This window comes from Nilaparvata lugens, chromosome 11 (assembly GCF_014356525.2).
Source record: "Nilaparvata lugens isolate BPH chromosome 11, ASM1435652v1, whole genome shotgun sequence".
NCBI lineage: Eukaryota > Metazoa > Arthropoda > Insecta > Hemiptera > Delphacidae > Nilaparvata > Nilaparvata lugens.
In genome coordinates, this window is record NC_052514.1 from 31308783 (window position 1) to 31452961 (window position 144179).

At 34.2% G+C, this 144179-nt stretch overlaps 2 protein-coding genes across 3 annotated transcripts in view; one reads left to right on the plus strand and one right to left on the minus strand.

The window, feature by feature from the left end:
- Positions 1-12542, minus strand: part of LOC111058316 (N-acetyllactosaminide beta-1,3-N-acetylglucosaminyltransferase 2) — a 20324-nt gene extending 7782 nt beyond the window's left edge. The window contains exons 1-2 of the mRNA XM_039438548.1: positions 12384-12542; positions 10436-10520 (exon numbers count right to left, since the gene is read on the minus strand). Coding sequence (XP_039294482.1) covers positions 10436-10510 — 75 coding nt within the window. The 5' untranslated portion in view covers positions 10511-10520; positions 12384-12542. The remainder of the gene's footprint in view (positions 1-10435; positions 10521-12383) is intronic.
- Positions 12543-42584: 30042 nt separating this feature from the next.
- LOC111049824 lies at positions 42585-107163 on the plus strand. 2 transcript variants are annotated; one of them, XM_039438549.1, is made up of 8 exons: positions 42585-43583; positions 53047-53103; positions 82607-82681; positions 91471-91676; positions 93168-93438; positions 95526-95741; positions 104207-104504; positions 105747-107163. In XM_039438549.1, exons 1-8 carry the CDS (start codon positions 43434-43436, stop codon positions 105848-105850), a joined length of 1377 nt encoding a protein of 458 aa, XP_039294483.1. In that variant the 5' UTR covers positions 42585-43433; the 3' UTR covers positions 105851-107163. The 2 variants fall into 2 exon arrangements, with proteins under 2 accessions (XP_039294483.1, XP_039294484.1); XM_039438550.1 differs by lacking the exon at positions 82607-82681 and having other exon boundaries at positions 42595-43583.
- The last annotated feature ends 37016 nt before the right edge of the window (positions 107164-144179 follow it).

A 144179-nucleotide genomic window follows, 5' to 3' on the forward strand; every position in this document is an offset into this window, starting at 1 on the left:
TCTAGGAAGAGGCAAATTTTTCTGAAAACCTCTTTCTTCTGGCTTAAGATCCTGACCCGAGAGGATGCACATGGAGTTTAGGGTTTTTTCTTCTTCCTTTTAAAAATTTTTAATGAACTATTAAGCCAAACCCTTTTTTAAATGTAATGTATGTTTGTTGAATGTTAATTGTTTGTGAACTCAGTGCTGTCAAGGAGTTCGTAATTGTAAAGATTCCCATAAAAATAGCTTTAATTCGAAAGAAACTTATAAAAATCTGGATCACGCGTTAGCCCAGCAGTGACGAAAAGGAGCCTACCCAATTAATTATTGGAAATAATTAATTCAATCCACGAGAACATCTAGAACTTCAGTCAGTGAGTGATAAGTCAAACCAAATGAGCTCATTTTTTCTACGTTCAGTGGGGTAATAATTAATAAAAAAGCGCTATTCCTATTAATTTGAATTAAAATTAAGAGTCACCACGTGTTGAACAATATCACATAGTTCATAAGAACATTTTATAAATTTATTTAATATATGTAGGAAGCTTACTTCCATGCACAGCCCGAATTCATTAAATCCCTGAGATCTCATGTTTGAATATTAATTTATTAATTATAAATTTGTTTGTTGAACCAAGTATAGTATATCAAACCTATAGACCGAACAGGTTTTTATTTGCAGAATTTCGTATTGATTGGAAGTCTAAATATCAGCATTAAATATAATATATTTATAAATTTGAAACATACTATTGTGAATATTAGCGAAACCTGTGATAATTACTCAGATTCTAGAAAACATTTATTTAAGTAAATTATAGTTATATCGAATATTTTATGCATATCTGTTTTATGGGAATATATTTTGTGTTTTATGTCAGCATACAAACTTATAGAATTTTTTATTATATCCTAACTCATCTTGTGTTATATAGTTTGAGCTGTTTTGGTACCAACAAATATTTGGCAGCACTTAAAATTATTGAATCAAGTGATATTAAGCTTATTCAGAGCACTCAATATTTATCATCCTCTGATGATACTCATCTCATATACCAGAATAAGTATATTAAGAAATTATATTAATAAGGTTCCAGTTATATCATATAAGGATCCAGAGAGCTTCCAGAACTGGCGTTGTAAGTTCTAAGGAATTTTGGAAGGGTATATTGGTGAATACTAGTATTCACGACGAGCGTTTTAAGAATCAACTAGAAACAACTATAGTTGGTCCTTATTATTCTCTAGTGATGCATGGTTACTGATAATCAGTCGTCAAATATTCTTTTAATTTCCTTACTGGTATTCTTCAAGAACTTCATAGAAGCAGCGGTAAGAATTACCAATCACCGGTCACTGAACCTTATGGTGATTATTTGTATTTATAAAATTCATGTTTCTACCACTGAGCTAGAGCTGAGGTTTGAACCCAGTAATTTTGCGAGCCGGAAGGCCTTAATTTTTTGTGAATTTATTCGCAAAAGAGGGAATTTAGAGATTGCTCTTATAAATACCAGAAACATCGTATTAACTGTGAAGGAATTACCATTAACAACTTCACACAATGGCACCCAACCAGTGGAGCGTGATGAAAAGCTTACCTACTCAATCTTACTATCAATGATTAATGAAATTATTGATAAAACTGAAAGCTGCAAGAAACATAATCTGAAGTTGTTTCGACAAGATATATCTGATAATCTATTGTAAGTTCTGGCTAAAATAATTGAGTTGCTCTTCAAATTAAAATTTTTCAAGCTGCATAAATACAGACAAACTATATCACACGAGTCTGATAACATAATTCTCATAATAGAGGAAAAATTGGATGGAAATTTCCATAAAGGTTATAGTAAGATTTTGATTTTGATTTTTGAATCTAGACATTGTATGCTGACCAGGGCTATAGGTTATTTGAGGCATCACAATACTGTTGTTAGTAAGGAAGATAAGACCCTAACTAAAATTTTAAGAACCATATTAGTGTAATTTGTAAGCCATACCTGTCTATTGATGTCCGTTTAGTAATATATGTACATGACACTTGAAACTTTTAACACCACACAATTTTATCCAGAATAGGCACTATCACTGAATTCATTTTGATATTTCTGAAATTTGGCAACACACTTGGCACTTTATTCGAAGTAATCCATAATAACGTCACCATGAACCAGTCGCCAGCTAACTCACAAATTTCCTACTTCAGCGACCACCCCCAAAATTATGTAGCTACGACACCGGCCACTCAACAACCTCAGGACAATGCAGCGGAGACCCCACGAGAGAGAGAGGGAGGCAGCATATGCTCCATCAATTTCGACCCGCAAAACTTGGCCCAATTGTCTTCTACGAAGATCGATAACGTTGTTGACGCGATTAATTCCAATGAGAGTCCGGCTGAGGGAGATGAGGGAGTGAGGGCGTCCAACTCGGTGCCGGCGTCTCCGCAGATCGCTCCAAGTGTCGCCGAGGGAACAGAGAGTGCCGCCACCCAATCGCCACCTGACATGACCAGTCAACCACCGCCTGCCGCCACCAACCTGGAAAAACGCAATATTACCTTAGACTCTTCAGTTGGCTGTGTTACAAATCACCTAATGAATGATTCCTCGAGTGAGTTTAAACTCATGATCAACCAAGCCATGGCAGAGTTGATGAAAGAGATAAAAGCAAGCCAGGATAAAGGGGAAGAAAATACCAAAATCATACAAAAGGATGTCAAAGCTGTACAAGGAAGTGTGGAAAAAATGGAAGAGAAAGTTGAGGGAAAATTCTCTGAATTCAAGGAAGAAATGAAAAATATGATAGACATTAAAATAGATGCGCAATCTACAATCATCAAAAAATTAGAGACCCGTATAGATGACGTCACCTGTCAGATAAACGAACGGTTGGATGACGTACCAAAGGAAGTTAAAAAACAGGTGGACGTATTGAGTAAGGAGCTGGGCACCGCTATCATGGGAACTGTCATGAGAAAGGTGTTAGAAAATAAGGGCGAGATAGAGACGAAAGTGGAGGAAAATAATAAGAAAATAATAGAGATAGTCAAGGAACAAAGTAACGTGCAGGCATGTATGGCAAATTTAGCGGAGGAAGGGGTAAAATCAAGTGAGAGATGCGGCATGTTGGAGAATGCTATAGGCGGACAGCAATTGAAGCTAACCGGATTGTATGATGAAGTGAATACACATAAGAAAATTATGAATGATAAATGGATCGCAAATGAAGAACGAGTCTCCAGAATAGAGACACGTATAGAAAATATCCCAGTCAGTCGAGTGCAGTATACACCGAATGAAGCAGTAAACGGCACTCAACTTTTTCAAAGTCTTGGAAAATTTGATAATTCCTACCGTCATATGCAACCCCGACCATTCATAGATCAAATAAAAGCTATTCAGGAACTGATACCCACCTCTTGGTTAGTATGGCGTTTCCAACTGTCCAGTCTATTACTCGGCGAGCCACTGATGTTTTTCCAGAGCCGGATGCGAGACATCAATAGCCTGGAGGACTTCATCTCCCAATTCCTGCAGCAGTATTGGAGCAAACGTAAGCAGATGGACGCACTATCAGAGATCATATCGTGCACATATGATAATAGAGGCAGACAGTCATATACTGAATTTGTAGCTAAGATGATGTGTAAGAATTCGCAACTAGACGAATCTTTAGCGGATACATCATTAGCAAATATATTAACAAAAAAGCTTCCTTACAATGTTCGCATGACACTAGCAGTATCTTCGATTTCCAGTTGCAAAGAATTAATGGAACATTTACACTGTATCCAATCTGTTACTTCTGAATCCAGTCAGGTAAACGACCGTACAGGAGATTTCAATCATTCTCATCATAATAGCAACAGCTACAGAAAAAATTATAATGGTGAGAATCAAATGTCAAATGTCGGAGCAAACACTCGATATCAAAAATACCCTGAAAATACTAGCAGAGGTCAATCGTTTGAAAACAGTTCTAGAAATAAATCTCAATATTACAATAATAAACAACAGGATAGAGGAGCATATTATGATAACAGAGATCGCTTGAATAGAAACAATAATCAAGAAGTAAATTTCACAAAACAGGACGAAAATAATCAAAATAGTAACAGAGCAAATACATCATATACAGTGGCATGCACAATAATAACAGATCAACAAAAACCTACAGTAAATCAACCACCAAAACAAATCCACCACCGCACCAGCCCGCCACCAAATAAAGATGTCAAACATGCATCAAATTCGGTATGCAAAAAACAACCTATATTAAGTCTGCCATTCCCTCCCGAAGAACTACCACCAGTAACCAGCCCACCACCGAAAATATTTTACAGCATTGACACAGAAATGATTAAAGGATTGCCAATAACCAAGCCTAGAAATAATGAACCACAGTCATGCACCGAACCTGTATACAAGCATGCAATAACCCCACAACCTACCCGGTTTGAGCAGCCACCACCCAAGCATCGTTGGATTCACCCGCGGCACACTAGGTTCAAGGAGCAAACCGCTACCAAAGCAAGCCGAAAGTGTGACCGGCAGGACGACGTCGGAGCGAACCCTAGAGTCCAACACCGGAAGGCCCACCGGAGAAAACGACAGAGAAGGCCCCGGAAGAGAGGTTACCGTCCGCATGCCAAATTCAAACACCACAAAAAGAGGCACAGGAACCAAGCGACCAGGAAAAGAAGGCAACATGCAGGGAGGAATACCGGCACCAGAATGAAGTGGATAATGATACCAACATGCACCCGAAGCACACGCGGTTCAAGCAAGCAGCTTACCGTCGTGATTGCAATTACGGAATAAAGAAAAGGAACATGCTCAAAAACAAGGAAAAGTAATAACGGATACGGGTTTAGAAAATGATAAAGGAAGAAATTATTATAGGAAGCTATTGGAAGATGGAATATGTGCATTAAAATTTAAAGAAGGAATGAATTGTTCATTGAAGGAAAGAACATCTGTGTATTGTTCACCAAGAGGTTATGTTACAAGCTTAACAATTATGCTGATTCATTTTGTTATGACTATTAGTACGACTATGATGTCAGGTAAAAATTATGTTGCAAATATAATAATGGAGGGTAAAACGTGTGAACTAAAATCGAAAGGAATAGTACATTGTTTATCGAAAATGGAATTATACGATTGTTGTTTATGGAAAGGTTATGTTGGAAGAAATACAATAAATACATTGATTTATTTCGTGAATATTATTATTATTATGGCTGTGATAGCAATTAAAGAAAATATTATTAAAGTACTGATGAATGAGGGCGTGATATATGCTAAGAGAATCAATTCAAAAATTTTCAAAACCAATTTGAAACCCAGAAAAGTTGAGGATAGACAAAGCAAATATTCTAAATTATCCAAGATAAGAGAGCTGATGGAGAATCGGTCGTCAGAGCCGCCAAACAATTCACAGAATCAAAACAAAATATTTCTAATCTCAAGCCGTATTATCGGGACAATAAGCGATAAGGATATAAACAATAATATTTTGGTTAAACGTCATTGGCCTACCTGACAAGATATACATACCAGACGAACGCCAACAATAAACTTAATTAGCAGACGAGTATCCACTTCGAATAACAACACCTGAAAATAAAGAAATAAAAAATTTAGAAACCATTTTTAACACCTTTCTTATTAGTGAAACAAGAGAATAAATAACTTCTAATGTTAAAAGCCAACTTACCTTCATGTAGCAGGAAGAGACATCAAGATGGCGACAAGTGATGAACCGAAGCCAACGTAAACCAGCTGTCCACTACGAAAACCAGAGTAGTCAATGCCTATTAAATCATCAAAGTTGATACCCCGAATAAGAAGATCAAGTGTCATATAAATGTGAATTGCATGTAGAGATATTATAAAAATATTATATTATTATTATTTATGTATAAACTATTAAGAAAATCACTAAAATTATCCGCCAAATGATCAAACCGCATAGTTACCACCAAAAGCATTAATCCCAAGTCTCAATGTATTAGAGGAATAAGAAGTTCTTGTTGATAAAACCTACCAAAGATTATCCTTAAAAATATCCATTATATGAAAACAAAGCCCAATTTCTGCAAGAGAATGAAATGAAAATGTACAAGTCACTGTTCTATGTTGAGGGAGAAAATATGTTATACTCTGCAAGTCGGAGAATTACCAGTTTGTTAGGTTGGCAATGATTTTGCACCAACGTTCAAATGTGCTTCTGGCCTGAGGGCAGAGCGTGGATTAGAAAAAAAAATTTATATTATGTATGGAGGAGGAGATAGTTTATATTGTGTATTGTGTGTAGAAGGAGATTGGCCGATGTAAGGCGTATGTATTTGAATTGAATTTATTTATTGTTGTATATGTTGTTGAATTGTTAGGAGGTAGGATTCTCAGTAGAGTTATTAGCAGACTTTGTAACATGTATGATTTCTGATCCAAAACCAACTGGATCATAAAATTTATATTATATTCTCGAATTGTCGTTTTAAATCAGAAATCAGAGGGCGTTTTGTGTCACGTGGTAATTTGAAACCACCAAATATTTTTAAATGAGCCAATGAAATGTAATAGAACTATAAAATTGGAAAGAAGGTTAGACCTATCCAAAGAGTAAATCAACTCAAATCAAGTATTATTAGCGATTAGGAGTAATAGCATTATCAACAACGATAAGAAAACATGTATTATTGTGATTTAATAATTATGAGAACCCATTGGTAAGATCAAAAAATTATAAAGCGGCATACTTATTATTGGCGGATTATAAAAAAAAAATAAAATGCATGAACATTGAGGTTAGAGTTACTTGTTTACATTTTGAAAAGAATTAGTCGATCTTGGATAAATCGATAATTATCAGAACCAATACTGAACGAATCAGCTGATTATTCGATCAACCCATATGACCGGTTGAATCATATAAAATTCACTCATAAAGGATATATTATGTATACTAAAGGAAGTCGATGTGTAGAATTACAAACAACTATTATTTCTGTATAAATGTTTATTATAATCCAAAAAAGCATGATAAATCAAGAGTATACAAAACTCATATAAAAACTAAATGTATTATCTATTAAAATCGTATGTTACGATTTATTTATGAATTCAATTTAAGATAAATACTCCATATATTTGTATAAAAACTTCTTTTATTTAATTTTTTCTATTATAAAGCCGAGGAAGCCCTGATTCCCAAGGCAACCAATTGTATTGAGTCTATTAAATTGAAGGCCAATCAGAGAGTAGCTTACAGAATTATTCTAAGAAGAGGCAAATTTTTCTGAAAACCTCTTTCTTCTGGCTTAAGATCCTGACCCGAGAGGATGCACATGGAGTTTAGGGTTTTTTCTCATTCCTTTTAAAAATTTTTAATGAACTATTAAGCCAAACCCTTTTTTAAATGTAATGTATGTTTGTTGAATGTTAATTGTTTGTGAACTCAGTGCTGTCAAGGAGTTCGTAATTGTAAAGATTCCCATAAAAATAGCTTTAATTCGAAAGAAACTTATAAAAATCTGGATCACGCGTTAGCCCAGCAGTGACGAAAAGGAGCCTACCCAATTAATTATTGGAAATAATTAATTCAATCCACGAGAACATCTAGAACTTCAGTCAGTGAGTGATAAGTCAAACCAAATGAGCTCATTTTTTCTACGTTCAGTGGGGTAATAATTAATAAAAAAGCGCTATTCCTATTAATTTGAATTAAAATTAAGAGTCACCACGTGTTGAACAATATCACATAGTTCATAAGAACATTTTATAAATTTATTTAATATATGTAGGAAGCTTACTTCCATGCACAGCCCGAATTCATTAAATCCCTGAGATCTCATGTTTGAATATTAATTTATTAATTATAAATTTGTTTGTTGAACCAAGTATAGTATATCAAACCTATAGACCGAACAGGTTTTTATTTGCAGAATTTCGTATTGATTGGAAGTCTAAATATCAGCATTAAATATAATATATTTATAAATTTGAAACATACTATTGTGAATATTAGCGAAACCTGTGATAATTACTCAGATTCTAGAAAACATTTATTTAAGTAAATTATAGTTATATCGAATATTTTATGCATATCTGTTTTATGGGAATATATTTTGTGTTTTATGTCAGCATACAAACTTATAGAATTTTTTATTATATCCTAACTCATCTTGTGTTATATAGTTTGAGCTGTTTTGGTACCAACAAATATTTGGCAGCACTTAAAATTATTGAATCAAGTGATATTAAGCTTATTCAGAGCACTCAATATTTATCATCCTCTGATGATACTCATCTCATATACCAGAATAAGTATATTAAGAAATTATATTAATAAGGTTCCAGTTATATCATATAAGGATCCAGAGAGCTTCCAGAACTGGCGTTGTAAGTTCTAAGGAATTTTGGAAGGGTATATTGGTGAATACTAGTATTCACGACGAGCGTTTTAAGAATCAACTAGAAACAACTATAGTTGGTCCTTATTATTCTCTAGTGATGCATGGTTACTGATAATCAGTCGTCAAATATTCTTTTAATTTCCTTACTGGTATTCTTCAAGAACTTCATAGAAGCAGCGGTAAGAATTACCAATCACCGGTCACTGAACCTTATGGTGATTATTTGTATTTATAAAATTCATGTTTCTACCACTGAGCTAGAGCTGAGGTTTGAACCCAGTAATTTTGCGAGCCGGAAGGCCTTAATTTTTTGTGAATTTATTCGCAAAAGAGGGAATTTAGAGACTGCTCTTATAAATACCAGAAACATCGTATTATCTGTGAAGGAATTACCATTAACAACTTCACAAACGCCAACAGCTGCTTTATGAATAATGAGTTACTCTTGATAATCATAATTAAGCGGCTCATCATTATGGGGAGCATGCTGGTGAATGTACGTATGTCAGTCTCTTTCAAGTACGTTTGTGATATTCATGCATAAATTTTTCGCCACCTTATGCCTGACGTCAAAAGTTTGAATTGTTGCACAAGATCAAAAGAGTTGCGAAGCCCTTTCGAAATTCCATTTACAGTTTGAATACTTATATATAAATATCTAATAATTTTCATGGTGGAGAGAATTTCTCCATGTGATTTTAGTCAAGAATTACTGTCATATAATCATAAGAAATACATATTTTTTATCAAATTTCATGATATTTTCTTCAAAGCATAATATTGTAGGCTATTTATTCTATTGGTGTAAAATTTCATAAATATAATAATATATTTTAGTATTATATTCAGGCTCCTGAATTTTCCACCAGTAGCTTGAATGGGAAATGGGGATTTCTGCTAACAGTTGAATAAGTTTGCAAATAATTGTAAATGATCAAATTATACTATCAATATCGGAGCACCGAGCTTCGCTTGTTATTTATTTATTTATTGATAAGCAGAACACAATTCTTAAAAATGATTGGGGAAGCACAGCTCAAAACGGTTTCTTCCCCAAATTTTGATTTATACACTATAATTAATAGTCCAAAAAGTAGGTTATGTTTCAGATTCAATTTTCAGTCCAAACATTTGAAAACAGAAAAGTTCTAATTTAAGTTGTTCACAAAACAAATTGAATAACAAAATAACACTCACTAATCACTTAAAACTTAAAAAAAATTATCAACTTCGAAAATTATTATATACTCCAATTTAGAATGATATATCATGTCATGTCAACAAATCAGATTATTTCGATCAAGTCGATTAAAATTTCTAGATAATATTTCTCGTGACATAAGCTGATTGATTACACAGCTGAACCTAATTCTGTCTCTCTCCCACTCAGGCACACGCATCTTCTGTTATCGACAGACGACGAAATTATCATCTGTTTTTCGAAGGTTTAATAATTATTATCCTTTCCATGTCCTTCAGCGATTTTTCCAGGAATGAGAACTAGTGCAATCGAATTTTTATATCATAAACCTACTATGTTCCAATGTTACCTTCCATAACCATGTTCCAAATGACGTGAAAATCGTTAGAGCCGTTTTCGAGATACGTTGGACAAAAATAACCATATAAATAACCAAATATAAAAAAATATACAGAGATTGTTCGATTAATATAATTGGATATTACACAAGTATCGTATATAACTCATCATTCTAGAACTTGAAAACAGTATGCAAGACCGTTTGTAATATTTAATTTGGTCATGGACCTGGTCCATCTTTCCAAATTTCTACAAAACATTCAAACTAACTATAGGCCTACTCAGGATATTTATAACAAAATTCTGTAGTCCAATGGATAATAACTCCAAATTCATGATACTATTAGTTTGATGCTAGACAGAGATAACGAAGACGCTTTCGATCACTCTCTTCGCATCAAGAAAATCATGTGAGTGTGATAGCTTTCAATACTTTGTTGCATATCAATGAAATAATATTGCAATTTAAACTTGTTCCCACTCACCACTTTCTTATCTGGTGTTGTAGTAGTTGGAGGGTCCTCTTTTGGTTGAAACTCTTCTTTCGTTTGAGATGTCATCCTCCCAGATCTGAACAGAAAACAATTCACACAATCAAACAACACTTTGTAGGTCAAAAAAGATTGTACTATCCGAGAATTCTCGGCAAACAGAGTCATAAAACTCGTCAAACACCGCAATAACATCGTCAGCAACAATTATTTTCGTTCAGTTGGTAGTAATGTCTGCCTAAAAATTGAATATCAAGGCCTAAAATGAGCGAATTTGTTGATTTGCAATGCTAATTTATGGATTTATTATTAGATTCTGCTTCGGTAATGAAAAACATCTCGTCATGAACAATGAGTATGTTTCAATTTATACAAGACTTATTCAATCTTCTTGGAACTATATCTTGATTGATCCAAATTTCAATGAGGTAATTCAATTATTATTCAAACTAGATTCATCACTAAAACGTATCAATTATGAGAGAATTCAAATAAAACTATTTTGGAAATGAGAATAGGATACGAGTACTAAGAATGATATCCGTATGAATGATAATCAGAAAATGGATGTTAATGGGATGAAATCTCGAGAATTGGTAGATTTCTCAAAATTGGCCATCATCAACAATTAATTGTATAATACCATGAGTCCTGAATTATATTCAAGACTGTTTCAAAATATATTTTTCTTCATCACAATTATATCATGCATTAAAATTTGTAAATTAATTGCAAAATTTGAGGCTTCATTTGAAAAACGTAGCGACTAAGGGTGTTCACCAGGCTTTTGGAAGCATTTTTACTTTTTAGTTTTTCGATTTGGATACTATCAAGCTCCCTGAATGGAGCAAATGTCTAAGGTAAATTTTTTATAGTTTTGAATTTTGCGATATGAGCCCTTTAAGTTGAAATCTTGTGGAAGATCCATTGCAAAATTTGGAGAAAGTAAACCTATGAGCATCTCTTCAAGATGCTATCTCATCTTGACCCTGACCATATCTAATTATGACCATGACCATGAACCTGGCCATATCTCATGACATATTATTTGATTTTGTGAAATACCGTTTCAACTCTGGGGAAATTCATTCAATTTTGGGGAAATAACCCTATTCAGGTTTTTCTTTTCAGGATCAAACAAATTTGTCTAGAAATACAGAAGATTGCAATACTCCATTCATATTCATAACACAAGCAGTTGAATAGCAGTCCAATATTGAAATACAATTTCTTGGCATATTTTACGATATATTCAGGTAAAATATTTTCCATTTCAATTTTCAATTAATTGTAAGAATAACCTTCTTTTAAACAGTGATAAAAACCATTAAGACACTTTTTATTAATTCTGGAAAAACTAATTATTTCATAATATACTGTACATGGAGTGATTGAGATGAAATAAAAATAAAAATCTTACTACTCTTCTGTAGAATTGTTTACACAATGTTGTGAGTTAAACAATTTCACAAAGGGTACTTAGATTTTTATCTCTATATAAGAATACCCCTGACAAAAAAGACAATTCGATTGAGATGAGTATGACAGTATGAGTAACAAGATTATCTACAAGAAATTGCAATAAGAATAATGAAGGCTCTTTAGTAACAAACCTTCTGAGACTAGACACTAAACCTGAAAATCAGGTTGAAGATCAAAATTGAAATTGAACATCATGTGACAATTCTTACTTCTTGTCTGCTAATAGTTATTATAAAGCAAGGAGAACATTGAGAAAGGTAGGTACGTCACTGAAGCTTGAATGTTCCATTTCAGAACCAAACTTTTCATTGAAGTTTTCCAGTAGTAAACAAACATAATATTGAGAAACAAGAAATATTCTTCATTCAATAAGTTGAGTGCAAGTAATTTTATACACATGAATAGTGAAAAAGTACTATTATGATAGTTGATATTATCTATACTTAGGCAATATACTCACAATCAAGCCGAAATGATCACGGAATTATTATCTTGATGAAAATGATATCTGATCACCTGATAAAAAGAACTTGCACACTTCGCCGCTGTTTACTCCTCACTGGTGATTCTATAAGCTTCTGTCTTTTGTTGCCGATGCATTGTGTATGTTTTTCGCGAGTGCCTGTGTATGCGCGTATGAGTGAGATCATAGCGAGTTGAGAAGAACGTTTGACTGGGATCCAAATATGTTACTCTTTTGTTTTTCCATCACTTTCATATTCGTTCATTTCCATCATTCTTTGTCTCTCTTTTGTTTGCTATCTATTATCATTCGGTTATTTGCTGTAACACGTTCCTACTCTTCTCAAACACATAGCATAACTCTTGGTTCGGAAATGTGACGTACTGGATCATGAATTATGCTAATAGTGTGTGTCTAATGTGTGCAATGCAGGGATCTTGTCATTGCGGTAAACTTGAATTTCGAGTCTTGTTTTGAAGGACAAAATTGAATCTAAAAGTTAACAGAGAAATTGTGAGGGATGAATTTTTTGGGGTCAATAGCGCAGTTGAGATAACGCAGTCGATCAAATTCGAAAACTATCGAATATCCAATCTTATCTAGTATAATCGTTCTTTCACAATATTGACCTAACGACGATAGGACAAAATTTACCTAACGACAACAACGATAATAATTTGAGAAACGAATCATGTATGAAAGGCCAAAAAATCATTCATTTATTAAAAAGTAATATAGGTGAAAGGGACAGGCAATGCCAAATAGCATTCATTTATCAGTACAATTGCAAAACATATAAGGGTAATAAAATGAATGAATAAAACTTAAATAATATACATGAATAATGGAACAATCAAGTTATAAGCAACGTCAATAGTCAATACTAGCACAGAGTAGTCATATAACTTACAATAAACAAAAAACATTAAATGAAAATTGTATTCAATTGATACATGGATAGGATCCAATATGTTTTGGAGTTTAATTACAATTAATATGAAATATTTAGATAACAATAATTCAATTTTAAAATATTATTTATTTACATATTCCTCCTTAAATCAAATCTAGCTTTAACTATTAGCGCATAACAATCTAAAAGGCATTACAATAATAAGTATTGAAAAATAAAATCTTCAAGATGGACTCTTGGTGCAATAGAACATTCGAAATTGATTCTGGGACACTGAAACTGCGCAATGATGTGGTGGAAAGAATGTCCTCTATATCAATCCTAGCATAAACCCTATTTAACAGTTCACGAATACTCAAATCAACTCGAATAATATTCATTGACCAAAAACAAGGCATTATAAACAACTTACAAAATCCATCCCAAAAATCCAGATAACAATTACATATTGAAAATAAAATTGAGTAAGCTTTAAAACTTTAGCTCTAATAGATATTAAGAGAAAAAAAACTTCAATTGTATTGTAAAATACTTCATTTGTATCGTTAATCTCGTCGATTATACATTCAATACAGTTCAGTAGCCTACAAAATTGAATTCAATTTTGACCCTCGAAGTTTCTGAGATAAATCAAGCAAGGAGAGAGGAGAGAAACAAAATCCTGCATTGATTCACTATTATTTGAGCCCTTGATTGAATGTAGCACAAATTGCAAATAACAATCTCAACCCTATTGAGTGGTTCACAAATATTCCAATTAAACAAATAGCACCGTTAATTTCGTCTATTAGTATCGCAGTTTCAAATAATCAACTCTCAACTCCCCAATTAAAACCAGATGCACTAGTGGGTAGTTGATAATGTTCATTTAATGATGCTTCAAACCCAGACGCTGCAATGATGTCACCGGATGCATTCCCTGATAAGTTTGAACGGCGAAATTAATTAAGCGATACATCATGCCACACCACATGATATTTACTTGCCGGCCAAATTAGGTGTGTGGGTCATCAAAGCTAATTCATCAAGATTCACTTGATGTCTGGTCTGACTGATGCTGGTTTCATCCCACTCTCTCATCTGCAATTCATCATTTACCATACGTCACGTGTCATTCCGATTTTACAAACGCCTGTCACATACCATACGATACGATATATACGATAGTGTTGTTAGATAATATCTTTTACTATAACAGCATCCTTTTCAAATTTTTTGAAGGTTGCCCACCTCACAACCAATAGGAATTGTTACAATAACAGTTATGTGAGATTGAAGCATTTTTCAGAGATTTGAGAACATCTTCTCAACCCATAAGAGAGAGAATTTCTTATTCTTAAGAATGTGGAAGAAAATCATTGTTTGAACAATTATTTTCTTGAACAAGGCACAGACCTAAAAAATCAGGATAATTATTATTATCACCTTTACTATTAATACAAAAGTCCTCCAATTGAACTTTCCTTTCCAATATTCTCCTTCCTTTCAGATATCCTCTCCTACTAATTTCATTACTCTTCTCGTCCACATCAATTTTATTATTGTAAAGTGTGGATAAGAAGGCATTTATCTATCTATCTGTCTTCTCTACTTCTCACTCTGGTTCTTCGAGGCCCATATGCAACATCTACATTAAGGCTGTGCAAAGGCTAAAAAAAATTTCTACTGGTGATTTTTTTCAAAGTTTTCCGATTTGTATATCATAAAGCTATGATAATGAGAAAGTTTTCTCAGGAAAACATTTTTTTCCAAACATTACTTATTGAGGTTATGAGCGCATAAAGTTAAAATTTTCGGTACAAAACATTTCAAATTAGGTAAGAGATAAATCCATGAGGATAAATTCTTAATGGTATTGTTGATTGAATGAAACAAAAATTTTCGTAAATATAATTTTTTGAGGAAGTTATTCAATTAACTAAAAATGACCAAAAAAACTTTTAGTTGAGATTTTTTTTGTAATTTTTGATAAATTGAATAACTTTTTCAAAAATTAACATTTTCAAAAAATTTTGTTTCATTCAATCAACAATACCGAATTTATCCTCTAAATCTCGTACCGAATTTTAAATGTTCTGTACTTTATGCGCTCATATCTCAAAAAGTAATGTTCTGAAAAAAATGTTTTCCTGAGAAAACTTTTTCATTTTCATAGCTTGATGACATACAAATCGAAAAACTTCATTAAATATTATCACCAGTAGAAAGTTTATTTTTAGCCTTTGCACAGCCTTACATGAAGGTATTCAGTATAGCGTGTTCCATTTAGATAATCTATCTCTATTTGAAGCTCAAACCGATATTGTGCATATGGGGCTAGATTCAGGTCTTCCTTTCAAGTTTCCTTTCTACAACATACTTCGTTGCTATGATTAACAAGGCGCCCGTTGATGCTAATGAGGCTTGACTCATTTCGATGTTCCATCTCATCTACTCTCCTCGTTGCTACACCCTCTCTTCCTCAACCATCCTCACTGTCCTCACATAACCATCCGTTACTAATTTCAATATTGCATCCGTTAAATCGTCAAACTATGAATGCATTTTGTGTCTAGACGATCCCTGAAAGATAACTCACACAATATTCTGAGACAAGAGGTTGTTGTTTGAAAAATGCTCATTTAAGCTGTGGTCACCCCTGTTTTTATGAACAGCCTCTGTTTGGCAATTTGAGTGAGCGTCAATATTTTTTTCTCGTCGAGAGCTTGGTTTCCTGAATATAAAGTTGTTAACGGTATCATGTTATATGATTTACAGGATAAGTAAGCTCAAGAATATCAAAGAATTCCAACTAATGAGAGGTCTAGTCTTTTCATTTCGACCAAATGACAAGCCTTTAACTATGGTGATTGTTCTCTCTTCTAACATGAGTTATAACTCAAGTGGTGACTGTGATGAGCTTTTGGAGTTAATGAACAGTACTCACTGTTGAATATTGGGTAGTCCAGTTGAACAGCTTATTCCTTGTTCCAGATGAATATGGAATTAAAACTACACTCTTCATAGTTCTGATAAAGACTTTTTGGTAAGTGATATTCAAGTAGGTAAGTAGGGAAAGGATGGACTCTTGTTAGTGTGGTAAGTAGTCTTCTAGTATACTGCACGGTAGTGAATCAATTATTTATATTGAATTATCAACATCGAGAAATATATAAATTATTTATTATATTATCACCATGGTTATAAGGACCGGTTCAATACGAATTTTCCATTTTGTATAGAAATGATTTCTGATTATTGACATATTGATTATTTCAATATAATATCATATTCAATTATTATGTTCTTCATGTTATGAAATTTGAATTTGTATATTAATATTTTATTATATGTGTTCAAGTGTCCCCACACAGGGTAGCCTATAGGGAACACATTAGAAATTAGGAAACAATATTGTATTTGCTTTTTGGAATGTATTTGATTGTTATTATTTCTTTTTGAATAAAGAATTTGATTTGCTCGAAGATCTTTCAAGTTGTTCAATATTGCAATGAACAATTTTACAACGGTTCAGTTCAAATGTACCAAACAGTACAATGTTGAAGGGAAGTAGTTTTGAGGATAACAATATTCAAGCTCTATTGTCTTGAGCATCTTCAAATCATGGAAATGTCATATATATATGCAGTTTCGTGTCATGAAGACATTCACAATATTAAACACCTGCTGAACTTGGTCACTCGATCATCTGAATATAACTACTGAATTCGAATTTAAAACTTTGCAGCTACATTATTTGAGAAGAAACTGTTGCAATCTGTCAGAATTATCATAGGATTGTCCTATTATTTGGGATTTATATAGTGATATCCATGAGCATCTGCCATTCCTCATGTATTTATGAGCTACTGAAACTAGTTTTAAATTCTGTGTAACATCTGCATCTGCTTTGATAATTTCCAAGTTGAGTCTGCTTCACATAATATGGTAATTGAGTTTTAAAGAGGAAGCGAACTACACCTAGACAGTAGTTTTGAATAGGTGATCTATCACTGAAGGTGGCAGAAACAGAAGATAGTGGACAAGAAGCATACGATAAGAAGAGGAAAAGGTGTAGAAGGAAGGTGAATGAGAGGTGGACGCGTAGGATGTGGTTGATTAGGTGGAGTAAAAGAAAAGAAGCGTCGTCGAAAAGAGAAGAAAAACGGAAGATTGAAGATAAGAGAATAGAGAGATCGTCATGGACAGTAGCAAGCCGACAGGCCTCAGGCAAATCTGCAAAGTTCTTAGCACAAACTGAATGAAAAGACTAATCCCAAGATAATATTTATCATTCATCTGGATGAAAGGAGATGGAAAAGGATGTAAGTAGGTGTGCAAGAAGGATGGAGCCTAAGAAAGGAAGCTCGAATTAAAATATGTTCCCAACACCCTCCACTTAAAACCTGGAAGGTACCTACTGTGCACATCTAATTAATATGAACGCTTTTGGCTGGATCAAATTCATGAATCTTCCATGACTTTCGTCCCAGATCGAAAATATAAGAGAACTCCTGAATTATATCCGCTGGGTTCAGATTTATCATCCATTTCTTGCCTAATAAATACAGTGAACAGCGTACGCCCTGGCGATAAATAACTGATAAATAATAATTAGCAGACAAGAAACAATTCGACTGTTATAATTAGGAGCGTGTCCGTTAGCATTAGAATGTTTTATTGTTTCGGTTTTATGTCTTGTTTGGATCGTGCTCTTGTTTTGTTAACTCGCATTATTTCGATTATTGCATTAGGAGAATGCTCCGGTGATCATCCTGTATTCAGAGCGGAAAGGTCGCAATTAGAATAATATTGTTCTGTTTTTCAAGATTGGAAGCATAGTTTTTTAGATGTATTAGATGTATTAGATGTATTAGATGATTGAATTGTTGTATTTAATTGGTAAGATACTATCTATTCCAATTTTATTCTATTTCTTGCCTCTTATCTTGAATATGATGTTTAGAGACCGAGAATTCTTCAATTGATTTCACATTGACGTGTTCAGTGAACTAAAGCATGATGAGGAATCGATTATTGAAAAAATTGTATCGTGTTGTTCAAAAGTATGGAATCAGAGTTTGAATGTGTTTGAAATCTTGAAATCCACGATGATGTTTTTTTTCAAGTAGAAATGAAATATACAAGAGGATATTCAAAGGAGACTTAGGCTTGATGAACAAAAAATGAAAAACTTTTTATGAGCTAATATCGATTTCTCCAGAATAAATTGGATTTGAAGCATGAATACCACGAAGAAAAATGGATTAGACGTTTTTAAAATTTAAAATAGATTCATTACAGACCATAAGAGACAAATCTATCATCATTGTCTTGTAAATCACACAGAAGAGATTCATTCACAAATTAGGGAAAATATTCCTATGAAATATATTCACCGCGAATATTATGTTGACGGAGCCAGTGTCGTAGAAAAAATATCACCTATTGAAAAAAAATTATTAAGTACCAGCACAGAATACAATATTATAGGAGTTTTCTCTGGTACCAGGTAGAACTTGAAAGTTATCAAGTAAAGTTATCATTTTATTAAATCACAGCTTATATTCAACTCAGAGGAGCCCTTTGCAAGTGTTAATAAGATAAAAATAGTACATGATAATTTTTGTTTCTTTTCAATGATTACAGTAGTCCTATGAAAGTGAATCCTATTATATCAAGCGAGCAATTCCTGTATTTATATATATATTTATATCTGGTTATTTATGTTCATGGGATCTCGAAAACTGCTCTAACGATTTTCACGAAATTTGAAACATAGTAGGTTTATGATATAAAAATTCGATTGCACTAGGTCTCATCCTTGGGAAAACTCTCTGAACGACATTAAAATAATAATTCATTCTAGGCTGAAACAGCTGTGGATAGTAAGAAAGTGAGTGAGCGAGTGAGTATGTGAAAAATCAAAATATCGCATACCCGAAATTCATAAGATGACATATAGCCAGCTGGGAAATATAAACACGATCATTTTAGAGAAAAATATTGTGCTCTGTTTATCGATAAATAAAAATAACGAGCGAAGCTCGGTGCCCCGATATTATCAATGAAAATAATATTGATAAGATACGTTGATGCGTTCCATCAATTTGTAGGTTTAATCATGGTCATGTTCATAGGAATCATTATTGATTCACTATAATTTTTTTTTGTGAGTATTCCAATACATTTGCAATGCTCAGTTGAGTGGAATAGTTGAAAATTAGTCAAACTTGGCTAATATTGATTGCTTAATGTATTTTGAAATGTGGAACTTAATCATCCGCATGTTTGTTGAGAAAATAATTGAGTAGTTATCCATGTGCATCAAATACTGTAGTAGTTGTTAAGACGAATAAAATTGAAAATTAGCCAGACACGCTCGTGGCGAGATTGCCATTTGTATACTTTTAATCAGTTGCAGAGGGACCGTGTTAGTTAAAGCCCACGAATCTCAACTAACTGTCACTTGCTTGGAGCAAACAAGCAGCCACTTGGCACTGCTGATATCTCACAAGATTGGAGACCTCTCATTGGTCCTTGTTAGCTTTTTCCAACACAGCAGACCCGGGCGACAATTGGCTGTGAGGATTTATCAATGTGTAAGAAAGATACGACATGTTGAGACGAACGAAATAGATTCGAAAGGTTAATGAGCAGCGAAGCAGATAAGGAACAGGAGTGAGGTGGAGGATGATTTATGGGTGAGGAAAGAGGAGAAGAGGAAGGGAAGAGAGTCAGAAAGTGGGAGAGTAGAGAGAGACAGAGTGATAATGGGGATAGAGTAAGAAGGGAGTTCGTGAGAGGGAGAGGTAGTGTGGAGAAACTAGGAGAAGGAAAAAAGTGAGAAGAAGTATTAAATGAGAAGAAGGGTTGACTGAGAAATACTGTGTGAAAAGTACGGTAGTAGATGATTCAAGGAAATAAAAGAGAACGGATTAGATTACATTGGATTAGATTAGCATTCATATTTTTTATTCATGTACGTTACGGATAGAGTGACAATGATAGAGGAAGTTCTGGGTGTAAGGGAAAATAAGATAAAATAATCCATTTTTCATCTAGGAGGGTGGAGTTGGGACGCAGCCGGCCCTCTCTTACACTAAAACCTCAAGAAGGAGAGGTTATGAGTAGAAATATGGATTAAGTGAGAGAAGAGAAGAGAGTGGAAATCAGTGGATGATTTGTGGAGATGGAGAGACTGCGAATAGAGGGAGAGGCAGATGTTGAAGAGCCAATACAACGCTAAATAATTGCTAGATTAAACAAATCAAAGAAAATATATATATACAATATATACAAACAAGGTGAATAAACATTATTGAAATACAAAAATAATCAATGGAGAAAAAAAAAATACAAAACCTAAATTATAATTAAGATATGAATAGAAATTAAAGAATAAAAACTGAAAAATAATACAATGTTACAAAAGAAGAAGTAGAAGTAGAAAAAGAAGAAGAAAAAGAAGAAGAAGAAGAAAAAGAAGAAGAAGAAAAAGAAGAAGAAGAGGAAGAAAGAGAAATAATAAATATTTGATTGTTTTGAGAAAAAGAAAGAAAAACTGGCCAATGAACCATGAGCTAGGTCCAGCCACCCACACCACCCCTGATCCACCTGAAAACAGCCGCGCCAAACCGACGAGGCTCCCCAATTCGCCTCAGCTCAACAGGCAATATGTTCCACAATCCACAAGCCGTCACAAGAAAGGACTTGTTGAACATGACTGTCCTATGAATTGGGACAGCCAGTAAATGGGAACCATGCCGGGTACCACCCCGACCAATGTCACACAAGAAGTGAAAGTCTTCAGCTATGTACCTGGGTGTCTGAGTTTTTAACACTTTATGCAGAAAGAGAACCACATGAAATGACCTACATTCATGTAGCTTCATGAGTCCAAGTCGGTCAAAGTATTCAGTCACATGGTCGTCACGTCTGAGGTTGAAGATGAAGCGGACACAGTAGTTATGCGCACGCTGCATCCTCTGTTGTAGTTGAACAGTCATGTCAGTAGTTACAATGTCGCAATAGTTGAAAACCGGGAAAATCAAGGTCTTCACCAACATAACCTTTGTTGAAAAAGGAATAATGTCAGAAATCTTCTTCAACGTCTTGATCCCAGCAATCACCCTATTGCATGTCAACGTCACATGGTTTGTCCAGTCCAAGGTCTTAGTCATAGTGAGTCCCAAGTTTTTCACGTCTGAGCTGTACTCTAATTGTACACCATTGATTGTAATATACGGTCCATCTGTCAAGTCAAGTGTGTTCAGTAGTCTCGAATAACCAACCACGATTGCCTTTGACTTTGTCTCGTTCACCTTTAGCCCATTATTACCTGCCCAATCAAGTAAACGTAATAATTCATCATTCATTTCATCTACTGTCATGTTGAAATCTTTTTTATTACAGTGTTTATAGATTTGCAGGTCATCTGCATATAGGTGATATCTGGTTGTTAGTAGAGAGCTAGTCACGTCGTTTATGTATATGCTGAACAGTAGAGGACCCAAGACCGACCCCTGAGGCACTCCTCTATCTACATTGCGCCACTGTGAAGAGACACCCTCCACTCTCACACTCTGACACCGACCCTGCAAGTAAGACCTTACCCATGCTACAGCGGTGTTTGAAAATCCCAATTTACGAAGTTTATACAAGAGGGTGGGGTGAAAATGGAATCAAAGGCCTTACTAAAATCAATTAATACTAGAACAGTTAACTGTCTACCATCCATAGCCCCGCGGATATCATCAGCAACTCTCAGCAGAGCCGAGGTGGTACTGTGACCACTACGGAACCCCGACTGGAAATCGCTAATCAAACCAGAGTCATGAATGTACAGACTCATTTGGGAGTGAGCAATAATCTCCAGTACCTTTGACAGGACAGGCAATAAGCTGATAGGCCTATAATCTGAGGGAGTGAGAGGGTTAGGAATTTTGTTGAGAGGAATAACAATAGAGCGTTTCCAGTCTTCAGGAAAAACTGAAGTCATTAGTGAGGTGTTAATTAGATGGGTTAGGAAAGGAAGAATCATGGGAAGAAGGATTTTCAAAAACTTGATAGGGATACTATCAGCTCCAACCGCATTACTTTAATTCTTCTAATAGCTAGAAAAACCTCCTGCCCAGTAACTCCAGAAAAGTAGAAGTCTTCATTTGATTGGATTCCTGGTAAGGAATTATAGTAAGCACGGGCTTGGTCCAAACCTACAGGGATATCAGTGAAAAAGTCATTGAGAGCGTCAAGTGAGTGAGCAACAGTCGGTGGCTGCCTCTCTTTGCTGGCTCCAATCCCTCTCAGAACTCGCCATAATGATGATGTTGATGATCTCTTAGATGATATCAAATTTTGGTAGAAGCCAGCCTTTGCGTTCCTGATCATTTGCTTACACGAGTTTCGTAAGCGCTTGTAACGATTAAAATCATCAGGAATCTTAGACTGCCTAGCCTTCTTACACCAATAATCACGATCACGCATCAAATGACGTATTTCCTCAGTGAGCCATGGAGCTGGGTCTCTGGTTACTCTGCGGGTCTTAAGAGGGACGTGTTTTTCATAAAGGAAGAGGATATTGTCATTTATTATGTTCGACATTTGATTTACATCATTAGTATTGAAAATGCTCAGCCAATCAAGATCAAATGTATCATTAAATAGATTAGGAAGGTTAATATTGTTGTAATCTCTGTAGGTAATAATTTTCGGTTTAGGTTTAGGTCGCTTATGTTGTAAACAAGGTAGATCAAGTCATGTGCTGAAAGTCCTGGGAAAGGGATCTGCCCATGGCTCACAGCGATTTTTTATCAGCGACGGCTACGAGATCTAGAAGCGTGTCCGAGGTGGATGTATGGTGAGTAGCTTGGAGAGGCAGCAGGGTCATACCATTCGCAAAGAACATAGTAGTCAGTTGCACCTTGTCATAAGTGTCAGGTCCAAGTAAGTCAGTATTAAAGTCACCCATGATAGCCACATGTTCATAGGGCACCAGCAGCTCTAAAAGTGCCTCCTCAAACTCAGACATGAAGCCAATGTGAGGCGGCCTGTAGCATACCGCGATCAACATTTTGACGCCATTGCTCTTAATTTCAAAAAACATATATTCAGGCCTTGATGCACGAGAATTATCGGACGAAAGTTTGTGTACAGGGAGCAGAGCACGTTTAATGTACGCGGCAACCCCGCCGCCATTTTTGTGCAAGCGGTCATTACGAATGAGCATGTAGTCATCAAGTGCAACAAGTCGATTTGGGATGGCAGGCTTAAGCCAAGACTCAGAAACAAGTATAATGTCGGAAACACAATCACTAAAAGTGCACCTGAACTCATCTATGTGACAAAGGAGTGATTGGGCGTTGACGTGAGTGATTTTGAGCTGATCGGGGAATGGGGAGACTGCCTGCTTGAGGACATCGCCGACATTTAGCGCGGCCACGCTATCATCCGGCCGAGCAGACAGAGTGATCGAAACAGCGGAACAGCAAGGCGGAACAGAGGCGGCAAGCGGCTGGAAGAAATAGCAGGACAAGAACAATAATATTGGCAAGCATCAAAGAAAAAAAGAAAGAAGAAATGAACAGTTGAAAAGGAAAGAAGATGAAAATCAAGAAAAACAAAGTATGGAAAATGAAATACATTCTTTTCTAGTAGTTTCGAAAATGGTGAGATATAATCAAAATGTTTCTTTGGACAGGCCTGTATAAATTCGGCTCCGTGCTAATCTAGTTATTGATACAAATAAGATTAATTGCACTATATATTATCGAAATAAATTATACATACTCCTTCTAACATATTTATTTATAAGTGCAGATGAAATAAAATAGGAAGATAAAAAAAGTATTATCACTGATCTTGTGAGAATCTTAGAGGATTTGTAAGAATAAAGCATCTTAATTGCTTTATTTGTAATTATTTGCTAATTAAAGATTGCAGATAAAAAAAAATGAATAACTACATAGATATATTTGCATAATTCTGGCAATAAACAATTATTATTATTTGTCTACTATATAGATGGAGATAATGCTTGGAAGGCAAAAATCAATATTAATAAAAAAAAAAAAAATAAAAAAAAAATATGGAATAAGAATGAATTAAATAAAAATTATAATATTCTGGGTAGAAATATGGAAACAAAAAAAAAAAAAAAAAAAAAAATCGAGAGGGGGAAAAATACCTTATGAATCTATAATCTATACCATAGAGTGAAGATAGTTGAATTGTTCTTTTGTTCTATGCTTTCTAGTGAATTCATGAACAGACGATAGAATTATTTTATTAATATGGAATTCTATATTAGCATAGGGAAAAAGCACACTCCGATATGTAGTGGAGAGAGTTCATGATAAATAGAAGAAAGTCCAAAATATTAAAAAAACTACTCACTATGGAAACATGAAGTATGTTCTGCTTTAATAAAATTTATTAATTATCATAGTTCAATAATTTATTGTTTGTTGATAACAACTCACCACTCACTTGAGCATATCCTCTCCCCCTCTCGCCACATGATCTTGCCATCAACAGTCCATGTATTCTTGATGCCCACTCTGCCAGCGACATCACGGAAAAGAGTATTACGCCGCCGAGTGAGGTCCTCTCTCACCGTCACCCCGGATCCCTTGAGCTGCCTCCTCGCCGCTATCACAGTACGCCGGGTCTGATAACTGACGAATTTAACAATAATTGTGCGTGGCCTGGCCTCAGTCTCACCAGGTCTCGAGTGAAGACGACCCACACGATGACAGCGATCGATCAGTGTTTCGTCAATCGAGAGCTTGAGTTTGTCACTACATAGTTTAGTGACAACTTCGGTAACGTTCTCGCCACTCTTCTCAGGAAGTCCGAAAATCCGGATATTATTTCGACGCTGGTACTGCTCCTGAGCGTCCAATTTTCGCTCATACGCCTCAGCACGATCCACGGACGCCTTACCCATGTTTTGAATCTCAGTCTCCAATGATGCGATCCTCTCCTCCATTGCAGATAACCGAGGTTCACATTCGCTCAGAAATCGAGCCTTTATCATCTCGTCGAAACTATCATTGAGCTTCATGACAACTCGGTCGACAAGATTATTGACGAAAATATCATCCGATAAGAGTTCAGCAACGAATTCCTTCAGCACTGCTTTATCGGCCGGCCACCCCTCACCCTTGGTAGTCGATGATGAGGATGATGATGATGCTGGGCGTTCGGTCGATGACGAATTCTTATCGCCAGCAGTGGCCTTGGCTCCCCTTTTCCTCGATACAGCAGGCGAAGCATTCGGCATGATTGAAAAATTAAATCGCTCAAATCACAACAATCAATCAAAGGTAGAAATTTGAAATTAGGGAATAGTGTATATGAACACACACTGCACAAGTCTGCCAAAAATTAGCACTCGATCACCACGAAAACTCACAAAACCATAGAAAGAAGCAGGAGCCGAAGTGAACTACGTCAGGCCGTTAACATTATCCTTATCTCACCAAATCCTTGTCTCCTCCTTATCTCACATATAAATACAGTGAGAAAAGAAATATAGCAATGCCTACATGAGTGAAAGAAATAGGTAAGGTAAATAAACGTAATCTGTTAATACGATGAAATATAATCAGGGTGAAATAATTAGCCCTTCAGAGCTAACTTAACAGAGGATACTCTTAGAGTTGTCAAACTCTCATTAATTCATAGTTTAAAAATTTGAAAGAATAGAGAAAAGTGATGGAAGGGGGTTAATGAGAGAATAGAAAATGAGTAAGATAGGGAAACATATTGCATGCATACTTGCTAAGTATTGGAAAAGCATTAGAGAAATTCAGGGGACAGAGGTGAGAGGAAATGAAGTGTTGAAAAATTGGAAAGGCAAGTAAATACTCCTTCATGTAATGCTCTTTGAAGTATGATACAGAAGAACTGGAGGAAAAAGCGAGAGGTAATGGAGAGGAACAATAGAGTTTAAGAATAAGGTTGAGAAAACGAGAGAGGATGATAAGATGATAGTTGAATCTTCCGATTTAATTGGTCTCCTGAACTTATTATTAAGAGAGCGCGTGTGAAAAACATGCCTCAAGACCCCGTGATTTTCAAGTGAATTCCGATATCATTTATGTATCCTATGTGGTTTATTTCTGTATCCTTGATCATCATTGAATGATATCTGATTGATTGACACAATTCAAAATTGTGATATAAAATAAAGGTTCAAGCTCATTCCAATTAACATCTAATATCCGCATCTGTTGAGCTGTCGTAATACTATTATTATTGGACAATTACAGAAATAGAAAAATAAGTACATTTTGATTATTCTCCCATACATGTCGTTCTCGTGAATGATAATGTAGGACTCCAAGGATGAAGAGCTTAGACAATTGTAATTTATGAAGTTATGAATTGAACGAATTTGATACCGATTCTTAAAGTTAAAATCTTAGATTCTTAAATAAAGAATCCACCGATTCTTAAAGTTAAAACAAGGAATAGCTTACCGGAATAATTACAATATCTCATAATACATTATCTTATTCCTGGAATAATATCTTATCTTAATGAGTGAGACATTATAATAAATGACGAGTATTCATATTGTTTATACTTCAATATAGAATGAGAAAATATTATGTTAGTATTCTATGGTTAGGATAAAACCCAAACTTCTATAAACTGACTCCTACAAAACCAAACTGAATTGTAAATGTTCGCTCCTCCTTCATGGGGCTCCTATATGTTCGGTATTGAAATGGAATAAAAACCATAAAGTACCCTTTTTATATTCCATCATCATAATTTATTTCTTATTTCATACTTTATGATATTTATTTCGATACAACTGAATTGCATCAATGAGTAGAAGTCTGGTTTGCACCAATATTACAATTGGAACGATTCACAATGCTTGTTGGTGAAATTTTAATGGATAATAATACTTTTTATTCATAAACAGTATCCTTGAATCAGTGCCATGGAGATCATAAGTGGTCCAATCTTATAAATGGAATATAATCTCCAGACTAAAGCAATTTTATCCAATATTAAAAACCAATTACACTCTTCTCCAGCCCCATCAATATCCAGTTTGTGTTCTCAAACCAAGTGGTCATTATAAAAAATCAAATTAAATACTATAATAATTGAATATAACAAACAACAAGAGCAGGAGATGAAACGCTGGTAGCCAGTTGAATGGAAGTTAACGTCTTCTCATCTCCTCAGTTTCGTCTAATAACCATTAAATTTCTAATTAGGGTTTCAAAAAATAATTACTTGCTGCTCTACTACTGTTGTAAACGATGTTCATGAGATATCTGTGTTGTGGAAATCTATATAAATATGTCTGTAATGGTGGATGAATTCTGTTATAATTGGAAGCATTCAGAAGCAATTCTACGATATTGGAACGGCCACGCGCCTCCATTGGACTTGTTATTTGAAAAAAAGTATTTAGAATCACGTTACGTTTCATCGTCAGTTGATAATTGATCAATAATTATCTGATCTAGATAACTCAATCCCATCTCAGTGACTGACGTGACCTGGTTTTAAATTTTGGCCTCATTAATGAATGGCAGGTGAATTCAATGTATGGCTTTGGGTGGTCTCAAGAAGGGAAGTTCATTATAAATGTTATGTATTTGGCTTATTTTAGTCATCTTGAATTATGATTCTCCCACTTGGCTTTCATCTCTTACCCGGTCGTGTGTTGATGGGAAGGATATTATTTTATATTATTTTCAGAGAATCGACAATTATTTTTGTTGGAACACTGTCGAATTATTGATCATGTATGTTGCTAAATTACAATATTATATTATCGTTGTTAAAGCAGTATTTAATCTTTATTCACAATAATTGATCTTTTATACTTTGTAAAACTCTTTGAATGATTATATATACTGTGATTCAATGTAAATCGGTGTATAGGCCAGTATATTATTTTAGAATGGACAATTATTTGTTGAAACACTGCCTAATTATTTATAATAAATGTTGTTACATTTCAATATTATACTATCGTTTTTCAAATAGTATTGAATCTTCATTCTCAACAATTGATTTTGTATACTTTGTAAAATTGTTGAATAATTATAGATACTGTGATTTAATGTAAATTAGTGTATAAGCCAGTGTATATTATATTGTGTATAAGCCAATTAGTGTATATTATATTGTGACATACATGAATAAAGAATTCTGATCTGAAAAAATCTGGGAAACTTTAAACGATTTGTTAGGTAGAAGACATACTAAAAAAATTCCCAAAATAGAAGCTGATACACTAAATCAACATTTTGCTCGCGTAGGAAAACTTTATGCTGAGAAATTGAAGTCAAACAATCCCATTGCAACAACATGTATTCATTTCAAGGACTCATGTGTGGAGCATTACAACTCTTTCTTTTTGACACCTACCAATGAAAATGAAATTACTGCTACAATAAACTCTCTAAACAATAACTCAGCTCCAGGAATTGACAATATTAGCAAGAGGATTTTAAAAACTATTTCACCACATAATATAAAACCATTGAAGGTGATAATAAATCAATGTTTTGCAGAGGGTTTTTTCCCTGATAGTTTAAAATTGGCCAATATCATACCCCTACATGAATCAGGTGATGCTTCTAATCCATCAAATTATCGTCCAATCAGCTTGTTGAGTAATTTTCCCAAAATTATCGAAAAGTTAATAAAATACCGTTTAGTTAGCTATCTCCTAAAGCATAATATAATTCACAAAAATCAATTTGTGTTTCAGTCTAAAAAAAGTACAGTAGATGCAATATCTCTTCTAACACAGAAAATTTCAATAACAAAAATAAAACAATAGCCATATTTTTAGACCTTGCTAAAGCTTTTGACACTATTCCTCACTCAAAACTTCTGATAAAAATGGAAAAGTTGAGTATTCGAGGAATAGCCCTCGAATTATTTAAGAGCTATTCAAAAAATAGATTCCAAATGCTCAAAATTGATAATAAAACCAGCCTTGAACAACTCACTGATTACGATCTTCCACAAGGAACAGTCTTGTCGCCGATTCTCTTCCTAATCTACATTAATGATCTTCTCAAGTTGGAATTAATAAATGGTGTCTCAATCGCTCTTGCTGATGAAACTTCATTGTTATTCAGTGAAACGAATTGGGAGGATACTAAAAAAACAGCAGAATTCGGACTTAAAATAGTAAAATCCTGGTTTGATGAGCATATATTAACATTGAACATAAAAAAAAGTAATTTTATGATGTCTTTCTCTCCAAATTCTATAGGCCAGCCGCAAGGTCTGGATTCCATTAAAATCCATAATGTAAATTGCAACGAATCTGATTGGATGAATTGTACATGCTCAAAGCTTAATAGAGAACATCATGTTTAATATTTGGGTGTAATGATTGATCAACATTTGCGTTGGGATGTTCACATCAATAGTACATGTAACAAACTCAGACATTGGATAAGTAAATTCCGTAATATCAGCCAAGTTGGTAATAAAAAAATCTCAAGACTCATATATTTTGCCTACATTCAATCATTTTTGGTTCACTCAAACCACTTGGAGAAACTTTTTGTAATTCAAAAACACCTTATAAGAGCTATATTGGGAAAACCCAGACTCTATTCAAGTGAGTTTCTGTTTAGTGAGCTAGATGTTTTAACTGTCAGGCAAGAAATTCAATCATCTACATAAATAAACATATGAATCTATTCAACCTCCGTGTTTCACCGTATAACCTCCATCCCTCATCTATTACCTTTCAAATTACAGATACTATTTTATCAATTTGTAGAAAACAATTTTTATATCAGGTATCAAAGCTCATCAATGTTATTCCTAACCATTTTATCACTAGTAAATTGAATAGAAAACTGCTAATTCAACTATTCTTTACTATCCCCTATGCCTTCACTCTGCTCTTTCTCTTCCCTTCCTCACTCACTTTTTATTTTCCCCATTTCTTAATAATATCCCATTATTTTTTTCATGTACTGTTAAGCATTGAACACTCGGCCTCTGCGCTCAGGTTCCTCGAACCTTGCAGGGACTTCCCGTTTTTAATATAATTATGTATAATCCTATTAATGGTATTTTTCTTTTTCATTTTATATTGTATTTCACTTTTTTCATTTACAACCATTTTTGTCATTGTAATTATGTTTTTGGGACAAATAAAGATTTGATTTGATTTTGATCGAATCAAAACTCTAATCTCTCTTCCTGCTTGCTTGAAGTGTGGGGAATCCTGGCCAGCAAACTAATCTGTTTCATTTGTCTCTTCTTATTATTAGTGCTACGTCTTCAACACACATGTATTTCCTCTGAGTCTTATAACAAGTGAGACATGACTTCAACAGTCTCAAAAATGAAGAATTTCTCAATTCGCTCCATAGATATGGGAAACAATATCGTTGTTATTCACGGTACATTATAACAGAAAGGAATACAATTTTTCTTCGCTACCATAAATCACTTACATTCAGTCAACAATATTATTCTATTAACAGATTTTGTTTCAAATCTTCAATCCTCAGCAGTCTACAATTCCATTCTCAGCATAATTCATGGGACTATTCTCATCAATTCTCATCTTGATTTGGCCAAACTCAGATTACATTCACATATATTCCATGAACACCACAACAAGTTGTAAGAATATGAGTGTGAAACACGAAATTTCAATAATTTTCATAGAACTAAAGCTTCCATAAATTCTCTACAGATACCATTTTACCGCTATCAATTCCCACAAAGTGTTTTCTAAAGCCAGTTGAATTCCGACTATCAAATCGCATCAACTCAAATAATAGTTCCACATCCTGATAATTTGAATGATTCACTATTACTATCCACAGTGAAATGGAAATTCATTCACTTGGTCTCTGTCAAGATAAAAAACTCTCTAAAACACACAATATTTCAAAAGTCACACTTATCCAACACCAATCCTCATCGAATACAAAATAGTCTGGAATTTTTTCTGGAAACTTTTACTAATCGAAATTCGGAAGAGGTACAGTTTTTTGCTTAGCTAGCTGTACTGTCCAAAGTCTCAAGTATCAATTGTAATGAATTTAATTCCTGCTTGCATTTCTGTGCTCCATTGTAAAAAAAAGAATAGAAGAATAACCAGTAATATAAATGAATAATCTTTTCTCCTCTCTGACAGTTTTGGGCTTAACCTGTTGTACTCACTCAATTATTGTGATGAATATATCATGATTTTGTGCTTGTATTACTAGAAAAATTGGTGAAAAATCTCATCTCCTCTCTGACAGTTTTGTGCTTAGCCTGTTGTCCTCTTCCAACCATTGTATATTGTGATTGTATTATAAATTAAAAGAATGAATAATATCAAGTCTTCTCTGACATGAGACTTCCACGCATTTGGAACTTGATAAAAAGAACACTCCACACAAAGCCACATCTCACTTTGGTACGCCCACGCACGCACACACACAGTCACAGTGCCCGGGAATAGTGATGGAAGTTACAACAAGCGCGTCTCGGGAATTCGAACTTGGATTAAACCCAATTCCAAAGCACCGCCCTAGGTAACAGACGTGATAGTGGGTCGATGGATGGTTTGAGGGGTGAAACATCCCTTTCGAAGCGAATTCTCTATACATGTTGGTGTTCACCACCGTACACCTACCAAGATTCAATGCCTCCCAAATACATGTACAACCAGGTTCGGTTGTGGGGCTTTATCGTCTCGGCAGACGCGCTGTGTGTTCACAAGGATATCTTCTAGCTCGCTCCCGGCCCGTTGTTTATTCGAAGGTACTTGGAATGCATGCATTTGAGCCACCGACTGTGTGTGGTGTGTGAGGATCGAACCAACGTAATCTTGCACATACGTTTATTCGGTGCAAGTATGTGTAAGTATTCCTTCCATGTGTGTACATGTGAGATTGTGTGTGAAAAGCGGCGGCGTTGTACAATGGATGCGTTGAGAATGTGTGGCACTTGGTGAAGGCACATAGGAGTTTCAGGGAGAGTGGAGAGGGAAAATTTTCGGGGAGAGGTGTATGAAATGAATTGGATTATGGAGGCCGAATACAGATGTGGAGCACGGAGTAAGTTATTCTATAGGAAGCTCCTAACACTACATTGTAGGAACTCAATAATATACTTGAGTGTATTTCCGTCGTGTTTGTCAAAGTTGCAGTAAATTGAAATGCCGATAAACTTCGTTTTTCGTGATTCAACAATCATTATTATTTATTTAGCGTATAACATATACACAACACATAAAAAGCTCATGAGTCTCAAATGTCTACATAAACACTATATTTTTCAAATTCTCCAAGATGTTGTGTAGTTTTTGCTCTGGAGAAGATAAGTTTGTCTGACCGCCTTTATATTAGGGATGGGTATCGAAAGACAAAACATCGATGTTTTGAACATCGATATTTTTTTCATCCTAACATCGATAAGTGAAAAACATCGAACAGTAAACATCGATGTTTTCGAACATCGATGTTTTTAAACATCGTTTATCGCCCTACGTTTTTATGGATGATACTATTAGTCCAGTCAATATAGACATAAAAAAGGGGGTGTGCTTGCAATTTATATTGTAGTTCTGATTTTTTAATATATTTTTTGGGTACATAAGAGAAGTCCAGAACCAATTTCTTCATGCAAGATTTCCTTGTGCTAGATACAAGATAGCCCAAAAACCTCGTATTTTCGGCTCATTTTCCAGTTTTCAGCTATTACTGCCAAATCTCTCAAAGATTATATAATTCTGAAAAAAATTAGATCACTCGGAACTCTCTATCTCCAATGAGTACTTTGTTATAATTTTTCAAAAATGAGTAAAATTTGAAGAAAAAATCAATTTTGATGAATTTTAGTTTTTAATCAACAATATCTTCCGATTGTTACAATTTAGATGTATATTTCAAAATCCCTCTAGGAGTATTTTTGTGCTATAAAATCTGAGATCAGGTAGAGCGCTCTATGTCATATAGATTTCCAAGTACACCTGACAACAATGCTCCTTGTATTGTGGAAAACACCTAATTTTCAGCTTTAACAATCATCACCATCTACTTTGTCCTCACATTGATATTTCGCTCAATGACATAAGTTCATGGGTAAGAATCACCCGTTTGATGCACTTAATTTCAGTATTTCCTAGTAGAGGCACGCTTAAGGACACCTCAAGGATCAAAATTTCAAACATTTATAATTTACTTCTGACACAATGCTCAGATTTCATCGTACTACACTTCATTCTTCTCGGCTCGCCAAGGCGGTTCAAAATCATGCATCAACAGTCAAATTCGGTCAAAAAATTGAATTTATTGTTGAGTGTAGGTACTTATTCATATTCAATACATAAGAAATGGCCAATTTCTATATTCAAAGCTATGTATCTCGGTAACCCCTTATTATAAAAATTATTACATGATCTTGAAATGTACAATAGAATTTTCTATTTCATCTGCTGTGAACAATTCATGAAAAAATTTGTTCGTAAAGTGAGATTTGATTGTTGAAAAAAATCCGGAAATTGTAGATATTTTTCTCATATTAACGGTTTTGGCAGTTCAATGATAGCGAAAAGTGATTCAATATGTATTTCAGGCAACTGAGCTCGTAGAGGATGAATCTATCTACAATTTGTAATCAATCGTAAGTTTCTATGATGTATCAGACTCGTTTTAGAAACTCTTGATCAACAGTAGAATTACGAAAAAAAATGTAAAAACTGAAATCGCCATTTTTAAAATCTTAACTTCCAAATTGTTTTGGAATCGAAAGTATTATTATTGGAGTGAGTAGAGGGGGACAATTTTCACATTCTCACTAGATTTGGAAATCTTATCAGAAGTATTTCACAAGACATGCAACTTTGAATATAGAAATTGGTCATTTTCTGTGTATTGGAATATGGGCTTAAGTACACTCAACAATAAATTTTCCATTTTTCGACCGAATTTGACTTATTATGCATGATTTTGAACCGCCGTGACGAACCGAGAAGGATGAAGTGTAGTACGATGAAATCTGAGCATTGTGTCAAAAGTTATGTGTTTGAAACTTTGATCTTTGAGGTGTCCTTAAGCGCGCCTCTCTACTAGGGAATACTGAAATGAAGTGTATCTTATGGGTGATTCTCATAGAACATAATCTCAAGAACTCATGTCGTTGTGCGAAATATCAATGTGAGGACAATGTAGTTGGTGATGATGCTTGAAGCTGAAAATTAGGTGTTTTTCACAATACAAGGAGCATTGTTGTCAGGTGTTCCTGGAATATGAGATAGATCGCTATACCTGATCTCAGATTGTAGAGCTCAAAAAGAGCTTCTAAAGTGATTACAATTTTATCTGGAGCTTATGTTCCAATATTTCAACAGTTACTAACTGGAATCACAGCAATTTTGGACTTGTGGTATTCAAGTAACAGTCTTTCGAATAATTGAAGTCAGATTGTGACTAGAAAGATACATCAACTCTAGTTCACAAGATTTGTCATCTTTATGGTTTAGTCTGAAACCTCTCGGGATATCCTTGAGGATTCGGTCTTGAAATTTCACCCTTATCTAATTTTAGCAATCATTGATACTCATATCGTATTCATTCAATACCTGATAGATTTTTTAGGAAATGAAAATGGATTAAGTTTTTTTATATGGATATCTGCACTCCTTACAATACGAGGACCTCTTTTCCAGAGCTAGATTAATTAGTGTTAAACACATGTTGAGGAAATAATTATTGTAGTAAGAAAAAACTCTTTCTTCCTAAGAAACAAAGAATCCGACCTCTTATTCAATTCTAAATAACTAACTATCTAACCTTGACACGGGCCACAGAAGTAATGCAAATCTTCAAGAGTATTCAACAGTCTCACATAAAAATACAGAGAGCCTGATTGAAAAATAAAAATAGCAATCTGCAGGGAATCAAAACTTATGCGTGATCTTTAACAAGAGTGATCTATATTCACAAAAAACACTAAACAGAATACTACACTAAATATGTTAGAGATAATGATTGTAATTCTGTTACTATTGCTTATTGCTCTCAAGATAATCCTCTTCAAACAAAAAAAAACTTGTATCAAATTAAAAAATTAGAGTTGTTTTTACTTTTTAGTTGGGAAATACATCGGATGACCGATGTCTAGGTAGAACCATCGATAAGTGAAAAACATCGAACAGTAAACATCGATGTTAAAAACATCGATGTATCGATACCCATCCCTACTTTATATGCTAGTCCATTTAGCGTTACCCAATGTGCACCATGGAGGCGAACTAGCGTTACACATATTTAAGTGAAAAACTGATTGCTGGAACAATTTTGAGGTTAAAGAAGGTTGAAACTCAATTTGCAATTTTCACACAGTAAAAATAAACATTTTCGAAATTATCTTCACCATTACAATATAAATTTAGAATGATTCTATTAGTACGAAATTCACAATTAATACATCACTATAAAGACACACTATACAATGAGTCTTAAAACTTGCGCTATTGTGAATATTGAAAACAGAATATAAAGCTAGAAGGATTTCCGATATTGCAATATTTTATTCACTTTTTTCAATATATATTCAACTATGAATTAATATTATACAACGCATTTCACATTATCAGATAGCGGATAATATAAAACAGGATAGGGAGATGAATGGCTGTAGAGTGACTATTTAGATTAGTGACTTGATATGTAATCGTACTTCTAAGCTTTTTGATCTCCATCAATGATAATGATCCCTGTTATTACTATCAGATTCATTACTTGTTGATTCGAAACCCACCTAAAGCTGTGAAATCAACAATTTATAAAATTATCATTCAGTTCCTTTGATATTACGCCATTGTAAGACCTTGATAACATTGGTTTCTTACATATTCAACCTCTTCGACGTTTGAGAATATTAGTGAAATCGCAACCACAGAGAGACTAAAATTCCATAGAGCATTTAACTTCTGGTATTGAATGTATCATTTATCTATTAAATAAGTTCCAGCTGGTTGAATTCCTAGTCCGAATCAACAAACGTTGATTCCGACTATACTCTGTACAAGATTTCTTCTGACTTGGAGGAATATGCGGCGCAGAAAAATGGAGGGAGATCAGCCAATTACAGTGATAGGTAGAAGCGCAGTTGCCAATTTGTCGATTAGAATCATTCGACTGAATCCAGAGAGGAAACTCCATAAGTTTAACATGAGCGCTTGAATACTCACTAGAAATTAGAGAATGCTGGCCAGTTCAGAACGGTAACTTCGTGGCCGTTGTATCCATTCCTCTGTATGCGTTCTCTGCTGTGCATGTCCCTCTTAAGTTCAAAGTAATTTTGTACGGAGTATAGAGTGACACTTCAGTAATCAGATCATGGATGTTGAACAGACTCATGTCATGAGTTCAATGTAGGTAATGAAACATCGAAGATAACTCTGAAATTTGAAACTTGTTTCAAATAAAAGTGGTACAAAAAATGTTCAGCCTACTCACCCCCTTCAAAAAACAATAATTAGGCACGAGTGGAACTGACAAACTGTCTGGAACTTGCGCGTCAGGAACTAATGAGATGGATGCAGAAGGAAGAAGAAGAGAAAGAATGAGTGGGACAGATGGAATGTTTGCAGTGTGAGAATGAAGAAGGAGAATGATGAGGAAGAGAAGCACGCTAATAAGCTATCAAAGCCATTTGTCTCCATCAGAAACGCCTTTGCCTCATTCCTTCTTTATTTTATTCTTCAATCGCAGCTGAATTCCAAAAAAGGAAGGCCAAAGATCAAAGATAGTCAACGCGGGTTTCAATCAGTGTTGACAAAGTCTTAGCGAGGGCAGACAAAAAATTCATCAAAGCTCCTTTTTCTATCAATCTTTCTCTTTCTTTCGTTTTTCTCAGGTGGAAATCTGGAAGAAAATGTATATTTGAAGGCTTGTTAGCGCCTGAGAATAATTGCTGCCAAAAACTCCAAATGCGATCCGAAATTCATTTGCAAACGGTGCCAAACTTTATTCACATCTTATTAGTTACTGTCAAATTTCGCTGATGTTGACGACATCGCCGGTTTTAATCAAACAGTTCGGGGACAAAACGGTCACAAATAAGAAGATGTCGAACACGAACTTGTTAATTTTTGTTTTCAGGGACATTTTTTAGGCTAATCAGCTTGTTATTTAACTTTATGAGCTGAGATTTGCTCGGAACAAATGAGCGTTGCACGGAAAAGGTGGGCGGTTGCTAAAAAGAGTTATTTGTATTTGTATTGTAAATTATTCCGATTCCCGAAAAAATAAGTGTTCAACTATTATTTCAATGGAAGAGATTCATTTCAGGATATTATGGCAGTGATTATCGTGTTACCACTTCATCTATCCTTACGATGGTAAACTTTTCACATTATGATTCCAATTTGCGATATAAATCTTTCTCCAAACAAGTCTTTCAAATAAGCTATTATGATTAATCTATAAGCCCCCTAATTATCTTACAGATGATAGATTAAACTCCGCTCACACTCTCACCCTAGAATCTATAAAGATGAGAATGAGAACATTTCCACTTTAAAATGTCAATAACTTGATTTTCGAGGAATCTGTATCTTTCTCAATGAACGACGTTTCTTCAAATCTACTTTTTCATTGCATTCAACTCCTCCCCTCTCAATTGTTATTTTCTTTTCATCATAACATTTTCTGAACTTCCTAATTTCCATTTAAAACTAATATTATGTTCTCTTCACATCATGCCTAATTGATTTCTAAAGGTGCGAACACAAGTCACGAGTAAGTCACGGTGAAGATCGATGCCAAAAAACAATATTGTGCAAATGATGAAAACATCCGGAGACTGATATACTAGATATAGCGGGTCGATAGCGACCTGAAATCTACTTACTGACCTGGCGTTCCCTTTGTTCCCTAGCATTGACTTTTTTTAGATGTTAACTATTACCAGCTCAGTTATTATAATGATGACCAAATTTTGATAATCATCAATTACTGTTCTCCATCTTCTTCAATAATAACCAAATTTGAAAAAAAACAAGTATCTGAACTGAATTATTCTAAAAAGTTGTCAATCATTGCTCCTCAACTAACAACAATACTTGAATGACAAAAAATTCCGATGTGCAAGGGTGAAATTCCGAGAGTATTTTCCCTCTCATGTTCCGTGCTTATAGCAGGTCCCATACAGTATGCAAATCCCTAACAATTACAAGCTTCGCAATCAATTTAGAATTATGATTAATATCCACTTGTTCTCCTGGTCCCTTCATACAGCACTGAATTACACATTATCTTATGCGGTAGTGATTTAACACCTACAATGAACTTCTGTGCGAGATTATGGAATGCATCAATTCTCCACCAACACCCTTCACGATCAGCTTCTAAAGTTATGTGCAAGTTAATGCTTTCGTAGTCCTTGAAGTTATGTGCAAGTTGAAGCTTTTGTTCTTGAGTTGAACGTATTTCGGCGACCCTTCCACATGGTTGGAGGTGGATGAGGAGTTGTGTCTAATAACCATTCAATTTGAATTAATATCGGCGGATTAAACCAGGTTTTCAAGTGTTGGCCTCCATGCAAAACGCGAACAAAACGATCTTTGAACGCGTTGGCAGTGTTAATGAGGGCGAGAATTTGTCAGGGGGATCGGAAAATGTCTGCCGAAAAGGGACATAAGGGAAGTAATTAATTCAGAACGAGACCCATTTAGGTGGGGTTGATGAGGTTGGGAGGAGGGAGAGTATCGTGGGTGCCGAGACATCTGTGGCAAACATCAACGATTCCACCCGAGTAGAATGCTAATATCAAAATGTTCCTTGGACCCTCCGTATCAAACCCTCAAGTCATATGGACGAGTCAGGAATCTGGAATCTGATCACCGAGGACTCTTTCCGATCCTGATCCCGCCACAGATGCCGCCAGGATCAGGGAACATGTCAAGGATAAGCTGTTGTCGAGAGAGCGCCAAGCGTCGCATAATTGCATCGGGAAATACCGGGACGGGACACATACGGTGACGTTCCTTACGCCCCACTCTGTGTCTTGCAGCGGTATTAACGGCGCCATCTGGATTTGGGATTTGTATTTGCAATTCAATATTGTAACAGGGGTGTGATTGTGAGGAATGGGCTGCGGTGGGGGAAGGGTGGTGCAGAATTCGAGGTAGAACGGAGAAGTACCTACATCCGAAAAAGAATAGTTGTTCAGGACAATGTACTGATAACCTATGTTGATACATGAAATTATGATCAAGATAATATAAAAAATGAAAATCTTAGTACCTTTTTTCCCTCCTTGATAATTTGCAGTAGCCCTAACCAAAAAGAAAATGGAATTATGATTGCATTGTAGTATGTTAGATTCATTGACGGATTTAATTGAAATCGTTTCCGACTTGTTCCAAGGAGAGTATTATCATAAAAACATTACTCTGAGCTAATTTTCTTGACCATCTCTATCGAACAATCTAAAGTTTAGTTTGAGATATGGTCTCCGTACTTTTCAGACTCCTACTCAAAACACTAATATAGTTTACCGTACCAAGTGAAACATTCCTCTTCAATTTAAAATCATGGTTGAGTTTAATATTATTCTTTCATTTTGTAATGTTGATTGATTGTCTAAGCATATATTAATTTTTGCCAGATGATGATTATTCTCTACTTCTGCCAATAGAAATAAGATTCTCTCCAATATGATTATGAGTACAATATTGATTGCAGGATTTATCCTATCATCCCCCAGATTCATGGATGATTCCATACAACTCTATAGAGTGAAGCTGAGAATTGAATGTGAATTATTTGAATACGGACAAAACAAAAACAGCTCCAATTCCATTGATAGAATTATACTAACCCATTACTATTTGCAAATGAAATTCAAACTCTCAATTTATAATCACTTGTGCAGTAGCTTGTCCATTTCAAAACATCATTACATTGCCCAAAGAGGAAAATAGCTGAAACCACTACATTGAATAAATAGAAGCAACACGATTAATTTTAGTCGATGAACATACAGCCTCTGTATCACGTAGAGAGTATTAAAACCGCGAATTTATTGAATCAAACTGATTAGGCAAGTGTGAACGCCAGAGTGGCGTATTAACTTACAATAATTCGCCTTGCGTGTCAGAAAACGTGATAGAATCGAGACCAGATTAATGTAGCGGCTTATAGGCTTTGCTCACACGCTGAATTGAATCCCCGATTTCCAATATATATAATGAGCATGCGTATATATAAATACACGTATATTATGTAGAGCAGTGTCCATACGATACCCAGTAACCGGTTCCTCTAACAAGATCCGTAATCTTGTTTCACTGATAGGATTACTAAGGTTGAATCTCTGGCCTTTGTTGCTAAAGAAAACAAAAAAGAGATCTGTCAGCAAACGAGGCAGATATTCGGCCACATTTTCGTGGATAAAATTGAAAGTTGTGTTTTGGATAGGTGAGGACAGGTGAGTGAACTAATTAAATAACCGTGAAAATTGGATTAAAACATAGATTTCAGTGGAGCTGTCTAGCCAGTGTTACGTCGGAAGCCACCTAAATATATTGGGGCCAGACGAAAGTGACTGATTGAACGAAAATAAGAGTGTTGCAGAGAGAAGACCCAGACGTGCAAGCTCATGTCTGACTTTGTATTTTGTAATCATTTACTGTTGTTTATATTCTCACTTTCAGTTTGTATTCAAGGGAAATTCTTCTAGGAGATGAAAGAAAAATAATGTATTTTCCAAATGCTCTTCAGTTGGTAGATGTCTTAAAAAATCTAGAATCGGATAATTCAAAGTTCATCATAAACTACTTCCAATATCTATATCAATATCCAATAGTTTCAATATCAATAATCTCATTATCCTCATCATATCAAATTGACTTTTCTTTTGATCCATTGAAGTTGTGCATTATTCTCTTCCAGTACTGTTTGATTTTAATTATTACACAGTACTTATACAATAGAGTACTTTTCAACTAGTAACAATCTAGATTGTTCAATTTGTGCTGGAGGGTACCAAAGACTGTCTTAAATGGTGTAGCACTTGAAATGTTCTTGACTTTGGTAGACTAAACAATAAATTGCATTGCTGCGATCGAAAAATCACACTTGAGAAGTTGAGAAATGAACCTTATTTCGACATTCGAATATAATGGTACAATGAATCAACTTGTTCAAGATCTAATAACAGTGTTTCAAGAGCAATATTATCACAAACCTTAAATTCATTCTTTGTATTAATTGTTTCCCATTCATAGTTAATCAAATTTATCTTCTCACATGATTTACAAACGGAATTGAAGATTGATCGATCAATAATGTATCCTCAGAGTATCCTTTTTTTAGTTGAATATAGGTTGGATTTGTTTCGAATATATTCAGCTGAAGACAATGATTCCAAGCACGAATTAAATATATCGCATTATACTCGCTTTAATTTTATTGGAGGAGGATATTCCAAAAATCCTGAGCAGTTTTCATTCAAAACGTTCAATGTTCGCAGTATAGTACAATTTGCTCTTTCATCGCTGCTTCATAGACACTTACTATAATTTATTATCATTATTCTACCAATGTTATCACAACAGTGTCATTTGTATCGTAAATGAATAAGTAAATGAAAATATAATAAATTAAAAAAATAATTAAGTGCCTGCTCCAGATCACAAAAATCGATAAAACGCAATAATCATCACTGTGAATACAGGAATTAATCCTGTTGGACTGAGAAGAAAATAATGTTATTATTTTCATACTACTCTCTCACAATATAAATCATACTCATTGTATATGTTGCAGGCTTACTGAAATTGATTTCAGCAAGCTCGAACTATATTTTCAAATTTATTCCTCGGGATTTTTGTTGGTAGCTCCAATATTTTATATACATATATGTTTTACGTTGAATATATTAGTGATAGTCAGAATTTTTATATACTAGTTACTCCAGAAAATACCCAATTCAAATTGCGCTCGGTTATTGCTATGGAATTGATCCTCATATTCATATTTTGCTAAAGTGGAGATCCAGAAAAAATTCAGTTTGAAAATGCAATAGAGGATAAAAAATAATTGAAATCCAACAAATAAAAAATCTCAAACCCACCACCATAGAAAGCGTATACGCTTTTTCCATTATTCTATTGTTTTATTCTATGCCACCACCTTTAACAAGAGCACTGCAGATTCCCACAACATTATCACTTATCTACAGCGTCACACACGACCTCTAGCGGACGAAAGAGTAACTAACTGATCGCTTAGCGCTGAAGTAGAAAGGTGGGCTCTGGGTTGGTCGGTAGATTCGTTCTGTCTTTGATTCAGTCTGTTACCGGCCGCGAGATAGGACGGTCGAGTCTGGCAGGAGAGAGACAGAAAATGACGTATCTATGCGCGAATATATCGGTGCTCGCGAAATTTACTTGCGAAAACTCGGAAAACATCTTTATTAAATAATGATTTGGATGAATCAAGACACTAATTTTGTTTATAAAATAATGTTGAGTGTAGTGTAGTTGGTTTATTTTAGGAAGAGCTGAATAAAACTTTGTTTTTAAATCAGGCCTAACCTAAAAAAAGCCGGTTATCACTGTCAACCATTTTGTCAATTATTTGACAATATATTTGATTAGGATATTCTAAACTATAGGCCAGGCGATTTGTAATTAGTTGGTTAATTTTGTGTAGTATATTATCTAGTTTCAACGTTTTCCATCTTGATTTTCGTTGTCATTACTTTGTGATCTGATTATTCCATCACCACGTGACAGTTTGTGAATAGAAATCCACGTTGTATCATTGTTATTCAATCAAAATTTTTACAAACTTGATATTCCCCTAAATCCTACTGTGGTTTCTGTAGAAACAATGATCATAGCATGAGAACCAAGTGATACAACATGTTTGAATAATGACATGGTATTTCATAGGAAATAGTTCTTATTCTCTCAAAAGTATCTGTAACAACAAACTGCTTCAAATAATTTTGTAAAAGCTTTTTCAAGTATTCATGAAAAACAATGACACTCTGTGTGTTAGAATAGGAACCACTTGTTTCTACCTGTGATAAAGTGTAATAAAAATACACAGTGGTGATTTTTGTGCTAGAAACAATGACAAACCACAGTTCGAGTAGAGGAATTCAGTGAAAATTCTTTGAAAATGGAATTGGTGCGCGTGTTTTTGGATTATATGACTTTGTTGTGTTTGTTTGTGGTTTGGAGCATGTGTGAACACGTGGACGGACTAACAACCGCTGATATTGGATCTCCGCTCAGAGTGGCACAGTGCAGAGTCGAATGCATCAGCAAGGTAACTCAAATGACATATTTTATCCCCTATCAAATAGAAGATTGTAGAAATAAAAGGTTCATCAACAGAGAAAATGAATATCTGTGAATCAAAAATATGGAATAGGCAAAAGTTATCTAACTTTCTTTTCGTTCATTTTTTACTTGTGATTCTTAGAATTATCAGAAAATGGATAGTCAATTCAATATTCTTATTAGAGAAATGAAAAAATACAATATATATATATATATATATATTATATATATATATATTATATATATATATATATATATATATATATTCATATATATTTATATATATATAGTTAAACATATTTCTAACAGATTTTGAAGAAGAATATTGATCTTTTACCAAAGTGAAAAAAGTTAGTATCCATTCATTGTCGTAATCATCCTTATTTTATTCCAACTCTATTCTTTTGACTGATAAAAATTTGAAGAATCACAGAGTCCAAGAGACTAGTTTGATATTTTCTCAGGCACTGTTTGTTTGCAATAGTTCATAGATTTTGAGCAATTGAGTGATTATAACTATAGTGAGGTCCACGTTATAATGACAGTATTTGATCAACTTTTGTTTTGCTATCCTTGTCTATCATTCGACAAAGCCGGTGGTACTATCCTTTTCTAGGTCCACAACGATGCCAAGTATGTTTTTGACAGTGTAGAAATATAATTAATTAATGCAGAGAATCGGCATCGCTATTCTCCTATCTTTATCCACTGTCATTATAACATGACAATACCATTCATGTTGTAATCACTCATAATCATCTTACTTTCAGCTTTACAAAGAATTTCATTTCCAAGTTTCCAACTTAATCACATGAGTAATAACCATAATACATATCAATATAATCATCATATCAATAATAAATTTTTATGATATATTATAGGCCTAATATGGGTAATAATGAAAATATTATCTCTCATCCCATCTCCAGCTCATTTGAAAGAAAATTAAATTTGTTGTATTCAGATGAACATAAAATATAATGAATCACAAAAATGTATAATGATTCATATAATATTGCTAACATATCCAGCAAAATCACTGTCTTCAATTAAAGAATTGAGACAACTACTACGATACTCTCGTCAAATCTTGAGAGAAATAATTGTAGTGAGAATAATATTGTAAGAATGACCGCAACAATTTGAATGGCATTTGCTTCTCTATGGAGTATAGGAGCTATGAGCTTCGTTTGTTGAACTCTGATTAGCAGGCGATATTGGATTTCTATAAGCTGAATCTAATGAAATCGTCTACCTTTGAACTCAGTCAATTCAGCACTGAATTCCTTTATTCCATGAGGATTGAAGAAAATGCCAGCATCAGTATCATTGTCGTCAAGATTTTAAACTTGTTCACTTCAAAATTAAATATTCATATTTATGTTATTTATTTTATACTGTAATGTTTTTTCATTGATGTAATTAATTTTTATTTTATATTGATGTATCTTATGAGTGTGTGTGTGTGTGTGTGTGTGTGTGTGTGTGTGTGTGTGTGTGTGTGTGTGAATAAATAAATTGAAATTGAAAAATTGAAAATAGTAGAAACTACATGAATCTCTCTGCATCTTGATTATTATTGAATTCAATACTCTACATTTCAACAGGCATGTTTTTGAAGTTGAATGCAGTATCTCTATTATTCTGAAAAATTAATTTTTCTAGGTTGGTTGCAAATTTCTGAGATTTTAGAAATCACAGAAGAGCTCTCTAAAAAATCAATCTATTTCTCTAATATTAGAGCATTTCGCGTTTTATCACACCATTTCTATTATTCTCTTACTGGTTTGTATCTCCCATCTTCTATCTTTGGTAGAGAGTTAGTGGGAAGGATACTTCGAATATTCTTTCCGAAGAATGGACATTGATATGTCCAAAGCTCCGCCAATTTATGTAGATGCATAACAATATTATCTATTTTATCTATAGTTATTACAAATTTCTTTTTTCATATCATATACAGCTCAATAATTATTTTCTTTATTTATATTTTGTAAATTCATCTATAATTTTGCTGTATTGTAAGCTATTGTATATAAGTGTATAAGCCAGTATAATATATTGTAATCTTCATAAATAAAGTCCTCAAACAATCGCAATCGACAATCATAGAAATTCTCTTCTACAATTTCCAACAATCATATATCAAACTGATTCTGAATTCCAAAATCATTATTCCAAAAAAGTCTTTCATTTCACATTCATTACAGTATCCTTCTTTTCTCACAGTGACATATTTCGTTTATTTTAATTGACAATCAGGCGTCAATTGTGGGATAATCATGATTTCTTCACTTTATTTTGCAACTCCGAACTTTGTGAATTACGGAACTCTCTTAAATCCTCAAAGCTTTTCGGATCTCAATCTAAAGATGCGTACAGATTTACGCGCCGCGAACATGAGCAATTTACTTTCAATCAGCTGATGCCAAGCTTTTTATATCTGTATCTTACCGTTTCTGTGAAAATACAGGTACAATCAGCTGATTAAAAGTGAATTGCTCATGTTCGCGGATATCTGTACGCACCTTTAGATGTCCTCCACTACAAACTCCTGACACTCTCATGACACCACCTGCCAAGAGTTCATCATGCATGACACTGGTGTGTCACATAGTCCCAACCACCACTCACGTATCTCACACTCATGCTGCATGCGCTAACAAACAATGAACTCAGCATTGGAGTCACGTGATTCACAAGCAGGCAGAAAGTGGTCTCAGGTACGTGATAAGTCTCTAGATGAACCTCTGATACCCCAGCCGTCGTTTGCCACCAAACAAATCTCCAGCGTCGTGTCTAATTCGTATTTGGTATTCCACTGCTCGCCAGATGGATGTATTCTGTGATCTCCATGGGAAAATCTGGAATTTTTCGTGTGTTGCACATGACAGGTGGGAAAAGATTACTGTTATATTTGAATGCTTTGTTTCGAATAGCGGCTGTTATGAACTAACCGTAGTATTCTATTCTTACTGGAATTGAAATTTTTAAAATAATAATTGATAAATATCAATACAAATGAATAATTTTTACTATTTTTTATTGGCCGTGCTACAAATAAATGTAGGTATATTCTTTATTCACTTATCCATTTATACGATAAGTATATTAATAATAAGATATATAATAATAAGATAATTCATACAATTATAAGTAATTGAAATTAATTAGAATGAGATATTTTGATTTAAATGCGCTAAAGAGTCTTCCACATACAGAATTACAATCTATCATACTGAATGAGTTGGAAATAAATCAGAATGTTCTTAAAATCGACATAAATCATTTTTGTTTTTGATACACCTCAGGATTGAATCCCAAATTCTCCTCATTGTATTGTGGATTATAGAAATCTCAGTAACAATAATTATCATGATGGAAGACATACTGAAAAATTCCATATCATTCATACTATATTCTTTGAATATCATATCAATTCCTCGTGACGATATGAAGAGATGAGGAGACTTCCAATGAGTTTAATCTCATGAATTATAGTTAATGAAGCTACAAGAATATTTTGAAGCACAGGGAAAAATCGATGGAAAGGTCTGAATATCTGTAATTTATTGACTGTAGATCTATAATTTAACCAACACCCCTTCACAATGTCAGCCTCTGCGTATTCCACTAATAAGCCTAAACTACCCGGCCTATTATCCCAATGCCTACATAAAAAATCCGATCACAATGTAGTGTATTACTACTAATCTTTATAGTATAGTATAGTGGCCCAACCTCTAATCATCCTCCACCCTATACCCTGACCACAATGGATAATTTTGATGGATAACACAATATAAAAAACTGACTTCTGTAACGGTTGAGCAGATGCGTTATATCTTGTATTCTTCAGCTCCCCTCTATTATGAATTAAACCAATTCATTATTATGAATTATAACATCAGAATATCATAGAGTTAAGGGTAGGAGGACTAAATACAAACACAAACTATAAACATGTTCATGTATGTTCTCAGAATAAACAATCTTGAATGGAAGTTTTCTCTGGTATGGTTCGGCGAATACATACTAGTGTAGGTGGGTTTATCTCAGTACAGTCATAAGTTGTGAAAAATCAACACAAAAATACACGGGAAATAATGATCTTTGCACAAAAATGTTTGATTTAGTGATCACATTATTATGTGTTCATTCCAGTAGGCCTGCAATCGAATAATAAAAAATTGTAGCTTTAGAAACAATACGATTGATTCGATCAATATTAAACCTCAGCCACAGGAATTGGAGGGTTGGAGCTGCAAGTAATTGTAGATATCAATCTTGTTTAATAAAATCTATTCTGGTGAGTTGATATTCATCACCTATTTGGAATTAAAATTCAGAAATAGAACAATAATATGAGAATTACAGAGTCTGAGATGTCATCAGATAATTGAATTTTATTACACAAACGTGTATATAGTTGAGTTACAACTATAGAAATACTCTATGAATCGCTAGATAGGAATCTGTAGTACTTTCCTTGTATTCAAACTTGATAAAATCTTCCCAAATTGAAAGTCTTAGAATATTTTCAGCTATTGTTGACGTGACCGTTTCACATTTTTTTGTTGATCGTTAACTTTTGATAGAGCGCCACCTAGATTGTGAAGTAGTGATACATCTAATGTAGGCCTATATGAATTTTGTGAAACTATAGATTGAATAATGTTGGAAGTACATTGTCGTAATAAGTAATATTAGCTTGAATATAACTATAACTCAAAATAGTGTGCGAATTAAGTTATCATTTTTACATAACCGCCTTGGGTGTTATGCCTGTTGTGTTTACCTGGTTTGTATTTGTATAAATGAATAAATAGATAAATAATACCTACTACTGTAGTATTTCCTATGGAGATGATAGGTATCAAATAGGAATCTTCTACATCTTGCGAATCATATTGCTGTGTATTTCACCTGAAATCATTGAGGAAGTAAATTAATACTTAATTATTATTCATTTTGTCTGTGCCTGAAATCTAACACCTTGAGTTAGCTATAACAACATAATCTTTATTGGGATTAACAATAATTCTATATCGCTCAAATTTTCGAGTAGCATCACTCCAACTCAAACATCAAACAAGAGTTCTCAATGTTCATCAAAAAAGGTTCTCATCAATTTGTTTTCCTATCATTCTCATATCTTTTTCAACAGATTACAAATAATCATGAAAGTGTAACATTTTTTCTGATACCATGCCGTTATCAATCAAGGGAACATGTTCCACGATCAACAACCTCAACGAAAATAACAACTAAATCACATACTATGGAAATGAATGACATCCAAAGAAAAACAAAATTAATTAAAAAAAATAGGATCATAAAAATTAGAAAACATGTCTGTCACATGTAATGATTAATACCATGTTACCCATGGACATTGATGTTTTCGAATGGGAAGCTCTCAATCTGGTGCAGGGTTATTAGATGTACGTTGATCAGATTCCCTGAAATATCTCCCATTTGGTTATAAAAAAGTTATAAAAATACAAAATTTATTAAGAACATTAAATCAGAATTGATTTGACATCCTTTCACGATGAGCATCCACTTTTAATGGAAAACCTTTTAGTTGCCATTCCTAACGAACATGAATCTTATTTTCTTCACAAAAACCTTTCATCTGCCATTTATTGAATAATAACATGTGGATCATATTTTCATCACAAAAACCTTTTCATCTGTCATTTATTACATACTGTTTCCCAGATGATCATCAGATTCCCTTCATGAAAAACCTTTCATCTGCTACAAAAATTATTGCAAAATACGTTTTAAAACATGCCTCATATTGACAACACTCGCCGACAATAAATCCTGGTCTAACTTTGTCGGGAACATCCCCACAGTTTTCAGAGCCAGAATAATCATGCTTTCAACCCTTGCCACCCTTACGTGTGTTCCATTTGCAACGTGCTATGTTTCATTTGCAACCACCCTTTGCGTTAATTTTTGGAAGTGACACCCATTATGTCTGCGCTGTGTGCTGCTGCCCTTGTCCTGCGGGAGTCGTGCGTGAAATCAAATTATAATGTAATATTTGATTTATTTCGGTAAATATAGCGGTGTACTCTCACCCTTAACCCTTACAACACTCTTGGTCATTTCCTCACTTCCACACGCTCTCTCTCTCTCGTTTTCTCTCTCTTCCATACCCTTCCATCCTCAGTCACTTCTCTTTCCCTATCATTCGCTCTTTTCTTCTCATTGCTCTCTCTCTCACCCACTCTCTCACTTATTTTTCTTCTTTTTTCAATCCTTTTTTGTTTTTATCATCCTATTCATCATAATGATTGCTTTCTCCCTCTTCTTCTTTGTCTTCTTCTCTTCCTCCTCCTCTTCCTGATTCCAATTCTTTCTCTCTCACTATCTTTATTATCATCATTATAATCCGACTTATAATTATCTTAATTTATATTATCTAATTTAATTTTATTTCAACGTTCAATAGTTAACTGTTTTTATTTGTAATACTTTTATTGTTTTTTTTGTTTATTTGAATACTGTTTTATATTGTTTATTTGTTTTTGTATTGTACTGTTGTTTAGTGCAACGGGTCTATCGAGACCTGGCACGTCATAATAAAATCAATCAATCAATCTCTTTTTATTCTTTTCCTTTTTCTCCTTTTTTCTTCTCCGCCTTGTCTTCCTTTTTTCTTTCTTTTTTATTTTCTCTCTTTTATTTTCTCAAGGATGTGAGAGAGAGAGAACCAACATTTCCAACTCCACCCTTGATAGAGGCATTTAAATTAAATTATCTCCCTCCATTCCTGTGATAATGGAGAGGATATTTTCTTAAATCATTCTCAGAGAGTCGATAATTATTTGTTGATTTATGTTGTTTCATTACATTTTTTTATTCTATGAGTTCAAATTGAATTTAATCTCCCTTCTGATTCATAATTCTTCATACTCTGTGAAAGTCATTGAATAATAAGCTGCTATATTGCCATTCATTATTGTAAATCAGTGTATCTACAAGCCTGCATATATATTTTAATGAATCAATCTAATCTAATCTTTATATCATCTGTATTTTCCTCCTCTTCTTTTGCTTCTTCATTTTCTCTCCTCTAATTCACTCACTCGATCCCTTTCTCCTCTCTCTCCTTCTTTTTCCTCTGCTCTTCTTTTCGTACTCTTTCTCCTACTCACACTCTATATCTCTGACTCTCTCTCTTAATATTTCTCTCACTAAGCGAAGGGGATGTAGCCAGGACGTTGAAGAATAATTTTGAATGGAAGTGACGTTCCAAAGCCTCCCCTCTCCTATTACAACCCTCCCATCTAGCAAATCAGTGATGCACTGCACTCCATAAAAGCTCTTGTGTTCTCTATGTGTTGGGGATACAGTTAACATTGGGAGGTACTATTTTATCTGTCATTTATAACCAATAATAGAATCTAATGAGATGCTTTCATTCAGGAGTAATTTGATATAATTCTTCCCTGTAGGAATCATAGTTTTGAGAGGAAACTTGATTCCAGAAAATAAACAGTTTCCAACATTTAATTTAGAGAAAGATACTCGTCCTAAAGAAGGCAAAAGTAGAAATAGTTTCACATTTTTATATCTCCAGTACTTTCCAGTGTTTTATTGATGAATTGGTATTGAATAAAAAAATACTGCAGAAGACGTCAAAGTACAACATAGAACCCTTGATTGTTGTGAACCCTTATTGATTTGTTGTGACTCCATCAGTTCATCTGTTCCAATGAAATTTGAATCCAACAGATTCCAAACAATTACAAACATTGATATAATAAATAATAATCTCATATTGTAGAAAAATAGATACGATAAATGTTTCTCACTATAAGTGAAAAACTTCATATCATATTCACCTCTCTTCAATTGCTATGGGGTTCTCTGATTTGATACCATCCAATTTCAATCAGAGCTATTTTGATTTTGAATCATGAGGAAATTGATAGGTATTAATGAAGGAATAATTGTTCACATTATCTATTTTGATCTATTACATCATTGAAATGATGATTTTCGATATTGTTATTTGGGTGGGAATCGATTCTATTCATTGGAGATCAATTATTTATCAATTGAACTTCAAATCTAAACTTATAAGGAATACTTGATATTGTCCTTCAAACAAAGTTCCAATGAAGAACTTCTGTAAGTCAGTGTAGGTGTCGCTATTCATTACAGGTGTCTGAACTAGTTATTTATATGAAAATTAATGAGAATTATAAACCCACACCTTTCTATCTCATCAATCATCGGCAGTGATGTAACTAATTAATGTACAAGTTATGTAGGCTGTCGACATTTTCTCGGTGTTGAGTTTTGTAGCAGATCTCTCCTGAAATGCTATTTTCTTATCGGGATTGTTGCTAGGAAAACAGCTCCTTGCTCCTTGTGTCAAGAGTTTGATTGATGATCAGTTTCAAATGTCGGATCGAACTAGGCCTACTTTAGTAAGTCAATCTGGGAACTGAGTATCTTTAATGGGTTGTGCAAGCAGATGGATAGCAAGCGGATGATTGATAAGTATGCTCAGAGCTAGAGACAAAGGGATTTGGTCTTAGAGTGATCTCACTCAAAACCTGTGCTACAGATGTTTCTAAAACTATTGCGGAATCCTGTAGCAATAAAATGTTTAAATCACACAAGTAGAGAAGCTTTTGTCTAACTAGTTGTTAGCAGTATGCTTCATAGCTAATCATTCACAGACAATGTTTGGATAACATTCTTAGGTAGTGCCTAAGAATAATCTGCGAGATTTCAATTTTGTCCATTGTATGAACATTACCTGAAAGGTCCTGTTCAATTAGGTTCCAAGTTTGAAACGGAAGGTAAAGGAGGTTGAGTTTCGGCTTTCAAATGACAATATGTAAATATTATTGAAAATGTTTTGTTTATCATTCAACAATGGTAGAACAAATAAATATGATATGATTGGAAATCTAATGGACAGGCTCTTACTATACCATTCCCGAATTTTGATTGAAAATCAGTACAAAAGATGCTCTTCATTGATATTCACCACATATATTATAATCCCAAAATAAACTTTTGAATCTAAAATGTTTACTTAGGAGATATTAAATTCAAATTATAATCCACTGCAGTGGTATGTTGAAAACTAGAAAAATATTGAACAGATTTTGAAAAATTTCAAGCCATAATAAAAACCTCTTGATAAATCTAGATAATAATCACAAATAACGAAAAGTTGAACTTTGAGAAATCGCACATATTATTATGATTGACACCCCATTTTACCACTATTCCCAATAACCAAATTGTATAGCTACAATTATCATCACTTCAGTTTGTAGTTAGTAGTCGGCGTCATTTCTTATTCACCAGCAGTATTCGAATAATATTTATAATTAAGCAATTTTGAATCCCTACCGTAAGCCCAAAATGAATTACCATTGAATGATAATGGATTTATTCTCTGTTTTCAGTTCTCAAGGAGTGCAGTTCATCATAAGACGTGCCTTCACGGAAGTGACTGCAAAATGGTGAGAACAATAACTTTTTTTAACACTCAGAATTGATAATTCCCATTGAAAACTTGTTGTCAATTGACTTTGAAATTCTCATAGTGTTTCTGGTGTTGATCTCTTATTTGTGAAGAGGCAGCTCTTCTCATAACATTATGTTGTTATATTTAAACCCTCTAATTTTCGAATATTGATGCGGATTGTGCGTCTGTATGTAATAGCACTAACTTCAAAACATTCACATTGATTCAACATACAGAGGAATTATTTCATGTTTCAAACGAACGTTGAATACGGGAATTAGAATACAGACAATATTTCTTCATTACAGGACAAGTGATGACTCGTTAGGCCTTCTCATTTGGAAACAACTTTCCAAAGCTCATATAGATGATGAAGTGGTAATTTAGCTGCACTGAAAACAGCAATTAATACTTGTTAGTGTTGACAAGTGCTCTTTCTGTTGGAGTGAGAGGTAGGTTGCGTGGAAAGGAGAGATAAAGACATTGGTCGAATGGAGAGAGATGCTCCGAGTTCTTGAGATGGAAGGAGCTCAACGAATTCGTTCAATCCTTCAAGAGATATCGAATTCAAGATACAGAGAACTAGCAGAGGATAGGAGAAGATATGATAGCAAGGGGATGGAATAGGGAAATGAGAAGTAAGGAAGGAATAACAATAATTTATCAACTGTGTAAGACTCAACAAATATTAGGCTACCCAACTAGGAATAATTCTAATATCTACTCGTCGCTGAGGTGAGGAGTGAATCGAATAGAGAGTATGTGATAGAAGAAAACAAGGAAAGGAAGGGGATAAGTGGTAAAAGGGATGAGAAAAAAATATAAAAAAGGAATAGAGAGTAGTATTTGAAAAGGAGAAGCAATTGTAGAGAAGGAGAGCCGAAAGAAAACAAAAGATGAAGTGGAAATATACTTAAGTTATTTTCATAGTGAAGTTATTATAAAGTTTAATAATCTAGGGTGAGTCAAGTGTGGAAGTCAAGTGAGTCATGAACGGAAAAGTAGAAAATATATATACTCTGAGAGAAAATGAAGCATGAAGCGTTATAGAGAGATGAAGAGTGAATAAGTCTGACGAAAAGGTAATGGAAAAAGTAGGTACTGATAATAAAGAGATTCAGAATATAAAAGGAGGATGATGAAGAAAATAGGCAAATACAGTGAATGAGAAACTAGGGAAAATTGAAGGTTTCAAACAGACTTGAACGTTGAAAAGAAAACTAGAGGAGAGAACTGGAGAAATTGCAACACTATATAGTATAAGAGAGAAAAATGATAACTTGAGACAAGGAAGGAGAATGATAATTTCCTATAGCATAGAAGCGTTGAGAAAGGTAGGCTAAAAGTAACAGATTGCGAAGTAAGGAAAAAACAGCTGAGTGAAATTGTACAGAAGCAATATTTGACTCAATTGGATACCATTAAAAAGATGGGGTTGAAAAGGAGACTTAGATGGAGAAAAGAGTGTAAATGGAGAGTTGGAAGCCTAGAAAGATGAGTAGAATTATGAAAAAGAAAAGGATAGGAATATCGAAGAGGGACATGTGAGGAAGAGGAAGAGAATTACTCAACGCACAAGAGCTTAGTACGCGTATGATAATTTGATAGGATATGTTTGAGACCATCATCACTGGACTTCATCACTAGATGCAATGGACCTCGAGCAGAGATCTTATTTCAACTGGCACCATCAGTCGAATGGGAAGCATTTGTATTACTTATGAGCAATGCTGCCAGGATGTAGTGAATCTTTCTATAGAAACAAATCCCACTGTGGCTTAAATGTCTGCTGATTAATAGTCGGCCTTCTGCAAATTATTCGGCACACAAGGGATTCAATTGAATCTGGCAGTATTCTTAATTGCTAACAGTAAAGCTTCCTATTTAACCAATTCTGACAGTTTGAAGTGAACTCACTGTATTAAAATACATTTTGTACTGTCAGAATTCCTAATTAGTAACCCCACTGCTTCCCACTCAAATAATGCTGACAGTAGAATGTGAATCTAGCTATACTTCCATTTCACGACTACCTGTTGTGTTCTCTTACATCACTGGCTAACAACATCTAATGGCCAGTTATAATTCACGAAATTCGAATAACTTTGTCTCTAATGACCTCTCTCTCTCTCGGTCTGGACACCAGGTGCTTTCACAATACCCACAAGTAATCGATCTACACAGCAGGTGCCCAGAGCTCGAAATGCTCTCTATTTATTCTCTTGCTCAATACAAGTTTGTACCAGTCTTCATATGTATTAGCATGTTGGTCAACACTCATGACTAACGAACTTAATTACCTTAGAGTTATCACTGATAAGTCAAAGTCGTGTATTTTCTACTACTGTGTACGTGAGTGGGGCTGGGTAAATATACTTTTCTAACAAAGTCGTATTCCATTTTATGAATTATGGACTTCCCAATATGAATATGATATACATAATATTTCTGTATCCTATTTCTGTGCTCACATATATTATGCATTGGTTATCAGTAAATTATCACTCTAGGTTTTCCATCACCCAATTTTTAATCAATCTGAACAAAAATTGATGCCTCAAATCACATGGTGTTTTCCATTTTTAGAGTATGGAATCCTCATTCATAGGGCTACTTGGAAGTTTGATTATATATAATCGCTAGAGCTAATTTTCATATTATTTGTGTCTTTATTTATAGAAAATATGAGTATTAATAATTAAAAGTGGTAAAATTTACAGTTAATACTCCAATGAAATACACTATACATATTATTCTAGTTTACTCCAAGGCTATTAATTTCTATGTTTAGATTTTGTCTTGAGATCATGATATTCTAGATAACTTCATGCTATCAATTTATATGTATATGTTTTGTCTTGAAATCATTTCAAAGATTATTGATCGCTCAATATTAGAATATTGAACATATTGCTATCTATGCTGCTGTAGGCTGTATTTAATAGAAAATATTGCAGTAGCCTAATGACTTCTGCCACCATCCAATTGAAGGAAAATGCTGTAATCGGAGTGATGCATTGAATAAATATGTTAGCATGACAATACCTTTCCTTGGAAGTTTCTTCAAGATTTCACCTGTAATCAGATCAAACCCAGGTGCTTTTTTGGTATTCAGATTATTCTTTATTTCTTCTTGAACCTCATTTATAGAAACTAGATCAATCTCTGTATCTAAATCATCTATTATATCTTCTTCAGGATCAATTTCAGATTGTATGTTGTTTGGCTGAAAGATTTCTTCTACATGATTAGCAAATATATCTGCCTTTTCTCTGTTATTACTAGTTATTATATAGTTAAATAATCTAGGGTGAGTCAAGTGTGGAAGTCAAGTGAGTCATGAACGAAGAAGTGGAATAAATATACTCAAAGAAAAAATGAAGCATGGAGCGTAATAGAGAGATGAAGAGTGAATAAGTCTGACGAAAAGGTAATGGAGAAAGTAGGTACTGACAATGAAGAGATTCAGAATATAAAGGAGGATGATGATGAAAATAGGCATATACAGTAAATGAGAAACTAAGAAAAATAGAAGGTTTCAAACAGACTTGAACGTTGAAAAGAAAACTAGAGGAGAGAAGTGGAGAAATTGCATCACTATCGTAGAAAAGAGAAAAATGATAATATGAGACAATAAACATTTTTTTAACATTAAGAAGCGTTGAGAAAGGTAGGCTAGAAGTAACAGATTACGAAGTAAGGGAGAAACAGCTGAGTGAATTTGTACAGAAGCATATTTGACTCAATTGGATAGCATTGAAAAGATGGGGTAGAAAAGGAGAGTTAGATGGAGAAAAGAGTGTAAATGGAGAGTTGGAAGCCTAAAAAAATGAGTAGAATTATGAAAAAAAAGGATAGGAATATCGAAGAGGTGACATGTGAGGAAGAGCAAGAGAATTACTCAACGCACAAGAGCTTAGTACGCGTATGATAATTTGATAGGATATGTTTGAGACCATCATCACTGGACTTCATCACTTTCAATGGACCTCGAGCAGAACTCAGTTCTGATTTCAACTGGCACCATCAGTCGAATGGGAAGCATTTGTATTACTTATGAGCAATGCTGCCAGTATGTAGTGAATCTGTCTATAGAAACAAATCCCACTGTGGCTTAAATGTCTGCTGATTAATAGTCGGCCTTCTGCAAATTATTCGGCACACAAGGGATTCAATTGAATCTGGCAGTATTCTTAATTGCTAACAGTAAAGCTTCCCATTTAACCAATTCTGACAGTTGGAAGTGAAACTCACTGTGGTAAAATTCATTTTGTTCTGTCAGCATTCCTAATATTAGTGACTCCACTGTTCCCCATTCAAAAAATGCTGACAGTTGTAAGTGAATCTAGCTATACTTCCATTTCACGACTACCTGTTGTGTTCTCTTACATCACTGGCTAACAACATCTAATGGCCAGTTATAATTCACGAAATTCGAATAACTTTGTCTCTAATGACCTCTCTCTCTCTCGGTCTGGACACCAGGTGCTTTCACAATACCCACAAGTAATCGATCTACACAGCAGGTGCCCAGAGCTCGAAATGATCTCTATTTATTCTCTTGCTCAATACAAGTTTGTACCAGTCTCCATATGTATTAGCATGTTGGTCAACACTTATGACTAACGAACTTAATTACCTTAGAGTTATCACTGATAAGTCAAAGTCGTGTATTTTCTACTATTGTGTACATGAGTGGGGCTGGGTAGATATACTTTTCTATAATTACAAAGTCGCATTCCATTTTATGAATTATGGACTTCCCAATATGAATATGATATACATAATATTGCTGTATCCTATTTCTGTGCTCACATATATTATGCATTGGTTATCAGTAAATTATCACTCTAGGTTTTCCATCACCCAATTTTCAATCAATCTGAACAAAAATTGATGCCTCAAATCACATCGTGTTTTCCATTTTTTCTTTCCTTGCCCTATTACCATAGGTAAGGAAAGTGTTGCTTTTCCGAAAAAAATTAAGGTACCCCAATTTCTAAATTTCTATACGTTTCAAGGTCCCCTGAGTCCAAAAAAGCGGTTTTTGGGTATTGGTCTGTATGTGTGTGTATGTGTGTGTGTGTGTTTATGAGTGTATGTGCGTCTGTGTACACGATATCTCATCTCCCAATTAACGGAATGATTTGAGATTTGGAACGTAAGGTCCTTACAATATAAGGATCCGACACGAACAATTATTTCGATCAAATGCGATTCAAGATGGCGGCTAAAATGGCGAAAATGTTGTCAAAAACAGGGTTTTTCGCGATTTTCTCGAAAACGGCTCCAACAATTTTAATTAAAGTTATACCTAGAATAGTCATCGATAAGCTCTATCAACTGCCACAAGTCCCATATCCGTAAAAATTTCAGGAGCTCCGCCCCATCTCTGCAAAGTTTGATTTTAGATTCTCAATTATCAGGATTCAGATACAATTTGAACAAAAAATTTTGAGTGGAAAAGATTCAGCATGGAAATCTCTTCAATTAATATCCAGTAACATTTTCCCCTAAAATTAAAAATAAGCTCGAAATTCGAGAAAATGTTATTATTTTAATTGCAAACTGTTGGCAACTGTTGATTTTATTAAATGATTCACTATGAAGAGATAGCATACCTCGTGTGTCTCCAGCGTTATTGCCCTGTCACCAGCTGGGTCAAATGTTTGAATAGTAGACTCGGGATGCGCGGGAAAACTAGCGTCAAGTGATCAATTTTCATAACGGCAAGGTAAGTTGTGTGAGTGCGCTACACCAGATTTTCTAGAGTATGGAATCCACATTCATAGGGCTACTTGGAAGTTTGATTATATATAATCACTAGAGCTAATTTTGATATTAATTGTGGCTGAAGGTATTTATAGAAAATATGAGTATTAATAGTTAAAAGTGGTAAAATTTACAGTTAATACTCCAATGAAATACACTAGACATATTATTCTAGTTTACTCCAAGGCTATTAATTTCTATGTTTAGATTTTGTCTTGAGATCATAATATTCTAGATTACTCCATGCTATGAATTTCTATGTATATGTTTTGTCTTGAAATCATTTCAAAGATTATTGATCGCTCAATATTAGAATATTGAACATATTGTTATCTATGCTGCTGTAGGCTGTATTTAATAGAAAATATTGCAGTAGCCTAATCATGTGCTGCTCTATATTGTATAATACTCGTATCTCGTATGTCTCATGACATGAATCTTATCGCGTATACTTGTTAGTCTACTTTCAACTTACAAGTCTAACATGATAATAAATGTATCTGAATAAAGCATAATACAATTCCTAGTATATCTAGTGGATACCTGTGAGTCCTTGTTAATTTGTACATAGCATGTATTATCACTGATAAGACAAGATTCTGACCATGGTTCCATGAAACACTCATATCTCATATTATCAAGTCGACTGCTAATAATTATTATGTAGTTGATATGCACGTAAATATATCGGAGTCAAGCATATTCATTTTGGAGTAGAGCGTGAAAGGATATGATTAGAACATTCATTTAATTTGTAAGGTTGCTTGATTATGCTCTCGTAAATTTGACTGGTTGTAGCTAATTAATTATGAGTTATAGCTTGAATATATTTATTGTCTTGAAGTAGAAAACTGGGACATATGTCTCCTGGGGCCCTAATACTTGATCTAACTTTGAAAGGTATTGTACAGCGTACAATATTGATAAGATGTCGGTTGATTACGGTCTGTATTATTGAAGGATGCTGAAAAGTTGTTCCGAAAAAGTGACAGCTCAAGGATTGAATGATGAAGAGTTGTGCCAATCAAGTCCTTTCATTCATTTTAAATTATTTATATATATATATATAACGACATCAATGTGAAAACATTGGTAAATAAAATACTGAGGCAATCCTTGTGTCAATCCGTTGTTCTACTCTCATTTTGATTGAAATTCTCGCTTGTAATGGAAACTGGATACAAATTTATCAAGTTGAAGAAACATAACCTATCATATACATTCCTATATCTTCCTCTATCTTCCTTTGCCTAACTTCCTATACCAGTACCCAGTAGTATTTATCAGAATTTGAAGGAAGAACCGTTTTGGGATCTGCATATTGATTCTCTCTCAATCATTTCGATGTATTATTCCATAATATTAAATCAGTGAATGAATATGAGTATTTTATCGACATTGATCTCAATTTTTATGTCAATCTGACCAGAATGGATTTATTGTGATTCAATATGAGTGGAGGGAATTGAATATACAATAAATTGGGGAAAGGAAAAATATAGACGATAAAAGGAAGACTTGAAACAGAAAGTAACTTGCTATATTCTAATAGTTATTTTTAGGGTCAAGGTGGTATTGTAATCTGTAAAATTAAATAATACCGGTACTTGAGAGATTTTGAATATTCCCCTCCATTCTTGGTTGAAGTTTATGGTGTCGATAAATGGAATGGAATGATGACTATGAAATATTTCACATATTACAAATTGTGGAAAAATATTTCTTTTCTAATGGAAATTGTGCAGTTATAAGCTTAATTCATTACAGGAAGTGCACAATGAGCAGTCAATGAGCGAAACAGTTGTACTGGCATTATAACTAGTAATAGAATGAATATCTGAGATGTATTCAGCTCTGGATCTAGTGTTCTATAGTAGTCTGATTTTGATAACAACCTTTTAATAATGACTGATTGGAACAAACATTTTCTGGGGAATCAGTAATTTTATTTTTTACAATGCAATTCAAATGTCACTAAAGTTATAACATTGGTAGATTAAATAATAAGGTAGTCCTTGCACTATTTTTTTCCACAATATTTATAGGTGACAAAGTCCAAGATAAGGATAGAATTTCACGTGTACAATTTTTATAAATTTATTATAAGAATGTTAAAATCCTTTTCAGCCGGTCAAATTTCAATAATTTTCATGAACGTATAGACTCGCTCTCACAAAAAACCCGAGATATTGTGACAAACTTTTTCAACTAGCAAAAGACAACTTCAATGATGTTTCCTCGCATACAGGCTTTGCCCATGTGAGGAACCTTTTTCAAGTTTTGTAGATGTAGGCTATATTGTATATTGTTTGTACTTTCTAAGAAGAATAATAAAGATAATTTCAATGTTCTCAGTTTCTCAGTGAGTCCTATTGAAGAGGATCGTCCACTTGAATCGTTCATTAATCGAGATTACTCGTTCATCAAACTCTATCATGTATTCTCAATGTATGATTATTTTTATGGATTGAACAAGAAAAAAATGAATGCACCTCAAAAATACAGCTTTGTAGACATTCCTCTATTATTAGTAAGAAAATGCTACTTACTTTCTTTTGTAATAATTATCCACAAGAAAATTTTCAAATTTTTAGTATTTGAAATTTTTGATCAGAAGAATCTCGGAAAGTGCAAAAAGTCAGTTTCCCAGTAAGTGTGACCTTGAAGAGCGATAGACTGTAGTGTCGTGCAGTGATCGGCAGAGCAGCAACAGAATGCTTTATCGCAGCAGCGAGTCGTGTCTCGCGTCTCAAGATATCGGCTTTAATCGTTCTGAGGCCACCAACAAACAGCTCAACCGTGAACAATTTTCAGATACAATTATCATCTTAAATCGACTGCAAACGGTTTTAGTGCTTAGTCGAGGAGTAATGGCTGCTCAGCAATACTGTACCTGCTATTTTACTGTACTGTACACCGGCTATAGTACTCAAACGTTGCAATTGCCTACTAGAGTCTGTAATAGTACCTGTAAATGATCTCCATTTCATCTTTTTTGTTTCTCTACTTATTCGCCTGATTCTTTCCTTTATTAACCTTTTTGATATCCCACTTTTCTTCTTTCATCTCTTCTCCTTTTGTAACTTCTTCTCTTCCTCATGCTTCTCCTCCTAATCATTTACATTGTCCACTCACTCCACTACATCTTCCTCCTTCCCTTTTTTCTCCTCTTACTCCTCTTATTCTTCCTTCTCCTCCTCTTAATCATCAAGACGTTTCACCGGCATCTACTCTACATCCTCACATTCACTCTACTTTAATAATCAATCTAATTTTTATGATTATCCTGCCCTTTTTTGTGATATTGTACTGCTTCTTTCCTTCTTTATTGTCATTTCTTGGCCTCCTCTCATTTTCTTAAATCATCGTCTTCTTCTATCATCTTTCTCTATATTCCTATTCTCATCAAGATATATTTTTTCCTGTTCTCCACCATAGTACTCCACTACTTCTCTAAATTAATATCCTCTTCCAAGTTATTCTTCTCTATTTTGCCGTTCTTTTGAGCTGTTTATTCTCATTCTCTGCTATCCAATATCTGCATCATTTTGACACCATTTCCAATTCACACCATTTTTTCTCTCTTTCTTCTTCCATAGTATTTCCTCTCTTTAATTTATATTTTTTATCTTCCTACTCTCACATCCTCACCTCCTCCTCTATCCTATTGGTAGAGTCCTGGACTATGTCTTATTGGGACAGAAGAATGGACATTGATATGTCCAATTTATGTAGATGCATTACAATGCATTATCTTGTATAGTTATTCCAAATTGCTTCATTTTCATATCATATACAGTTCAATAATTATTTCCTCAGTTTATGTTATGTAAATTCATCTAAAACCTGCTGTATTGTATAAGTCTGTATATATTGTTATCTACATACATGAAGTACTCAATCAATCAATCCTTACATGACCTCTATCCTCACTCAAAAATTTTCTTACTGATCCTTCATTTTATTCCAATTTCCCTCCATTCTTTTCCTCTTCAGCATTCCATAATTGTTAAAATTCCGTATTCCTTCCGTATTCTTCTATTACTCAGTTCTTTCTTCTTTTCTCTGTTTTTCCTAATCCCCCGCCTCCTCATTTCATATGTTCTTTCCTTTCCCTATTCGTTTCTTCACTTCTGCAATCTTCTTCTCCCAGTTTCCCCTTTCTCACCTACTCCTTTTCTTCCTACTTCTTCATCCGTACCGTAAATCGTTACTTAATAGCATGCTGACCGACCACCACCATAACAACAACTACAAAAATAATCGCACCACCATCTTTTGTTACAAATTATCGCCCTCCAACCGTTCTTTACTTCAAATTGAATTAACGGACTGCAAACGGCCGAGACGTGAAACCGTAGACGCGATCCCCCCTCTCACAAACAACTCCCTCTTAAGGATCCCTCAAGTCTCTCTCGAGTCTTCCTTCAATCGATTTAGTTTAATTCCTAATGGAGCATCATCAATTTCGGTTGGCTGAGTAATAGAGCACCTGATGTCTGATATCAGATCCGCTAAACGCTCTCTTCAAGGTTACTCCAGTATCGATAGGTATATAATCCATGCTAAAGACCAAAGTATATAGAGATAGTAATTGAAGTCTGTAGTATACAAAGCGGATATAGCTCAATATGGTATATAGGATGAGGTATGAGTTTAGCAATGTACTATTATATCTGTAGTTTGGCCTAGTCCATAATCTACAAAATAGTATAGACAGAGTATGGATTATACGATATATAGAGATGGTAATTGGAGTAGTATATAGAGCGTGTCACGTCTGAGAAGCAGTGTATGTTCTATAGTATATAGAGCGGATGAAGTTTAGTGAGAAAACAGGTTTGAAGCATGTTTGAACTACTGCTTCAAGTATCTGAAGGTAATTTTGGTCTGTAGAATATGCGAGTATGGTATATGTTCAATTTACTGAATACACTCAGTACAGTATACTAATACACTAAATTGAGTGTAAATTGGGTGTACAGTACTAAATCTGCAATTAAGCTGATGAAAGTGGATGAGAACAAAATAATGTGAAGATAATCAGGACATAATAATTATCTATAGAGAAACCAATTGAAGAAAATTAGTACATGAATCTCTGTTCCCACGAGACTCTGTTCCCATAGAGATTCGAATTCGCTAAGATGAATTAGTATGGCTAAGTATCACTAAGTATCACTATTAGTATCGCTAAGATGAATTAGCTCATTTTGATGGAGAAGGAATTGATAGAGTTTATGAAATTAGTAGGAACTGATCATCAATTATCGGAAATAAGCAAAATCATTAATATATAATATATATATATATATATATTATATATATATATATATATATATATATATATATATATGATTAATATTTATATCACAAGTAGCCCTATACAGAAAAGAGATAAGCAAAATCATTCCCTATTACAATGATTGGAAATACTGTCAACGGATTTTATTAGACTATAACCGTGGAGCTTCAATTGGTAACATGTTTGAAAGAAATAGTGAGGAAACAAGAAGAATGAAAGAATAATCAAATTCTTGAAACATACGGACGCTATTGAATGTGTGTCTATTCTCCATGTGAAAGATCACATCTCACAATCTCATTATGTATAGTTCCAGGGTGCAACAATAGAATGAGGTGATGCAACTAAATAAAGGATGAATATATTCACTCTTCATGCATTAATTTTTTTTTCATTAATACGTTAATAGATACAATATCATTTTCAACTATGAATGATTGGGGAAGGAGCAACAGGCTCAAAGCCTAAAACTTTTCTTTTCCCAAATTTAGATGGAAATTTTCTAAAAGTAGGTTTTGTTTTTATTCCATAAGTTTTGTCCAATTTTGAGTTCAAAATACATGTAAACTAGTAATTCTGGATATAGATTACTTGAGAACCAAATTAAATAAAAATATTTCACTTAATCATCACTCATTACTTTAAAATACTGTATTAATAATTGAAAATTTTTAAACTTGAAATGAAACTGAAACTTATTTCAGTGATTACTTCAATCATAATCTAGTTGAATAGTTTCGCAACAGTACTACCTAGTACAAACTAGAATAAAGTGAATGCAACTTTTACAACATTATTAGGATGAATACATCCACTCGTGAGTTGATATTATTTTTCAAAGATGAATACAGTCTAAATCTGTATTGGAAAACGAAACTGGTGAACGATTTTGCCAAACTTTCGTTCATAATACCGAAAATTGATCATAAGCCTGCTCCCCCATGAGTTACGAGTATGTCAGCAATTGCCCCATGAATAATCATGGTCAGAAGGGGGCCGATAACTCTTCAGCTGGTGGGGCTTCCTGCACATCACAATTGCATTCATAATAATTGATGAGTATTACTCTTGAAATATGATATCTTGTTGAGTCGATGACCTCTATCGCTCTCTCTCAGTTTCCCTCACTCCCCCTCACTCTGTCACTCTTTGTCTCTCTCAGGTTCACTCCCTACTCCGACTCATGTTCTCTCTCTTCCAATGTTGTATTGCTTATGAATTCGCGATCAACTGGGGAAACAAACCCTCCATATTAAACTGTAGGCTCCAGATTTCCATTACAATAGTCATTTCAGTTGATATATTATTCAAGTGTTGAAAATGATCGAACCCTTCAAACATCAATCACGGCCGGCTGTTGCAATTAGAGTAACGCAGTTATTATCCATTACTGGTAATCTCCAATTTCAATCATTATGCTACTCGAATAACGTGGCGTATGGGGGAAACGAAAATAACGCCCTATTTTGAGTGGTGATGGTTTCGGTTGAAGTGTTATCAGAAATGCAAATCCTATAGAAATTACAACATGAATATCTAAATGTGTTATTTGTGGAGGATTTGAATGATGATTGTCGAGCATTTTTGCGCTGGAATCAAATATGATTTCTGAGACCACAACAATTCATTATTCATTCTCAAATGAATGAATTTTAATGTGATAATATATAATGTTCTTTGTTGATGAATACGAGATATAAGTATCATGATTCTATCGAATCTTCAGTGAATCCAGAAATAACCAAAAATAATAATTAAGGCTCAGATTATCTTAATCTCTCTTCAAATACATAATAAATATAAATCTGAGTACTCTTTTTAAAATGGTTTTCTTACGACATGTTTCGTCCATGATTCCATTATCAAGTAATTGAAAAAAAATAGTTATGGTTTCCAGGTTGTGACCAGAGATTAGGTATAGAATGTAATTATATTGTAATTAAATAGATGTGACTAGTAAGTCTCAAGTATACCACTCGTTATTCGGGTGGTATTCATTGAAACTCGAGAAAACTCACCATAGAGAAAAGATAGGATAAGACAATGGTATAGATCGTTTATGTTCTCAATCTCAAGCCGATTTTCTGTTAACTCAAGCCGATTACTCTTGACTACTGTCTATTATCACTGTTTTGTTGGTGTGAGAGTGTGAGAACGGCACAGTATTCAGATTCAGTTTCAGATTCCTTTATCCATGTATTTAACAAAACAAATACAAGTAAGTATCAGAGACTACCAGCGTCACATAACTCCACGAGAAATAACTATTAGGATTATCGGGTTAAGTTAACAATGGAATTTGGAACATGAACGTCCTATACCATGGCATATCTTCTCATGCTATCTTTTCTCTATGGTACCACGTTTTCTTCAAATGCAATAATTATGACTTGTATTGTGATTATGTTTGAGTTAATGAAGTTGAAGTATTATTCATTAAAGCTCAGAAAACTCATCATCGAGTGACTCAACTCAGTTCCTCCGAAGACAAATCGCTCCTGCCGGCATGAGGCGCAGTCACTCACTCAACGGGCAAATGAATTAAATTCGGCGTTGAGTAATTGAGCAGGAGTAGAGGCCTGATCAACAGTCTAACCCACTTCAAACTGTCAGTATCCCTTATGGATGATATCATCGCATCCCCCATTCAAACAATACTGCCAGTATGGAGTGTTACTTTACACTGTCAGCATTCCTTATGGATAACATGACTGCATTCCATTCAAACAAAGCTGACAGAATGTAGTGAATTTTAGTACGGGACACGACGATCGCTGGTTAATCGACAAAGTTGGCGCGTCAAGAATGCAAGAATGCGCGCGTCTCATGGCTGACGAGTGACGGAGAAGAATCCGGCAGCTCTCCTACCTCTCCTCACTTTCAGAGAGTTTTAATTAAAATTTATAACGTGTGATGGGTCGTTGACGTTTTCAACGGGGCGAAACTTTTTTTCAACGTTAACTAGCTGATAATGCAGTTGAAATTAATGGTAGCACTTGAGTATAGTCGATCCCATATTTTGATATAGTGTAAATTCACTTTTTGTGTAGATATTGTCGTAATTATTTATATAAATTATTCATATTACTTCTTAGTATTCTTATTTAATAGTGTATAATGAACTGTATAATATTAACTAGTTGATAATGCAGTTGAATTTGATGATAGCACTTGAATATTGTCGATCTTTGTTTTACATAGTATATTGCTCTTGTGATATGAATATGTTGACATATTTCTATATTCCAATAAGTGAATAAATTCTAAAATTAATTACCTGATTTTTTGAAAATGTATTTCTATAAAGCACTGGACATTAACCAGTCGTAAGTGCAGTTAATAGTTGATTCGCAGTTCAGACAGTTAGTTGTGGTCCTTCAATTGAACTTGTTTATTGAATCAACCTTCAATTCCAGAAGCTGGTGGCACTCAGTTAAATGAACATCGTGGAAACAGACAATGAAAAGAGAATGTGATGGATGAGATATGTGATGCTGTGAGAAATGATGAGTTATTTGAGTAATTTATTCATTTATTTATTTAATTGATAATTATTACAAGTAAGCACTGACTGTGAAAGAAAAACTAAAGATACTCCTTGTACTATTTATTTCCTAAATCTACATAACATTTTAAAGTCTAAGATAGGTTTATGATTTCACTTTTCTGAAATTTAGTCCATGAAGATGGATAGGGGGAAAGGATAAAAGGGATATGCGATAATGCTCTGATGACAGAAAAAGAAGGGGAGGGGAGGAACATGAATAGGAAGAAGGAAAATGAATGAGAGGTTGAGAATAGAAAAATGTCATTCTACGACACATTAACAATACACTTTTTTTGAGAGGGAGTGGAACAACAGAAAATTGTGGTTATTGCCATTTTTCTTGCACATGATGGTACAGAAATGTGAATAGTGAGTTTTTGTTAATATTAAAATGAAATTTACTAGCTTATTCGTATCACTGAGTTATGTTATCAACTTTGAAATGTGAATAGTGAGTGTTTTTTAATATTCAAATGGAATTTAAAAGTTTATTCTTATCACTGAGCTCTCTTCTCAACTTTGATTCCTTAAAACTTTCAACTGAACTAATATGTATGAACTAATATTCTACTCGAAAATAACATGAATCTAGAAAAACTTGGGAACTTGAGGGGGATTAGTTATCGAGAAACCACATTTAGGTGAGAAATAACAAGAATGGACTCAGCTCAAGTAACCAACCATTCAAAACCGTGTGGTTGTGAAAAGAAGTATGTGTACTTGAGAGCAGAAAATCAATAAAGCTTAGTGGCTTGCTGGAACTCTGTACGAGCACTATTATTAAAAATAATCAGAAAGAACCCGACCAGTCTGTAGATCAAGTTAGATTGGATAATTGCCAGTCTAAGTGGCAGTTCTGTGTGATATATAGATCCATGGCAAGATCGGGATCGTTAAGATCAAGTGGGCCTCCCACATCATGAGCTCGAAATGCCGGTACCTAGATCGAACATTGCCCCTATATATCCCGTCTTACCATAGGAGGATACATTATATGAATGATATGAACGTATACATTGTATGTACATCAGTATGCAATCATGCTTCTCTGAGAAGAAAGTACATAGTATATTATGCATTATCTGACAATATGGTGGATTACCAGGGAGGTTTTTTGTTGAAGCTCAGTGTTCTGTTTCATGTATTATCTTTATGAGAGACTAGCAGGTAACCCGTGCTCCGCAAGGGTCCAATTATAAAACTTGACAGACTGAAAACATGACGTACTGAAATCTTGAAGAATTTGAAATAGGCATGTAACCATCCTCGGTAAATCAAGAATCTATATGCAAAATTTCAAGTTAATAAGTTGAGTAGTTCAGACGTGATGATGCGTCGTTCGAGAATTTCCTATGTCGTATGTGTATGAGCCTATTCTTCATTTTATTATGTTATAAATATTTATAGATATAGATTGAAGAAAGATAGAATATTGAAGAAAGCCATCGTTATAATTTTCATTTATGAAATTGTTTTTATTTTCAATTCAGGGATATTTGGACTATCTATGAATTATCATTGATATTATTGGCGCATACATCAAGAATTCATTGATTCCAATATATTCATAATTTACTATGAATTACTTTTGATTGATGGCTTTGGAATAAAGTACTCGGAACCGAGTCGAAATAGATTGCCATTCCCATCCATAAAATGATAAGAGAAATCAAATTTTCTGTTAAACGTTTTTAGTGATTTCCTATTTAATTTCTAATGATTTTCTATCACTCAAATTATGAATCATTCATTGAACTTAGTTAATAAGTACAAATTTACAGAGAGTCAATTGATATTGTAGAGTAAACATCTGCCCATGTATTGTAGATACTGGAGCCACTTTCCATGCGTTGCAAACCTGGCCTATTCATTGTGGTCTGGCCTATTGGACATTATGTGGTATTAGATACTAAGCTCCAGCAGCCTGCTTCCCTAATACACCACTGCAGTACTACAGCAGCTGCTAGCTATAACAGGAATTCAATTTTATCACCATAAGACCTCTTTAGTGATTTAGTGATAGTGTTTAGACTTTTGTATGCTGTTCAATATTCTTGATCATTCTGCTAATTCATTTATCAGTCTGCAACACTCTCTGGTTTAATTGTAGCCATTTGGTGTCACTACTTAATTCATGAGAATAATAGGTTACGATTCATGAGAAACATTCTGTCAGCTCGAATTTTAAATCCAATTCCTGTCAATTATTGACCGAGCGAAGTGAGGTCTAAGATTCAAGTCGACGGTTTGGCATTTCTCTTAATGTTTAAATGTTTGAATGTTTAAATGTTTATATGTTTATATGTTGCGCATTTACGGCGAAACGCGGTAATAGATTTTCATGAAATTTGACAGGTATGTTCCTTTTTGAATTGCGTAACCACGTATATACAAGGTTTTTGGAAATTTTGCATTTCAAGGATAATATAATAGGAAAAAGGAGCCTCCTTCATACGCCAATATTAGAGTAAAAATCAGACTGTAGAGTTATTCATCACAAATCAGCTGACAAGTGATTACACACATGTGTGGAGATGCCAGCCTATTGCTGTATTTCTATAAGGTCTATAGTTTCAATCAGGTACTTGTGGATGAGAATACTGCGTGAGGTCTACTGTTTACAGAACTACTAGTTATTTATATTCAATCCATACTTCTTAGGTTGGAATATACATTTATGATCATGTACTAAGAAAACAGTAATATCTGTGATATAATATACTAAACTATAATATATGTGGGCCTACATTCTCGATTCGAATGAGTACAGTATCTTGATGCTCGTTTTTTTTTTTGATTGCGACTAGATCCCATCTTATCGAGTTCTTGGGAAATTATCTAGAAATGACAATTCTTTTTTCATGATTAGTCTATTCTTTATGATCGAAGATAAATACCATTTGATGGATTTCTGTTATTTCTGGAATTAAGCTGCATGTTTCACGCTCAATTCTCAAAAAATTAACATGTACAATGAATTATTTGTGATTATAAAATTATTAACATCATCAATAGAATGTAGTTGATCTCAATTACAATTCGATCCATATCAATCATAGAATTTGAAATTATTCCAATATTTCATGAGACTTTGAGTATCCTGTACAATTGTATGGGTAGGGCAATATCCCTATTTCAATATGTTTAAATGTCCTATTCAATTGAATAAAATCACTTCACTTATGGGCTACTTTATTCAAATCTATAAAAACAATATAAAAACTTGTATTACTTGTAGAACTTTGTATTAATTGGAAATTGAAAATTGGTCATTTTCAATTGAAAATGACCAAAGGTCGAAGCTAGGCGTTGAAATAATTTGATTTTTTTAATAAAGAGTACAACAAGTTTTTATATTGCTTTTATTAATTCAATTAAATGTATTTGTTCTTCTTTGTCGAAACTCACTTGTAAATCCAACGATGAAAAGTCCTGAGAATACTGATTTGAAATCAATAATGCACTATATTTTAATATTTTTGACGGACGTAGAAGACTTTGAAAACAATTTTCAAAATTACGATTATTTTTAAGTTTTTTACGATGAAGCGATACCAAGTTAATAATTTTTGCAGAATTCGCAACGCTCTCCTTACATTGAGCGCAATGTTTTTAATTAATTCTGCTTTCTTTGAGCTTTGAGCATTGCCCAGCTCTTCAACTCTAATTACAACTCATCAATCACTGATTGCCAAATTTAAGTGGCCTCCAGTCTTAAGATACAAGTCGAATCAACATACAATCGCTTCTTGCTTCAAGTCATAACGGTTTTAGTCCACTGCTTCTGTACCGCATAATAATAGATTCGTTGCATTATAAAATCACGCATCCTTTTTTTCCACCACCTTCTTTCTCTTCTTCTCCTCCTCTTTACATCTTCTTCTTCTTTTCCTTCCCTGACCTACACATTCGCGATCCCATGTTTTGTTCTGGCCTCCTCCTCTCTCTCTCTAATAGCCTCGTTATTTGCATACTGGATAATTGCTTCTGGGGGGCAACGAATAAATATGATTGTAGAACTGTAATTTGTGTCTTCATTATTTCTGTAATTAGTTACTATCCGACAGAAATTACCATAAAAGATTTGTAACAGTATTTTGCTGATCGTGTTCTCCGCAAAGAAACAGACGTCATCATTAATATTTAGAAATCTATAAACACACAGTTTGGGAAGTGAAATGGTTGTTTTTGTCTGTCATTTACATTATTTATCTTCCTCATAACTGAATCTAAGTAGTGATTTCCAGTTCGTAACTCAAATAATAACAGTTACTCTGGTTTTCCTCAGTATTCGAATTCGGGATATCAATGATGTTGCCATTCCTCTGCTTACTAATTACCCAAAAATTGATATCATCTTTGTTTTAAATGAGGAAATAGGAATCCAAAACATGAAAATTGCAGAGAGCGTTCGATGAGCACGTTTGGGAATAAGACCACTAGAGAAAATCTGATGTTGTTTTCCATCCACAGATTGTTTTATAAGTCTGATCCTGATAGGCCATTCAAAATGATTAGATATTCTTCTGATTCCAGAAAAGTGCGTTATTTAATAGTTTGAAGTGAGAATGAGATGCATATTTAAAAATAAACAAGTTTCTTGGGATACAGTATGGTTCCATACCAATATTGATATTGTTGTTAGTTATAAAAAATCACCATTATTTTTTATTTATACATTGATAGATACAACATCATTCTCAACTATGAATGATTGGGATAGGAACAACAGGCTCAAAGCCCAAAACTGTTCCTTTTACAAATTTGAATAGAAATTGTCCAAAAATAGATTTTGTTCACATATCATACGTTTTGTCAAATTCTGTCTACTTTTATTGCTCGAAATAACTCACTCTGATTAATATCATCTATCAAATGTTTCCTAATTATTATATAATTCTCTTATCGCCGCATTATTTGGAATAGCAGGATCTATTCCTTTTAATTTCATGAAATTCAACAATTCCATTCGTATTTGGCCTACTTCAATTGGATTCGAAAACATTATTCAGCAGTTACGGAGATCATTCAACTATTCATCTATTGTGAGCTGAATAGTTGAATGACTTCATTATTTTCAATCAAAGCTACGATGAGAATCACGGAAACTCCAATCATCATTTTTACGACGGAAAACTATTCTGAAAATTTGCAAATTCCAATTTTACAATACTGATTCTTCCATCATAGTCATAAAATGTCACTTCATTATACTGCAACTGTAATAAAGGTTACTGGAATGATTGACTAGGCAATTCCATTTTTGTTTCCCATAGAGGAATGCCTAGTTAGCATTTCAACATGCAATGAGTTCATGAAGCACAATTTCTCATCGAATTATGAGAAAAATTCTATGAAATGTATCACTATTTCCGCAAATTTGTGCAAAACTCATGGAATTCCTCCATGTTTGCTATCTGTATTGGGTAATAATGGATTATCATTTCAACACTAATTGCAATCAGTTACCAGTTAGTATGAATTATGATGAATTTTAGAGATTGTTAGTTGAAAGAAAATCAAAAACAGTTTATGAAGAATATATTTGTCAGTGAAGACTCATTATTATCATTCCGTTTAGGATCAAGAAGAAGGAATAATCGTGAAAATGGATAAAGATCAAAACATTACGTTTCTACATTACCTATGAACTGGTATTCATGATGGATTTGAAAATCAATATTCTGATAAAAATTTGAAGATCTCGAAACTTCTTGGAACAATTCTTCAATATTATATCATTACGAGTGGTAATTGAGTGGAATATTTCTAATTAATTTATCAATTTGAGCCATATAAATTTGAAATTTATAGTTTCCATGTTTATTTTGGACTAAAATTGTATAGTAATTGTACACGTGAAATTCTAACCCTATTTTGGACTGTCATCACCTATAAATTTGGAAAAAATAGCACAAGGGCTACATTATTATTTCATCTACCAATGCTATATATAACATCAGTTTTTTTAATTTTATTGTAAATGAATGAATTTATTGATTCATACAATGAGTAATTCAGTAAGAATTGATGATTGTTATTTTGTACAGATTTAAGAAAAATAATAAAGAATAATAATTATAACTCTAATGATAGAACTCTAGAACTCTAATGATATTCACTCAGTTGAAATATGGAAAAAATACAAACGTGCACTACTTTATTTTTATCCTATGATGTATAATCAATGCATAACCTTTGATCTGGAAAATTTGCACTTGCTTTGAGAATATGATGTATGAAAATGGCAAACATTGAATAATTCCAGTGAATCCCTCGTCTTGCACCCAGTCAACTTGAACAAACTAATATAGAAATTACTTCCAGTTGAGAGGCAAAACGAATTTCTCATAACTCCAGGTGCTTCATCAAAGTTTCCCACTTCATTAGAAAAAAATCGACTCTATCAAAGTGGTAGGTCAGCATAGGAGTACTACACACATATGAATAATTCATACATACATCTATGAAGTACGTTCCACATGGTTTTCCATAGTAGTAGATTATACGCTCTTAATGTGTTGAGCAAATAGAGATTCAGAAACTACACTCATATGCGTTTCACAGTACTATGTAATGTGTGGCATGCATATTCATAGGCGGAGGAGCGAGGCGTCCCATGTGAACGCAGCCATAAAAAATTGTGATAACTTTATTACACCGGCAACCAATCATGCGACTCGTTGTGTGAGGTCTGCGAATGAGAGGGAAGATGGAGAGAGAGTAGGTGGGAGATTGGAAAGAGGGAGTAGGAAGAGAAAGGGAGAATGAAGAGATGCTGGAGATGAATAATACTGACCTGTAACAATGTCGAATATGGAGAATATAAGTAAGGAATATGAAGAAATTAGTGAGGATTGAAGAAATAGATGGGAAATTTCAGGATGAAGATTTATTCTCAAGAGATAGTAAGGAATGAAATTTAGAGAAGAATGAAAGTATGGAAGAGAATTCCTTCATTCTTGCTGGGAATAGAAGAATTAAAGAGATGATTATTGAGAAAGAAAGTTGAGAGAGTGGAATATTGATAAGCAAGCGGGAAGAAAAATTGATGGATTGAGGAAAACGATGTTTGAATCGGTGTAATCCAAGAATTTGAGTTTACGGGAGGAATGAAATTTGCATAATTTAATTGATGAAATAATATATTATATTTTCAATTATAAAAATTTGTTATCATCCAAAGACGATCCTGTTTGCTTGTAAGAATGGAATGAGAGACTCACCTCTTCAAGATTATAAAATGATTGAATGTAAATTTTGAATAAATTATTGTATTCACGATATCATCATCCTCGTACAATATATAAGAACTGACATTTGAAATGACAATAATTATGGAACTTAGGTCAGAATATAAGTGATGACATTCCAAGGAAAAGTGGGTCCTGAAAAATTGAAGTCTGTGAAGGCAAATGATTTGATGAATGATGTAAAGATGAAGAGAAGAGATCGAAAAATTAAAGTTAAATGAAAAGAAAAATGGAGGAAATAAGGAAAAATGAAGACAGACAAATCCAATTATTGAATGAAAAAGACTAAGAAGTTGTCAAAAAACCACTGATTTATTGATAATTAGAAAGACCGGTTTCGGTTATTACACCATTGTCAATCTCTGAGATTGTCAAACTCAGAGATTGACAATGGTGTAATAACCGAAACCGGTCTTTCTAATTATCAATAAATCAGTGGTTTTTTTGACAATTTCTTAGTCTTTTTCATTCAATATGAATAATTACCACAATATCAACCTTCAACTACACAAAAAGTGAAAAATTCAATTATTTGGAGGATGAAATAAAGACGGAGTAGGAGGTGGAGAGGGAAAGGTACAAAGTGAAAGGTGAGAGGATGACTAAGAATAACCAATGGAGAGAGAGATTCAGATTCGGAGAGAGATATATAGAATAGAATAGGATAGAATGACTGCCTTTATTTCATACATGGGAGGGCGAAGTTAGGGCGCAGTCGGCCCTCTCTTACACTTAACCCTCTCGAGATAGAGAGAGAGAGAGAATGATTGGGTGTTCGAGAGACAAGGAGAGAGTAATATTGAAAAGGTTGGAGGAGATAAAATAATCGAAGTATTGTGGTGAAATTGAGTGACTAAGCTGGAACTCCCAAAGGTGAAAGGGACCGAGAAATTAGTGGAAGCACCATGTATGTGCTAGCAGCTATGTAAATTACAGGCCCAACATAAACAAAACGCAGAGAAAATAAACAATCATGATGACTGCGAGGAGGAGTATGAAGGAATATTGCGTTAATTATCATTTCAGTCCGCCGGAGACACCATATTTACGACACAATTCTCTCTCCATGCAGAGGAAACGGCTCATTGTATTTAAGAGCGGCTAGCACTTACAAATAAATTCCAACTGTACACCCAACACTGTACTGTACTCCACAATATCATATCCAACCGCAGGAAGATGGGGAGGAGTGATAGGAGAAGAACGGAGGAATGGTAAGGAAAAGAAAGGAAGAAGGACGGGAGGAGAAGAAGGATGAGGGAAACATGGAGAAATCGAATAGATGAAAGATATGAAAAATGTTTAGAGATAGAGGAGGAAGAAATTGAAAGTGAAGGTGGAAGATAAAAGAAAAAAAGATGATGATAAAGATAGAGAAGAAGGGAATTGGATGTGATGAAATGGAAGATGCAAGAGAATAAAGATGGAGAGATAATCAGTAGATGAATAGAATCAACAGGAAGAATGATGTAGTGTGTGTAGATAATGAGGAATGAAATTGCTTAGAAGAGGGAATGAATTTTTTTCGGGAAATTGAGAAATGAGTGAAAAGATGAGTAGGAAAATAATGGAGAAAGAAAAATAGAAATAGTAGTGTTCTTGAATGTGAAGGATAATAGTGGAAAGAGGAATAATAGAATAAAGAGAAGAATAAATTACCACAAGTTGGATGAAAGAATGAGTTTGTAATAAGGGAGCGAAACAAGGAAGTATAAAGTGATAATGCTGGAAAAAAAACATGGAATAAGCACTGAGAATGGGTATCAGGAGCCTATGTTAAATGGGGGAATAGAGGAATGGGAGGAAATGGAGAGTGAGAAAAAAATATAGATGAAAAATGTATCATTATCACTCAATACTATTATTGAAATAATAGAGTAGAAAGTGAGAGATTGGAATAATCGTTGGAGCAGAGAACAGGAATGAGAGACAAGGGATAAGAGAAATAGAAATATAAGAATTCCTTTTCCACTGGAAAGATTGAAGAGGAGGAAGAGAATGACAAACATAAAAAAGATGGAGGAAACATAGGAGGCATAGTGGTGGAATACAAGATGAAAATTTGCCACTTAGTTGATAGGAGAAGGTAGAAGAAGAAAATGACTAAAGTTGGGATAGGAGTGTAGGGTAGTGAGAGAGAGATAAACGAGGAGAAGAGGTGAAATATGAACTAAGCAGAAGAAATCTATGAAAGAAGAGAAATTTCAGATTAGCTTGTTGAATAGGAGGGATTATAAAATAGAATAGAATGACTTTTTATTTTTATTTTTCAGAATATATGAGAGGTTAGAGAAATTATTTGATGATAATGATGATGATGGTGATGATGATGATGATGATGATGATGATGATGGTGATGATGATGTTGGTGATTGCTACAAATGCACACACGATAGCCATACATGTAATGCAAATTGACTGGTGGATTGGAAAGTCTAGACCATGTTCAGTGCTACATATTCTGTCATCTGCGATGCAGCATATCCGTAGCTTCTCCATTACTCCAGGCTGTGTAGCATAAATCAATCGAACTGAGCTTGATTAATGGTTGCTCGCAGATAATAGTAATAATTAATTAGGTCGATTCAATAAATCCGAGAGGACAAAGTACATCTGTTCATATACACGGGAGGATGGATGAAAGCTGTAGGAGGATATTCGAACGATAAAAAAAAGAGTATACTAGCATTGTACTGTTCAATTGGTTGATCATTTCCAATGGAACTTAAATTCTAAACAAAATTATACACCGTAAAAATGTATTATTCCATGTAATTATAAGGTGCGTTTTAACTACTTGTTATGGAGGAATTGTAACTACTGAAACAGAAATTCAGCAAATATTTAACAGATTTTTTGGAAATTCGTGATTCATTAACTTAATGGAAGATATTGTATTTATATTTATTCAGCGTAAGGCAGATACAATACAAATATAATAGCTCATGAGTCGCAAATGCTTAGATATACACTGTATACTTTTAAAGTCGTGTAGTCGTGTTGTGTAGTTTTCGGTCAGGAGAAGATAAGTTGAATATTGTATAATTACAAATCATATATAAGTGTAAATTATGTATTCTAGGGAGAATGATGTATAAACCAAAAAAAAGAGAGTAAAAAGAAAGAAATGTTCAGGATCTGGAGCAAAATAGATTATCGAACCTATCAATCAACGAACTATCTTGGAACTTACAAAAGCAATTGAGATTGAGATTCCCTCAAAAACAGCAAATTGTTCAAAAGATTTCGAACTTTTTCCTCCTTGAATGATAGGCTACATTAGAAAATGTGTTGAAAGGCATGACAAAATCTTCAACGGATTTCAATATACCATTTTCTAGTAATCTAATATGACAAAATGTAACTGGAATGAGAAATTTTATGAAACTTCAATTTTATGGAAACGGTAACAAGGCAAGATCTTGTATTACTGTACTACAGTGATCTACTGCACCTAATTGGAGAGCAATTATTATTCCATCCACTAGTTACTAAAGATGTGGACTTAAGTACAGTGGACGAGGCAGAATTAACATCTAAATACACCATGTGTAACTCAAGAGCGGTTACCAACATGAAATGAACTGGATAAGAACTCTCCACCAGTTTAAAACAATTGGACTGATACAATTACATGTGAAGAAGTCAGCACATCCACATTCAGAATACCGAAGTAGCTTTTTTGAGTTTAGTAGCTCCTTTCATCCGGAGATAGCCGGACTTTGGGAGCAGTCAACAGCTTTTATGTTCGTCTCCAAGCCACAGAATACAATAAAACCAAATCATTTGTGTCCGGTGAGGATTGATTTGTCTATTGCTGCACTGAACCGGCACATAAATTCTTGAAGAAGCTGAAAGCTTTGACAATGAGACGTGAAAAAACAGATCGCCGTCGCATAAGAATTGCCACACTTTTTCAGCTCTAAATCGCGGCCGAACTAAGAAATGACGCCGCTTTCAGTGTAAAAAGTTATGGAACCCGGAATGAGTCGCGAGCCTTGATGTGGCAATCATTCTTGAATGTTTTTTCGAAGTTTTTTCGCCTTTAATTTTGTCTTCGTCGCATGACTCCGTCTCAGAGTTCAGCGCTGACATTAAGGGCGGTTTTTGTGAAGATAAACGCTACGATTCAAGTGATAGATGGTAATAATTCCTTCATTATATTCCATGGACATTGACTGTGAAATGGGAAACGTTTCATGAAACATTCAAGAAAGGCAGTGGAGATAATCAAGAGCGAAATGGTGCTCCAAAAGAGAATTCAAGTCATTATTCTTTCATTCTTCATTATTTTTCCTTTGGAAAACATAGGCTACATTAATGATTCTTCCACATAAAGGTTCACCGCTAATAAGCCCAACTCTATCATTGAATATTGTCATGAACCATAAACTATTCCTTAGGTATCTTATGGAATTTTTCGGGAATATATTGTTATGAGAATGGTATTAATACATAGGCTTGAATAAGAACCACATAATATCGAACAATATCAGTATATTTGTATAAATCCAATTTATGTAAATTTGAGATTTATATCCCTTTTCCAGTGAGTTCATTAATACTGTGCCTGACCTTTTTAAAGGTGATAAAGAAGATAATTTTGAATAAAATTTAGAATTTAGAAATAGGCCGACACATCTAGAAAATACCTGAGTCTATACCTAATTCATGCAGGTGAACGGGCTAGAGTCAAGAAAACTTCAATTAATCTTGCCATGCCTGATTTAATAGGTTTATACTATAGAATAACACTACAATTCGAAATAATTGAAAAATACAAACAGCTTCAATAAACATTGGCAACTAAAATCGAACAACAGAAACAACAATTTCATGTTACTTTGTTGACATTCTTCATCTGATTCGGGGGAGCATTACTATCCCCGTTTAGATAGCAACACGTCACAAAACCAAACAATATCAGTCATCAAATAACAAGTTAATTTCAACATGAAATTACTCAAGAAGAAAAGCCCGTTGAACCCAAGTTTCGTCGATAGTAACCCATATAACCCATTTCATAATAATTTTGAATCCCCACTTTTGATTGACATTCTCGAATGAACCTTTGTTTCACTACACTGCACTTTCGTTGGTCTGTACGTTGCTTTATCGTCGGGGCTACAGTACCTGATTTTTGGCGGGGAACTTTCACCGGTTGAATTTGGCTTGACGGCGACGTCCTCTTACGTCCCTAGACCTGTCGTCTGAACGGGTGTCTTGAAGCGGTGTTACATAAAGTTGCGGAACCAAAGGGGTGGTAGTACAAGAAGTTGGTTTGGGGACACACATGAACCGCTGTAAATGAATGTATTACAGCATTAATTTCTAACTCTTCCAATTATTCATCAAAAGCTAAAACAGGAGTTTATTCTGTTATTTAATTTAGATTTTATCTTGACGTTCTGATTTCATTCTCAAAATTTAACAGATTTAAAACAAATTTACTTGCCAGAGTGTCATTAATATACAATGCAACATTTATGAAAACACCCGTAATAAATTAATATAATGCTTTTAGAAAATGAATAATACTTCATTAATTATGATGTTAACTTTTATATAAATTGATATAATACTCTTAGAAAAGGAATAATTCAGATTGAAATGATGCTAACTTATATGATATTTTTCGTTTGGTTTGCGAAATCAAATATAATTTTTCATATAGTAGCTCGACTAGTATTGTTGGAAACTTGTGCGCTAGCCAACATTTATTTTATTTATTATTTATGAACTATAGGACGCAATCCAAGTGTAAACCACGGGCATTCGCCCAAAACTGCTCAGAACCTTAATTAAAATGAACATTCCAGAGTTTATGATTTGATTTACCTACAAATACAAGTCCAAAAACGAGTATCAACTAGAATTATGATTTATCACCAATAAAACAAGACACTTTATAACACAATAGAAGAAAAATATTGAAAATTTCACTTTAAGGTGAAAATAACGTTTGCCTTATAAGATTCATCTTGTAGATAGTTTTTACCTTTAATTAAATAAAATTAGTAGACACATAGAAAATAATTTAAATTGTATTAAAATTTGAACATTCATTAATATTAATTTCCTGGAAAAGAAAACTTTCTTCTTCGTCTATTAAGATTTCTATCATAAAAAGTTTACTAAATCATTCGAAGCCTTAATGACATAAGAAAACAGAGTCTGAAAAATATAAATTATAAAATGTCATAAACTCAATATGAACATAATCTTAAAAATTTCGTTCCAATTTAAAGGCTATCTTCCTGACTTTCAGCAATACTCTACAATAATATATCTCCAGAAACAATAACTCAAATGTAACGTAACTGAAAACTTTCTATACTTATTTAGAAAAATAATTATAATTATCTTCCATCACTAATAAAATCAAAAGGATTATTCTCAATCAATATTATTAACTTGAAAAATAATAGGCTTTGTTAATACAATACTCTTATGGAAGTTTCAATCAATCAAATTCCCTAAATTATAGTTTAACCTTATTTTCACTCATCACATCAGAATTTAGAGAAATAAATGACCTCTAAGATCAACTTTTTAAAAATAGCAGGTAGCCTGTGCTCCGCAAGGATCCTTTTGAAAAATTGACGAAATGAAATCTTGAAGAATTTAAAACAGGCCTATAACCATCCTCGGTAAATCAAGAATCCATATGCGACATTTCAAGTTGATCAGTTGAGTAGTTCAGACGTGATGATGCGTTATTCGTGAATTTCCTATTCTGTACATGATTGTATAAGCTGATTCTTTCCTTTATCATAGTATAGATGTCAGCTTACAAACAAAAACTGGAAGCTTCACATCTTCCACACCTTGAAAGAAGCTATAGTGAGTTCCACTCCAGATTGTCAGCTTTCCACATGAATAGCATCAATGCTAATCATTGAACAAATGCTGACAGATCGAAGTGAATCTGAGTCTACATCGTTGCAATGGAAAGAAGACAAATAAAAAACCGCGTGATTTTAATTTATGGAAGACGATGCTAGGAGGCATCTGAGATTTGAAACTGTGGGCGCAGCTACAATAAGAGGCAACATTTCACAGTTGCTGCCGCTATTATACACCATAAAAACTTTTCATCCATTGAGAATGCCATAAATTACTGTATCCAGAAAAATGCCGTGTGCGAATTATGATTATACCACAATCAGTGGAGATGTTGTGTGAATGCATCGTGATTGGATATCCATTAAATTTGCGGTTGACACTTGACATGACTGCTCATTGTTGCTGGCGGTTATCTAGCACGTGTAGGCAGTTTATGACATTATAAATATTGCAATCGGCGATTGTTGTGTTCGCGGATGACACTGCAAGCTGTTTCGGCCCACTGTTTTATTCTTTCTCTCAGCGATACTGTCATGCCCCCATGTCCCCCTGAATATTATAAATGGTCTCTCCACAAACATAGTTCGGTCGGGGACAGCTTACTAGATACTCACTGAACCTTGTATGAAATATTTGCATTTGGTTTCATTCTGTCAGCATTGATTGAATTGAAAGCATCAATGATAATCATCAGGGATGCTGACAGTTTAATGTGAACCTCACCCCTGCTGTGGCAGACATTTGAAGGTGATTAATGTTTGTTTGACTGTTTCAGTGCTGGCAGAACTGTCAATTACTGCAGTCCAACTTCCCTGTTTGGGGAGCTCTGTGTGCAGAGAAAGCTCTATGTGTAAGTTCAATTTCTAACAATATTATACCTATATTCAATCTATCTTATCATATCTTGTTCAAGTTTATTTGTATCAATATCAGATCTGTATCAATTTGCAACGATACTGTGTTATCTTCTACAACTTTCTACGAAGTATGTGAGACTACGTTTTGAATACAGATTCAATTCTGTTTAGGCTTAACTCACACTTACGCGACTCAGGTCGAGAAGAGACTCGACTCTAGTCGAGAGCATGTGTTTTCAAATGGTGAGGTCGCGGAGACTAGAATCGACTGGTCTGAGTGCCACCATTTGGAAACACATGCTCTCGACTGGAGTCGCGTCTCTTCTCGACCTGAGTCGCGTGAGTGTGAGTTGAGTCTGAGTCTCTTGTCAGGCATAACTAGTCGTTGAGATTAAAAAAAAGGTTTAAAGTTATGACAATAATGTAGATGCTGTGAACTATTATGATTTTCTCTATTTTTGTTTATCAACACTGGTACATGTTATGAAATTCTTCAGGAGATAGAATAGAAATTATACTTTCCAGCCAGAGAGTATAGAAAGTGAATCTCCACTCTCATCTATAGAACTACTTCACAGAATCACATTCTATATTCTCTGAGTTCAGCAGAGCTTGTTCGAATATAATGTATCAATAAACACGTATATTATGTTCATCAATACGTATACATCAATCACCCTATACATCAATATATCACATGATCACATATGATAATTACATCATACAATCACCGTATACATCAATCACTTGAGTATATTGAAGGGATTGAATAATATTATCATCTTGAAGCTTTGATTCGAATTCCTCTCTTGAAATGAATAACATTTTTTTTCACTCATCACATCAGAATTTAGAGAAATAAATGACCTCTAAGATCAACTTTTTAAAAATAGCAGGTAGCCTGTGCTCCGCAAGAGTCCTTTTGAAAAATTGACGAAATGAAATCTTGAAGAATTTAAAACAGGCCTATAACCATCCTCGGTAAATCAAGAATCTATATGCGACATTTCAAGTTAATCAGTTGAGTAGTTCAGACGTGATAATGCGTCATTCGTGAATTTCCTATCCTTTACATGTATAAGCTGATTCTTCCCTTTATCATAGTATAGATGTCAGCTTACAATCAAAAACTGGAAACTTCACATCTTCCACACCTTGAAAGATGCTATAGTGAGATCCACTCCAGATTGTCAGCATTCCACATGAATAGCATCAATGCTAATCATTGAACAAATGCTGACAGATCGAAGTGAATCTTAGTCAACATCGTTGCAATGGAAAGAAGACAAATAAAAAACCGTGTGATTTTAATTTATGGAGGACGATGCTAGGAGACATCTGAGATTTGAAACTGTGGGCGCAGCTACAATAAGAGGCAACATTTCACAGTTGCTGCCGCTATTATACACCATAAAAACTTTGCATCCATTGAGAATGTCATAAACTACTGTATCCAGAAAAATGCCGTGTGCGAATTATGATTATACCACAATCAGTGGAGATGTTGTGTGAATGCATCGTGATTGGATATCCATTAAATTTGCGGCTGACACTTGACATGACTGCTCATTGTTGCTGGCGGTTATCTAGCACGTGTAGGCAGTTTATGACATTATAAATATTGCAATCGGCGATTGTTGTGTTCGCGGATGACACTGCAAGCTGTCTCGGCCCACTGTTTTATTCTTTCTCTCAGCGATACTGTCATGCCCCCATGTCCCCCCTGAATATTATAAATGGTCTCTCCACATACATAGTTCGGTCGGGGACAGCTTACTAGATACTCACTGAACCTTGTATGAAATATTTGCATTTGGTTTCATTCTGTTTTTTGAGTTCACCTCACGGATTCAAGTACAGATGTTGGATTTGAAATCTGATTATATGTTCTTGATCTTGCCCCACTACTCTGAACTCACTTTTCACTCGATCTTTTACCACACTCTCTTCACAGTAGAAGTTCCCAATCTTGTTCTACTTCCGATGTTTTTCAGAATTTTCCAAGTATATGTCCTGATGCTGTAATAGGAAAATCAGGATTTCAATGTAAGAGAGGCCATCACAAATAAATGATAGTGTGATTTATGGAATCATATATTGATAGATTCAGAGACGTGAATGGAATTTTTAAAACAAATTCATCAAAGTCGAGGACTATTATTAGTATCAATATTTTTGACTAAAGTAGTTTTCGAGAAAGGATGTCTTCTGATAAATCCATTATCAACATGAATAATTTGAGACCTAAGAGAAATTTTACATTTTCATTCTACCCGTGATAATTATTTGAATATTTCGAATAATTGGTATCTATGAATAATTGGTATTTCTTCAAATTTCTATAACAAACCGAATCCAACATTTATATTTAACAATTTCTCCAATAGAATAAATTCTATACTGTGCACTCCCTTCATACTTTCACATCTTAAGGCTGTGAAAGGTGATCATTAAGGCTGTGCAAAGGGTAAAAATAAACTTTTTACTGGTGATAGTTTTCAAAGTTTTTCGATTTGTATATCATCAAGCTATCAAAATGAAAAAGTTTTCTCAGGAAAAATCTTTTCTCCGATCATTACTTTATGAGATATGAGCGCCCGTAACTTGAATTTCTGGGACAAAACATTTCAAATTCGGTAAGATATAAATCCATGAGATTTAGAGGATCCAACATTGATATTTAACAATTTCTCCGATGAGATTTCAAGATTCATATCTATCAATATATAAATCCATAAATACTTCATGGTATTGTTGATCAAGTAAAACAAAATTTTTCTGAAAATATCTATAATTTTTGAAAAATTCATTCAATTTACCAGAAATAACTCAACTAAAAGTTATTTTTAGTAAATTGAATAACTATCGTGAAAATTGATGTTTTTCAGAAAATTTTTGTTTACTAGATCAACATTATCATGAAGAATCTATCCTATGAATCTCATGGATTTATCTCTCACTGGAATTGAATTATTCTGTCCCAAAAATTTAAACTTTAGGCGCTCATATATCAAAAAGTAATGATCAGAATAAAAAGGTTTTCCTGAGAAAACTTTTTCATTTTGATAGCTTGATGATATACAAATCGAAAAAATATCACGAGTAGAGAGTTCATTTTAAGCCTTTGTACTCAAAGTGATGAATTATTATTATCATAGGCCCATCCTATCAAATTATTAGAAACGTCTATTATAATCCTGTTCTGCAGAGAATAATTACGTTTGCTATTAAATTTTTAATCTTTTCCACAATTTTTTTGGAAATTTTTCATGAAGATGAAGTAAGCTGATTTTCAGCACTGAAATTCCTTCAATCATAGTATCTCCAAGTAATAGGTTATTGGATTGGCCTTATTCGTCCAATCTCGAGAGAAGGTCAAACAGTACTCGATAAATGAGAGAATTTGAAGAGGATATTAAACTCCATTCACCAATAATAACTTGGTCTCCATCAGACGATTAAGGATACTGCAGCTCTAGAATCGACGACTCCGTGATTAAAACTGGATACAATCTGAATAAATTTGATAACTCTGATCCAAATTACAGCAGTGTGGCCTTTTAGTTGCTATCTCATATCCCTTCCCTCTTGCTACCGAAAAATCTTCCCAAATTGAAGTTGAAAATTTCACCTGCGCGCGTACTACAAAATGGAGCTCGAGAATAAATAATTGAGGTAGCCCGTCAAATTGGGTTTCCTGGATGAGGGGGGTGGTAGAGGGGGTGGTGGAGAAGAGAGTAATTTAGCAAGAACAAGCCGACCTTATCATAATCGCCGTGATAAGAATGAAAAATCGTAGCGGGCTACAGCGAAAGTACTCGAATCTTCGCAAGTCGCCCGCGGCCCAATATATATGTAAATTGAATGAATACATTGAGATAAAATACCGGATAAGATCTTCGCAAATACGAGAGGACCTGACGCGTTCAGTGAACAAGATAAAGTGAGAGAGTTATGAGAAGCGAGACAGATTGAGAGAGAACGTGTGAGGGGATGAGAGAGAAAGATAGACAATGAGGGGTTGGAGATGAATAAATAACTAGCGATATCTCTCTCTTGTCTCAAAAATTGAATTCGTGTGCAACTAAGTTTCCCAAGCAGCCATCACGACTCTACGTATGAGGTTGGAATATTTAAAAAATTCCCGGTGGGATCACGAGGTGAGTACTATCGCGATTGTGTTTTCAATTTGCACGGAATGCTCACAGGATTTGTTACCGGGACGAGTTCAGGTGGATTTGGAAAAAATGAGATTTTAGAAAGATGTCATTTAAAGATAATGGACATCCTATTTATACTAAATTCCAGGATCTGTATCACTTCTTGAATAATGGTGTAGCTTCAACAGGATCTGTAGGATATTTGGGTCAGTCTGGATAATTTCTATAAATTTTCACGCAATTATTTTCTGTCATTTCAAATTCTGATATGTAATGGAGTTGACTGGGCTCTTCAGGGCCAGTTTTCGAGCTCGGGATTTAGGTGAGTTCTAGACTTTAAACAGCTGGAGTCAGAAAAATGGCTTTCCAAAACGGGGCGTAGTCGCAGTCCACGTTTAAATAAAATTCGAAAAACTAGATAACTAAACACAAAATAAAATATAGAGAAAATAATGGGAAATTTCAGCTATTTTGAATTATTTAGGAATGTTTCATTTCGTCAAGGAAAAACGTTTTCAATCATAGAAATGAGATGATAAAGATTATAATAAAAACTGCAACTATACGCCCCGTTTCGGAAAGCCAATTTTATGACTCAAGCTGTTTAAAGTCTAGAACTTAGAATATAATAGAATAGAATAGAATAGTCTTTATTCATCAGATGTAATAAATACATTGGAACACAGTGTCAATAAATTAAATATATATAGATATAAATAACTAGGCTAGCCTAGTATAGACAAAAACGTTTCGTCAAAAATCAATGTTAAACTCTTGAAACGAATACAGCGACAATTTGACCAGATATTCCCTTAGATACTTTGCAAACATTCTTGGACCTTCTAATATTTGGAGACTGCTTGGTAACTCTAAAAAACACTTCTTACCTCTGTATATGTTTTTTTTCGTAAAAAGATCAAATCTGTGTCTCTCTATTATACGACTAAACCTTGTATTGTAACCGTGAGTGTTATTTCTTAAGTTTGTGTCACCAAAGTTTTTTGAAAAAGACTATAACATCATATTTGTATTGTCCATATATTGTTAAAATTTCCAGGTCTGAGAATGCTAATTTTACAGAACCAGTTCTATTGAGGTTCAGCATAATTCTTATTGCTCGTTTTTGCTGTTTTAGAATTTTATCAAGGTTACTTTTACTTGTAGCTAAATATATTAGCTATATTAGCTAAATCCCGAACTCGGAAACCGGCCCTGAAAGAGCTATTGGGAATATTCAATGATAACTTGGAAATAAAATGATTCGAACTGTTTAGACAAAGAATACACAGGATGTTTAATGCACCTTTAAATTTCAATGATTCTCCAACTTTACGATGTAGTGGATCAAAAACAAGCTACGAAATTCAGATTTTTTTCATTTTTAAGAGGAAATGGATTATAAGTAGACTAAATACTTGATTCCAATGTACACGAGTGTTTACAACATCCATTTCCAAAACAATGAAAGAGTAAGTAAGCTAATGCTCCTATGCTCTTATTTGATCCCTACCGATTCATAAATTATCAATGAGTTCATTACATGCGATAGCTTTATTCTATTATTATATTCTCTAGATCGGCAATATACATAGTCCATCAATGATGAAAATTCTTTCAACTGTGAATTGGTCACTCCAATAACATTCCCTTCAAAATCCTCATCTAAAGAATATTCAATTCCATTCTCGTCCCCGACAATGGCAGGGCAGCTAAATTCAACCTTTCCTCCAATATCCTCTTTCACGAGTTCATTTTCCGAACAAAATTATGAATTTACAAAGAGAGAACGATTATTTATTGAAAACTCGGCTGTGAGCTTTTGGTCAGGTACAATTTTTGGAATGTATTGTGCAGCAACCAATAAGAATAATGCGCCATGCGATTGGAGTGTCAAATATGTGAGCGATTAAATCCATCACACAGTGGACGTTTGTGGTGACACGGTACCGCACTAATCAAAAAAGCATGGCGTCCTTTGATGTGGGCACTGGCTGGATTATTGTCAGTTTTTACAGTTTATTGTCAACGTGTGTTCATTCGTTTGAGATGAAAGGGAACGTTGATTTGACAGTGAGAGAAAAATATTCGTTGAGGGAGAGAGACAGAGGGAAAAAGGGTGAGAGCTAGTGTGAAAGAGATTTGTCCAGTGATAGAGAAATTATGTGTTTGGAGAATATTGGTTGGAAAATCGGAATCATAAGAGATAAAAGTGTGATAGAGGAAGAGAGAGAACAAGAACATTTGAACAAGTAAATAGAGAGTGTGTGAGAGCAAGTAACAAGTGAGTGATAGAGCAAGTAAATAGTGGATTGAGAACTGAGAAAGTAAGAGAGAGGAGAGGACCATTTGATAAAATATTAGCAGAGACAAATCAATAGGCAAATAAAGAGACAAAAAATAAGTGAATAGACAGATAGACAAACAAATTAATAGTATTATTAGAGACAAATGAATAGACAAATAAAACAGTATCTTCACTCTATGGTATTAGTTAGAGTGAAGAGTGAATGAACAAAATAGTGATAAAACGAGAGAAAAATTCATCTCAAGGGAAGAGAAGGTATGGGTTTGATAAATACAGTATTATGTGAGAGAGGAGAGAAGAGCTCAAGAGTGAAAGAGGTTGAAAGAAAATCAGGGAGAGAAGAAAGAAGATTGAGTTAGAGAAAAGATGCATTGTGAAAAAAGAAAGGAAATATTGAGGAGACATAGAAGTTGAAACAAGTGGGAAAAACTGTTTTTGAAAGAGACAGTGGAAGAAAAACTCTTTTGAAGAGAAATAAAGAGGGAATATCTGTTTGGGACAATGTCATGGAGTGAGAAAAGAGAGAGAAAAATATGTAAGAGACAAGTCAAAGAATGAGAGAGGAAAGGAAATTTTAGTTTTTTGAACCTCCAATACAAAAACAAAGGGATTTTCTAATTGTGAAAAATGTTGTCATATGAGCGATTGCGTGTGTTTTGATGGTTCCGAATTTGATCCTTTTATGGACACGTCGTTCTTTGGATTACTCTGTATTAGCAATCCACTGTCGGTTTCGGGCAGCGCTTTGCAATTTGCAACGTTTTTGGTTGAGTGCAGGATTAGGATGGAACAGAACAACTCTTTGTTGTCAAAAATGGAATGGGATTGATTGCATGGGAACTGTCCAGTTCCTCTCGATATCAGTTCATCTAGTGCGTGCGAGACTGTAACAAGTGGGAGGTTGAGCCGTTCAGTTCGTCGAATATCACGGCAACACGGCATAACCTAAAAGTTTTATTTCATCATGTTTCAGAATGTAAAAAGGAGGTCGCGTTGTTTCAGATAACAATTTGTTGATACCTATTATGAGAAGTACAATCTCAATATAACTCGAATAACTTATAGGATACTCTGTATCCACTGGACGTTCTGCAACGGGAACTGGACAAACTGAAATTTTGAGAAACTGACACTGTCCAAAAAGTTGATTTAAGATCAACTGAAATCCGAGATGAAATGGGTCTAACCCATTGCATGTTAAGAATTAGAAAGAATTTTCATTCTATTTCTGGTGTGGTGGTAAAGTTGCTACATCCAAATCTATTCTTCTCCAATTTTCTTGAAAGATGAGGCTTGGGAAGGACTGTGTATAGCGAGCAATCAATATTATTCATTTTTACAAAGAATAAAAAATAGTGAAAGGGTATATTGCACACTTATATGTTTTTCATTAGTGGAAAAATTGATCAAAACTTTAACTGAATATGTCACTACAATTCAATTCAGCTTTAATAGGAGATTTTCTTGACATTTGCGTAAAGTAAAATTCGTTTCTCAGAGGAAAATGCTCTTCTTACTGTTCATCTTACACCCACTGTTCATCTCCCATTTTTTTGCTGCTCCTCTTCCACTTTCTTCCTCTCCTTCTTGTTCTCTTTCTTCTTCTTCTTTTTCTTCTTCTTCTTCTTCTTCTTCTCCTGAACCACCTCCCCCTCCTCCTACTCCTCCTCATCCTCCTTCTTCTCCTTCTTCTTTCTCATCCCTCCCTCCTTCCTTACCAACCACTCCTTCTCATCCTCCTCATTCTTCTCTTCTTCTTCTTCTCCTGAACCACCTCCCCCTCCTCCTACTCCTCCTCATCCTCCTTCTTCTCCTTCTTCTTTCTCATCCCTCCCTCCTTCCTTACCAACCACTCCTTCTCATCCTCCTCATTCTTCTCTTCTTCTTCTTCTCTTCTTCTTCTTCTCTTCTTCTTCTTCTCCTGAACCACCTCCCCCTCCTCCTACTCCTTCTCATCCTCCTCATTCTTCTCTTCTTCCTCCTCCTCTTCCCCATTTAACACTATCGACATCTTCTGTTCCAGTTCTCTCCCTTCAATATAAATATCTTCATCTTCTCATGCTCCAATTCTTCACCATCTACTCCTCTATTTACTTCTTTTTGTTGTTGTTCTTCTTCTCCTTCTTCACCTATTCCTCTCCTTCTTGTTGTTGTTCTTGTTATTCTCCTTATTCTTCTCTTTGTTGTTGTTGTTGCTCTTCTTCTTCGTATTTTTTCTTCTTCCTCTTGCTACAACCAACTGTACCAATAAGAACAATCACATAATATCCATCACTGATTTACATGTATTGCACTATTGGTGTCCTTCTTTGAACAGTACCCGGGCTGTGAGACGGCGTGCCGCTTTGCGATGGCGTCGGACACGAGCAGCAGCCACCAGCGGTCACCCGTGCTGGTGCGACGCGCCCAAGAGGTTCTCACCACCAATGGCCAGGATGTGCGGTGGCCACCTCCCCCACCTACCGACCAGGGCGGCCCCTGGGTCTACCTCGTCATGAGGAAGTCATCTTCTTCACCAAACAGGTGAGGTCAAATATTATATAATATACATATAAATATAATCTGATATAAAAGATGGATTAAGTGATGAGATTATTGTAGATTATAATAATTAGAGGAAAGAAGTGGCTTGGACACTTAGCCAGAATGAGTGACGGGAGGGTACCATCAAGACTCCTGAAGGGAAGAATGCTTGGGACGAGAAAGGGAGGTCGACCACGGACAAGATGGCTGAACGACGTGATTGGAGACCTCCGTGTGCTGGGCGTGGCAAACTGGTGACGGAGTGCACAGGATAGAGACGAATGGAGGCGCTATGTTGAGGAGGCCAAAGTCCACCCAGGACTTTAGAGCTGGATAAAGTAAGTTAGATAATAATTTGAGGGGATTGTTATCTTCAGCTATTATCATCATGTAATAGGATGTTGACAATTGAACAAAATGATAACATTTTCCGAGAGCGGATGTTCATACCTATTCATCCATGCGTCCTTATACGAACTGTCAGTATACCTTATGAATAACATAAATGCTTCCTGTTCAACCGAAGCTGATAGTTCAACTGATTCTTTCCTATAGTAAGATTTGATTCATAATGTATGAATATGATACAAGTATTCATAAGATATGAATACATCACAAGCCACTGTACCCGATCATGTAAAAGTCCTTACTTCAACTAAAGTGATTAGGTAGAGTTGTCAAAAAGACGATAGAGGTGACATTTTCCAAGAACATAATTTTAAACGTTGAATCGTTTTCATTTATTTACATACAAACATCACTTGTACATCCTATAGTACCTACTGGTGGAAAATAATCAAATTCAACTTCCACGTGGCCCTATTGGAATAAACGAGAAATATATCACATAAATGACATTATAATGAAGAGGAGAGGAGACCTCACCCAAAATTTGGGATACATCAATTATATTCTCAATCTATTCTTCCTGTGCTTCTGGAGGAAGACAGAGTAGCCACTTCTGCATGATTGTCCTAGCTCCTGTAATTGTGAGTAATTTTGTTAGGGTTCTGTTCATGTTATCACTATCTCTCTCATTAATGTATGAGTTTTGAATTCAACAACACTCTCTTTTAATTCCCTTCAAAATAGCGAAACCTAAAATAAATCAATTTGTTTATTAATTTCACTCACAGATACAAGTATCAAGATTACAAGTAGATACAGGTAGATACAAGTAAAGGCATAAAAGATACAAGTAGATACATGAAACTACATGAAGCATACATGACACATAGCTATTACAACAATTACATGAAAGAATAAATAATACATCTCTTATAAAGGAATAATAGCAATTATTATTACATCAATTGCAGCAATTCATTCTTTATTCATTCATACAATGAGTACATTATCGAAATGATAGGGAGAAAAAAATAAGGTAACCTTGTGCTATTCCTCTCTCAAATTTAGATAACACATAGTCCGAAATAGGTTAAGTCTTGTAGTTCTTCAATTCAAAAAGTATAAAGGGATAAATTTTCACAGCTCGTGGAAACAGCTAACCCAGACCGTGGACCTCTCGACGAGGGTTCCCCAGGACGCCGGCATGCTTCGGGTACTGGTCGTGGGCAAGGATGGCCTGAAGACCGTCTACAGTCCGCTTCGGAGGACGGCGCTTCCCTCGGCCAGGGAGACCGCCCAGGAAGTCATCCGCAGTCTTGGCAGGGACCAGCGACTGCTCAATGATGTCCTCGACAAGTCGACAACAAGTCTCGGCAAACGGATCAACACGGCCAGACCTGTTCTTGCACCAAAGGTGAGTTTCATGAGTTTCTCTTCAATAAGCAATTTCATTTGATCGTAAAGTATCAGAAAAGTAATCAATCATTCATAATAACTCTATAACACAATCAAAATTAATGTTTGCGGAATATTTGTTTGATACATGAGAAACTTTGCGAAACTTTCTACGGCGAATCAATTCTTAAAAATTTGTATCTTCAGCTCGATATCTTTCTTTATTCACATAAGAATACTTCTATTATCTCATTCATCATTTCCTTTCATTCATTCTTGTAATTTTGTCTTGCTAATGTTATCTATTACGTTCCTTGCCCTATTACCATAGGTATGGAAAGGATTGCTTTCCGAAAAAATTGAGGCACCCCAATTCCAAATTTCTATATGTTTCAAGGTCCCCTGAGTCCAAAAAGTGGTTTTTGGGTATTGGTCTGTATGTGTGTGTGTGTGTGTGTGTGTGTGTGTGTGGTGTGTGTGTGGTGTGTGTGTGGTGTGTGTGTGTTGTGTGTGTGTGTGGTGTGTGTGTGTGTGTGTGTGTGTGTGTGTGTGTGTGTGTGTGTGTGTGTGTGTTGTGTGTGTGTGTGGTGTGTGTGTGTGTGTGGTGTGTGTGTGTGGTTGTGTGTGTGTTGTGTGTTGTGTGTGTGTGTGTGTGTGTGTGTGTGTGTGTGTGTGTGTGTGTGTGTGTGTGTGTTGTGTGTGTGTGTGTGTGTGTGTGTGTGTGTGTGTTGTGTGTGTGTGTGTGTGTGTGTGTGTATGAGTGTATGTGCGTCTGTGTACACGATATCGTATCTCCCAATTAACGGAATGACTTGATATTTAGGAACTTAAGGTCCTTACAATTTTAGGATCCGACACGAACAATTTAGATCTGATGCAATTCAAGATGGCGGATAAAATGGTGAAAATGTTGTCAAAAACAGGGTTTTTCTCAAAAACAGCTTCAACGATTTTGATCAAATTTATACCTAAAATAGCCATCGATAAGCTCTATCAACTGCCACAAGTCTCATATCTGTGAAAATTTCAGGAGCTCCGCCCCATCTATGCAAAGTTTGATTTTAGATTCCCAATTATCAGGCTTCAGATACAATTTGAACAAAAACTTCCAAGTGGAAAAGATTGAGCATGAAAATCTCTTCAATGTTCAGTAACATTTTCACCTAAAATTGAAAATAAGCTCGAAATTCGAGAAAATTTTATTATTTCAATTACAAACTGTTGGCAACTGTTGATTCTATTAAATCATTCACTATGAAGAGATAGCAAACTTCGTGTGTCTCCAGCCTTATTGTCCTGTCACCAGCTGGCTTGTATCTTTGAATAGTAGACTTAAGATGCGCGGGAACACTAGCGTCAGGTGATAAATTTTCATAACGGCAAGGAAAGTTGTGTGAGTGCGCCACACCAGATTTTTTTTCTTGTCCTGGGTGAAAATTACATACACGATATAGCAATAAAGGAATATTATTGTTGTATGGAAATGAGAAAAATCGACATTCTAATCTAGTACTCATAAGTTTCGAAACTATAAAGGCGGACGAACACAGTGACAGACAGAAGAAGAAAAGACCAAACTTCAGTATGCAGACATGAGCAGGCATAATATTCGGACTGTAGTCTGTGTGCCTTGCAACGTTCGAACACCTGGAAAGGGAATTTTCCTTGGTCTATCTACACATGATAAGTGCGATTGCCTCGTGTCTGAATCATGTTGTTAACAGTTTTTTTTTTAGTTTTCTTATCGATGTATCAGGATATTGATAATAATTCATGCTTGTCTGTGAAAAAATTTGGCAATTTGAAAAGCAGTTGAACGTTTATTATAACTAAAAATATAACTGTAACACAATTATAATTATATTAATGTAGTGGTTTGATGATTTTTCTTGAAAATTTCAAAATGTATCTCTATTTGCAACAAGAAGATTATGACTGCGTACACAGAATGTTCATCATGAATTTTATAATAATTATCAAATCCTTAAAAACTTCTTTGGAATACAATTATAGGAGATAGTATTTTTTAATGAATAACCTCATTGAATTGAAGTTGTGAGATCATTTTTCATTGAAATTTATTAATTGGTTCGATTTGTGTTCTAGAACGGCAAATGGAACCTGCGCCTGATCTCGAAGATCCACCAACAGGTGCTGGTGATAGCAGAGGTGGCCTGGGAGGTGCAGAAGACCATTTCGCAGCACAAGCCACTCTACCTGGTGACCTGGGAGGTGGACGGAGGCGGCATCCAGGGAAACCTCTTCACGGACACCAATTGTGTCACCCTGTCACTGTGGCCGAACACCGTCTTCCATATACAGGTCAGAAAAATGTCATCTAAAAAAGTAGAAGTTTGCAATAACTAATAGTAATATCAATAAGCAATAGTAATAGTTATAATCAGCAGTAATAGGAGAGAATACTTCTATACTATATTACTACCATATACTATTTATACTCACTGCACTGTATATACTTCTATAATATGGATTGTTTAATAGTGATAACCAATATTCATAAAACTTAGTCTGCATTATTTGATTGGATTCAATTTATACATTCACACACACACATACAAGTTTACACAAATTAAGAAAAAGAATACATGCAAAAACAAAAAAATCACAATAAAAAAATAACAGAAAAAAATAGTGGTGCGAAAAAAAGGGTGGAGGATTGAAGGAATTTTTCAACTATGGTTATCCATATACTAGGAAAACCTTGAATCTTTGAAAGGTGGAAAAGGTATCAAGAAAAGTGAATAGGAATATCATGATTCTTGAAAAATGAGAAACATGAGAACATTGAAAATGGATGGATAATTAAAGTGATCTTTATTACATCAAATGCAAACCATAGAGAAACTAAATAGTGACTTACTGCTAATCTCTGTCAGAATCTAACAAGAGTAATTTGTAAGTTGGAAGATTGTTTTTTTATTTTATGATTATTATAGATAACACTCACCTAGATAACTAACACAGCCACTCCATGTTTTTTTCTGTTTTCCTTCAATCTGATTCTCATCCTATCATCAATATTACTTGATCATGTATTTTTGTAGATGAATAAATGAATCAATATTATATTCAAATAATTATAACCTATGAAACTTATAATTTATGGACTTGAACCACGATTATAGTTCACAATATATCATATTCACGCTTAATCAAGTAATAACTATCATCTTCTTATAGGAGCATTTTTCATGAAATTATATTATGTTCTCAGATGTTTCCCTCAATAATTGATATTTTGAAGTTTCCATAGAATTTGCCTTCTCAATTTCCATATTGAGAACGTAGTCACACATAGATACTAGTTAGAATATCGGGAAACGCAATCCTCAGAAATGCTAAAATAGGATTCTGTTAAGGCTGGATATAGGTAGTAAGGCTAGGGATATAGGCTGGATTTAGTCTTGTTACCTCAATATGAACTGTGAGCATTACTTATAAAAAATGAAATTTATGCTAGCTATTGAACCTGACAGTTATGCTGACATTTGTCAGTAGATCTTAAAATGAAACCGAAGAGATCAATCTATTTTCTGACCATAACAGAAATTTCTCAGTAAAGTTGAATTACAATAACTTAATGCTTCTCATTCAAATTTAATTTTAAAGTCTTCTATTTCTAAATAAAAATGAAAATTTTAATCTCAGTACCCTCTTGAATATTTTGAAAGGGTACTGAGATTAATATTTTTACAGATGGAATTAAATAGAGATTGCATTTATTCAAATGCTAATTAATATAGGATTTTCGTTCAATAATAATTAATATTTTTATTTTCATTTACAATAAAATGGCGTATCTTCTATTTCTATATTATTTATAAGTCTTCCTATAACCCAATTTTAATTGAATCTCTTCAAATACCTCCAATTCTTTTCTCTCCCCTTGATCTATGATGATATTATCAAATCATAAAACTTTTTTTCTACTGTACATGGAAAACCGATCTCAAGAAGTTAAAAAATTCAACCTCCATTTCCATGTCTGTAGATGTTTTCTCTCTTTTGATGAAATCTTCTCCACATTCTAAATACAATCATTTTACTGAATATGTGTATTTATGTTGAATCATGCTGAGAAAGATGTAGGTGCTTCTGAAAACATAACACTTTACAACCCATCTTACAGAACCTCGATTCATTCTGGGACCCCGATAATATCGCAAAGTATACAACACATGAATTGTTGAGCAGATCAAGTCAGTAACGTGTAACGTATGCATCACACATCTCAATGGATGGCTCTTCATTGACGGACAACCTTGCAATCAAAATTCCCTCCATGACGACCCCTTCAATATTATAATGAAAATAATGAACAGATGAAAGCAAGAATCACGCTTGGCTGCCTTGAAAAAGGGATGGGGGAAGTTGAGAAATCAAAATATTGGAGAACGCCTCCCTACGTGATCCTTGTTTGTTTTTCTTCTTCATCTCTTTCTACTTTTCCTTCTTCTTTCCACCTTCATCTTCTTCTTCCACTTCTTCCACTTCTTCTTCTTCTTCATGACTATTGCTACTGCTATCTATTCTTCTTGTCCTGGGTGAAAATTATATTCACGATATAGCAATAGAGGAATATTATTGTTGTATGGAAATGAGAAAAATCGACATTCTAATCTAGTACTCATAAGTTCGAAACTATAAAGGCGGACGAACACAGTGACAGACAGGAGGAGAAAAGACCAAACTTCAGTATGCATACATGAGCAGGCATAATATTCGGACTGAAGTCTGTGTGCCTTGCAACATTCGAACACCTGGAAAGGGAATTTTCCTTCGTCTATCTGCACATGATAAGTGCGATTGCCTCGTGTCTGAATCATGTTGTTAACAGTTTTTTTTAGTTTCATATCGATGTATCAGGATATTGATAATAATTGATGCTTGTCTGTAAAATACTTTGGCAGTTTGTAAAGCAGTTAGAAGTTTATTATAACTGTAACACAATTATAATTATATAAATGTAGTGGTTTGATGATGTTTCTTGAAAATTTCAAAATGTATCTCTATTTGCAACAAGAAGATTATGACTGTGTACACAGAATGTTCATGAATTTTATAATAATTATCAAATCCTTAAAAATTTCTTTGGAATACAATTATAAGAGATAGTATTTTTTAATGAATAATCTCATTGAATTGAAGTTGTGAGATTATTTTTCATTGAAATTTATTAATTGGTTCGATTTGTGTTCTAGAACGGCAAATGGAACCTGCGCCTGATCTCGAAGATCCACCAACAGGTGCTGGTGATAGCAGAGGTGGCCTGGGAGGTGCAGAAGACCATTTCGCAGCACAAGCAACTCTACCTGGTGACCTGGGAGGTGGACGGAGGCGGCATCCAGGGAAACCTCTTCACGGACACCAATTGTGTCACCCTGTCACTGTGGCCGAACACCGTCTTCCATATACAGGTCAGAAAAATGTCATCTAAAAAAGTAGAAGTTTGCAATAACTAATAGTAATATCAATAAGCAATAGTAATAGGTATAACCAGCAGTAATAGCAGAGAAAACTGCTAAACTATAAATACTTCTATACTATATATTAGATCGTTTCATAGTGATATCCAATAGTAATATTCTTCATTATTCCACTAAATGCAAACCATAGAAAAACTAGAACAGTAATAACTTATTGTTTATCTCTGTCAGAATCTAACAACAATAATTTGTAAGTTGAAAGATGTCTCATATGTCTCATAATTATAATCTTCTTTTTAATATTTTCCTTCAATTTTATTCTCATTCAATATTTATTATAACTTGACTATGTATTTCTTCGAATGTATAAATGGGTCAATAAATCAATATCATCTTCAAATAATGGACTATACCAATGAAACTGAAAACGTATGCAGTTAAATCATGTTAGTAATCGTTCAGCAATATAATGTTCACGCTTAAGCTAGGAATAACAGTTATTACTATTATAGGAAGAGGTCTTATGAAATTATATTATGTTCACAGATGGTTCCCTCAATAATTGATATTTTAAAGTTTCCATAGAATTTGTCTTGCCAATTTCCATATTAAGAACGTAGTCAAACTCAGAAATGCTAGATATGATTTTTGAAGGCTGGATTCAGTAATGCTAGGAATGTAGACTAGATTTGAGCTTGTTAACTCACTATGAACTATAAGCATTACTTATTAGAGATAAAATCTATGCTAGCTATTGAACCTGAAAGCTATGCTGACAGTTGTCAGTAGATCTCAATATGAAACAGAAGAGATCAATCTATTTTCTAACCTCTTCATAACAGAAATTTCTCAGAAAAGTTGAATTAGAATAATGTTTATCATTCAAATTTAATTTTGAAGTCTTCTAAATCCATATTTTATAAGTCTTCTCATATCTCAATTTCAATTCTCTCTTTAATAATTTCAATATTCTTTTCTCATCTCTTTGACGTATGATCATAATTATTATAGAATCATAAAGCTTGTCTGTTAATGTTTAGGGATAACCAACCTTGAGAAGTATAATAATTCAACCTCCTTTTTTATGTCTGTATATGATTTCTCTCTCTTGTTAAAATCTTCTCCACATTCTCAATACAATCATTTTACTGAATATATGTTGAATCATGCTGAGAAAGATATAGGTGCTTCTGTGAACATAACACTTTGCAACCCATCTTACAGAACCATGATTCATTCTGGGACCCCGATAATTTGGCAAAGTACACAACACATGAATTGTTGAGCAGATCAAGTCAGTAACGTGTAACGTGTGCATCACACATCTCAATGGATGGCTGTTCATTGACGGACAACCTTGCAATCAAAATTCCCTCCACGACGACCCCTTCAATATTATAATGAAAATAATGAACAGATGAAAGCAAGAATCACGCATGGCTGCCTTGAAGAAGGGATGGGGGAAGTTGAGAAATCAAAATATTGGAGAACGCCTCCCTACGTGATCCTTGTTTGTTCTTCTTCTCCTTCTACTTCTCCTTTCTATTCTTCTTTTTATCACCTTCATCTTCTTCCACTTCTTCTTCTTCTTCATGACTATTGCTACTGCTATTTCTACTCATCCTTCTCCTTCTTCTTATACTTTCTTTTGCCCTACTTTTCCTTTTTCCAATTCTCTTTTAAACTTGAGAGACCTTGTTCTCTTCAAACCCTTGTTTATCTTCGCTATTTTTCTTGATTTTCAGCTTCCATGTTATTTTTTCTCAATTTTTTCCCTCTTCTCCGTTTTCTTGACTATTCGTCTTTGTTCTTTATTCACCCAATGTTTTCAGTGGTTTCTCTATAGAATTTCAGTTCCTTTAATATGTCCCACTTTTATTTTTCTCAGTAGTTTCTGTTCAATACTGTAATGTGTTATATATTGTGATTGGAATGTTAACTCGTCCTTTATTTTTATCTCCATGAATAAAAAACTACTTGGTAGTTATTGGTTAGTAACAACTTGGTAGTTATTTCTAAAGATGGATCATCTTTTCTTCTTTCGTAGTTTACACGTTTCTCTTCTTTCTTGGACTTTCTTACTTCTTCTCTCTTCCTTTGCTTCTATAATTTATTATATGCTTCTATTATTATTCTTTTCTTGTTCACTTACCACTCTGTTTTTCTTCAATTTTCTATGTACCTACGTATATTTTGTGCTGCCTCTTTCTCAACTATATTTCATTCTCTCTCTCTCCTTGTTATTATCTTTTTCTATAAGTGACTGGTTCTCATTTATATTTTTTCAACCTTCTTTCCCTCCTTCATATTCTTTTGTCTCTCTCTATTTTACATTCCTTCTTAGTGAATTCTCCACCACAGCCCACCTCTTCATTTTTCATCCACCTTTCTCATTATCCTTTTCCTTCTCCCCTTCTCCAATTCAACCTCAATCTCCTCTCTCATATCTGTTATCTTCTATCCCGATAATTTATCTCATCCACACTCGTTCCCCCACACCGACTTCTCTTCACTCCTCCTCTTCCTCCTCCTCCTCCTCCTCCTCCTCCTCCTCTTCCGCTTCCCCTTTTCCTCATTCTCCTTTCACCCACCCCAACCATTCAACCGAGCCATGAGAGGTGATGCAACAGACAGACCAGTCAAAATGCAAATGCATCTCCAAGTGATCGAAGCTTCTTCAAGTGACAACCTGACTGACTGCACATTGAAGGGGACCCACGTACACTCAATGATCGCAATTCGAAAATATATATGGGGGAACCTATAGACCACATATGTCCCCTCTCCAATGTTCCCATACTTACACAGATATGAATCTCCTTATACAATATATATAACTCAAATAACATAGACGTAAACTTCTATTATATACGATATCTATATTGCACAGAGATAGAACTCTACACATATATATGAAACGAATATACGTATACAGATATAGTACTCCTCAAACAAAATATATAACTCGAATAATGTAGACGTACGCTCTTATATACGATGTCTACAATGCGCAGAGAAAAAAATCGTCAAATATATGAAACGAATAACATACCTGTAGATATAAAACTGCACATTTGCATGTAGAATAATACACATCTACAGATATATATCCTTTATTATCTTCACCAGGGCTGAAAAAGCGATCAGGCATGATGGCAGTTTTACATTTGAAGACAATTCCTTTACTTTCCCCTTCTGCGATTGCTTTTCTGAACGAGTCACACACAATAAAGGGTGCCTGGTGATTCAAGCGTATGGATTTTGCTCAATAGAGGAATTGTCCCCCCTCAACGAAAATATAATTTCCATTCTCGATATGCTGGCGTGTTCCAGAGTGCTTTGAGGAGAACGAGATGGGGAAAACAATACGGGAGTATATCAGCGACGGTAATGTCATCGGGGTTAAAGGTTATAGGAATTCGAGAATTCAGTCTTTTCCATTTTTAAAATGTATTTTTGTCATATCAATAATTTCTTATTTATCAGAACTTTGAATTGAGACTACCTGAAAAGAGATAACATGAACTCCATTACGACCATATAATAATTGATTATATTATGGAAAAAATTCAATTATTACACAATAAAATTATTTATTTTGAAAATTTTTAAGAGAATGGAGAACACTAGCATTCTCACAAGTGCAGTCAACATTCACTCATAACATGAACCTCAGATAATATAACAAACCCTCAAAATTGGAATTTTGTAGATCGATTTATCAATATACGTAATATTGTATTAAGCTTGGTATTTTATGCGTATAGTAATCTACCAAAATTGTATTCTGTGATATTTATCAAATCATAAAATGTACAATACGGACTAAACCATGAGAAGAAAAAAAAATTGTGATGAGAACACAAAGGTGTATTACTACTATCATAAAGAAACCAACTATACTATGATTTACTTCATCTCTGCTACTATGAAGCAATGTATAACACATATAAAAACATGGGAGGGAAAATTCTTGTTTTCAATCTCATCCACTTCACATTATAACCATTTTGTCAGTGAATTCAAGGAATATTACTAGTTTGCCATACCAAACGTACTCTGTTAATAAAAGTCAGTTTAAAAGATCAAAATGGAATATAAAGACTTCCAGCTGAAGGCTTGAAGAAAAGTTAAAGAATAGGATAGTGATGTTGAACAAAACGTAGGCTCTCTCTGCGACTATATTGACTAAACTAGGAAAAACCTTGGTGGACTTTTAACTATTCAGGTCAAGCCTTTCCTATTGTCCTCTTTTATGTTCACTCACCTTTCCACACTCACTTTCTTCTCTCTCCTCTTGTCCTCTCTTCCCCCCCCTTTTCCTTCATTCTCTTCTCCTGCTCTACCGTTCTATCACCCTTTCATCATCGTTCACGCTCCAAACAACCCACCTCCTTCTCTCACAACACAAGTTTTCAGCGTAGGAAAGTTTTGCAGCCTTGTGAAAAAGAAGGTGAAAGTTCTACTCTAGATTAAGTAGATAGGACAAGGGTTGAGTTGTTGTAGTGAGGACAAGATTCTTTTCCGACAAAACGCTGACTATTTTGCCTGCCAAGACAGGTTGACATCAAACATTTCGTCTCTTTTGCTGGATGGTTCCTACATAATTATATGAACATTGCCACTTTTTGGATTCTATGGCTCTCACATATTATGAGAATTATTGAACTTGAGTGGTGAGAATAATGCTGGTTAGCATTATAGAGTGAGTTAATATAGATTATTGGGCCAATATAGGGTAGACAATATTCAGATTCTACTAGTCAGGAAGTGAATCTGATACTTTACGATAATTTTTATATATTTTTAATAAAAAATTGAAAATATTCACCATACAAGTAAGGAATAGGTTGAGGCAAAAATTGAAGCTGATAGCTAAGTTCTTCAGCATTTACATGATCAAAGGAAATATCGAGCGATTTCCAATCTAATATTTCAAAAATATATCCACTGACTTTCTCACTTTTACAAATCCTAATGAAAAAAACGATGCGATTTCCACTCTTATATTTCAAAAATATATTCACTGACTTCATCATCACTTTCAAAAATCGGATTTCTGACAACTGAAACATTCGTTTGATCAATAATAAACTCACCGCTATGGAACAAATATATTCTAGTGGAAATCGGAAAATTGTTTTGGATTTTTAAGTTTTTCACTACAATATTTCAAACTCTTGAAACCCATTGAAGCAAATTCTTCAACAATCTTCATTGTGGATGAACTATCATCAGGAATAGTTAGCTAATTGCTGATAATAGTTGAGCAGCTGATAGTTCAATAGGTGATAATAGTTCACTATAGCATCATTGCTGATAATAAATTATCTCTTATAGGTTGAACTAGTGAACCAACAAGACTCGATGACGTTGTCGAAGAGCGAGACCCTCTCAGTGGACACACGGCCGTCTGTGGTGGGCGTGGCCTCGGCAGAACAACATCAACCGCAAGTTGTGCTGACGGCCGTCCAATCGGACCAACGACCGCAGTTGTTCTCGGGCGCCGCCGCAGCGCTGGTGTCGTTCATTATCCTACTACTGGTGCTGGCTTGCACAAGGCACTGCCTCCTTGATCGAGTCATCGCTCACTCCAAACTGGTCGAGGACCTGCCCTATGGACCCAACATGCATAGGGGTGAGTTCTAGTCACTAGATTCCAGTTTATAATGTATTATCACTTAAATAATTTGGTTGCGTTACCAATGAATTCAGCTAGCCGAGATGTTTTTATTTCTGATGGATTAGGAAAACCATAGTAGTTTTCAGTTTGTAATGAATTTTGTTACTGGAAAATTTGTATTTTCTCAATCTATTCAATCAGCTGTAAAGATGTTCCTGTTTCTTATGAATTTGAGAATCCATGGTTCTAAAGTTAACAGTTTACAATGAATTTCGTTACTCCAGAAATTTGCCTTCGTTCTCAATTTATTATTTCATTGATAACAGAAAATATGTTTTGGTTACTAATAAATTTGGAAATCCATAGAAGATTCCAGTTCATAATATTTTTCTGTCACTTCAAGAATTTGATTTTGTCACAAATTAATTCAATTATCTGAATAGGTTTTTGTTCCCAATGAATTCTATCACTTAAAAATGTTAATTGATTGTTACTGTACTTAATGGATTCGATTATAAGAAAACCCATTCTTTGAGGGTGGAAATGATAAGTGGGTGAGAAGTGGAAGCTAGAGGTATCAGATTGACCTCGTAGGGGATCAGAGATTTTTATTCGAAAATGGACTTTCTTGTTTGAAAATCCAATATGTTTTCAATATGTTCGATGTTTGAATAAATTCATTGAAGACTCTTGTTGAGAACAATTTTGCAGAATGGAACCGGTTTGATAGAAAAGAGCTCCATTATAAAATTGAATTGTGAGAAATCTCACAATATTTTCAGAAAACTCTTAGCATGATCAATAATACCTATAATACTGAAAATTTGTATGTGAAGCATCAGGCAATAAAATCTTCATCAGCTCTTCTTCATATATTATTTCACTACAACGCAAAATTATCTAGTTCCTTGATACACTATACAGATTGATTAAACTTGTTCTCGTGTTTGAATTTCATGCATCACATTGGGAAGAAACTAGAGAATCTCTCACGAGTTTTCTCATAAAACAGAATGTTCACACGAATTCGAGTTCTTAAAACATTCTCCATTCTGTGATAACAGTATTCACCCCAATTGGATATCAATTCCATCTCAGATGGCATATCTGAGAGTAGAATATCGTGTGAGTATCTGAGTGAGTTCGAGTAGAATATTCGAGCAGCATATTCATCAACTCGTTATATTTTTGAGAAAGTTGAATTACTTATGAGTGATGAAATTAGCAGATTTACTAAATTATTGTTTTTGTTCGCAGTATTTCCTCCGGTTGTGACCATAGTCCAGGACATGAGACGACCATCCACCTCCAAACTAGTCACACTCAGGGAAGACGACATTGATGACTGGGATTGCTCGTGACGCTCTCTCTAAATCATCACAAATCAACACCAAAAGTCCACAGACAATCATCGAGAACACTACAAAATGTTAAAAAATGTAGCCTTGAATATGAACACAAGAACACATATACAGTAGAAGGAATAATCCTGACTTCTTACATAATATTTGTGTTAGGAAAGTCGAGCTGTTTGTTGAGAATAATCTGAAAGACTGCGGTATACGAGATTCCGTTAACTAAAAGTAACGATAGTAATAAGTTGATGTGTAAAACTTGATTCATGAATGATTATGATGTTTCCCATGATGTTTATACCGAGAATTGAAATCTTCCATCTCTGTTAATATTTTTCCAATATGTTGGATGAAACGGTTCTGATAATGATACTGATCCAATAATGATTGATGATGTTTCTCAACATCTATGCTTCGCTTGATAAATATCATTAGAATGATTCTGTTTTGAAAATTGAAGGAATACGTCAATCAGACAGTCATATTGGAAAATCATGATTCAGAGGAGGAACTTCTCTCCAATGATCAAACTACCTGTATCATTGTTGAAAATAAATACTTGTTACATCGAATATGAACATTCTATGTAAAAATATTGTGTATGAACCTATCTTGTCCCACTTCATGTGAACCATTCAATGTTTGTAGATATCAAACCTATGTGATAGTGATAATAATAATAATCTTGGAATATTCTAAATATAATGAGTATTTTCATACATGAATAATCTTATGTCCACAGGCTTATTCGCAATGGAAGAGTATTTTAATTGTTCATTTATTTTAATGATTATTAGTTTTATTATATCACTATTATATTGATCATGTGCAATTTTCCCAGATTTCCGTTTAGATTCACCGAAACAATTTGGAAACTCTTAAATTTTCAAAATAAAGTGCTATCAAAAAACTGCAAATATTTCATACTCTCTGGAAAAGTGAATATTTCAATAATTTAATTTCCAAATTATCCTGGAATATTCATGTAGTATTATTTGACAACTTATTATTAGTTTCATGAATAACTTACTATCTATTTATGACTTTGATATTGTTTACGTTATCATTGGAAATTTTGTATATTATGTAAAGTGGATACTGTGTAAAAAGAAACATAAACTTATGCTGGGAACTTGTTCTTAATGTAAGAGAACTCTAAACTACTCCAGTTTGAAGTAACCGATTGTGTAACTAAATATTCTACTTTTGTGAAAAGAACTGATCCAGTATTGTATTTATTTATTATTTGTGAGAAATTTCTAGTCTCCGTAAATTTAGCTGTGAAAATCAATAAAGATTTGTTAGTACTGAATGTATGATTGTTCTTGTGTGTTTTGTTCCAAATAACCTTCTTTCTTCTTTTTCCATCTCTATCAATTAAATTAACCTTCCGGTAGTCGCGCCCTTCTCAATTGCACGAGCAGTCGCGTGTTGTAATTTCTACAATCATCCAATTTCCCAAGTGCTATGTACTCTGTTTACTGTCAAAACATATTAATCAATTGTATAATTACAAATCCCATCTCATTGGATTATTTTACGCCTATAAACATTTGGTTGATTACCATTTCGTAGCCCAAAAACGTACACCAAGCAAAGCCATCAATTCTGTTGTATTGGTTCGTTTACAGTCCCCGTATACAGTCTTTCCCTATCATACTTATACACAGTCGCGACTAAATGGCACCTAAAGACTGAACAATTGCTCTGTTGATACTGCAACTCAGTGGAGTAATGGGGAGAAAGTTTTGGAATGCACCACCGCATTAAATAGTTTTGTGCAGCAAAAAACTGACACTGTTGTACTTTTTACAACAGCGCGACTGCCGGAAGGTTAAGAAAATGGAATGTTCTCAATAGCCTAACATAAATGTGAAAGAGAATTACCAAAGTTTTTTTATAGCCCACTAAACTTTTACTTGCTAACTTGACGTTGGCATTGATATGGTAGACATTTGTGTGAATCTATACTAAGTCAGCAAATGAGAAAGTGATAATTGATTATCCATTCTTGAATTGAAATGAAAAAACCTGAAGATGGAATTTCAATTTACTTTAAGATGAGAATGATTGTTCAAAGAATGTGATCGGAATGTGTGTCATCCTCATGGAAGTGGTTGGTTGAACTTGATCATACCATTTGATTGGAATTATTAATATAAAATATGTTTATTTTTTGTAAATAAAATATACTCTCGAATTCCACAATTGGAAAACTAATAGGAATAGAACAAACCAATCCACATTCCAAAGAAATTAAAAAAAAAATCAACAAACTACTATAATAAAAGCAATTTGCAGAACAATTGATTACTTGCTAGGAGTGTTCTCCTTGAATCAAGAAACTAGTCGATCAGATCAATGGAACATTGGAACTGGTACGTTCTTTATAATAATATTGGATCATTATAATATGGTGAATACATGGAAAAAAATGGAGAAATTTGAATTCAAATTGTACCATTGAGTTGAATTAATTTTATGACTTGAATAAGAATATAATAGAAAACATATTTTTATATGAGAAAATATTTTTTCACATATCATTATCGCAATGCTAACCACACGAGCCTCACCTGGCTAGTCTCATACAGAGACGTGACACGACGTGACCAGCAACTGCTAGATAAGGTAATATCATTACGACAATAAATTATTATAAATCACATTTCCATAATTATTATATTCACATTGAGACGAAGCTAGCACGTGTAAACATTATGACCTGATTAAGTGCCGTTTGCACAGTTAAAACTAAATTTCACAGTGAATTAAACAAAAACGCAGTGCCAGTTTAAACCAAATTTCATTCTAAAGTTGGTCAAATCCATATTACCAAGTCCATTGAGGGCCGGTATCCGAGATCGGGATTAAGCTAAGTTCTAGACTTTAAACAGCTGGAGTCAGAAAATTGGCTTTCCGGAACGGGGCATGGTCGTAGTTTTCATGATAATCTTTATTTTCTCATTTCTCTGATTGGAAACGTTTTTCCTTGACGAAATAAAACATTTCTAATAGTATCCAAAATAGCTGAAACTTTACATTATTTTATTTTGTGTACAATCTACAATTTTCTAGTTTTTCAAAATTCAATTAGTTTTTCAATAGGATAATTACTCATCTAGCAGACTCAACTCACGTCATGTCACGTCACGTCGCATCTTAATATGCGACTAGCCTAATACAGTTGGATGTCTTCGCGAGTCACGTCAGTCTCTTGTGTGGGGTCCAGTTCTTCAACGCGGTCGGTAAGTCTCCGGTTACCTTTCATGAGTTAACGTTCAGTTTGAGTATTTCATCCGCCAACAGACGTGAGAATGATCGGTCTGGAAACCGTGAAGGTTCGCTGCGTTCGTAGGAGAATAAAGATTATTGGTCAGATGAGTGGAAACACTTGACAGGAGATGAAGGCCAATAACAAAGTTGAGAGTTGAGCGAAGGTCACATTGATTATGCTGAGACTGAGTTCAATGATTGAACTTCTACTAAGAAATATATACCTTTATTACAATCATTATAGGAATTATCCATTGAGCAGATAGATATACTTATTTGACCAGATGAAAATTTTCATATTTATATTTTAGTTTAGAGTTTAGAGTTTAGAGTTTAGAGTTCGGTTTAGAGTTTAGAGTTTATAATATAAGCAGGTAACTTGTGTTACATATGAGTCCAATTAAAAACTTGACAAACTAAAAACTTGACGTATTAGAATTTCAAAGGATTGAAAATATGCCTATGACCATCCTCAGTCATTTAAGAATCTTTTTGCAAAATTTCAAGTTAATCAGTCCAGTAGTTCAGACAAGAAACATAATTTTCCTATCCCGTACGTGTATAAGCCAGTTCTTCCCTTCATGTATTATAAATTTCTACAGTACATTATCATTGTTTTCTATCCCTTACACATTTACTATTGATTGCTTTTCCTGTTTCTTCTTCTTATTCCAAAATATTTCCACGCAGAATTGTAAAGTGGGAAGATTTCCTGTTCAGGAGATCGAAGTACAATTTGAGAACTGTTCACAGAAATTCTGAATTCTGAATTGAAACAGCAAACGTCACACGAATTCTCTCATATAGATTTCAAATCTTGTTTTGTATCGAATCAACTGCATGCAATTTGCAGTGGAGAAAGCAGAAAAATTGGGAAACTTTGGAAATAATGAAGGAGTAGTCTGAGAGATATGAGCATGTGGTGAAATTGAAATTTTTAAGATTCTTCAGTGTCAATTTTTCAAATATGCAACATTTATGACATCTGAACGTGTTTTCTTTTTTAACATTAACATTATGAACTGTGGATTGATACATTTTTATAATCATTATATCATAAAGACTCTTATGAACGCCATAATGATTTTGGAAACGAAATTAAAATCCACCTTTCTTCCCACACAAACACAACTAAAAATGCTCATTCAGCTTCATTGAACTTAACATAAGAGTGTTGCGGTTAGAGAATCCATAGCAATTCAGTTGTCCTCTATCTCAGCGACCAGACACCGCCTCTCATGACATAGGAGCCGCTCACATGTTTATGACTGTATCATCATAATTGTGTTCAACACAAACTGAGTCACTGAGCATCTCTGACCGCATAAATGTGAAAGGAAGGAGAGGAAGAGGATGAAGGTGAAGAAGAAGACAAAAGAGGAGGAGTAGATGATAAAGGAGAGGACAGGGAAAGAGAGAGGATGATGATAGAGAAGGAAGGAGTCCTTCAGGGTTCCATCCTGAGCCCACACGTGTTCATCTTAATTGCTCTTTTCATTCTTCACTGGTTCTCGATCATTCTTACTGATCACTGATCATCGTCTCCGTCAACAACCTTATAAAAGTCTCAAATATCCGACAACCACCTTGACTTGTGATCCCCAGATTATTTCCTCACCAATAAACTTCATCAGTTTCATCGTTATTCTCTCATCCGTTCATTTGATCTGTTTAGGGTTTTTATGAACTGAACAGACTAATCTGCATTTTCCTCCTTATTCACTCTATATTCTATACTCCAACTTTTTGTCTCAACCCTTTTGTGTTTCTCGCTCCCCTTATTTTTGTGACCATGTTTTGCTCTATTTCTACATAGTTCTTACTTCTTCATTGGCAACATGTGATCATCTAATTCCATTTTACTTTCCTTGCCCTATTAGGTAAGGAAAGTATTGCTTTCCGAAAAAAATCAAGGTACCCCAATTTCTAAATTTCTATACGTTTCAAGGTCCCCTCAGTCCGAAAAAATGGTATTTATGTGTGTGTGTGTGTGTGTGTGTGTGTGTGTGTGTGTGTGTGGTGTGTGTGTGTGTGTGTGTGGTGTGTGTGTGTGTGGTGTGTGTGTGTGTATGAGTGTATGTGCGTCTGTGTACACGATATCTCATCTTCCAGTTAACGGAATGACTTGAAATTTGGAACGTATAGTCCTTACACTATAATGATCCGACACGAACAATTTCGATCAAATGCAATCCAATATGGCGGCTAGAATGGCAAGAATGTTGTCAAAAACAGGGTTTTTCGCGATTTTCTCGAAAACGGCTCCAACGTTTTTGATCAAATTCATACCTAAAATAGTCATTGATAAGCTCTATCAACTGCAACAAGTCCTATATCTGTAAAAATTTCAGGAGCTCCCCCCGATCTATGCAAAGTTTGATTTTAGATTCTCAATTAGCAGCCTTCATATACAATTTAAACAAAAAATTTAATTGGAAAGGATTGAGCATGAAAATCTCTGCAATTGATGTTCAGTCACATTTTCACCTAAAATTGAAAATAAGCTTGAAATTCGAGAAAATGTGATTATTAAATTGCAAACTGTTGGCAACTGTTGGTTCTATTAAATCATTCACTACGAAGAGATAGCAGACCTCGTGTGTCTCTAGCGTTATTGTCCTATCACCAGCTGTCTCATATCTTTGAATAGTAGATTTTAGACGCGAGAACACTAGCGTCAGGTGATAAATTTTGATAACGGCAAGGAAAGTTGTGTGAGTGCGCCACACCAGATTTTTCTTGTTATAATCCAATTGAAATATTATGTGAAGAAGAGTTATCGCAGTTCTATTATGTGGTTCTCTTCTAAACCTTCTTCTTTTATTATATGTTATTTTTCCTCTATTCATACATATTGTATGTTTATTTGAGGATTGATATTGATAACGATGTAACAGACAGAAGTATTACTCAAAAATGTTTCAATGAATTATAATAATAGTATTCGTATGGCTCTTATTGGTGGGGGGCTCCACTTCACCTGAGTTCATCATTAAAACCGTGAATTGGCCTTACGACCGTCAAACTCCAGCCGCGACTGACAGTCGTTCAATGAATGATTGGTTTGTATCAGACCAACGTTTTTTCATTCAATTACTTTCCACTCAATAGTATGACAAAAATTATAATATCATCAGTCAACTGTAACGATAAAATTTCAAATGAGAATGGAGAATTGAAAAAATGAATAAAGATATACTTCCGTAATTGAATAGTTGGTTGATAAGTGCTATTTCAAAATCGTTTCGTATCACAGTTTCAAAGTGAATAAATTTCACTTTTGAAGATCTAATCGTAATAGCTTTTCAATTCTACCATATCAGTGGTTGGAGAAGTTTGAATGTTTTTCCAAATTTTGTTCTATTTTGAACTAAATTCACTGCATAGAGAAGCTGTTCGGCTGCAAATAGCTACAGAAATAAGCTATTTCTGAACCAATTTTGATGAAATTGGTGATCATATTGGCGAATGTCACGACTCTTGAAGTTCTTCATTAATATTTCTGTCGCAAAAACCATCCACGTGCTTCAACTATTTTTCTCCTCCTTCTTGTTCTACTCATCATCCTCCCACTTCTTCTTCACTTCCTCTTTGTCGTCTCCCTTCTCTTCCTATTCCTCCCTTCTTCTCCCTATCCCTCCAATTCCTCCTATTCCACCCATTCCTCCTCTCCCTTCTCTCCTTTCTTCCCTCACTGTTCGTCGTCTCCCTTCTCTTCCTATTCCTCCCTTCTTCTCCATATCCCTCCAATTCATCCTATTCCACCTATTCCTCCTCTCCCTTCTCTCCCTTCTTCTTCACTCCCTCTTCGTCGTCTCCTTTCTCTTCCTATTCCTCCCTTCTTCTCCCTATCCCTCCAATTCATCCTATTCCACCTATTCCTTCTCTCCCTTCTCTCCCTTCTTCTTCACTCCCTCTTCGTCGTCTCCCTTCTATTCCTATTCCTCCCTTCTTCTCCCTATCCCTCCAATTCATCCTATTCCACCTATTCCTTCTCTCCCTTCTTCTTCACTCCCTCTTCGTCGTCTCCCTTCTCTTCCTATTCCTCCCTTCTTCCTCTTCCTCCTCTTCCTCTCTACCTCCATTTCATCCTCTTCTTCCACCCTTCTTCCACCTCTTCCTCCTCTTCCTCCTCTTCCTCCTCTTCCTCCTCTTTCTCCTCTTCCTCCTTTTCATCCTCTTCCTACTCATATCCCTCCTATTTCACCTCTTCCTCCTCTTCCTCCTATTCCTCATATTCCTCCTCTTCCTCCTCTTCCTCTTCTTCATCCTCTTCCTCCTCTTCCTCCTCTTCTTCCTCTTCCTCATCCTTAACCCTCAGAAAGACAGACTGATCGCAGGGCAGAGCAGACAGCGTTGAATAATTATTCTGCAATAAGATACTATCATTTTATTTGGATGAATGAAATACAGATAAGATATATATTATAAACTATTCAAATTGATTTTCAGAGTAGGATAGAACTTCTAACCTAAACTTCCGAAGTCAACGACAACAAGCATTGTTGACGTTGACATTCAGATTGGCCAAATTTCAAGTGTGCTAAAACAGCTGATCAAAAAACTTTTCATTATTTGTGTTCATTATTCAATAATTAAAACATTTATAATAATATCATTTTATTGTCATTTGAAAGAATAAAAAAGTATAAACTCAACCTCCCACATAATTGAACATAATCTTTTAGGTTATTTAGACAAATCAGAATAAAAAATAAAAATACTTGGACAATTTCCTAATATTCAGATTACCTCAGATTTGCTAGAGCTATGACCTTCCTGTTTTGCTTTCGAAAGTGCCTAATAAACAATTATTCTCATATTTATATTGTTTATTTTCTGTGTGGCGAAAAATAACGTTCTCACCATGGGCAAAAATGTTTTTCCGGCTCTCAATCTTTTCTAGTCCTCGGCCTACGGCCTCGGACTTAAAAACCGATTTCGAGCCGGAAAAGTCTCATTTTCGGCCCTAGGTGCGAAATATACTATTACATATGTAAAGAGATATTTATGATTTTGTATTATTATTTTCTTATTTTTAAGTTAACACTTGTATTTTGTTTAAATTTATTATTCATAATTTTTTGATTCGCTCTTTATTTGTGATTGTTTTTGTGTTTTTTTAAATGGCGAAAATGAATGATTTGATTTGAATTCATCCTATTCCACCTATTCCTCCTCTCCCTTCTCTCCCTTCTTCTTCACTCCCTCTTCGTCGTCTCCCTTCTCTTCCTATTCCTCCCTTCTTCTCCCTATCCCTCCAATTCATCCTATTCCACCTATTCCTTCTCTCCCTTCTCTCCCTTCTTCTTCACTCCCTCTTCGTCGTCTCCCTTCTATTCCTATTCCTCCCTTCTTCTCCCTATCCCTCCAATTCATCCTATTCCACCTATTCCTTCTCTCCCTTCTCTTCATCCTCTTCCTCCTCTTCCTCCTCTTCCTCCTCTTCCTCTCTACCTCTATTTCACCTCTTCCTCCTCTTCCTCCTATTCCTCATATTCCTCCTCTTCCTCCTCCTCTTCCTCCTCTGACCCCTCTTCCTCCCCTTCTTCCTCTTCCTCATCCTTAACCCTCAGAAAAGACAGACTGATCGCAGAGCAGAGCAGACAGCGTTGAAACGTCAAAGTGTCAGGTGCTGTACTGTCTCAGAGGAAAAAGGGAAAGAAAATTTGATTCGTGTTCTTATTTGTCGGAACAAATTACACTTGACAGGCCCGACTGCGCGTGTGTGTGGCTTGCGCGTTATATGAAAAATGATCTTATAACAGCACTCTCCGGCTTCAAAAGGGGATTCTGTGTTGATCCTTGCACGAATTTTCGGGCATCTCATCGAATTCAACATCTGAGTCTTCTTCCATCAGCAGGATTGGTATTGTTGGATGCTCTCAACTCTTTCTGTGGAAAGTGGAGAAGTATTGTGCTGTCTTATGAAGACAGCTTCCAGCTTCAGTTTCCAATCAAAATGTTGTTGATTGAGGTTACAATCCAAACAAATGTTGTTGTATCATTGAGGATTCCTGTGATAATTATTACTTAATTTTTATAGGTTATAATAATTACTCACTCTTCAAATCCTACAATCTGTCTTTAGAAATGAAGCTCCGACTCTTGCGTTGCTACATTTTCTCTGTTTTCCTGTATGGTATGGAAACCTGGACTCTGAACAAAGAAATCACCAGGAGACTTGGAGCATTTGAACTATGGCTTTACAGAAGAATTTTAAGACACAAAAAGTCACGAACGCAGAAGTACTGACGCGCATGAGAAAGGGAGCAGAGTTGGTGAACACCATAGAATGCCGGAAACTCCAATACCTCGGACATATAATGAGGAACACAGAAAGGTACGGGCTACTCCAAGAGATCCTTCAAGGCAAGATAAACAGCAAGAGAAAACCACGTCCAAGAAGAATATCTTGGTTGGCAAATCTGAGGAAGTGGTTCGGTAAAACATCAGTAGAACTCTTCCCAATCGCAACCAAGAAAATCAAGATAGCCAACATCCGGAACGGATAGGCACTTAGAGAAGAAGAATAATAATTATAATTATAATTATAATTACTACTCCTATTGATAGTTGAAAAATCGTTTGATATAATATACAAGAATCATTGCTCTATCTTAGTTCAAAACATGCATTATGAATATTGTACAATCAAGATGAATGATAATCATGGAAGAATAAAAATTCATTCTGAATATTTGGATGGATAAGTTAAATGGGGCTAAATATTGTGACCATTCAATTCTTCAATAGATATTTCCTGTGATAATTATAATTACTACTCCTATTGATAGTTGAAAGATCGTTTGATTTAAGATTACAAGAATCATTGCTCTATAGAATTATCTTAGTTCAAAACATGCATTATGAAGATTGTACAACTTTTGTACAATCAAGATGAATGGTAATCATGTAAGAATGAATCATTTATTCTGGATATTTGTATGGGGCTAGATATTGTGACCAGTCAATTCTTCAATACATACTTCAATAATTAGACTATTAAAAGTACATATTTTGACTGGAGATTATTAGGTAGATGTAACATAATATTTGAAAGAATACCCCATGCTGTACAAAATTGCTAGAAATAATTGTATTTGATAGGCTCTACAATTGAATAGGATAAAGAAGGAACTTCTAGAAAACAGAGAGACATCATCAGAAAATGAGGAATGAGATGCAGTGGATTCGAAAGAAGGATAAGTTGAAGGTACAAAAAGAAGAAAACCAAGGCGAAGATCTTGAGATCGGAAGAAATTGGAAGAAAACGCAAAACCGGACAAAATAATGATGATACGAAAAACAAGAATAAGATGAATGGAAGACGTCTGAAAAAAAACCAGAGGGATGAGGAAGAGGTGACCGAGGACGAGGAGGAGGATGATGAAGAGGAGAGGAGGAGGACATGGTGCAGTCTCCTCATTGACCTGAAACTCGTTAAGTCTCTCATTTTCGGCCAAAATAAGGAGAAGCTCTTTTCAGAACACCAACTTGCATAAAACCGCTGATTAGTGAGAGCGACAGCTCTCATTATTCCAAACGAGATATCGCCGGCTTGGTCCTTAATCACAAATCAGGTTGTCCTCACACTTATTATCATCTTCAATTTCATTCTGATTCGGTCATTGTTTCTGAGAATCGAATTATCTAATAATTATTTGTTTCACTATATTATACAAAGTAGGAGACTTTCCAAGACTCTCTAAGCGGAGGTCATTCAAGACACATGATATAACTTAAATCAAATTCTTTAATTTTTATTTGAATTTTCAACATATTATATGTAATATTGTTAAATATTATCTACCCATATTGCATTATGGGTCCGATCTCACTAAGCATCAAACTTGCATTGTAATGTAGAAATCAATCAATCTGTGAAAAACAAACCAATTAAATTCATGGAGTTTTGCATAGCATCTGTGAAACCATAGAGGATCGGATCGGGAGAAGGAAATAGGCCCCACATCCCATTCTCTCTGATAGGATTTAATTCAATTTTTCAATTGAATTCAATTTTTTCCTTCTGAATACAATTCAAAGCAGTTACATAGAATCTTGAGCAATAAAGTTTACACAATTCAAGAAACGATATAATATACTTACTAAAAACAAACAACAAAATATAGAACTATATTAAACAATAAAATCTTGAGCTATCACAATTTTGTTCTTGTATGAAATTCTTGTATCAGATAGGAAAGAGCTTACATAGGCAACAAAGGCCTGTGCGTAAGCTCGAGTTATCATTACAATATGCGTTATACCTATAATTATAAAGAGAGATCTCAATTTCTATTAGAGATCTAAACTACATTAAAATAACTTTTAATGATGAATCTATAATCCCCATGCATTAAGAAGGGATAAAAAGTGGAAAACTAGATTAAAAATAACTTTAGATTTATGAATAAAAGATGATGAAAACAAGGAATAGCGAGGAAGGCTACAATTTAAATAACAAATTCAAGTCAGGAAAAGCAGAACAGAGAAGCATGACAGAACAGAAAAAAATCTCTCTGAAGGCGCCTGAATTGAATCAAACACAAATTGAAAAACAAAATCTTGAATTTGAGGTGAAACATAGGCTTACAGGAACTAGGCCTAGCTGTGTAATGTCCCATTTTTCAATATTTCCGTTTTTCATTGGATGGGATTATTTATTACGTAATTTCTCAAATATAGTAGCTGATTCAAAATTTGGTGTGAATTGAAGCAAAAAATGTTTACATTCTCAAGCAGTGAAATATAGTATAAGTGGTAACTTATCATTGATCATTACAATCAATAGCATCTTGGATCTCGGAGGATTCGAGAAAATTTTAGTTCATCATGGAGTATCACCATTGAGTTCATTCATAAGATGGACAATTATCATGAATTTCTCATTTTTCACCGGTGTTTAATCCTATAAGAACCCTATATTTTATTATATATATTTTATCTATATATATATATATATATATATATATTGTAAAGCTGTATTTTACTCGCCTCACATATGTAGAGTGATTTGCCAAATCATGTAGTGCTGTATCTAAATGCCTCACGTTGGGCCGGCAAATCATGTGGTGCGTTTTTTAACGGCTTCACACATGTAGGGTGAATCTTGTACTGAGTCAATGGTGTAGAGGCTATAAATTTTGCAATGCGTGTGTGGACGCTGAGTGAACACCAGACCGATTGATTCACTACAAGATTCATACAATTGTCGGAATCGCGGGAGGCCTAAACGCTCGCTCACCCTTGATTCTTCTAATGACAGATTGTATAATGATGAAATTTTTATAAGTAGTGTAGCGGACGCTAAACACTGAATACGGATACCTTAAAATTATTACCTGTGAAGAATGAGCATACAAAATCATACAGGTCGAGCAAAAATCCCGATGTAGCTAATTTACGGGACTGCGTCTCTAATAAGTTCTGAAGGATTAAAATACGGTATTTGAACCAAATATCGTTCAGAATATATTTCGAGAACAGAGTCTTGTCGGGTTTTAAGCTCTATTGTAGGAATTTATATGATCTATGGCTGCCACTGCTGTACAATTGATGCGTTCGTTCCTAAGTCGAGGTAGGTAACAGATAAAAGCTGATGTATGAGCAGGTAAGGACAAAGAATAAATATCTCGATCTGACCCCACTCGCTACATCCACTTAGACCTGTTCCAATATCCAGCTTGATTCAATTATTCCAATGATCGTATTCGATTGGTTCTTGATGATATAGAACGTATCAGACACAATAATTGACAGGCTTAAGAAATAATCGAACTCAGAAAGCGAATTAACAAAACTGAAATATATTACAATAAAATATGTAATCATACAGTGCAGATTCAGAATTTGATTTACAGGTTGATAATAATTTAGCATTAATAGAATAGTTAAAAATTTGATTTACAGGTTGATAATAATTTAGCATTAATAGAATAGTTAAAAATTTTCTTGTGCTTGCATGATACCATGCGTGATTCAACAGAATTTTACAATTGATAAAATTGAACAGTTTTGAAAAAATAGTGAAAAATGAATTATAGAAAATATTTTTTAAAATGCTCGGGGTCGTGGTTCAGGCAGCGGAGGATAGTTAATCAACTACAAATTCTTATAAATTTAATATGAATAAATTCTAGACTCTTAAATGCTAAAGCGCTTGTCGGCGTGGCCAATAATTTAACGAAGAAAAAATTTATGTTTCTGCACTGAAATATTTTCGAAGCGTAGATTGGGGCCCCTTTTAAAACTTATAACTCACGTGAATTTCCTTGGCGGTCGTGGTCTTCTTCTTTAGATCAAAAATCGTTTGATCGGCGGCAATCCAGGTTTCGGTTTCAGCACGTGGGGAATTTTAATTAAATATCTCCTTCACCGAATTAATTAAGGGATAATTTACTTTAAACTTTTAATTTATCGATTGATGAAAACAGAAATTACAAATAACAAATAATTGGCCTAAAATATCGGCTCACAAATAGAACATTTAAAATCGAACAAGAAATTTTCACAAATAGGTCTTGGTAACTATAAAAAGAGATCTGCACGGAGAGGATTTCAAAAGGGAAGTGCTGTCCTTTTTCTCTAAGCTTCTTGGCTAGACCTTTCTTCTCAGAATCTCGATGTAATAATTTGCATAAAAATTTGCCATTGGTAGAACGCTTGTGACGTAGACATGACGTCAGTGGCAAGTAGTAGAATATAATTCTTTTAATTACAATAATGATTCAATTTAGGTAATCCTTAAAACTGCTTAATCTTCTAGACATAGTTTCTCTCATACAATGTACATGTGCTAGCGTAAATGATAAGGCAGGGTTGTTGTCTGATAATAGATTAACATGTGTTGCTTTCAAACGATCACCTTCTTGGTGCTATTTCCATGCACTATGATTGGCTTAGGCTTGCCAAAGAGATTTAATTACCATGTGGTTCAGTTGAATTGAATCATTAATAAATTAATATTCTTGTACAATTTTTATTAGGTTTGAGACTGTTATAATTAATTTCTGCCGTTTTATTAATAATATAATTTCATGCTATGACCTATTTAGTTACAATAAGACCTGACATATAATATAATTTCTTAAATAATAAATAATTTCAACGATAATACATACATTTTATTTTTTTTATTTGAAATTCTTGGTCCTTTATTGATAGTTTTATAATTTTTAGAAATGGTATTACATCTTGCGTGAAGCCAGCATGACATTGACAATACTTTGAATCAGTCAGCTGCGTTCGAACTGTTTTAAAAACATCTGATCGATAGTAAACAAAGTGTAACCTCAAAATCAGTGAGCGATTCATAAACAATTTGTGCTTTATTTGCAAAATAATTATAATTTTATTGAATAATTTTCCTAGAAAATATTCAGTACAGAACGGTACTCTTATCTAATATACAGTTACTGATAAGTAAGCTTTATCGCTCGGTCGCTAACCATTCCTTTAGCAAATTCTTTCATTTTAAAAGGTAATCACAATTTTTCTCTCTTTTCATGAGGTCTATTTGAAAGATTCATCACACAAAAGCCCCCAGGATATTTTAAATAGGTAATTGGGAGACGAGTCGAAACAATGACTATTTGAAAAATCCGATATTGTGATGAATACACCATTTCATCTCCTTATTTCTACAAAAACTCAACACTTAACACTAAAAAACGATATATCGTGCACTTTTGGCTACGAGAAAATAAATAATTGATTGTTCCTTTCATTGGATACAATCGAAATACAATAATTAATGAGGTCTCTTGGATCCTTCATTAAAACAACTCCACAACTTCCATTCACGGGTGGCTTATGAGCAGACCCATAACTATAACAAATATACAAAATTTCACATATTACTTCTGAAGATTTGAACAGTATTTGCAACAAATATAGACTTTCATCATTTTTTCATGGTTATTACAGGTTTCGACTCTTTATTCTGGCTTTTACATAATTGGGTGAGAGTGTGATTTTACTTCGGTGACTTGACAATCGTCTACAGTTTGACTCGAGCAATTCTTATTTGCGCTTAGTACATTGTGTACAAACAGGGTTACACTTGAAATGGCTTTCTTGATTTTTATCAATGCTGGTTACACATATTAAGTCTTCAAGATTACATTTATCAATTTGAATTTCAATTCATGATCTTTTGATGCAACAGTAATAAATTTCACATTTGAAGGTAAGAATTTCATTTTCTTTGGAGTTTTTTTTTTATAGATACATTCATATAACACAGAACATGCGCATTTCGTGCAAGTTAACATAAATATATATTTTTGGTTGCGTTTTTGCTTATAATTTCACATTAAATAATAGGTTACATTAATTGAATAACGATATTGCTTTGATTCTATACATTGACTCTATGACTTCGCACACATTGGTTGGTGGGACGAAGAAAATTATCGAACAGGCTTTGGTTCTGAGTAGATTTTTCTATTGATTGTGTATTTCGAGGTTAGATTTACACATTTTTTCAAATAAACTTTGTTTATTTTCTTTCCTCCTATTCACTGCTAATTTCATGTTATTTCTAATTTATAATTATTTTCTATGGGTAATATAATTCTTGTTTCTGTTTTTCAGTTGTGCGGATTGTACTAGGCGATTTTCCTGTGATGATTGTAACATGAGGCAGATGGCTTGATCAGGTTGGTAAATTTTTAAAGTTGTTTTCAGTTTTGTTTTCTTGACTTAAAGTTGATTTCAATTTCTTCATTTGATGTGGATTAATAATATTCCTTATTAGCTGAGATGCGGCGAAGTTTAGGTTATGTTGATTATTAGGCTGTAGTAGAAAGAGGCTAGTCTGCAAAGTAATGATTCGGTGGGTAGGCTGTGACCATGCAGTGTTTGATAACTGGTGTATTCTACGAATGTAATTTTCAGTTAATCCGAAATTATTTTCTCCTCAAGCCCCCATCTAAATTTGATTTCTCTATTGTTCCAAGTTTCCATTCCAATTTGCAACTATCCGTTTTATCAAACTTGGCTTAAAACGAATGTGCCGGCGAAGTAGGTAGATCTCTTCAGCCAATGTTGTCCTTCTTTGTTTACCGGTGACATGTAGTTTGATCTTTTTAAACCTTACATGCCGGTGGTGTCTGTGTGTTTTTCCAAATGATATTTTCCTTTTTTGCATGCCGGTGTACAGTCTACTTGATTTTAACCGGACATGACTGCGGTGATTGTAGGTCCTTTCTGATGCCGTCTTCCTTTTTTCTTGCATGCTGGTAAAGGATTTGATGTCAGATTTTAGCCTAACATGACGGCGATGTAGATAAATTTTTCTTGAGACCATTTTTCTTTTCCGTGGAGCTGCTATTTTACTTGTGTGTTGTTTTGATTTAGAGGTTTTTATTTTCAGTTGTGATTTCAATTTGTTGTGGGTTTCTGTTTCATTTCTATTGTTTAGATGACTATCTTCATGAATGCTGGGTTTATATGTTGCAGGTGCTGTCCTCGGTGGATGGACGGTGATGTGGGCGGTCGGCGGTCCGGGCTGCTCTTCTACGCGGCGGGCGACGTCCTTGGACTCCTGGTGTCCAGCGCGCGGTGGTACGGGCTGTCCCTCTACCTGATGGATGTCGTCCTCGGCCTGGCGGGTGATGTCGGCTGGTCCCTCTCGGCGTTCTGCGGGGTGCGGCGCAACTTCAATCCTGACATTCTCGGTGGGTTGGTTTTCCATACATGTGTTATGTTCGCTTGCTTGTTTGACTTTAACCACCTTTATTGTATCCTTCTCCACATGTATATGTTTCTTAATGCTGACTTCGACGCTGATTTTTCCCATATGCGTATCTTCAGATATCCTATCCAATCGGTTATTTGTTTCTAAAATTGATTTATCCAGACACTCAGCTAATTTTTTGATGGTTTTATCTGTGTCACGGAATGCTACATCCATCCGCTGACTCAATTTCTCCAAACCCTGTTCATTTACCTTCTTTGCTTCTTGAACTTCCTTTTTAATTCTTCCTTTGTTTGTTTATTGTCTTCTTTTAATTCTTCCTTTGTTTGATCGCTTTTTTCATTTAAGTTTTTTATTTCTGCATTTGTTTTATTTATTGCTTCATTGGTTTTCCTTATTTCTTTCAGGATGAGGGTCCAGTCAACGGCGGGAGTGGGTGCATGGTTATCGGTTAGCCGCTGGTTTTTTATCCGAGCAACGGTGCGAGAAATGGGAGTTCCTGTTTCTGAGACGTCATCGACTGAGTGCTCTTCTGATGTTTCATCCTCCGGCTCTTGGGCTACCAACGTATCCTCCACCAGAATGCAGCTCTCCTCCATCTGCGTCGAAGATAAATCATCCAGTACATTGGGATGGAAATCGGCGGATGCGGCGGCAGGTGCGGATGGCGGCGAACAATCGGGTGAGATGTCTTTGGTGTCCGACAGACTTGGATTGACCTGGTCGTTTCCTGCCATAGTTTGCGGAAAAATAGCGCAACGAAAGTGTGCAGTGAATAAACGTGAAAGTGTTGTGATATACAAAATAATTAATAAGAAATCCAATAGAAATTGTGATAGCTTCGTAGTGAGTGAAATACAGAAAAAGTGGTTTAGCAATGTGTTCAGTGATAAAATGAGTCAAGTTAGCAATATCGTTAACATAAAAATGACAAGAACATACAGGATACACAGTGAACACTTATGCGGTAATACAGGTACGCCTCTTATAATTTATTATTACTATTATTATAAATATCTTACTTTTATAATTTCTTGCTGCAATTCAATATATAGGCTAGTGTTCTTTGCAAAATTTTATATACAAGGGGCAGTGTTTTGTTTGAATTATTCCGCAATATATCCGTGATTTAATTTTACTTCCCTCTTTATGTTTTAAAACTTTTTAAAAATGTAAATAACTTCAATCCTCTTTTCTGTAAATATTTATAAATTGTTTCAATATAGACCTAATATTCTTCAAATAATATGACCTTTCTTATGATATCTCTTATACCTATGACTTATAGTATGACCAATTTTCGAATAACACGATAATAAAATTCTGAGTTCGATTTTTTCTCTAAAAATTCATCAATCGATAAATTTCTTTTCTGTTCAAAAATTGGGTATGGCACGTTTTGCTGTTTTGTATAACAGTGAACAGTTAATATTAAATTCGAAAAAATTCACAACCATGAATTTTTCACAAATTTTCCCGTTGTCAGCGCTATAGTATACTGAGCAACTAAATAATCCTCGTAGTCGATTATCCACCTCTTCAATGCCTATCACTGTTGGGCGCCAAATCATGTAAAGCTGTATTTTACTCGCCTCACATATGTAGGGTGATTTGCCAAATCATGTAGTGCTGTATCTAAATGCCTCACGTTGGGCCGGCAAATCATGTGGTGCGTTTTTTAACGGCTTCACACATGTAGGGTGAATCTTGTACTGAGTCAATGGTGTAGAGGCTATAAATTTTGCAATGCGTGTGTGGACGCTGAGTGAACACCAGACTGATTGATTCACTACAAGATTCATACAATTGTCGGAATCGCGGGAGGCCTAAACGCTCGCTCACCCTTGATTCTTCTAATGACAGATTGTATATGATGAAATTTTTATAAGTAGTGTAGCGGACGCTAAACACTGAATACGGATACCTTAAAATTATTACCTGTGAAGAATGAGCATACAAAATCATACAGGTCGAGCAAAAATCCCGATGTAGCTAATTTACGGGACTGCGTCTCTAATAAGTTCTGAAGGATTAAAAATACGGTATTTGAACCAAATATCGTTCAGAATATATTTCGAGAACAGAGTCTTGTCGGGTTTTAAGCTCTATTGTAGGAATTTATATGATCTATGGCTGCCACTGCTGTACAATTGATGCGTTCGTTCCTAAGTCGAGGTAGGTAACAGATAAAAGCTGATGTATGAGCAGGTAAGGACAAAGAATAAATATCTCGATCTGACCCCACTCGCTACATCCACTTAGACCTGTTCCAATATCCAGCTTGATTCAATTATTCCAATGATCGTATTCGATTGGTTCTTGATGATATAGAACGTATCAGACACAATAATTGACAGGCTTAAGAAATAATCGAACTCAGAAAGCGAATTAACAAAACTGAAATATATTACAATAAAATATGTAATCATACAGTGCAGATTCAGAATTTGATTTACAGGTTGATAATAATTTAGCATTAATAGAATAGTTAAAAATTTTGATTTACAGGTTGATAATAATTTAGCATTAATAGAATAGTTAAAAATTTTCTTGTGCTTGCATGATACCATGCGTGATTCAACAGAATTTTACAATTGATAAAATTGAACAGTTTTGAAAAAATAGTGAAAATGAATTATAGAAAATATTTTTAAAATGCTCGGGGTCGTGGTTCAGGCAGCGGAGGATAGTTAATCAACTACAAATTCTTATAAATTTAATATGAATAAATTCTAGACTCTTAAATGCTAAAGCGCTTGTCGGCGTGGCCAATAATTTAACGAAGAAAAATTTATGTTTCTGCACTGAAATATTTTCGAAGCGTAGATTGGGGCCCCTTTTAAAACTATAACTCACGTGAATTTCCTTGGCGGTCGTGGTCTTCTTCTTTAGATCAAAAATCGTTGATCGGCGGCAATCCAGGTTTCGGTTTCAGCACGTGGGGAATTTTAATTTAAATATCTCCTTCACCGAATTAATTAAGGGATAATTTACTTTAAACTTTTAAATTTATCGATTGATGAAAACAGAAATTTACAAATAACAAATAAATTGGCCTAAAATATCGGCTCACAAATAGAACATTTAAAATCGAACAAGAAATTTTCACAATAGGTCTTTGGTAACTATAAAAAGAGATCTGCACGGTGAGGATTTCAAAAGGGAAGTGCTGTCCTTTCTCTAAGCTTCTTGGCTAGACCTTTCTTCTCAGAATCTCGATGTAATAATTTGCATAAAAATTTGCCATTGGTAGAACGCTTGTGACGTAGACATGACGTCAGTGGCAAGCAGTAGAATATAATTCTTTTAATTACAATAATGATTCAATTTAGGTAATCCTTAAAACTGCTTAATCTTCTAGACATAGTTTCTCTCATACAATGTACATGTGCTAGCGTAAATGATAAGGCAGGGTTGTTGTCTGATAATAGATTAACATGTGTTGCTTTCAAACGATCACCTTCTTGGTGCTATTTCCATGCACTATGATTGGCTTAGGCTTGCCAAAGAGATTTAATTACCATGTGGTTCAGTTGAATTGAATCATTAATAAATTAATATTCTTGTACAATTTTTATTAGGTTTGAGACTGTTATAATTAATTTCTGCCGTTTTATTAATAATATATTTCATGCTATGACCTATTTAGTTACAATAAGACCTGACATATAATATAATTTCTTAAATAATAATAATTTCAACGATAATACATACATTTTATTTTTTTTATTTGAAATTCTTGGTCCTTTATTGATAGTTTTATAATTTTTAGAAATGGTATTACATCTTGCGTGAAGCCAGCATGACATTGACAATACTTTGAATCAGTCAGCTGCGTTCGAACTGTTTTAAAAACATCTGATCGATAGTAAACAAAGTGTAACCTCAAAATCAGTGAGCGATTCATAAACAATTTGTGCTTTATTTGCAAAATAATTATAATTTTATTGAATAATTTTCCTAGAAAATATTCAGTACAGAACGGTACTCTTATCTAATATACAGTTACTGATAAGTAAGCTTTATCGCTCGGTCGCTAACCATTCCTTTAGCAAATTCTTTCATTTTAAAAGGTAATCACAATTTTTCTCTCTTTTCATGAGGTCTATTTGAAAGATTCATCACAATATATATTATATATATATATTATATATTATCAATATTTTATTTTTTCATTCATTCATTGTACAAAACACTATAATCCATATAGTGTTATGACATTGGAGGATAATTAGGCTGAGCCTGCACTATTTATCTCCGAAAATTTGATAGAATGTTAATGTTGTCCAAAGGTTAAGTTTATGAAGTCACTCACTGCTTCGTCACTTGATTTTCGGTTCAGGAATAATGATTTGAAAATTTTGAGTTTTGAATGTTGGCTTAATACTTAAAATGAATCATATAGCCTATAACAAATAATGTCAAAGAACCCTAGAAAATTTGGAATATTTATATTTTTGAAATGCTACCTATAATCAAATTCCACCTATTGTTATTAGGCTACTATTCAATATCAGAACATATTAACAATTTAATATGGAATATCAATTCTATTATCAAATTTCAAATATCCTCAAATTGACACGCTACTTCAATGCCATCGTTTTCTAACAAACTTGTGAATGTTTCACCCCAAACTGTTCGTGGAGTTTATTCTTGGATAGCGACTAAAACTCATCACATCCTGATTGCAAGTCACTCTCACACCCCTCCACATATCCTCGGCGATAAAAATCAACACACATACTCTGCTGCAGACATCTGTTAACAATCCATTGTTCATGGCACTTAATAACGTCTCATCTGCTATCATCACTCCTTCTAAATGGTCCCAGTCTGTCTCAGTGGGTCTTTGGGTTCATCCACACGGAGTCGAATCGTAAAAGTCAAGATTGTCATGTTAATAAACAAAGATCGTAAATTTGGTCTGATTCTGGTAGCCATGCTGCTACGAAAATAATTCCCCTTTGATGCAGGCCATAAAACGCCATCAAAGACCTGCCAGTCGCCAACGTAGTTTTTATTCAAATTTATACTGATTTTAGTTTGTCGCGCTGTGGGGTCACCGCGCCACCAGCATTCGCTTTCTTCATATTATGTATTTTTTTCAGATTTCTGTGTTATTGCTACAAGAATGTGGAAAATAAATAGGAGAGAAACAGGATGTATGGATCAGTATGGTGGATTGATTGTTGTTTACGATTATTCACAACAGGGCTATGAGTAATTTGCATGATAAATTAATTTTGAATGAATGTCAATCATTCATAATAATTAGCTTACTACCGTGAGAAATGTTTTATCAAGTTGTTTTATGTAACTGGTTTAATAAGTCTCATATTTTGATTGATAATAAGTGTAAATATGATCTCATTTCATTGAAATGCATTCAATCTAAATTCTAAATTTTCTAAATTCCCAGTTTATTAATATTTTGCACTCATCATTGGACAAGAATCATGAAGTTTAAACATAGCCTATTTTTCGACAATTTCTATCTAAATTTGGGAAAGGAACAGTTTTGGACTTTAAGCCTGTTGTTCCTTCCCCAATCATTCATAGTTGAGAATTATATTTATTGTATGTATCAATGTATAAATGAATAGACGAATAGATAAATCTTATATAATTCAATTGGAAAAATGAGACACTAGTGATTGAGTTTATGATAGTGTTCAAAGAGAAGTTGATAATCGAATATATGAGAGAATATCTAGTATACTTAAACTTTATTCATCATGATAGGAATTGTATTATACGTTTGAAGTTCCAGTTTGGTTCATTGAATTCGTTATCAGCCTTGTGAATGTAAGGCTTATTTTTAGTTTCAACGATTACATGAAATCATTCGTAATATTATTGGGATATTGTATTATTCATTCTGTTATAGTAGAACCATCATCATTGACTCCAAATATGGGTTAAAATGGAAATCATCATGACAAAATACACATCTAAGAATTATTATTATTAAACGAAAATCCAAATGAAATGCTGTAATTCATTACAGCTGTATTCATTGTCATTTGAATAATTGCAATATCTCAGTAATTTCCAACATCTAAGAATATTGTGATTCATATATTGGTTCAATGCAATGTCTTCAACAATCCTTAGCAAATGTCTGCTGATGAACTGAAGAACTTACTATAAAGATCTCCTTATTTCCTTTCTAGGACTTGTATATAGGCCTATCAGCACCTCATATTATTCCTTTTCTTCTACTTCAGCACCATCTCTCTTCACTTTCGTTCCTTTTTCCAGAGAACGACTGATAGTGAAAAAGCGGAGCAGGATAGATGAAATCATCATCATTCAGTCGTGAAGAATGAGAGAATTCGGAAAGAAAGGGCGCGGATAAGAACAAAAAGAATTCGAAGAAAGACGAAAGAGTGAGTTTTCTTCTGGGCCAATTGAATTTAGGGAGTCTCTCGGGGACTAGCGTTGCTGAAAAATTGATAGCGCTTCTGGGGACTTTCCTCATTTCTAATGGTTGGCAACTCGACTAGAATTTATTTTTTCTATTTTTTCCTTTCTCTCTGAGTCTCTGAAGGATATTCGGCGGCGCAAATTGGTTGTTATTTACAAAGTACCAGGCCTGCGGCTCGTCACTGTTAACCTTATTTCGAGTGATGAATTATACATCAGACTCCGACAAAGTTGTAATGCAAAACTGAATAAAGTTTCGTGAAGAGCTCCTTATTCTTCAAGGTCATAGAACTGTGTATAATTGCTTACAAAATTAGTTCAGGGAATAGAATCCTTCAAAAATCTAACCCATTGGTATGGAGGCAAGTAGAATAAATTTTACTTCATTCATGTAATTACAATCATCAATTGCACAGCATTTTAATTCATAATGTATTATAATGCCCTGTATTATGTTTTTGAAATTTAATCACTCCTAAGAAAACTTTGTTTTGAAAACTGTTATTGAGTTAACTGATTGAAAGATTGGTACTTAATCGATTAATGCGCTCCAGTATCGAGCTCAATGCTGATTTCTAAAAGAGTTCACAGAATTTTACATGAATTCTGAGTTTCGATGAATCTTTCTTTTATCTTCACGTACTTACCTCACCCAAATTTTTTTTCTAGAGTTCACAGAATTTGAAGAGTTCACAGAATTTTACATGAATTCTGAGTTTCGATGAATCTTTGTTTCATCTTCACGTACTTACCTCACCCAAATTTGTTTGAGAGTATAACTGAAGTTTCATTCTTTATTCCTATTTTCTTATCTCCTTTTCCTCTCCAGTTATTCATCCTTGTCGTCTCCAGTTTTTGTGCCGTTTTTTCAACTGATTCAATCCATTCTCATGATCCATGCAGTAAATTTCATCTACCTTCTATTTTTTCTATATTGTGTATTTCTATCTGATAGAATCCTCCACTATCTGAGTTTAACTCAACAGTCACTCAATTCATAATTTTCAACATAAAAATGAATAATAGCTATCACTTGCTCATATGAGAATCATAGTCTACTTCCCACGAAAGTGAACAACTCTCAAGTTATCAATAAAACACTCAGTGTACTCAGTGTACTCAGTGTATATAAATTATACCAAATAGATTCAATTTTTTATCCAATTTAGTTAAATAATAGTAAAAGTAGAATAAATAAAAAATGTAAATTTCCCAGACAAAAAATTAATACTACTACATAAATTACAGAAAATATGAGATAGTTTACAATTACAGACAATAGTTGGTTACAATAAAAATTTCTTATAATGTGTCCTCTACATGTTAAGTGTTTTCTGTGTGGAAATTGACCTACTCCACTATGGCGTACCATGTTCTAAAGTAGGTTATATATCCTCTATAGTATCTTCAAACTATATTGAACTGTATAATGGAATAGTAAGTTCATCCATGATAATATGATATACTGTAGATTCCAGCTCAGAGAAGGAAGAGTAATTATGATGAATGTGCTGCTATCAATAGCACTGATAGTACTGCTATATTTATAGCAGTATTCGTATGAGTATAACATGATAAAGGGAAATTTCCTTATCTGATGTTGACTGTCTCTGAACGCACACAGATTATCCCCAATATAATTGATTGTGATAGGCGGCTATTAGTTAATTAATTGCGTTTATTTTGAATGCGACTGCGTTAATTGAGAAGCAATCAGCGGTGTTGGTCTACCACCATAGACATTCCAATTATTGTAAATTGATGCTTAGCGTCCTTCCACGAAATGACTAATTGAAACGAGGAAATCCATTGAACAGAATCAATCGAGAATGGAAACAATCCTCTAATAATGATTCGTGTGAATAATAATTGACAAAAAGAAAACGATTTTTTTTGCTGTAGGCCGGATTTTCACTTTTCATTAGCCGTTCTTGCATAAAATTTTTCAGTTTTTATGGCTCATTTTTCCGAGAATAGACTTTTTCAGTTGAGTTGTCCAGTTTCAAAACTCGTTAACTCCAACCAAGCATTTTTTTCACAAAGGGCAAAAAACTGTGGTTAGATTATACAAGGCAATAGCACTTTGGTAATATTTTTAAAAAATGTAAAAAAAAATTACTTTTATTGATGTATCAGGTCATAAATCATTGATTTGGAATTTTTCAGTAATTTAAAAAAAACATTTGCACATAACAGGTTTTGCAGCAGTATTAGCATTATGACGGGTTTTGCACCATTATGAAAGATAATGAGTTTTGTTCCAGTAATTCTAAAATTGAGAAAAACTTATTATTTCACTATGAATTTAACTGTATTTGCAAATTTTATATTTTGTTCAGACCTTCTTATTGTCTGGGATGATAAAAACGCATATTCAGCTAGAAAAAGAAGTTTATCAACTAACAAACATACCGGTAACCAAGCACACATAGCCAAAATGTTGCATCATAAAAATGAATCAAACCAATCTATAAATATAATGAATGTCTGTTTGTGTGTTTGTGTGTGTGTTTGTTTGTTTGTTTGTTCCCTATAGACTCGAAAACTACTTGACAGAACGGCATGAAACGTTGGGTATATTTTGTGTGAATATTGGGGATGGTTTCTGACCAGAAATTTTAATAGGGGGGCCAATAATATTTTTTTATTAATCCATTTTACAGACCTATGTTTTCGAAATTTTCGGCCGAGCGGCTACCGAAGAACAGAAACATGATAATGATTCAAGATCATATGATTTGGCATCTAAAGTTACCAGCTGTATAATAAACACGTCACCCTGTGATAAATTGTGTACTGGAATTATAACGGTAGTTTGGAGTTGAAGTTAGTGTACCTTAGTTGATTGGTACCAGCTGTAGATAATAATTCCTCAGGCTAGACACACACCATTTAGTAAAGAAAAGACAAGACACGTTCAGTCACAATACTTCACATAGTTGCTTATGAAGACATGTCTAATTGCAATGACTAATCTGTGTGAGTTGCATCATAAGCAACTATGTGAAGTATTGTGACTAAACGTGACTAACGTGTCTTGTCTTGACTAACTGGTGTGTGCCCACCCTTAGAAGAGCTATACAAATAATTATCACTCCCCTATCATTGAAAAACTGGGAAATGTTGGAAAAAATTATTCACCTCATGAATTTACTTTCACCTTTTAATTAGCGTTTAATTATCATTCACCCTTTGAATTTAGCTTAGCTTTATTCATCCTAAAATGGGAGATGGAAAGAATATGAAATTCTGTGTAATTCATGTACATCACATATTTCCCGGACCATCTATTGAACAATCAACAACTATCAAAAAATAAATTCATCTTTGAAACACTGATTTGACCTATCTTTTTTTCTAATTCAACTCTTTACTGATAGATATCACTAACAATTGATTGAGAAGAATATGTTTTCGGAATAATAAATGCTGCATGACTAAGCACATAGGAAGTCCGTATTGAGATGCAAATGAAAATATTGATTGTCAGATAAATTTCATGATTCACCAAATAAAGTCTAAAGTCAACTTAAAATCTCTTAAAGTGTAAAAATTTAATAGTGGTCAAATTATAATAGAAACTATACAAAATATGCATTTGTATTAGAATATTATTAAAACTGAATACATTGAAAAACATAACGTGGTTTGCAGCAGTAGGGAATTCAATACATTCTACTCCATAGAGACATAACGAGTTCTGTTGCAGTATTCGTTTAGTAACTATAACGGCTTTTGCAGCAGTACGTGGGGTACACATGACGAGTTATGCAGCTGTATCCAATCTTTGACGGCCATTTTCATACATTTTTAACGTGTTCTGTAGCATTTAACAAGTGGGAATAGTTGTATATGAACCCAGAGAACAAAATGGCGGTATTAACTCGAAATTGAAAAAAATGGAGATAACGAGTTTTGAAACTGGGCTACTCAGTTGTTACTTCGACCAGTTTTTGTATCTCCAGTTATTCATTCATTTTAATCAATTCAGCTAATGTGACTCCATACATACATTCACTAGGACAAAATATTTCGAAGATAGACTTTATGGTAACATGGAATAGCTAATGTTATCATGGGTAGCAGCCCATGAGAGAGATAGTGAACAGGAGATACAAGTAGTTGCTGTCTAAGAGAATTTTCAAAAAATAACCATCAGGCTGGATACTACCTACTACATTATAAGTTCGAATGACTAGGTATCGATTCTTTATCGAGTCTTCATCACAATAATGAGAATGTATTGCCAGGTCTTGCAGGAACCATTGCATACTAACACTACATTATAATGGAAACAGATAAAAATTCAATCAGAACAGATAATAGATATGTAGATAAGTAGATAATACTAATAATATAATATTGATAATTGATTCCTATTTTGTAGTACAGGAAATACCATACTGGAAATCAGTTATCGACTCTATGATAGAGAAGGTTCTAAAATCCTTGAACTTTGTCATCGAAAGAGGTGGTAAAGTTTTATGATAGAGAGCCTGAAAAGTTCATATTATTTGAAATCATGATGCAATTTATAATCTGAGATATCCATTATTGTCAATTGCAAATCAAAATGATAGTTTTTTATCGTATTGATGGAATCAATACTATATTTCTTTATTATTTATTATTTCACAAAGGCGACTTTCAAAGCCAAGATGATGATGGGATGAATGATAATACAATGAAGGTAAAGTTATGAATGAATAAAAATTATAGGTTATGCTATCCACTTAAATTGATTTGAGTCCACTTTTCAGTCCAGAAATAAATAAACTAGAAATTTTGAATTTGATTTGATTAAAAACTGAATATAATAGAATGATTACATTCAATAAACTTTCAGAACTTGAAAATATTGAGTTATTAAGAAAAATCTTGAACCAGAAATAAAACACAAATTGATTCACTGAAAGCTCACCTGAATATACTGATAATTATTGAATATTGATCATTATCACAATAGTTCAACGTTACAAACTGTTTTTGAAGTTTTGTTTCAATAGTCTAGAAACAATAATCGCCATATTATCAAATAAACGGATACTTTCTTTGTTTGACAGTTCTGGAAAGAGAGTACTGTATCTTCTATATTTCAACTGGAAGACATCTGGATGGATCATGAAAGGTATTCTCTTCCAACTGGTAACAAATTCATGAAAATCCATCAAGTTTTCTTAGACCAGGTGGTCTGCAATTGACGGACAGGACTTTTTTATCCTGAAGGAGAAAAAAGTGAGACGTACTTTATGGACTTGGAACAATAGATCAGCTAAAAAAATAGGAGAGAAGAAGATACAGGTCTCTAGAAGGATGTATCCATAAAGGATTCAAACCATATCGGAGAGATAAATCCCACAATAGATGAAAGAAAGAGTGATTTATTTATCGGAAAAAGGATGTTACTTCTACAATGTCAATGCCTTTTTCTATGAGATACATTGAAAGATGGTCTCATTAATTGATTCTATCAGTTGTAAAATTTTTCAATAGTTCAATAATTAAACTGCTCTTCAATAGACAGTTCAAATTTTTATTTCCATCATTGTCATTACTTACATTTTTTTAAATTCCTTTTTCGAAACTTACGCATCAAAACTTGTGAGAATGACAGTTTTGGGCTACTCCTTATGTCTTCCCCAAATTGTTGTATGATAATAATTTGTGATTTTTGATAATTGTTTATAATAAAATGAGTAGATTAATAAAATCTACTAGTAGTATCCTTTATTAGAAACTTTAAAATATTTTAATGACTAGTTTCGACCATAGGTAATTTTCAAGTTAAACTTGTAAATAAGATTTTTAGTTGAGGTTTTTCTTATTTTCCAGTTTAACTTGAAAATGACCTATGTCGAAGCTAGTCGTAGTACAAGCTGTTATATTTTTTCTATTAATTTGAATAAAGTAACCCATTTGAGTGAAGTAAATTTTGAAATGAGTAGGTCTAGTAGGTCTATCTATCACAAAATTTTTTCTACAACACAGGAAGCAATATTGATTAGTAAATTGAGATAAGCAAATAATATAATACATTGAGTATTAGTAGTAATGGAAAGACTGGATCATAAATCTGCCCGTTTCAAATCTGTATCTGTTCTATTCACAATCACATGAATACAAAAATGAGTTTCTTACTTATTTATGAGCGTTTCATCTTCTCAAAACACTTGTTTTACGGCACTTTTATATTCCCTACAAATCACTCGTAGGCCTCCAACAAGTTGAAACAACATCCACAGCGGAAGCAAGCGACATAATATCAGATCCACTGAAAGATTTGTAAAACTTATTTCCAGTCTATTGATTATAAAATGTTGATGCTGACCATGGCTTGTCTCGTATCGCGCTCACTTCCGTTTATAGTTTGAGGCAGATCCAGGCCTATAAATATTAAACGGTCGTTCCGTTCCGTTCTACGTGACGAAAATATGAAACGGATCCGACGACGATTACTGGACGGACGAGACGTCCGAATAAATTGTCAGCGTGAATTTCAACGTTTCCAAAACATCGGACGACAACAGAACAGCTCAATAAAACTAACCGTTTCGATGCGAATGGAATACCTAAACACTGGTTTCTATGCTGTGCGCCTACTGGCTAACATCTATTGTATTCAAATAGAGGCAACATTGATGTACCCACCGTAATATGATTGATTAGTTGGCAATATCCTCAACCTGACACTTTAATACATCTATTAATGCGATTTGTGTTTGGATTGTTTATGAGACAGGTTCTGGTTGAAGAAGGAATACGATTGCCTGTTTATTCCCCAAATACAGTATTGTACCAGTTTTCTCCATTCTATAAGTGGATTATTCGATATCAATCATTGGCTTCATGTGATTGTAATGCTTCCAGAAGATCTGATCGTTATTTGAAGTGAACAATCAGTTTTTTAGATGGAAATTACTAATAATAATTAGTAATTAATAATCAGTTTTTCAAGTATGAAAAATTGGGCCAATCAATTGTATAGAATGATAATTATCATGGAATTTAGGAGATGATACCATTATTATTAAGGTGGAGATTAGTTCAGCATTGGACTAAAAAAATATAACACAAGGACCACATTAGTAGATAAGGTGATGAGATATAGGAACAGAATGGACTACTCGTATCGAGGAAATGCATCCACCTGTTGCCTCTCAATTTGCCAGTGAATTTTGCAGAGGCAACATTTGTTAGCCTCTATGAAAGTTGGAATTCACTATTGATGTTATTAATATATGAACTGACATTGTATAGAATGATAATTATTATGGAATTCAGGAGATGATACCATTTTTATCAAGGTGAAGACAAGTTCGACATTGGACTTTATAATTGTAGAGAGTGTTGAAATAATGCTAGGATCTTCATAATCACTTCATTCATAAGAATCAGGAAAGAAATTTTGAGTGGAAAATATTGTTTCTCATTCAATAGCAATGAGTAATAAGGTCTTATGAGAGAAGAAATAATATTATCGAAATATGATTGTATCATTACTAATGACAGTGGGAGAAACCAGGAGTTAGTTGGTTGAAAACAAATAGATTGAGTAAAATTTGGATACTCTCCTATTACGAGGCAGAAAGTTGGAAATCAGAGAGTTTTGAGTAGAACCTATTATTTTTCATTCACTAACAAGGAAAAAGGGGGAATTTCCATGGGAGAAGAAATAATAATCGAAATATGATAGTATCATTATTAATGACAGTTAGAGAAAACCATGAGTTAGTTAAAAGTTATTGTATAATAATTTAAATTGGGATTATCTTTTACCTCTTTACGATTGCCTCATCTATTATTTTTGTTTACTTGATTAGGAATTGAAAGTTAGTCCTCTCTGAAACTCATCCGCAAATAAAATTTGGAAGGTACAATAAATCAATGCATCATTCAATGAATCAAGTTTAAATACAGATAGAGCAATATTATCATTCCACTAATGATTAATCAATAATTAATACAAAAAATTCATTGATGATTGATATGAGTTATTAATCATGGGAATGAATCAACTGAATGGTTTATACTCATCCATTGATTACTATATGTTTATAATTTCGAACATCTAATGTTCTTACAACATGTCCTGTACAACAATTATTGGCTTATTTTACTGTAACAATGATTATAAATTTCGATTTCTTGTAATATCGTCTAGACTTCTCAGCAATTATACGGCGCCTGTTTTGGCAGAAGTCTTTAACAGTGAAACAATTGGAGCCACTTAATTTCACCTGTATTTAAAACAAAAATCATTAATTGAGTGTCTGAGTACGTGGATTGACGTGTGAATGTACTTGATATTCTTGAACTGTCATTCGCAATTTGCGTAAAATGCAACAACCGTTTATTAGAAGGAATCAACTCGACATACTGGTTGACCAGTATTACAGCTCAAAGTAAGTATTGCGCCCAACAATTACAATATACAGGATAAAACTTGATATCTTGCAATCATTGAATAACCCAGTTGCTTTGTAATTATTTCACTTGAATAATAATGCCATGAGGAAGACTATTGTCTCAACCTCTCAAAATATTATTTAAAAATAAGTCTTCTTTAATTCCAATTGTAGATTGTATAATAATGTTTAATTCTAAGTATTTTCATGCAACCTTTCCTGTATTCTTGAAAATATTAATAAAAAAAGTCACTGTAAAGGTGCATTTTCGTTTGTGCGTAAATTTCCGCAGTCGACGACGGCAAGCATTGTTGACATTCATATTGTCCAAATTTAAAGTGTGCTAAAACAGCAGATCAAATAACTTTTCATTATTCGTCTTTATTATTAAAGAATTAGACATTTATAATAATATCAACTTATTATTTGCCATTAGAAAGTATATTTATACTTTTATTGCCAATGATTTTGCCATTTAAAAGTGTAAGCTCAACCTGCCTCATTGAAACATAATATTGAACATAATCTTTCAGGTTATGTAGACAAATTGAAATCTACCCAATCTGAGATTCTCTCCCTGTCGTGGTCGACGACGGCATTTACGCTTAAACGAGCTTTACACTTAAAACCCAGCTTTAGATGAAAATGACTGTAGGCCTGAATCAATCTCGTCTACATGATACATGATCCATGATTGTATTCAATTCTCTTAGATTGGAGCACAGATTCTAACCTTTGAAGTGTGTGATTGTATTCAATAGATACATTTGGACTGTTATAGTCCAAAAAAATAATAATCAGTTCATAGATTATCAATTTTATAATTTATGATAATTAATCTCAAATTATGAGGATTTTGGAACAGTTTAAGGCTAACTTGGGACAGTAGTCTAACTTGGGACAGTTTAACCTCTCCTTTCCAATTCCAACTTACCAGCTGTCTGTTTAATTCATTCCGAGTTCTGGCATTGTGGATTTGTTGGGAACACATAATTGAAAATATTTAATAATATTGAGCATCTGATTAACAGCTAAGTTATTTTTTTAACAGTCATTATAATCTACTATCACTAACATAGAAATTGAGCCTTTAATAACTTCTATTGTGAACACTCAATTATTACACGCAATTTTTTTTTCAATTATTTTATTATTCTACAGTTGAAGTATTTTAATTATGAATATGAAACATATCATTCAAAATCTAATGTTCAAAGTTAGCCTTCAACCACTCAATTGTCTCATTTCAGGCAAATCATATTGGTGTCCCAAGTTACGCAACCTCTGCTGGTAGCTTGGGACACCAAATTTTTTAATTTTTTTTCCAGAACAGGTTGGAATAATAATGGAATTGAATGTATCTATTTGAAGTATTACTAAAGACCTAAGTTTTGAGCACAGGAGAAATAAACTATTCAAATAATAATGGAACTGAATTTCAAGTTAAAGTTGAAAACTGTCCCAAGTTAGCCGATTTGACGGTACCTGTAGTACTCCGTACTTCCCTGAAGGTTGTGTCAATCGAAATGATCATATGAATAAATAGCAAACAAAATATTCTAGTTGATGTGTGCCTAAAGTCAAGCTGTAAAACTCAGAGTTATAAGATTCAATCAATCAATAAATCAATAATAATTTTATTCAAATCAACACAATATATTATAATTTACATGAAAGAAATCAAAACACAAAAAATCACAATCAAAAATAAATTTTCAATAAAATACAAAAACAGGCTTCATAGTGGGGTGTGCTGAAAAGAAAGAAAGGAGGAAAAATACCTAGCTAACTATGGTTTTCCATGTAATAGACAGGTAGATTATATATTATTGATTTCTATCAATGCGATCAAAACCAGTTCATCCGATACTCATGAAGATCTTTCAATGAAATCTATTCAGTAAATTCTTCTCTATTTGAACATTAGCTGCTATTTCACAACATCAAATTCAAGTTCAAGAAAATTGAAACTGAGAACCGTTCAGAAATACGATACAATCACAGATAAGAACAACCGCGATACAAGTTCGTTTAAAAGTAAGAGAACATACCTTCGACAGAAAGCACCATTATAGGTAAAAGAAGCATCATTACCATCCACCATCAAAATAAGTATCACAACTCACCATGAAAGTGTACACTAATACCAGGTGTGAAAAGGTATGAATCCACTACGAATCTATGTACCTGAACCATTAGCAGTTCAAATTTATGTTTATGGTAGAGAAAACAATGAATTCGGCGTCCTATCAAATGCTAATAGGGGAGCTTGCTTACTTACCTTATGGTAGGTGTTATGTTTGAATGTCAGCTATTGGACATCATGTGGGATAATTTTATCTACCATAATATCAATATGCAGCGATGTACACCGTCAGTGGGATTCAATGGCAGATTCTTGACAATATAATTCCAATAGAGATTATTTTATAAGTCTTGTTATCCCAAAGTATCTGGCAGTTTGGTTTTGTGTCAAAAAAGTTCAGTAACAGGCGTACAAGCGACGATAATCGCATAAATAATTGTACAGGAATGGATGTGGGTGGAGGCTAACTATTCTTTGTAAACATTTCTATAAAGCAAAATTTTTCAGGAAAGAGATATATCTCGAAAGAACATCAATTAATCAATCAATCAATCAATTCATTTATTTCACAAACAAACATAATACAGAATAAAAAAGAAAGATATAAAAAAATGTGAAATAAAAGTGGACACCCCTAGGCATAAGCCCGATTGGGGTGTACTACTCCTAATAAACAACTAAAAATACTCAGAGGAGTAGGCTGCTCCGCTCTATAAATAAACTTGGCATAATAATTATAACTTAAAAGAAAATACATTTTTTTCTGCTACGGTAGCCCATCACATGAAAACAAGGATGAAGTAATTACATTATGAAAAATAAAAGGCATACAGAGATAAAACCAAAAAATAGAAGATTTACAATGCAAAATGCATACTCTAAGAATGGATATGTTAATTAGATTATTATTCAGGATTTAATAATAATAAATAATGGAATTTCTTATTTAAGAATATCATCTTACAATTTTCAGAAATGATTCACAGTCATTAACACTGAGCAGGTAGTTTTTCAAACATTTCAGAAATGAATGTGAAAGTTCCTGGCAATTTAGATATTGCGACACTAGATTGAACAATCTAGGACCATTAAAATAATATGAATGTTGGAATATCGTTAAATTCGAATGTGGAACCTGAACCATAAACCGTCTAAAGTTATATCTCACATCTCTAATGAGATTTTCATTCAAACTCCTAAGAAAAAAAAGCTTCAATACTTTATAAACATAAGGATTTCTTATTGGAAGTATCTTGAGATGAACAAATATCGGCCATGAATGATCAGTTCTAGGTGTTCTGGTTATAATACGAATGAAGGACTTTTGAAAAATTATGATGGGATAAAGTGTTGAGACATAAGTCCCACCCCATAATACGAGCCCATAACTCATCCTAGAACTAATGAGAGCATGATAAGCATTTATCATCACACCAGTGGAGCACAGCTCTCTCAACATGTAAAAACTCCTAATCCCTCTTCAGAACTCTTTTTTTAATTTAGCTACATGTTTCTTCCAAGATAGATTTGAGTCAATAACTAGACCAAGGTATTTAATATTGCTCACAGTCTCAATTTTCAGGCAGTTGCAGTTATCTATAGCAGCGCATGAGTAACGGTGATACGACAATGGTGTATTAAAGAATAGATCTCCTCTTAGGTTGAAAATCATATATTTAGTTTTTTCACTCATTACCATGTAATTCTTACTAAACCAGTAGTTTAAGACTCTCAAGTCGGCACTCATTTTCACATATAATGCATCGCAATCAGTTCCTGTATATGTAAGTGCTGTATCATCTGCAAAAGCAGTCAATTTCCCATCTAGTTTAGCATTACATAGGTCATTGATATACACAAGAAATAGAATAGGCCCTAATACAGAACCCTGGGGCACTCCATATACAATGTTTTCAAAATTACTATAACATCCACCAATTCTTACACACTGCTTTCTGTTTGTGAGATAACTTTCAAACCATTTATAAGGTAAACCTCGTACTCCTGCTGCATGCAACTTTTTCAATAATATTGAGTGGTCTACTGTATCAAATGCTTTAGTGATATCTACATACAGGGCTGAACATTTTTTACCTTCATTAATACTATTATAAATATCCTCAAGGAATGTAACCAGACCATCTTCGGTACTCAGGCCCTCTCTAAAACCAAATTGATTTTTACTAAAATAATCAAATCTTTTGAGAAAACTTATTAATCGTATTTTTATTATCTTTTCGAAAATCTTGGCAAAAACAGGCAACAGCGATATTGGGCGGTAACAATTCAATTCTTCTCTGTTACCATGCTTGAAGATTGGGATCACAATTGCAATCTTCAAACATTCAGGAAATTCACCAGTCTTCATGCTCCAATTGAAAAGTTCACTCAGAACTCCAGCAATATGAATGGCAATTTTCTTTACAATATAACTATTAATGTTGTCAATTCCAGGGGCTTTATTGCTTTTTAGATCAGCTATTATTTTTAAAACTTCTGTTTCTTCAGTCGGAAATAAGAATAATGAATGTGGCATATCTTTACAAGTGAAGCGGGAATCTATTTCTTCGTGATCTTCTGTAAAAATAACTGAATTCCGTAACTGTTGAGAAATGTTAATAAAAAATGAATTGAATTCTTTAGCAATATGTTCTTTGTCAGTGACAGTATGCGAATTTACTACTAAGCTAGTAACTTCTACCTTGGGTTCTCGTTCTCCTATCAATCTATTCACTATTCTCCATTGATTCCTCACATTACCAGAACAATTATCAAATTCATTCATGTAGTACTCCTCCTTAGCTTTCCTCAAATCAGATTTCAACCTGTTTCTGAATGATTTGTAATACTCTTTAAGATTTACATCATATGGTCTTGAAATCATCAATTTGTACAATTTTTTTCTCCTATCAATACCTCTAAATAAATAATCTGAAATCCACGGAGTTAATTTATCAGGTAGTGCATTGGAACTATTTCTAGATTTACTATATTTACATTTTTCTATCAGATCTGATAACTGGCTGATGAATAAATCGAAAGCAGCTGAAACAGAACTCTTATCTAAAACGCTCTCCCATTGCAGCCTCTGTAATTCGGCTTCCAATTCATTGAAGTTTATCACCAAGTTACTTTTATTACTTGAATCTTTCCTATTACAACTCCTTCCTACTTCCAGTTCTAGAATTATCATTGAATGATCAGTTATTCCAAGGTGTAATATATGTGCATTTTATTTAACTGTAAATTTCAATTGGCTAAATCGGATAAAACAGTGATCTAAACAACTTTGGGTATCACCTACTATTCTAGTTGGTTTATCAATAAGACAGTTTAATCCGTGACTAGCCATCTGGCTGAGATAAGAATTAGATAATCTGTCATCAAGCCAAATATTACAATTGATATCTCCAGTGAAAATTAAATTCTTTCCTTTGAAAGGAGTTATCAAGCTACCGATATATTCGATAAATTGTGCTAACGGAATACTGTGTAATCTGTAAACTGCTAAAATAATGAATTCAATGCTATCAACAGAGCAGGAAAGCTGCAAACAATCGGCTGACTGTATATCTACACCTCTCACTACGCTACATCTATATCGGGACTTGGCATAAACAACAACGCCTCCTGCTCGATAATTATCATTACAGAAACCAAAGGAATTATACCCATCGATGCAAAACAGATTTATCTCATCTGTAGATATCCAAACTTCAGTCAAGATGATAAAGTCCGGAGACACTTTCATATTATTCAGCTCACTCAAAAACAAATCAAAGTTCTGTCTAAGACTTCTAATATTCTGATTTAAAAATACTAAACACTGACTAGAATCGGATATGAGTATTAAATTTAATTCTTATTATTTTACTTTTAACCAATTCGACTAATATATTCCTTGAAACACACAATTCAAATACGCAATTCTGAAGTGACTATGAATATGAATATGAACAGAATTTATCATTAAATCCTTCATGAGAACGGTATCGGCCTTACTCTCGTGAGTGATTATTCATCCACACAATCATCCTTCTCTTCAACTTTTCATAAATATTTGCAGTGAAATCAATGTATATAATACCTCATCTCTATCTCTATTTTTGGAAATAATCCATTCTTCAGAGTACAATCTTCAAATTTGGTTTCATGAAATAGCATTAAAGTACCCTTTTTTGAAATTAATATGAAATAATAGATTAAAAACACAAATTGATATATTATTTTTTTAGGGATTATTTCAAATTAATTTCAAAAAGGGTACTATATTACTATTTTATGAATAGAAAAGTAGCTCTGAATACGTACATTTCAAATTTGTTATTCATTCTTGTAGTTATGAAGCATAAGCTGACTAATCAGCAATTCAGCGTCAAAGATTATCAGCTTTAGATTTTCTCCCACGAATTACTTCAGAAACTTTCCAATTTC

Coding starts and splice junctions, on each gene's coding strand:
- LOC111049824 (XM_039438549.1), top strand. CDS start 43,434: ATGGAATTGGTGCGCGTGTTTTTGGATTATATGACTTTGTTGTGTTTG. Junction 53,104..82,606: donor ACGGAAGTGACTGCAAAATG/GTGAGAACAATA, acceptor TGACTGTTTCAG/TGCTGGCAGAACTGTCAATT. Junction 82,682..91,470: donor GTGCAGAGAAAGCTCTATGT/GTAAGTTCAATT, acceptor TTCTTTGAACAG/TACCCGGGCTGTGAGACGGC.